Below are 139,195 nucleotides of genomic sequence, written 5' to 3' on the forward strand. Positions count from 1 at the left end.
ACAGTGTGTGTTTGTAAATAGAAGTTGTGCACTTCTTTTCATATTTGTACATGTGTGCGCTGGTGATGCCTGAAGGAGGTCCACTGTCAGGCCATGAATGAGTTTAGAGGGTAGAGGGGTGAATAATGTAGCGACGGGACTGTTGACTAGCTTAAACTAGCTTGGGGCTGCAGGGTGAGGAAGAGAGGGGGAGGATGAAGGGGCTTGTGTGGTGTATATTGTGGCCGTAGGGTTTCTGCAGCAAAGGGGGGTGGACGTTACACGTTCATAAAAAAAAAAAAAAAAAAGACAAAGAGAGGAGGATGAGCAAGCAGGACTCCTTATTATCAAGCAATCACCTTGTTAGAAACGGAAGCAACTCCATCCACATCCCCCACATCCTCGTTTAGCTGCTGCTTTTACCCAAAAGCACCTTACAGTAAGATTCATGCAAAAGAGGAATCAGAAACCCCTTGATGCCAATGACTACGCTGCTATTCCTCTTCCCTGGAGTTGTGCTCCCCCTCCGGTCACCAACTTTAGTATCTTAGCTGGGGAGCTACTGTAAATGGAAATGAGGGCGAAAATGGATGGAAGAAGTGTGAAGCAGCACCTTCAAAATCCATGACGGCTTTAAACAGCTGACATGGAGAAGCAGCAGGATATTGATGTAGCAGCGGAGACTCCACCGATGGCTAAATGTCAGGTACGGCGATAAATTTGCAGCTTTATCGATGCTTAGTTACACAAAGGTTCCCACAGTGTGTGAGGAATAGATCCATGCAGGGCTTGTTAATGCCTTTTGTTCCTGTTTGCACTACGAAGTTGTTGAGTCCCGCTGTTTTACTCAGACACCAAAAATAGCAAGAGATGATGTTAGGACAGGCCAGTGACATTTAAAACAATATGTTTGGATTTGGTTTGCCAAAATGTATTTGGTATACTGCTAAAAAAAATAACAAATACTTTCTGTTTATAACCGATTATAGATTTTGGGAAATGTGTAAACTATTTAGCTTTTGTTCCAGGGGAATATTTCGGAATAATACCACTCTCATACACATAACACACCTACCAGCACCTCTAAAGCTCATTAATTAACATGTTGTTTAATGAGCCAACTAACGCGTAGTTACAAAATAAATGTCTACTGTTAAAAAAATACATGAAACAAGCCTCCTGGAAATGGAGACAGTATAATATTCTTATTGCACTGACAGATTTACTTGTTTCAAGAAAATAAGACTTCTGAATTATTTCATAAGAGATTTTTGCAGCGCACAACTCTTTTTCTCCTTTTGAAAGTCTGCTTACCTCGATCTTTACGTGGCCTGGGGGAGGGGGGGGGGGGAATATAAACATGTCAAGCTGAAACGTGTATATATATCATCCTCTGTTGGACAGCTTGATGGAAAAAAGGTAGCTGGATATTAATTAAGCTGCGAAGCGTGACACATCCCTGTGATAATTGTCAGGCGCAGAGGGATCGCTGAGGTAGCTAGTTCCTATGGGACGTTTTTAAAACACATGTGATGTATTGTTGCAGAGACCAGATGAAAGTAGCTACGGGCCTGAAGGAAAGAAGCTCTTTTGTCTCTGATTAATGTCCACACATAAAGCCCCCTCCCTTGCTTCATTTGGCTCGTGGCACCCATGGACCATTTGGGTCAAGTTGCTGAGGCTTCAAGTCAAGAACACTTCAGCTGAGTCCAGTGTGCTTGTTCATTGGCCCATAGAGCATGTGTACTATTTTTTATTATTATGAAGATAAATACTGTAGATATCTACAAGCACACTATATCAATGAGTGAAGTATGTGCGTCCACACTTCAGTACACATCATGCCGCCTTATGAGTGTGCATCTGTATGTGTGTGAAGTTTGCGTTGCATCGTATGCGATGTTATATGTGCCTGGAGTTACCCTCGCCCGCTGACTCGTAGAGTTTGCCTCAAGGGCGATGAGAGAGAACGGAAAGAAGAGTGCAAGAGAGCTTTGAATAGCGAGACAGAAAGAGAGAGGCAAACAGTCCGAGGGGAGGAGGGGGGGGGGGGGGGGGGGGGGTTGAGACAGACAGTTAGACAGACAGCAAATGAAAGGAAGTCAGAGGAACGGATGACAGCAGTCTGTCCAGCTGTACTGAGCATGTTCATTCACCATGAAAATGAGAAGTGTGTGTGTGTGTGTGTGTGTGTGGGGGGGGGGGGGGGGGGGGTGAGCAGCATAACACAAGCCTGTCAAATCAGCTGTGTTAGCTCTCACTCTCCGCCAGGCTGGCAACTCACTCAACAGCTCATTAATTTCTAATTGATGCAGACGCGGAGACGGCCATAGGAGGGCAGTGGTGGATGATCAGGGCTGGAACCGTAGAGCGAGCAGCACATGCTTCGGGTCAGCTGTGGTTACTGCTTGTTTTGTGCTTTCCCAGTGTGGATTCTTTCTCTCCTTTGTTTATTCAGAGGGGAGCCGTTGCAAGTTTTTTTTTTTTTTTCTTTTTCGAGAACTTGCCGTTGGTAAGCACAAAACTTAAATCAACTTAAAGCACCGACGGCACACGAGTTTAATTTGACAGCAGAAGACATCGACTCGTCAGAATCCTGCGCACTCAGAGTGTGTGATATTACTCCAAAGATGTTTACGCTGCTCAAACTGAATCTATTATTCCGTTAAGATATGAGGAATATGTAATCTAATAATAGATATTTATAAAGTGTGTTGCATTGTGGTTTTGTATTGTCAAAAGACTTGTAAGATACAACTGAGTACTGTAGGTAGACAGAATGCAATATTGTTCCGAAAGAAAGAATACATGCGTGTTTCTCTTGTGTGGACATTCTGAGTCATGCTAATTTTGCGATTGCAGAGATTTGGGAAAACATAAACTTCATGAATTTTACATAAATCATTTGGTCTGACCTAAAGTGATACAGCAGTAGAAGCTTTGCTTCCAAGAAAAATCCACAGGGCACTTTGAATGGCTTTCGTGTACAGAGTGAGGTCAACCGTAATCTAGAACAGATCAGTCTTGTGTGAATTATGATTTATCTTCCTTCCAGTTTCTTGGATGGATTTCTGCTGACCATGCATCTCTGGTTGATGATGGCTTGGACCAAACATGATGCAACATTTTGGTGTTTGAATTTTTTCTTGTCCTTTGGTCAGGTAGCGGTGGAATTGACGGGTCATTTTTCTTCCTTTTGCACTCAAAGGTTTTATTTCAAATCCGTTTGACAGAGCGTTGTTATTGAGATTATGGTGTAGCGCCATTATGTGAAGAATTCAACCCTGGTGGTAATACCAAAGAAGACACTGTATAATGGACTTCAGTATAATTTCAAAGATGGTCGAATGAAATAAAGCAAAATACTACACATATGCAGCAGGTGGTTTCAACTTCAATATTGAATTTGGAGGATTTTAATATACAGAATTCATGTCATTGACAAATGAAACAAAATATCTTTTTTTTTGTGTAACGAGGAGAGGACAAACAGCATCATTCGATGTTGGTAAATTGAGCTTTCTTTTAACAGAGGGCTACCTTACTACTGCAGGAATTAAGGAGATCGTTGTGTAGTTCACTCCTGAGCTTCAATGTGTAGCCCCCCCCCCCGTGGTTTCCTGCCAGCGTCCATTACCTGAGCTGTGAGTTTGACGAGGGCAGCTACTGTGAATCCAAACCATTTCAATTAGGCGGGAAGAAATGCTCATCTCCTTGACAGCCCCACTTTAAAAAAAAGGCAATTTATCAGATAATCTGAAACTGTTACTGTTTCATGAGGAAAGGTAGGGAATAATCTAGTGACTTTAGTAATAATTGACAGTGAGCTTGGCTTTCAGGCCGACCATTATTTTTTATAGATGCGATGTTTTTAAAAGGATTTTCCAGTTAGCAGCACAAAAAAAACCCTCTACCAACGCAAATGGCCATGTTTGTGTTGAGTTTTTGATTATTTTTTTTTGACAAAATACCAATGGAATGAAATGCCATATGTGTCGGGCATAGGGAATGACTCTTCCACCAGTAAACGAACGGCATAATGACTATAATTATAAACCAAAAATCCAGATCAAGATTAACTCTCAAGGCAGAGACATAACCTCTGTCCAACCTCATTACAACCTCATTAGTGGAGGTAATAAAAGCCTCCGTGTGCCTTTTTGGTGGAAGCAATGTTATTAGAATGTTCTTACCACAGCATTAATGAAAATGCTCCAATCATGGCTGACCCCAGTAGAGCAGTAGGAGGTGATGCTTTTTCGCTGCTAGAAATAAATTACGTTGTGTTTTCTCATTTTATTTCCTGTGTGATTTCCGGTTTTCGTGTCGTGTTTGTCTCCTGAGTACGACATGATGGGGAAGAATGAATATTAAGGAGACATTTTGGATCAATGGTTGACACTTCCATTGATTGCAGGGCTTACCGTCAGTACTGTGTGGTAATGAGGTTTTCATCCTTTATCAGTTCGAATTGATCTGGATTTCTGGCACCTTTTTAAACCATTGGAAATATATGAATTTTCCAGCCAATGTGTGACCTAACATAGTGGTAAACACTAATGGAAGACTGCGTGCTTTCTGGGATACTGCAGTTGAATTCAGTTGTATATTTTGAAGGCATATGCTTGTCAGAAACTGATATGACAATCAGGACGTCACGCACATATTTCATTGTATACCCGTGTGCAACCAAGAGAGCACGTGTCCCACATGGTACAGTTCACACATCTTCCACGCTGAGACGTTTGAGTTTACGAGGAGCTCTTAAATCCTGGATTAGGACGAGTACATAGACGAGAATGGAATAGTATAGTGGCGTCGCAACCAGTCGTTCAGCTCTCTGTGAAAGGGCTCAGAAGGAACAAGCTCCTCCCATTGGGCTGATTTTCTACAACTGTCTTCCCGGAGCAATAAAAGCTCTGAAATTCAGGTATCAACAGAGTACATATCAGCTATCAGGTCTCGTGAATATAAACAAACACACTTGCAAATTGAAGCTGCGTTTGACAAGCCGAAGATTTGACATAGTGTTCAAAATGTGTGATGTTTCCTGTGAAACCTCTTCTCCTATTGTTCTGAAATCCTACCTGCTGTCCTGACCCCTGTCCTGTCCTATATATCGTCCTGTCCTGTCCTGTCTTTGCTGCCTTGGCTCGTCCGAGACAGTCACACAGAGAGCTGTCAGGCATGATGTCCTCCTGAAAGACAGAGGACGCCGTCTGCTTCACCCGTCAGTCTCTGTGTGCCTCTGTCCCCCCCCCCCCCGCGCTCAACCCGGCTTTGGCTGTGTTAACCCTCTTCTCTTCTCCCCCCTCCTCTCTCTCTCTCTCTCTCTCTCTCTCTCTCTCTCTCTCTCTCTCTCTCTCTCTCTCTCTCTCTCTCTCTCTCTCTCTCGCGGCACCAGGCGCGGCTCCCCTCCTGTTCATCCACCCTAAGCATTGCTGAGGTACTCCTGCATGTGTTCTAAGGCAACGTTGCGGCCGTCATCATGGCATCGGTTTCGACTCCCTTCCTCTCCAACCGCACTTCTTACTTCCTGCCTGGAATGATTGCTCCACCCCCCCCCCCCCTAAACTCCATATCCTTCCCCCTGTGTGCGTGCTGCCCTGCCTGCTACACTCCTGCTGTCTCTTTGTGGTTTTTCTACACACTACCCACGATCCTTTTGTACGTTCTTTCTGTTTTTTTTGTGTGGATGTGTTCTTGTTCTGTTTTTCGTCTAATTTTTGCCTTGTAGTAAAAATGTTGCCTTCGCTCTGTTACACGTTCTGTATCTAACCCTCGCCTTGTTTCCACTCTCACACACCATCAAGAAAAAAAAACAAACCTCCATCACTTGGCATCTTCCTCAACTGCGTTTCAACCTCAGAATTGAAGTTGAAAGATGCTTGAATTATGTATTTGAATGAAAGTGATATTGCCTGCACAAACAACGTGTGTTTACGCACCTCAGGGGCGTGAAAGGGCCTCTCTCTCTCTCTCTCTCACACACACACACACACACGCACACACACACAGCATCTTGTAAAAGAGAAAAGGCCCGGTAAATGCGCTATAAGCCTTTGTAACTCTCTGCTTGTTACTCTGTCAGGCCCCAATGACTCTGATAAACTGATAAAGACATGGCCTCAGTGCAAGGCGTGGAAGAGTGCTGACACTTGTCCGATGTGATATCGGAATCCATTAATTCCCTGTAATTGTACAGTAATAACATATCGAGAACCGTTTGGAAGCTGACTTAAAAAACAATGTCCACCTCAAAGGTGGTGGCTTATTTCTATCTATGAAATCGATCTATTTTATCTCCTTTTTAGAAAAAAAGTCATTGCAATGCAATTTCCGTCCTGAACCGATTTCATTACTGTAATTGAATTACTTCTAGATATACTATTCTAGCTATCTAGATATACTAATATGTTCTAGAGACAATATTTGTAGCCGATTTTAGCCGACTTAATTTTAATTTAAAATTAATTTAAAGACCTGCTGTTTTTTTTCTGACAATTTCAACTGTAAAATGTGCTGCTCAGCATATATCTATCTCTTAATCACACTCTTTTGATAACCCAATTTAAGAGGGCCTTACTCGTGTCATAAAAGTATTGTAATCCAAATACTTGTAGCAGTACGATTGAAAGTTAAATACCAAACAAACAGGCCACGGTAACTGGAGTGTCATAGTGACAGAGGCCTTGGGTACGGCCAGGGGTCAAGCACTCACTTGGCTTCACTTAACTTCCACTTGCACACACACACACACACACACACACACACACTAATAGAGAAATGTGTCCACAGCAGCAGCACTCCACTGTTGTCAATCCACTGATCTGGTTCTGTTCTTCATCCATCTGTGGTGTTGTTGGTGGTTTTCCAGTTGTTTGCAACATCTTTTTATTTTTAAATTTCCTTTGATGCGATTGCAGAATATGTGTGAGGTTAGTTCTGGGGTGTGTGTGTGTGTGTATGTGTGTGTGTGTGTGTGCGTGCAATTGTGCTCAGAATTAGGAGACTGTGAGCAACTGTGTTTTAAAAGCACCACTAACTGATATGTTGTGTTGATCAGAGTGGGAGTGCTTGTCTGTGCGAGTGCGAGTGTGTGTTGTGTGTGTGTGTGTGTGTGTGTGTGTGTGTGTGGCATGAAGGTGAGTGACTATCCTGTGGCTTCCCCCAGGCCTCACGGAGAGAATTCAGGGCTCACCTGGATGAGGTCATCACGCTCAAGTCAAGGTACTCTACCTTGGACCAGGTAAACCCGCTAACCTTCTACCAAGCTCTTATCTACCGGCATGCTGGCCACTAGCATCCCACATAGCACCTCACCACACTGGTGTCACACAGCGACACAGATGTAGACAGGCAGGGGGACAGCTGAGGAAGAGCGGCACACAGAGCACCTAACATTTGAGACAATGCAGCATGTAGGACTGGAACAGGTTAGCAAACCTGCTCTTTAGTTTATTGGACTATAGTTTATTGTCTTTACTGATACTCCAAGATCAAAAACAAAGATTGATATACACACCATATGGTGGCTTATGTTAAGCCGTAGTGGGAGATATTGGAGACACAAAAGTTAAAATCCAGAAAGGTGAAGATGTCACAGTACGAAAGATCAACTCAGGGTGATGTTGATAGAGTAGACCCCATTTACACACGTGGTTATAACATGTGATCTTTGACTGGATAGCTGACATTCATACGCGAACACACATTTCTTTTTACCAAATGAGCAGTTTTAATTCGTTCACATTAGAGATTTCTCCAGAGAATGCTGTATTTTCAGTGCTCCTCTCACTGGTTTGAGGTGATGTGTACTTTCTATGCAACCGAGAAAGATTTAGCAAACATTTGAATCAAAATGTGATGTCAGCTGTGGGGTTGTTGGCCTTATTAATGTTGCCAGCGCTGTTGATCAACCACACACACACACACACACACACACACATGATGATGAAACAGACTATAGCTGAGTTTTTTTAAATTTTAAGTAAATTCGGTTGTTGTTGTTTTTTGGCTAACTGTAACTTGACAGTTGGTTATTTAGTCAAGAATATTTAAAGGACCAGTGTGTGGGGCAGTGAGGTACTGAATACCCCTCCGTCCGTATTCACGTCCGATCTCAATGTGGGCAAAAAAAAAGAGATGACAAGAAAGCTTATTAATACCAGGTCTAAATGCAAAGCCAGTGAACTGATGTAATGATCCAGATACAGATTGTATGCTAATACCAGGTGTAAATGGGGTCTTTAGATTTTGCAACAACAAACACACATTTTTCATTTCCCCATCGAACAGATTTCTGCAGGGGGAGGTGTGTAGCGCATAGGTCTTTCATAGAGGTTTTCAAGTTAGTGTGGTGATACACATGGGAGTATAGTGGGCTTAAACGTGATTAAAAGTCAAAAGAAATATGGTAAAGCAGCAATTGAGTTGGACAGTGTCGCCCCACAGAGTTGCTCTGTGTATCACCACCTTTAGTGGTCAGCAACATTCCTCCCCATTGCCTCTCTCTCTCTCTCTCTCAGGATCTTCACCAGCACTCATTCTCTCTCATTCATCACACATCTGGTCATTTGATATGATTTGTGTATCAGTGACTGGTGATGCTGTAGTGTTTTTGCAGAGTGTGTCTGTGTGTGTGTGTGTGTGTGTGTGTGTGTGTGTGTGTGTGTGTGTGTGTGTGTGTGTACCTGGTCTGAAATAGAGCGCAAGTGTGTGTGTGTGTGTGTGTGTGTGTGTGTGTGTGTGTGTGTGTGTGTGTGTGTGTGTGTGTCTGGATTAACAGATGATGGGGCAACCAATTGGGAAGCCCAAGAGAAGCCAACAGTGCTTCGCAGTCAGTGGAGAGAGCAGAGGCCTCCTCACACTTCCTCACCACTCCCCAGGGAGGAGCACTTGGCTGTGGATTGCCACAGTAGCATTTTGTCCTGCCCTCTACCACTCTGTCGCCATCTCTCCAGCATTTTGTCCCTCTGCTCCATCCCTCCCTCGCCCCGTCCCGTGGGGCGAGGCGGTTAAAGCTGGTTCAAACTAGCCTCCCTTGCCCTGTCACAGCCCTTTCTCCTCAGGGCGGACGGATAAATCTTTCCCTTTTTGCATAATTTGTCTCGACAGCTCCTTTTGTTTTGTGCTGAGCTCAGCACCTCAGTGGTTACATCCCATCATTTCCTGGTCTTCTCAGCCAGCTGGTTATTGGCGCCATCGATTTTCCCCGGAGGGGCTCGCGGTCCCCCGAGCCACCCGTCTCGCTGACCTGGCCACGCTCACTATTCTGTGTCTGTAGACACCGCCATCCGCCGCCGCCACCCGTTCCCCAGCCCATTGATCTTCCTGGCAAATCTCCATGACAACCCGTCGTCAGGCTGTTTCCGTGGCGACGACGGGGTCGGCGTGTAGAGTGATTAGTGTTTCTGGCATGGGGGCCACTGTCTTTTTTTTTTTTTTTTTTTTTCCTGTGTGTGTGCGTGTGTGTGTGTGTGTGTGTGTGTGTGTGTGTTGTGTGTGTGTGTGTGTGTCTGCATTCCCAGCACATACTGCAATATGCCATTAAGACGAGTGAAGGTGTCAAGCCCAGATCTTCAGACACACACTCACACAGATATGTCAACAATGGCTTTCAACTTTATTTCATATGTTTTTGCTCACTGAGTGAGTTTCTGACCTGTGCTCTTTGTGTTTGTGTGTGTGTGTGTGTGAGGCGTGTGTGTTAACATTTGCGTCCCTCATCCGAGCTCACTCTCTCTTCTCACCAGTAAAGGGGGGATTGCAGTGGAGGGTAGATTAGAAATGAGTGTGAGAGTGTTTGACAGTCTGCTTTTTTGCCCCCCCCCCCCCCCTTCCCCCCTCCTTATACGTCCAACAACACCCACATTCTGCTTTTTCACTCATTCTCCATGAACACTCACTTCCCAGCACACACCCTCCTGTAGCTTCTCCACTGTGTTCATCTCCATATGCAAACAGTCCCCCCCCCCACCCCCCCACCCATGGCCCTCTGATGTATGATCTTTTCTGCTTAGCTATTTTTTTGCCATACCGAGGTCTTGTTTTCCACCGGTGTCAGTTTTTAGTGTCGTCACTCCACACTGCATCAAGGTTTCTAGCTGTTTCTTAGTTAACAGTGACTGTATATTTACTGCATTAGCTGCATGAGAGATGTATGATTCACTACTGTAGAGGAACATGTGAAACTGGATCAGGAGCTTGTGATTCTTGTGGTTTGTCTGTGTGTTTAAAGAGACTAGCTAGGTAGTGAGATTCTGCTGTAATTGTTCTGCGTTAAATGTGGCTTCTTTTTTATTTTAGATGTCTTTTGCAGTTCTTTTTTAGCAAGGCACACCTTGTGCGAAAATGTCCTAGCTGTCGTTAGTTTTCATATGTGCTTTTCAATGTCTGCAAGTTTGATCTGTGTCTTGCTGTAGCTGTATTTAGCTCCCTTAATCCCCACCTTTGTCTTTTTTCTGTCTCTTTTTTTTTTTTTTTTTTTTCCATCATGCCTCTCCCTCTCTCTCCATACGAGGGCTCGGCAGTGTGGCACAAATCTCCTAGCAACCACAGCTGGTGCCATCATGGAGGTCTACATGAAAAAAATAAGCTGTAAAAAATATCTGAAATGAGAATTTTTACAAGTTAATAGAACAGATAGCAGATTTCAAAATCAATAGGATTATCATAGATGTATACTGTAGCAGTGAAGAGTCTGAAAAGGTTTAAAGTAGAAGAAGATTGAGTATTTTACAGGATGGTGTATGTGGGATTGTCATAATAAACAGTGTGTCGAGTGTTCATGGTAATAAAGACAATGCACAGAGGAATAATCTATATCAGAAATACAGAGGCCAAGACGTGTTAGTTGTGTCAATTAATCAGTGATTTCATGGGATTTGTTGACTATGAGAAAACATCACTTATTGTTTAAAAGTGGCCAGATAGTTAACCTTCTAACATTATCGCGGACCGAAATGACACTTATCGTTGGCCAAAAGACATCACAAGAGTGACGCTCAAACAGTTTTGTTTTTGTTTGTTTTTTATAAAGTTGTATAATTCAAAATGTTTCCGCTGTTCATCTTTTCAAGAACTCATAGGGGCCTCCAGTATGGCTGCCACAGGGCGGCATTATGCCACCTGAAAGGCCCACTGCGCTTTCTTCTCTTCCTTCTCTCTCTTTCTTTCTCTCTCAGTTCTCTCCTTCGCTGCTCCCTTCTCCTGCTAGGGTTGCTTGTCGTAGTGGATGCCTGTCTGTCTGTTTGTCCCTTCGTCCATCTGTCCGTCTTGTCTGTCTGTCTGTAGTGTTGTGGTTGCCAGGACAGATTCACTGATGCCTGTGATTCGATGCTTTATCTCCACTAGCTCCAGTGTAGGTTGGAGGGGCTTAAAGATGATCGCAGGAGGACCTTCAGCTCTCGAGTAACTATCCGCCCCCTTACTCCCCTCCTTGCCTTTCCCTCACCCTCCTCCGAGGAGCGCGCAAAACAAACGCCCCGCTCTGTGTCCCCCCCCCCACCCCTCCCCTCTCTCCCTCCTCGCTTGCCGAGCTATCTCTCTATCTCTCTCTCTCTCACTCTCTCTCTCTTTATGCTCTCTCTATCTGCCTGTTGCCACTGGGTCTCTTTCTCGTCCTCAATCTGTCTTGTCCTTCACTCTCGTCACTCTGTCTCACTATTTCTCTGTCCGGTCTGTTTGGAGTCTCCCTTTCCACGTCTCCCACGCACACTTTTCTGTCTCTTGTCGTTCACTTTCTCTTGTCTGTCCTCTTCTCTTCCTCCATCTGTCTGTCCGTCTCTGTTTCTGTCTTTCCGGTTAACATGCTCTGCTTTCAGTAGCTATGTCTGGTGTGCTGGATGTCTGTTAAGTAGATGCCATCAGGCGCTAGAGTGGTCTTTATTGTTTTGTTCTTTTCCTCCTGTTTTCCCTCCTTTCTGCTGTGTCTCGGCTCTGTAGTTTAGTGAAGTCTGTCAAGTCCGTGCTTCCTGTTTTTGTTTGTTTTCTTTTCTTTCCGGGCTGTGGGACCACGTCATGCTGATCCTCATCCTTCACCCTCTGTCTCTTCTGTCTATCCAGCTGTTTTTTTGTTTTTTTTTCTATCTCTCTGTCTCGCCATCCCTCCTCCTCCACCATCCCACCCACCTTGCCCCACCTCCCATCTCTCACCCTCTCACCTCGGCTGTTTGGTGCCTAGTGGTGTCACAGTATTAGCCTAGTTATGATGGCAGTGAGGGAGGGGAGGAGGGAGAAAGGGGTGGGTGGGGTAGAGAGACCTTCACCCATGGGTGTTTTGGTTCTCCATACACCACACACTGCCCACACCCAACTTCTGTGTGTTATTGAGATGCAGCAGTTGCAACAAAGAAAATTAGGACTGCCAGAACACAGAAAAAGTGATAGACACAGGACAGACAGAAGAACAGACAAGCAGGCAACTATGCCAGTCGACACATCTGAACAAAGGTAGATGGACATTTAAATCAAGACCAACAATTGGACAAAAGACACTTAAGTTTAAATATCAGCCCTGATTTTCTACTGACTGTAAAATGTTGGAATCAGACGGCATCAGAATTGATTTTGTCCAGAGTTATGTACTATTTATGTATGTTGGTGTGCAGTACTTGTAAAAAGTAATACTTTTATTCTGTGCCAGTCTCCTGATAACTTCCAACATGTGATTCTCCTTCTCTTATTTAGTCCTTCCCTATAGCTGAGCTTTCCAAAAGCATGCTCATACTGTGACACAGAATCTTCTTTAAAAGGAGTTGGATATAGTTGTCGTTCGTAAGTGCTGTGTAGCATCTTTAACATCAATGCATTGGTGCTATGCTAGTTTTCTATAACCGTTAACAAACATGCATGATCACCGGGAGGTTGGCGGCTTCTAACAGCATAGGTGAGATGAAAAGGGGACCGCTGGCATGTCCACGTCCCACTTCTACTTGGCACTCGCCACCTATTGTATAGCCTCTTTTTGCTCTTGCTTTCATTTGCCACTAATTATATGCATTACACTTTAAGTTATGCGCAAACCAAGAAACGTCTGATCAGATCTGCTGTACGTTGTTTTACAAGACGATGATCCTAGCTGTGTCCCAATTCCACTCTCCATACACATTTTAAGCAGGTTTTGAGTATGTAGTGTTGTGGGTTCACATTTTTCACAAGCCACACATCTTACGAACATTCTGACATCAAAATAGCATTTTTTTTTTTTCGAAAGACAAGTCCTGCAGAAAATGAACTTTGTTCGAGATCTTTTTCTGTCTCAGCAACACACTCTCGCGAGATCAGCCTCAGCTAAAAAAAAGTTGTAATGCTAAATATGGCTGCTAGCTGTGTAAATATCTAATGTTGGCAAAAGAAAATATGAATACATTATGGAAATATAACCCAGTCTGCTTTCATCCAATCACACAACATTTACAACACTTCCAAATGAGGTGGAGGGATGGAGGGGAGAGGTGAACTATATCCTCAAATATTCTGTTTCACTGTGAAATATGTCACAGTGCAGAAGCTAAAGACGTTCGTTTCTCTAAGTATTCTGCAGAATATAAAAAATGAAAAGTTGTGGATGGTGGTGAAACAATTCCAGAAACAACAAAAGCTTCATTCTTGACCTTGCAAATAGTCGCTTGACCACTTCAGCTCAGAGATCACTTACTAGCTTTTTCCTGAGGTCTCTGGAGGAAAGGTCTATGGTTGACATCAGGACAGCTACTACTGAGCTCGCATGTCAATATATCATCTGAGCATCCTCTGATGAAGACTGTATGAAAGTTGAAAGCTCAGGTAAAAAGCTAAGTGGTGAACCTTGAGTTGAGGGAAATCTTTGGAAAAACAATTTGCTTTCCGCTGCACCTGCTGCATCAGTTCCTGTTTGTACAAAACGATAAAGCACATTGATTTCTTGTGTATATTGAATATAGTACTGCACTTCACAGTATGTTGAATGGAATTGGGACATTATTTATGGCAGATTTTGATTTTGAAGACCAAGGTTCGTGGGAAATGTGGTCTTCATTTAATCTCACATGAGATAGAGGCTACTTATTGTCTCCGCCACGGTTTCCGTTTGTTGTACTGTTGCAACTAATTTGGCACAAACGCATTAGTTGTAAACAATAGCGGCACCACTTTTAATTTAGTTTGCTTTCCATTCACTTACCGTTAACAACAGTTAGCCGTAGTCGCAAGATGTTTCTGGGAAGCTCAGCACAGTTTTAACCCACTCTGCTCTCCTCCCCACCTTGCCATAGATTACAGGTAGTAAAGCGCTGGTGCAGCTATCTATCATGCTGCATCAGCGCTCTCCAGAGAAGCCTTACCGTCCTGCACCACATCTGAACAGCCACTATCTAAACTCGACACTACATTTTCACTACATTTGATGTTACACCGTAGCACAGTTAATACATCTGTTATGACCTTGTGATGAAATATTGTCACTCTGTATGTTGTTGCCCTTGTCCATATATTCCTCTTTAGTGCTTCAATCTAACAGCGATGTGTTATGTCAGTGCATTTATCAGTGTGAATATCACCTGTGATGTGATGATGTAGTTGTACAGTAAGTGATGATAATGCTAATGCGGGAGATGCAGCCGTCTCCCAAAGAGCAGGACAAAGTGCACAGTGTAGTGTGACACGGCTCTTGCCAATGCTTCTGACTGTTGTATAAACAGCTCCTCATCTTAAGCATGTCAAAAGAGCAGCCTGGTTTATCTCAAATTACCACCACCTCTGCTCTCTCTCTCTCTCTCTCTCTCTCTCTCTCTCTCTCTCTCTCTCTCTCTCTCTCTCTCTCTCTCTCTCTCTTTCCTTTTGTCCTACGTCTTTCTCCCAATCGCCCTCTCCATCTTTAGGTGCAGTCACGATGCAGCAGCAAAGAAAATATCCTAAGATCAAGTAAGTACTAAGTTTCCAATTCAAAAGCACCCTCTCTTTCCTGTGTGTCATATCGGTATGTGCTCTCAAACGCGCATAAATAGATATTAAATGCACATGTGATGTGACAGTGCGAGCACGGTTTGTGTGTTTACCATGTGTGGCTGCTGTCATGCACGCCCGTGTGTGTGTGTTTGTGTGTGTGTGTGTGTGTGTGTGTGTGTGTGTGTGTGTGTGTGTGTGTGTGTGTGTGTGTGTGTGTGTGTGTGTGTGTGTGCGTGTGTGTGTGTGTGTGTGTGTGTGTGTGCGTGTGTGTGTGCGTGATGTTTTGCCAGAGGTTGTTAAGCCTCATGTTAAGCATCAGAATATGCTGTGGAAGCGTAAGTGTATGTTTAAAGGAGAGAAATTGGGTCAAGGGAAATCAAAGCACAGAGCCTATTCCTCGCTGTGAGGCAGAGAGGCAGAGGGAGAGCAAGGCAGAGCGAGATAAAGAGAGAAGGGGAGAGAGAGAGAGAGAGAGAGAGAGAGAGAGAGAGAGCAGATTACATATTAGTTACACCTTGTTTTGTTCCTTTTACCTTTTGAATTATTAGAGAGGTATTATTAGACCAACATGGCTGCTATCAAGCACTTCTGTCATCCAGCTGGGTTCCACAGCAGCAAACAAACAGGACTATTTCCTGCCAATCCCCCCCCCCCCCCCCCCCCCCCCTCATGGTGTTTAAATTGTGTTATTGCACACATGCACTTAAAACATAAATTAATCCCATTATCTTGGTGACAGGGATGTGGAAACACATTAGATTACACGTGTTTATTTATTTGATTGTGTGTTTTGCATGTGTGCGTTACCATGTCTTGAATTTTGGAATTCAACCGCTATTGCTACAGCTGCAGAACCAGTGCGCTAACATCAGTTTGAAATTTTTTAATTTATTTTTTTTTGGGGGGGGGGGGGGGGTTCTGTGGCTCTCGGCCCAAAAAGAACCTTTTTAAAATACAGTTTTTGTCTCCAGAGATAGTTGAGTGGTTCAGTTCCCTGACTCTGGAGCCTCCACTGTCTTGGGATTGTGTCCCAGCAGAGTTGTCTCCTCTCTCCCGACCCCTCTATCTCCACCTCAACTTTCAAACTGTCTAAATGAAGAATTAAAACTGCTAAAAAGGGGTGAATGGACTCAAGATGTTCTGATTCAGGCTGGGCTTGGCATACATTTCAAAGCTTGGGTCTAGAGCTATATGTCTGAAACTGTCACTGTTGTCGAATGAACGCACTATGTGTACTTTATGTGTCAATGTATGTTCCTAAAGGACCTCTGCAATAGAACAACATATCTATAATCTATATATCTATTTCATTATTATATCTATATAAAGGTTTAAAAAACAATTTCACATGATCTATATTTTTAAAAAGAAATTTTCAGCCGATATGTTTTCTGATTTATTTATTTTTGAATCCAAAGTGTATCAGGCTATACGCTGTATTAACTGTTTATCACGCGAGTGAATAGGAGTTATTTTGGACAGAGCAACCAAACTCTATACTGTTACTCTTTTGCGATATGGTTTGATTTTGTGACAACCAGTTCATGATAGTGTTTGTAATGTCCCTTGTCTTCCCAGGTCACAGTGCAGTGGACATCACCAAGGTGGCCCGGAGGCACCGCATGTCCCCCTTCCCCCTCACCTCCATGGACAAGGCCTTCATTACTGTGCTGGAGATGACCGCCGTCCTGGGCACTGAGATCATCAACTACAGAGGTGAGGAGGACAGAAACCCCGCAGATCTAGCAAATCCTCTTCACGCCCCACTTAAATGTCCTCAGTGCGTTCATCCTGCCCCTTGACATCTTCAGTTCATCTTCTCATCATGTCTACTGACAGATTGCAGTAGAAACACGTGCTCGCTAAGCACACATGACAGCATCGAAAACACTCTCTGCCTGAATCAGCAGTCTGCGTCACTCACACAATGCACACACACACACACACACACACACACACACACACACACACATGTACTTGGCTACAAGGGCGCATAACATCCAAACCTTTCCTAGCGAGCCACGTGTCGTTTACACTTATTGCTCCCTTAGATAGAAAAGACTATTTTCAAGTTGTTGATAACTTTTAAGCTGCTATAATCAACATGTATTAATATTCATATAAACAGTATGCATGTGAAGGGTCACACCTAGTGACCACAGGAAAATGATCGCCTGACTCATATTTTAGGAGCATTCTAGCATCTTTCAGCTCATTGTTTTGGTTTTATGACCCGTAACGGTACTGTTTTGGTTCCCCGTCGTCAGGTTTAAAGTGAAATGGAAAATAATTCTGATATGTTTCATTTTAGTCACATGGTTAAAAATAATTCATACTGTTACATGGGTTTATTTATTTGTCATTTTACGACACAGGGTTGCACAATGTACTGTACCTTGTAGCCCCTTCACTATACTGTACACACATAAAACATGTATACAAATATTTAAATTGGAAGAGAATAATATAAAACAATTTATAAAGTTACTTTTGGATGAATTCAACTTGATATAATAACATTTTATGTGCTAAATGCATATTTGTAGTTTTGTTGAATTTGCATGTCTAAACAGACAGACACGATACAAACATACAGAGAGAAGTTAGTTTAGCACCCGTGGGTCTTGTAAGCCTTCTGGCAGAGTGGCCTCTGCGCCTGCGGAGGGTGACACAGAGCCAGGCTGACGGCCAGAGGGGAAAACACACTCTTTAATTCATCTCTGAAAATGGGGTAGAGAGGATTGGGGGCAATAACACCCTGCGGCGCACATGACGTCGAGACGAATGACGGTAGAAGGAACAACACTTTTCCCAAGTGTAAAGTGATGTTTCATGTTCTCGGGGAGGGAAGGGAATTTCATGATTTGCAGGAGCACAGCTGGGAGCAAGACAGTGGGGTAAGGAGGTGAGGAAGATGGGATATGAGAGATGAAATATTTAGAGAGAAAACAGCTGGACCAGATCCCCTGCTGGATTTAGAGGGGCCTGCATGTGGGTGTGTGAAGTGTGCACTGTGTCACAGTTTGTTGATGGGTGCGGAATTATAAGGACCTATCTCTTATTTTATTATCATAAGGGTGTAATACACAACATAATCTGCATTGAATGTCACACTTTCGTTACTGTTGTATTTTTGAGAAAGTTTTGTTTGGTGATAAAGTTAAAGAATAGTAAGTTGTTGACAGAGTAATATCTCAAATCTGTATTTCCATTAGATAAAACTTTTAAAGGAATAGTTTGATATTCTGTGATATACACTTTAAAGAAGATTTATATCACTCTGGTATCTGTACGCTACATGTAAAGCTACAGTAGCTTAGCTCAAATACTGAAAACAGGAAATAAGCATTATTCCCAAAATGTCAAAAGATTCCTTTAATTCCCATCAATCTATGTGCAAGAATATGATTGATATATATATATATATATATATATATATATATATATATATATATATATATATATATACAGAAGTGCAAAAAAATCCTACTGTTTTCACTGCAAATACATTTTTCTATTTATTCTTTTTTATTTGTATTAGAGTTTTATAGAGTGTGCACGGTCAGGATTGCTCCCTAATTTTGTTGTGCTTTGTGTGCAATGACAATAAAGGAATTATATTCCATATGTAGACAGGTACCGTATGTTTAGCGTGAGTATGTAGGCGCACATGCGTGCACATGTTTACATCACACATTGACTCTCAGATTGTTTCTAGAGAGACGAGTGATGATGTCACAGTGCCCCTTGATTTAATCATCATAATTTAACCCCTGTGCTTGCTGGCAGTGATGTTTTTTCGCAAAGCATCTGATCAAACGCATATTTCAGCTATATTTCAGCATATTTCAAGACATCACCTTTGTTCTATTTTTATTCACAACTCCCCTTCAACACATGGTTTTTAACAAGCTGTTTGAATAGCGGCTTGGATTGCAGTGGCAAAATACATCAATATCTCAGATGAAATGCTGTCGACTTAAGAAAGATGTAAGGATTGGACGCGTCCAATAGGCACGTGTGTCTTCTTCGCCGGCTGAGATGCATTATTTACAGCGGCTCGTTATGACTGCCGTAAGCTGATGTGTGTATGCGTGTGTGTGTGTGTGTGTGTGTGTGTGTGTGTGTGTGTGTGTGTGTGTGGGTGTACTTGCATATTTTTTTTCCCCTTCAACACATTGATATCAAAGCTTAGATCTTCATATTAACGCCCACATAATCATAGCATAAAGGCTCTAACAAATGCTATATATAGCCACACAGCAGCTTACGGTATTTCTAGTGCCAGGATTTTTCTCCTCCACCCACTCTGCCTCTGTCTGTTTCTGTCTTTCTTTCCTTCCCTCACTCTCTCTGAGCTATTGTGTGTGTGTGTGTGTGTGTGTGTGTGTGTGTGTGTGTGTGTGTGCGCGCAGAGTCTATGTTCTTCCCACAAGGATGTTTCCTGAGTGTTTTTTAAGTTGTCTGGCTGGTTAAGAAATGTGAATAGCAACACTTGCAAGCTCCCACTTGTTGTTGGGGAATCAGTAAAGCTGAAATAGAATGGGAGAGTGTGTGTGTGTCCGTGTGTGCTGGTCAGGTAGTGAGTCACGCAGAGAGATCCTGATGCGCGGTGTCACACTCTGTCTCTCTTTAAAAACACACACACACATACACACACACACACACACACACACACCTCCGGCGCATATGCCTCTCTGTATCTTCATCTGAATCAGATGCACTTTCTCCCTCACCCTCTCTGCCTCTGTCTCTCTTTCTCTCTCCAGCTGTCGCTCTCTCCCTCCGCCACCCTTCGCCCAGCTTCTCCTCCTCTCCTCATACCCATGTTCTTCCTCTTCTCCCACAGATGGGATGGGTCGAGTCCTGGCTCAGGACGTTTATGCCAAAGACAACCTGCCACCCTTCCCTGCCTCTGTCAAGGATGGTTATGCCGTGAGAGGTAAGCATTATGACAGGTGAATTGAAAATAAAGTCTGGTACTGTTTTTTTTGTTTTTTTTTTCATTAGATGGAAAATGTGAAACAACTGTTTAAACATTCAAAGAAGTATTTAGGCCTCAAAAACATTGTAATTGTAAAAGGAATTTAAGGGTTTGTAAGGGTTTACTAAGTGAATACATCACTGAATAAAAATATATAAACTATATCTAACATAGAGATTAGTTGCCAGGTTGTCTGTTGCTCAACCAGCTAACTGGCAGAATGAATGTTAGCTTCTTATATGAACCATTTGACGAAAGACTTAAAGAGGTAATATGGAATATGGTTCACACGTCCGACCTGACACTTTCTGTTTAATAGTGAGACAAACATTTTATAAAAAATAATACGATATACCTTAAATTACAGCATTTTATGCCAATAACCTATCCTAAACATATAGTCGTGCATTAGTCGATAGACAGGAAGGACATTACACACAAACCTGGTGATAGATTCATGAATCACCAGTGCGACCCGATCCAGTTTACCATCTCTTGTTTTTTTTAAGCTAAAGCTGGAGAACTAACCAGGCCAGTGTGTCTTTCCTCCTGTACAAACGACCTGATTGTCCTAGTCTGAGATGAACGGGACACTGGGGCAGTGGAGAACTGCCTCAGTAGCAATGTAAGGGCTTCTTCTGCCAACGTGAACTGAGGAGAGATTGAGTCTTTGCATTGTGGGACATGGAGGGGGCTTTACTCCGTATCTGCCAGGTGGCGAAACAAGTGAAAAGAGATTTACCTCTGCTCAGAGAGATTGGTATCATTCCTCTCTATGGCTGCACTAACTCCGTTGAGCGGTTTTCAGGTGAAATCCAGGTAACGTTACGTCGACTTGTTTTGGTTAAAGAAATCAGTGGCAGGGTGCCCTGTAAAGCGTTGAGGGCCCTGTTAACTTGGAGAGCAGTGTGGCAGCTTGCTGGCTCCGGGCAGCTCAAAAACTCTTGCATGTGACATCTGCTGTTGGCTCCTGTTGATGGAGTAGGAGGAGCAGAACACCACAGGTCTCTCTGGATTTTATGTGCCTGTCCTGAGGGCCTGGCGTCTGCCGAGGCGTTCATGTGCAGATTTTAGAGATTTTAGTGCCTAGACTGTGCGTGTGGAAGCAGCCAATAACCAACTGCTTTCTCCAGAGCCAGTGCGTAAAAACAACAAACGCTTGTCAGCCAGTGTTGTTTGTTTATGTAGAAAAAAAGGAAGTGGGGAAGCATTTAATCCTTTATTAAGATATGGTAAACCATGAAATTAAAGTCTCAAAGTTTTTCACTCACCAAGGACATTTTGCAATGTCAAAGGCTGTTTTAAAGTTTGAATTGGGCTTTTGTTTATCTTGTGATGAGCTTCCTTCTTGCTCCTGTGTGTTTGTAAAAGAGCAGATATAAGGAGCACGTATTCTATTTTGCCATTGGCTTAGGTCGGCTATTTGGCTGAAACAATACTGAAAGGGACGGTCTCTTCACACCTCGGAGTAGAGGGCATTATTTGGAAAAAGTGCATAAGAGAAAAATTAAATTAAATCTGTAAAAATGAAATCTGTGAGCCCTGCAAGCATTACAAATACTGTGTATGTCTGTTTTTTAGATGTTTAATTAAAGAACATCAAATGTCTTTCCTTCTCTACTCATTTGTTCAATCTGTACCTCATTGAAACAAAATGACTCAACTAAATGACACACTCCTACACACACACACACACACACACACACACACACACACACTTTCAGCTGCACACATGTGTAACGCTATTAAATCTTTCTTTTATTTTAGCGGCTGACGGCCCAGGCGACCGCTTCATCATTGGAGAGTCCCAAGCTGGAGAGCAGGTTCGCACCCACGTTGACTCTTTAGACACACATGCTTTTTTAGCTAACAAAAAGACCCTCACACACACACACACACACACACACACACACACACACACACACACACTAGCACAGTCACTGTCACACAAACACCCACTCAACCAGTGTATGAAAATAAAGTACTTTACTTTTGTCCTTCACCTCACGCCTTGACCAGCTGTAATTGCTCACCAGTGTGTTCCCTTAGCAGGTGATGAAAAGCCCTTCGCCTCCAAGCAGGGCTAGAGAATCGGAGTGCTGCCAAACTGTAAAACAGATTAGACCTCTGAGACAAGAGTAGGCTGCAGAGATTTATAGACTAATTCAACCTCTCTCATCTTGAACAAAAATAAGCACACATGCAAACACATAGTCTGTACGCGCCTTCATGTCCCTTTGTTATGTTTTTACTTTAATTTGATCAAAACTGTCTTTCAGTTTGTGAGATGCTTTTTGGGAAACTTTGGGGAAGACTCTGCGTTACCTCAGTAGAATGCAATCTATCATTTCACTTCATTTTATTTTACTTTAGGCCCCACGGTGAAAAGAGCCATCGCATAAAACGGCATTGCATATTTTTTAAAACTTTGATGGGACAAAATATATGACTAAAGTTAAAGGATGAACTCTGCCTGTGTCTCCCCTGCAGCCCACCCACACAGTGATGCCTGGCCAGGTGATGAGGGTGACGACGGGTGCCCCTATTCCATGCGGGGCTGACGCTGTAGTCCAGGTGGAAGACACTGAGCTGCTCCGCGAGTCTGAAGACGTAAGCCTAACTTCTGGTCTTTTACCTGATGAAGAGGCAGGAAGTTGTCAGAATCAGGGCTGTGCTCAACTCAACCATCATTTTGTTTTGACTCACATTTAGTCCATGCCAACGCCATAGCACATGAGCACAGATTCTGATTTGTTTGAAAGAGTAAGTGGAGCCCAGGAATGAGCGGAATACACAATGCAATTTTGGTCTGGTACAGTCCAAGGAAATCTGAATCGGTTCCATTTGATGCATCTGACAGCTGGTTTATCTTTTAGGGCACAGAGGAGCTGGAGGTACGAATCCTAGTACAGGCTCGCCCGGGGCAGGACATCAGGTTAGTGTGTTATGTGTTGGTTGCTATTAAGAAGCCAAAAACCAGAATCACAATTTTATCGATCAAATACTGAAGATCTGGTCGACGATGTCACCCACCCACCTTTTTGTTTGTTAGCCCACCTGTTTAAGCAGTAACAAACTGATACAGGTTTCAGTGTGAAACGGGTATTTTATATGAAAACTGAAGAGACTGAAAGAATTATTGAAAGTACAGTTGGTTTATTTGGTTATGGATCTGTCATTTTGATCATTCTTGACATTTTATTTACCTCTTTACTGGTTATGGTAGTTCTTGTGTAAAACACACTAAGTGTCTCTACCATGATTGGATTGGTGATGAAGTGCATTTTTCAGAATTCGTCCCATTTCTCTTTCTCGTCCTCTGAACTATCGTCTTTGCTGTCCTGCCCTAGGCCCATCGGTCATGACATTAAGCGCGGGGAGTGTGTGCTTTCAAAGGGAACCCACATGGGCCCGTCTGAGATTGGTCTCCTGGCCACTGTGGGAGTCACAGAGGTGGAAGTCCAGAAATTCCCTGTTGTGGCCGTCATGTCGACAGGAAATGAGGTAAGTGGATTAAGAAAAACTTGCTTGTCAACATTTTTTATTTTTTTTTCATTTGGGAAATTATACTCCTCGTGCACTCAACCCACACTGTATCTGTATTTGTAAGGTTCGGCCTCAGCTGCTAAAGGTAACACCAACGTGCCGTCTTCTCTGACAGCATACCTCGTTCATATTTATGCACAATCAACATTGTTTGCTTTTGACTGCGGACACCAGAACAACAATCAGAGCTGAATGCGCACTCAGCCGTTTCATGTGTGCTTTCAGTTGTGAAGACTGTGTTTATCTGTGACCAGGTGGTTTCTCTTAAACGCTGGGATCACATTTGTGCATTTTCTGTGTGACTGATGTGCTGTTTAAATTTCATGGGGTGTGTAACCTTCATGGAGATCCTTCAGCAGACTCTAGATACCCATAACACCTTGTTCTCGGTGCTATGCAGATATATCTGAATTGTGTAAATCAGCCGAGAGTCACCTACCCCATGGCCACATTCCAAACCTATTAAGTGGTATATTGTCCTCATCTGCCCTCTTTGAGCTAGACTGATGAAATAGAGGGTTTGTCTTCTCATTTTTACACACTGTTAATTTGACCGTCTAGATTTTGAGTACATTCTCTGTACTAATGCTGCAGATGAAGAAAAATAGGAATATCTGTGCAGAGCTGGCATTTACAACTGAAAGTATGCAGTATGTCTGCCCATAAACCCACTGTGAACCTGCTGAATTAGATGCATGTTCATTTGTGGTGTTGCTTTCCTTTTATAATTGCAGTAAGTAGCAGTGCTTGTTGACGTTTCCTCAGATTTGTAGTTCTATTATGAAAAGAAGGGAGGTCAAAATGTATGAATGGAAACAGAAGATGAACATAATGATAATACACATTGTACCAGTTAAATAATTGACTTGGCGAGTTATTCTCAGTTTTGTCTGAAAGTTGGGCTGCAAATGATGATTATTTTTCATTATTCATTCCATATTTATAATCTATTGATTCTTTTTTCAATTAATCGATTAGTCATTTATTCTATAACATGTTACAAAATATTGAAACATGTGCATCACAGGTTCCCAGGGCCCAAGTTGATGTCTTCAAATTGCTTGTTTTATCTTACCAATGGTTCAAAATCCATTCAAAACGGCAGAACCAGAGCTTGAATGGCATTTTTTGCTTGATGTATAATTTGAATAATGAATTGATTCTCAAAATGTATGGCGGTTAATGTTCTGTTAATCGACTAATCGATTAATCATTTCAGCTAAAAGCACACGCAACACCAAACTTTAATCTGCAGACAGTGTCTTCTTTACCTCTCTGTCACTGTAAAATATAGTGTATTTTGAAAGTTACATTTCTGGCAATCAGTGTATTGTCCTATTTTTCACAACCAACCCATTTGGTACCAAGAGCAGGCTAAACATAGTAATAATATGAGAGTAATCAAAAGATGATTGCCTCCAACCTCCCTGTCGAGCTGAATAATTAGTTTTATACCCACCAGACTTACTGCCACCCAAAGATATGCTAAGAATATTTTCTGAACAATGTTAAAGGCAGATATTTTCCGTACACCAAGTTGAAAATGTACAGCTATTGAGTAAGTGTTTCTGATCAACTCTCCCTGTGTTGTCGTGGTAGCTGCTGAACCCAGAAGACGACCTCCATCCTGGGAAGATCAGGGACAGCAATCGCTCCACCCTGCTGGCCACCATCCAGGAGCATGGCTACCCCACCATCAATCTGGGCATCGTGGGAGACAAGTAAGCCATCGTGTTTATAATGCCTTTGTCACACCTCCAATGCTAGAAAACTGCATTTAGAGTGCAGCTCTCCGCCAGGTGCGTCTGCAACGACCAGTGCTGTAATGTTTGATTGAATGAATACGAACCACAGTTAACCCCCCCGACTAGACCCCAAGCAATTCAGAAGCATTTTTCCCTCACACGAAGATAAGCTTTCATTTTAATCTATCCAGCTGTGTGCATCGGCTCCGTGCAGCTAACCTGCAGTTCACTGTGTAACGCTTCATGTTGGCTGTTCAACGCTTCCTCTGAACAGAAGTAGTCAGTCCTGCTGTGTGTTTAGTTCCATTAGCTGTATTAGCCCCGTTAGCTGCTAGCTCTGTTGGCCAAACACACAGCAGCACATTCTGCTGCCCACCAGCTGCTAACAGTTAACCAGCTCTCCTCCTACCATTGGCGTCAGCGCTTTGTTCAGTTTGTCATTTTCTAAGTGCTACATTAAACTCAACAGAAACAAAATAAAACTCACCAAAACCGTCTTGTTCCAACAAGCATCAACTCTGGTTTGGTCAAAATAAACACTTAATTCACTGAGTTAGATAAAAAAAAAAAAAAGTGCTGTACATGCAGTTTTTCCCTGCTGTATCTTTCTCCCCCCTGAGCAGCCGCTGAGCGGCCAGTTGAGAGTTGAGAGTATGGAGTCAGCAGTCAATCACGGCATAAAACAGTCAATTAAAAATATGTTCTCAAAAAGTGGGAATCACTGCGACCGCAAGAGTTCCCTGAGCATACAGGCATAAATAAGAACAAAAAATATTCAGCTGATGGGTCCAACAGTATGCGAGATGCGCAGTGGACAGACACAGAGATGTACACACACTCACACACATGCAAACGACCAAATACATAAGCTCCTGACAGAGATAATAATAATGTTCATCATCTCCCTATACTACCTCCAAAACTAGTTCTCGATTATCCTTTTCCCTCCATTATTTCCTCTTCTGTGAGTTGGTGGTTAACACGTGTGTGCGTGTGCGTGTGCGTGTGCGTGTGTGCGTGTGTGTGTGTGTGTGTGTGTGTGTGTGTTTCTCTGTGCCCCACAGCCCCGATGACCTTCTCAACGCTCTGAATGAAGGCATCAGCCGAGCTGATGTCATCATCACCTCAGGAGGAGTGTCCATGGGAGAGAAGGTATTATTGCGGAACAAAAAATGCACACATCCAATCATGGCATTGTCTTTTACTGACACCTTGTGGTGGACGGGGGGAACGACCATCTTTATTTGAGAGTAAATGATGATAAAAGCACCAAAACTCAGATACTTATTACTTATTTGATTGTTTGGTTTTTACTTTATTTTATACTCTAGGTGATCGCCAGTATCCACACAAATACAAAAGTATTTTAAAACTTTACTATTTGGTGAAGGCCGGGCTTTTTAATGTATTGCTTTTGTGTTTTTTGAATGTTTTTAAATGTCAATGTATTTTTTAGGACTACCTTAAGCAGGTGCTGGATATTGATCTTCATGCTCAGATCCATTTTGGTCGAGTTTTCATGAAACCAGGGTAAGAAGATGACAACTTTGTTCTCGTACAGCTTTTCCCAGTTTAGTTATCAAGCGCTCAGCAGAAAATTGAAATAGATTAAATACCAGATGTACATTTACCGCAGTGTTGCATAAAACGGGAAAATGTACTAAAATGTTGTTTTTCTTTTTTTTTTAGTCTCCCAACAACATTTGCCACCTTGGACATGGACGGTGCTCGCAAACTAATCTTTGCCCTCCCAGGTAGTGTGTGAAGTTGAGAGAAAGAGTGATTCACTCCGCTGCTTCCGAGGAGGTGTTACTCATATATTTCTCTCTCTTTTTTCTTGTCGCTGTCCTCTCTCCGTCCGTCCGTCCGTCCTAGGAAACCCCGTGTCCGCTGTTGTCACCTGTAATCTTTTTGTCATCCCTGCCTTGAGGAAGATGCAGGGCATTTTGGACCCTAGGCCCACCATCATCAAAGCGAGGGTAGGATGCACAGGGCAACCAGGAAAGCCTGACTCTCTGGCCAAGACACACAAAGTCAAAGTTCATCATCTGTTGAGGCACTGGTGGTTACAAGAAGTGGTTGTTTTTTTCTGTTCGATGACCAGACACAAGGTCTCCACTGAGGTCAAAAAAAGGTAGAAAGACCAGTCTCTGTGTGCAAAAAGATCCTTTCTCTTCCCATATGTGAACTTTTGAGTGTAGATGCAACAGACTGCAACAGAGAAGACGCATTACATTTGCACTTAAGTTCCAGGGTGTATCGTTGCAGTCCATTGCATCTTAACTCATGACTTAATACTATTTTATTCATCCGTTTGATACATATTTATGACCATCAAGTTCTGCTTTGACTTGGCAGAGGAAGCAATCACGGGCCGACACTGACCTGAAGGCCTGCTCCCTGGTCATGAATATTCATAGTTGTAAAGCAAGAAAAATCTTAATGATATCAACAGCCGCAGATTGTTTCTCCAAACTAGCATCATCGAGTGAGGGGTCCGGTCACTTGCCACCATGGGTGCTATCCAGAGAGCTGTGTTACGTAACGTGCCGTTATAGAGCAGTTAGAAATCAACTTGAATGCTTTACTGCCACTTAGTGGTGGGACCGATGGCCCGGAAGCACAGGTGTGTCCGGATAATGACCCTCAGCAGATGGCATCAGACCCAGGTCAAACTGGGGAAAACGCTGCCAATGAAGTTGAGTATGGTTTAAAAATGAAAAAAAAAAAAAGGTGTTTGACAGAATTTGGGTGGGCAGATAGCCTTTTACCCAAGTTAATTATATTTTGTTGATAGTCCAGATCTGGGATTTTTGCCATTTTTTTAGCCACAGTTACTGTGCTGGAATAAAAATGTAGATATCAAGGACTTCTCTAACTTTTTGTCAGAAAATGAAACCTTTACCACATGCTAAACAAACATGAAATGCGTTTGTGGGGATTTTTTTTGGCACACATTGACCCACTTCCAAGGTGCGCATGGAGGAGGCCTGTCATGTGGGTCATGAGTCCAAAGATCCATCATGAAACCTACTGTTACTTTAGTCTTTGTCGCTGCCACAATAGTGGGGTTTGCAACATCCGACAATCCAACGAGTTCCAGGGTTCTCAGAAATGATCTGCCAATTTATGTTTCTGCACTATATGAAATTACTCTCTACAGTAAATCTTTAAGAATTACAGAGGACTACCCACGGTGATGAGGAAAACTTGTTGACATACGTCATTATAATTTACGTTGTATGTTATTTCTCTAGTTGTCTTGTGATGTGAAGTTAGACCCTCGCCCTGAATACCACCGCTGCATTCTGACATGGCATCACCAGGAGCCTCTGCCGTGGGCACAGAGCACAGGTACCAGAATCAAAGCCGGTACAGTACTGTGAAGGATTCTGTCTGGACAGCCGCACATCTGAATCAAGACTCTCATTTGTTCGCTGGTTGAGAGCATCATTTATTTCATTTACCGTTCCCTGTCTAGCAAGGAATCCAAGGATTTAAAAAAAAAAAAAAAGCTTTATGGAATCATTTTTAGGTATACAGTTTTTCACAATTAGTCCATAAAATACTCAAAATCACTGAATTGCCGTTACTTCATATAAACATGTCCCTCACATTTTTTCCATGCAAATATTTTGGGTTTATTTTGGGGATATTTTAAAAGTGATATCAGCCAGAAAAGAAAACGCCCATCTGTTAGAGAGGGCACCGCATGTACCGGGGGGGAGGGGGGGGGGGGGGAGTCCTTACGCAGCAGCATTTTGCTGCATGTTGTCTCCTCTCTTTCCTTTCCAGACTATCTCTCTCCTCACTATCTAATAAAGGCAAAATGGCCCAAAAGAAAATCTTGTGCACTCAGTGCAAAGTGGCAGTTGTAACCTCAGTAGGCCTTCATGAGGGTAGATTACATCTGTTATTCTATATAGACACACTGGAAGTATACATTCATTGATTAGAGCAACTGGCCACTGTAGTATTTTAATATTAGCCAGTTTGACAATGAAAAATATGATTTCAAAAGGCAAACGTCTAGAGTGTGTTGACCATTTTATGAATTTCATTATGACGGTATGAAACTCTAAAATAAAAACTCCCAGTTTCCTTCATGGGCCGGATTCTAACCTACATTATTGTTGTCCTCTCTCTGCTGCAGGGAACCAGGTGAGCAGCAGGCTGATGAGCATGCGCAGTGCTAACGGGCTCCTGATGCTACCTCCGAAAACAGAGCAATACGTGGAGCTGCACAAGGGCGAGGTGGTTGACGTCATGGTCATCGGCCGGCTATGATGTCATCACAGGGGGACGGAGCGTCGGCGTCATATAGCGAGGGTTGGAATGGGTGGTTCACGGTGCATGTCCACATATCATTGACTATTCTGTAATATGCAACGGCACAGCTAGTTTTTATTGATTTGGATAACGTTGAGGTATAGTCAACATCTTGATCACAACCTAGATACATATGAAAAAAATTAATTTAAAAAGATTATAGTATTTCAAACAAAGAAAATATAACTTTTAATGAAAAAAATCTAATTATAAAAAGAGATTTATTCTGTAATATATTATTATGATTATTCTTATTATTATTATCATTATTCTTCTTATTATCATTATTATATTAAGGCAACTTCGTTCCTTTCATTGCAATTGCTTTGTGTGTTCAATGCTAGACCTTATCTATAGCAGTAGCATTTTAATAGACAGCTGTAGGTGCCTGCCAGGACAAAAAAAGAAAATTATTATTTTCTCATCTTAAGTGGAAAAAAATAATCTGTTTTTTGAAAATGAAGAAAACATTGAGGAAGACTCCAGATTTCCCATGGTGCTCAGCTAAAAGGAAGAGGGGGCACATCAAGACCACTTCCTCTTTTGAGCGCCCATCAAGGTGACACTTCTGTTTTTCTCTCATTAGTATGCATCATAATGGCTTCACAAAGAGCTTTGCTTGTTGTTTATCTTGTGAGTCTTGTTTATGTGCGCAGTGCCAAATGCCTGGGCAGGGAAGAGGTGATGTTGGGATGGGGAGGTGGGGGGGCACAACCCAGTCTGCCCAGACCCTGAAGCTTCCTTATATTCACGGTGACCGGGTGTAAACTTTGCCCCAAACCCCCCCCAAGGGGCGAGCTTAACCTGGGAAAAATAATCTTTTATTTGATCAACTATTTAAGAATAAAAAAAAAAAAAGAAATAAAAGAAGCAGCTTCTTTAAGTGCTGACAGCCTTTTTAACCAACTTCACAAAAAATGTACAGAAAAAAATAAGAACCATATTGTACAGATATATGTGACCAGCACTCCTAAGGAAATTATTAAGCAATGAGGAGACATTGAACAACGCTGTACTATAACATTTTCTGTAATGATATGAAACTGATGAAAGAGACTAAGATAATAAAAATCCTTGATCATTATGTAAAAAAAAAAGTTCTTGTTGGGTTTCCTTTTTTAATAAAATATATCTAAAGAAAAAAACAGTGATTTCCTTCTTTGGTACTAAAAGTGTGGTCAATGGTAGCCTAAAGTTTAGAGAAGTGCATGAATTATGAATGAATGAGGAACATCTTACCTTCCATAGCAATCATTGTCGAGGTCCATGTGGACACAGTTTACAAATGTGAATGTGTTTAACTGCATTAATATGAAGGTTTTCTGAGAGAAAAAAAATCCCTCCTCAAATGTAAGTGACTAAAGTACTGTGTTAAGTACACTTTTGATGTACTTGACTTGAATATTTCCATTTTATCCACTGTCTATATTAGAGAAGGAAATGTTGTGTTTATTCTTTTCTCCACTGCATGTATTTGGTAACTATAGTTATTTTTCAGATTCAAGTTTTACATGAAAAGCTTCTAAAATACAATGATGTTTAAATATGAATCCAATGATTTCCATCCTTTTTGCAGCCTCGTCCAAACAACAGCAGTGTCTATTGGGCCCCTTGTCAGATTGTTCTGTCTGTCAGCTGTTGGCCCCTCCACCTTCTCCTCTAAACTCCTCACATGGTTTCATTCAAAGTTATGAATCTCAAAGATCTCCGCTTCGTTGTCTTTGACGGCACTTATGGCGATAAGCGGTAATTGCAGGTGTGTTTTTTGGATCTCACTTCCCAGAGATCCAAACAGTGTCTGGGATTCCCTGGAATGTCACCCAGTTCATATTACTGCAAATACAACAGCCTACATCAGTGGGCCATAGGCTCAGTTACCATTGTGTTACCTCATTTGACAATAGATAGTGACTTACAGACATTTTTTCAAATGAGAATCTTTGAGATTATTATTTGAAATAACTGTTCATGGCCCAAAGACGTCAAATCATCCAATATTTCGCAAAACAGATTTGTGTGAATGAATATAAATTTGTGTCCCAGACCATAGTTTTTCATGGTTTTCTATCCCATTAATTATCTCATGACCCCCCCCCCAAATTATTCCTGTGACCCATAGATAGAGGATCACTGCACTTATTCATTACAGCTAGTTTTGAGTACTTCTACTGCAGAACAAGTACTTAGACTTTTAATATTTTGAGTATGTTTTTCCTTCATTCACCACTGCTGCTTAGACGAACAAAGAAACAAAGCTGCATTTGAATGAAGCACTGCAAAGCGAAGGGGATTTTAACTGTCTTTCTTTCTAGGAAGTTAAGTATTTAAGAATTGGGTACTGGCAGGAGAGAGCCTAATGAGGAAAGGAGGTTAAGCACAGAGGTGTCAGAAAGGATTAACCTAATAGAAAATACAGCAGGAAAAAGGCAGCTTCAGGCTTTGGTGTAGATATTTCTGAGGCTGCATGAGATTAGACACTTTCTGTTCTGCTCTGCGAGGTGAAATGACAGTAGATCCCATTAGTTGGCGATGATTAATAGTGCTGTGACGAGAACTTATTTAAATGAATCTTTGTGAATGGGTTGAATGTAAAGGGATCAGTGCGGAGATGACTGTACAGAATAACGGCAAATACTCTCTACCCTCAATTGCAACGTGTATTTTATGTATTAGAGGATACAGAGACAGAGTAACAACAGGTTTGCCAAGCGTTTCGTCTCTGAGTTGCTCCTCGAGTTTCTAATTTTCCAAGACTTCAACTTGCTGAGGCCATTTGGGATGAAAAATGAAATGGATGGCAGGAAATTTAGTGATCATTTCGGGTCTGCATGCATGAGAAGGCAGGAATTGTCCCATCCCATTTGGAAATAATGAGGGAAATATTTTAAGGTCAAATCTGTATTTTTGTTAGGGATGCAGTATAAATGCTGTTAACTCACTAACTGGAGGGTTTGACTGTAATCTGCATTGTGTGTATACTGTTAGCCTGTGGTGGAAAGTGATTCATTACATTTACTAATATTATTAGCCCCGTAAACTCATTTAAAGCTGCTTACACACAAGTATTTTTGTGGAGCTGTTGTAAGCCAACACCAGAACAGGTGTTAAGTTTTTAAGACCAAAGACTTCTGTGCAGTCATGATGAAGGTCTTTTAGGTGTTTTCCATCACATGACATCCAAACATCTTCACACAGCTGTAAATTACATGAACAAAATACCTCAAACAACTTCAGTCTAATGTAGCATCACTACAAACGTAATTATATTTCTTTTGCTCAGTTTAATTCCTTCATGAGGAAGTTTTTCCTCACCTCGCTGCTCTTTTATTTCATGTTAACTGTTCCAATTTTTCTGTAAAGAAAATACAATTTTATTGTAAATTTTCAGAAATAGGATGTGCCTTTTGTAGCTTATATAAACTCCAAAGACATCTGACTCCTGTTGAAGAAATACAGCGAAATACCAATGTTTATGATTTAGAAGGCCGTGTAGCAACTTCAGAAACTGATGGAAAGAACAAAATGTTTTTTATAATTTATTGGATATAACAAGGTTTTTAGCCCTTTGGTCCAGACCAAAATACCTCAACAGCTAATGGATGAATTGCTGTGAAATGTTGTCCATACATTAATGTTCCCATCAACCATACCGACGAAGGCTATACCCAGACTATTTCACCATGAAGCTCAAGTTTGTGGTTTTGAGTGAATAGTGGAGCATTTAGCAGCTAATGAGCCACATCAAAAGCTGAGCCAAAAGAGAGTGAATATGGGACTTACATTCCCAGGCGGCCAGAAACACAACCCTAAATTAAAAACAATATTGCTCCTTATCTGCTGGATGTGTAAATAAGCAACTGTTTGCTTGCAAATTTGCCATATCAACTAAAAACTTTACAATTTGTCAATGCTGTGTTTACAACTTTAAAGCTTTATGATATTTTCACTAAATTAAATATTCAAACCCAAATGTTTTTTGTAGCTTATTAACATATTTGGTATCTTTGTGATCTTAGTGAAGTTTTGTGGGTTTGAACAATGTTTATCTTCATAGTTTATACTGTTTAAGGGGAAAGGGGGACAACATATATATAAAGTTAAAATGATGTTTTCATATAATGCATCAGTAATGATTAAAAAGGCTATTCATAATGACTGGTTTTATACTTTTGATAGTTTAAGTACATTTTCTTGGTACTGGTTCTGTACTTTTGCCTAAAAAAGTAGCTTTTACTTTTACTTAAGGAAAATTACTACTTTTACTTTACTTTCACCACTGGCTATCACTATTGTCAGAAAGCAAATACATACATTTACTCCAGTATTTTACATTAATACTATTTTATATTTACTTTACTTGAGTAATTCCACGTTATGCTACTTCATAGTTCGGAGGGAAATATCACACTTTTAACTCCACTAGATTTATTGACAGCCACAGTTACTGGTTTCTTTTTAGATTCAGGTTATTATTGATAATAATAATAATCAAATAGATATAAACATGCTGTATTATTGTAGACTAAACTACCTGACAGTCTATAAAGTGATCAAAACAACCACTACCTTCACCAGCTGCAACATTAAAGTGATGCTTTCACATTAATGCACCTATAACCTCAATTCCATTGTCATTGTTGTTGTATAGGTTTATGTTCATATATATACAGCATATATATAAACTTTTGGATATATATTTATATTGTACATAGTCATTAAATGTTTATACTTACATCTGTTCTACTTTTTTTGTTGTCCTTGTTTTATTTTTCATATTTTTCTTGTTTATTTGTAAACTTGTGTATGAACGTTGAGAGCAAAGTGAAAACCGGAGTCAAATTCCTTGTATGCGTACGAATACACAGCCAATAAAGCTGATTCTGATTCTGATGACTATAGTCCAATAATGAATAATATTCTGACATGGGCCATTCTGAATGATGTGTATACTACTTTTAGTACTTTATATTGATGCTAATATTTAGGTAGTTCTAGTAAGTACAATTTTTTTTTTAATATGATGGTATTGTTTCTGTTATTCATCATCTTTGTAGTATAGGTCCACTAGTTGTGACTAGATGTGGTCATCATCATTACCATCATGTGGTCATCACGTGTCTGGCAGTGGGGGGGCGCTGTGGAGCCGCGATGTTGCCAGGGAGACGACTCAAAACACCAGGCTCAGTTTCACAGCAATGGCCACAAGTGTCCCGAGCATGATGGGGTCCCGACTGTGCCTGGACAAAAGTCACTGCAGCGGCTGAACGCGATCCTGTGAAGACCGGGGACAGACCTCGCACTTTGCCCGACCGTTCGCGTGTCAATAAAACACACACATTACCAGAGGGTTGGATTATGGAGGAATAACTTCTTCTTCTTCTTCTTCTTCTTCTTCTCTGAACCCATTCAGCCTTCTGTATTTCAAGTGGTGAGTAAACGCAGTCTGTTACGGGACAGCTAACCTACCGTTACCGTTAAGCTACGCAGTTAGCGGCACCAAGGCTGCTAAGCTAAATTGGCTTCTGTTGTTAATACAAGTTCGTTAATACACAGTAGGATGAACAGCAGCGTGTTTCTAAATGTATGTCTGCTGTTGCTGATGTGTATGAATGCGCTACATCGTTGCTCTTTCGTAAAGTTGCACTAAACGGATATCTTGTTTCCACACAATAGGATAAAGACTGTAATTCCCCTTGTGACTCCGTGAAATACGTCGAACTAATGTCGCCGTCATTCAAAGTTGCCTCAAACCAAGACAGCTAACGTTAGCTTTTAAAACAACGTGACTGAAGAATGGGAATGTTTTTCTATCTTCACTCTCAAAGTTTATGCATGTAAGCTAGCTAATTAGAGATCTGGTGTTGGAGGGTAAACCGACCGAAGCTCAGTTTACGTTAACTATCTGTCCTTTACGTTACTTTTAGGGATACACCTTACTTTTATGATTATTAGATCATAGTAGCCTAACAAATATCTACTACTGTAGCGTAGGAGCTGTCATTTATTGTCATTTACACAAGTTAGGATATTTTGAACCATTAGCATGAAGGGTTAATTTGTACTGTCTTTATCTATAACTGTGTATATATTTATGTTTCTGTGTTGAACAGACTGTGAAAAGAAATCCTTCACTGGGACAATAAATCAAAATCTTAGTTTGGAGGAAATTACATTAGTACATAAATTGAGAAATGAGTGGAGAGTGCATCACTATTTGTGAATAGTCTTTACAAGAATGCTTGTATTAAGTATGCCAGCGTAGGACATGCCCCTGTCATAATTAACCGCATATTCCAGATCTTTCAACCATATCTCCTCGAGCCTTGAGCGAATAAGTACCACCGGAGTTGTTTTCAACATGCATTGTTTTGCACACAAGTCGAGTTGCAGCACTATTGTCAAAGGAATATCACAAATCACACACATTTGCCTCAGGGGGGGGGGCTTCACGATCTGTACAGCATATAAGGACACCCTCTGTCCTTGGACCCTGGCATTGGACGAGGAGAGCAACTCCTCTCTCCTAGGAGGGACAGGCATGCAATTGATGTCATGTGTACGGAATAAACAACATAATGAAATTACAACACAGGGGAGGATATTCTAGCGCCGTCACTCTTCAGTAATTCAGTATTATTTTGTATTTTTCGCCATCCAGTGTCTACTTTTCAATTAGTGGGCTTGCAGATATGAGCTTGAACGTCACTATCTAATTTCAAATCACATGACATGATTAGCTCTTATTTAATTTTGCAGAAATATGTCGCCATGCCTGTAGTCTTGTAAACTTTCTCTTACTGACACCAAACCTGTTGGTGTTGCGTCGTTTGTTTATGTCTCGGTGGGTGGGTTTCGTTGTCATTCGTCTACACAAGTCCCGTCTGTCTCTCCCTTCCCAGCATCCCTCCCAGTGCTGTTGTGGCCACTGAGCTAGACTAGGCCGTGAGATCCAAGGCTTAATTAAGCCCACAGGAACAGATGGCCCGCTGGCAGTCTGTGCTGTTTGTCAGCCGCACACCGGCACTCTAAACGTAGCTAAATGCTTCCGCAGGGGAGGGGTTCAGGAGCTTGGTCCAAGAGCCGGGGGATAGACCTGCCAAATGTAATTAGCTGTGGGAAGTAGGTAGAAGAGGGGGAGGGATGCCATGAGGTAGCAGGTGGCACGTGCGTATGACTGACTATATGACAAAGGTGGCTTTTTGTGTCAAAGCCAAAGTTTATCCTTTTGTTTTTTTTTTCCCTTCATCCACACAGAATGATGTGTTTAAATGTTAAGCCTAAGTAATAATAAGGTTATAAGTTAAATTTCGCAATTCTGGTTCCAGGAAATATGCAAATGGTCAAATGTGTCAAGCCTACAATGTCTTTAAGTCATAGCAGGTTTAGAGAAAGAGAGCGCTACCTAAGCCTCTGCATTTAAACTAAAGCTTATGTCATTATGTGAAAAATGAAGGCAAGCTTTCTATGTATCTGTGTTTGTGGCCTGCAGGGAACACTTTCACTCCTCAACGCTTTTCTGTTCTAGAAGATAGATTACGGGGGGGGGGGGTTTCACACAAACTGAATGAATATCTCCCAAATATAATTTGCGAATCCAGATTAATACACAAATAATACTTAAATAGATAGAGAGATGAAGTAGCAGCCCAGTAGTTGTGTGTTAGGCATCACATTCAAATGTAGTATTTTTTTTTATTTGGGCATCCGTATAGGCTACAGATGGATATTTTGATTAAGCTGCTCATGAGGACGGGACAGTTGGGGACAGTTGGGGACAGGTGTACCCACGCAAATGGCTGGATGATGTTGAACTGATGGGATTTTAGGTGACTGAGGCCAGAGAGCTTTCCATGTTAGGAGTTAGATTAGTGGTGCGACAGATGAGAGGAGGTAGGAGTAAAGTTGGCCCATATACATTAGGGTAATATGGCAAAAAATATTCTATCACGATGTAGATCATCTCATACCTCAATATCGACATATGTCATCAAAAGTAAGAAAGTCATTTAAAATAGAAACATTTAAAGAAAAGCTATATACATGTATTATAATGTGTAGATGGTCACCTATTATGATAATGATTGCTTTCTCTGCAAACAATAAATAAATAAAGTACATATTTTGAAAATGAAAATGAACCCAGATTCACCCTTCAATGCCTCTAAAGTACAGAAAAGAAGACTGTGATGGCAGCCAAGGCTCCAGAGTTCACCATTATATTTTCAGTGTTGTCAGTTAAGCTATCAATCACTCTGTCAGAGCAACAGCCAAACTGGTGCGCATCTTTTTTGACAATGATATCGGGATTGGAAATGAATTTGTCCACCTGTCACTGTGGCTGGTGGATTCCACAATCGACCCACTAGCCACTCAGTAGATGACGATTGTTTTCTGGCTTCCACTTGCATATTTTACCAGCATTTGGCTCGTTTCAAACCCTGAATGACACCTTTCAACTTCTGTTCATGATTAATAATGTGATAAAAGAGACAGCCAAGAAGTGATTTATTTGAACCTTCTCTAATAAAAAAAGGTGTGCCATTCTTAAAAAGAAAAAACACCTGACTGTCTACAATGTAAACACTTCTACAAAGTAAAGTTCATGAAAAATACTTCAGATAACAAAGGAAATACATTTGAACTCTCTGTTTGTATTGCAGGATGACAGATCACAGAGACAACAGAAAGGACGTCCTCCGCTGGCTTGCTATGGCCTCTGTTTTGAGCAGTGCCGCCTCATATTGCTCAAGCAGATCTCAGTAAACACTGGGGTGGTTTGAGCTGTATGCTGCTGCAGCAGGGACGATCATGTCCCATATGAACGGTTATGTGCAAGAGGCCTCTGGTCAGGCCAAGAGCCACAGGGAGAGGGCAGTGGACTGTCCGGGGGACGAAAGTAGCCTCGTCAAATCTCCACACTCCAGTGCCCACATGGAGAGGATTCAGCACTACCAGGAGGAGCTTAAGAAGAGGAGAGAGGAGGACAGCAGGGGGAAGCATGACATCGACCCCAATGCTTCGCTGAGGCTCAAGAAGCTGTCGCAGAACCCCAAGGTGGGCATTGACAATCCCACCTTTGAGGGAAAGGAAAAGGCCACCAAAGACACATTCCCCCAGGATCCTGTAGCTGGTGAGTTGAGAGGAGGAGGGCAGTAAGGGTTAGAGGGTCTTTACTGTGGTCTAAAAGGGGGTGGAAGGAGGAAAGGAGGCCACAAAGGAGGGCAGCAATCTCGACTTCAGAGAACACTAGGGAGTAAAAGGAAACAAAAGGAGTAAAACAATGACTATTGAGGGCACAGAGCAGAGGAGGGGTATGTGATTTAGGGGCTGTCCACTTCCACTGGTTAAGGACTTGGTCCTGTTGTCACAGGAAAATAACATTTAGGATTAATTATACTGATAATACAAAAGGGTATTACATGTGTCCACAAAATATATTTGTTTATTATTTCATGTGCACAAACTCATCAATGCGTTGTGAAGAAATTGATTGATTGTGTACTCAAATGAAATGGGAAAAAAAAGATGGATGGGCTCATTATTATGTCACTTTTACGTAAATAGTTGAATTTACTTCATCACCTCTGCCAAGGAGGTTATGTTTTCGGTTCGGTTTGTTTATGTCAGCATGAGGCAAGAGAGAACCCATTACATTTTTGGAGCAGATTTGAATCAAAAGGGCAGATTCACACATCATTTTTCCCATATGGAAACAACCCTGATGGAGGTCTGAACGCTCCGAGGGCCCTTCTAGTTGCACAGAGGGTCTAGTGAGAACAGAAGTGACAGTTGGTTCTGACGTCTTTGATCGTCTATATGCAGCAAATGAAATGCATCCGATCCGTTTCCTATAAAGACAGTGACGTCTTAAATGCACAGTTTTGCATTAGATGTTTGACACACATGTTGGAAAGGTGTGGACAGGCAGGCAACACACCTCTACGCCTCAGAAAGCTGTGAGGTAGAATCTGGGTGACTCAAGAGACTCAATAGACTAAATATGTCCACGCCTCCCCAGAGTCATGAAAAGCTCTTCATTAAATTCTTAAATATGGATGTCTGCATATCACATGAAGCTCTTTTTCTTTTAGAAATAACAACTTCAAACCTAATTTGCGAAAGCACACACATGACTCTTAGCATTTTGACTATTCCTGAATTACGCGATGGAAGACATGCCCCTGTGTCTCTCTGTATTGCCTCTGCACTGTCCCCTCACTGTCTCTACCTCTTGCTCAGAACTGGCGGAGTTGTTGCAGGCCCTGAAGTGGGCGCATCACTGCCTGACTGATGCGCAGAGCCAGCAGGATGTGGAGCTGATAATGCAGCTCCTTACCAAGGAGGACTTCAAGAATGCCTACACCATCTACATCGCTGTATCCCAGCAGATGACGAAGGTCATTCCCACCTCACCCCTCACAGCGCAAGCAGGAGATCTCTGCCAGGAGGTAAACCTTAATGGTCGCTCTGAAACGACTGGTTCCCGTTAACGTAGTTCACGCTGCTGCATCTTCTAGTTTGTAAACGTAGGTGGTTTTAGCGCCGACAGCTCCAGGAGAAACCGAATCCGGGAAAATAGACAAACTTGTACCCAGAGTAATGAATAACTCACTTTAAATTTTAGAAATGTTTTAAGCATGCCACGAAATCTATTCTGTAGCTCATGAGACCCGCAGTAGTGGAGTAGTAAGAGGTGGCAGTTTGTGCATTCAGGCGTAAACACGCTTAGATTGTATTTGCCAATTTGTGTTTTGGACCACATTAAGCCTATTTTTAGAGGCAAGTACCTCTGTGGGTGATGTATCTGAGCTCAATGAAGCATGAAAAATCTTTGCTTCTGGTGATGATTAATTCAACAAGGCTGCCCAAAAAGACAGCCATGCCAGTCTGAATAATTATAAAATGTAAATTGTCTTGTGGTTAACAAGGTGAGTGAAGAAAAAAAAAATAATAAAAATGAGGCATTTGTTGGATCCCGGCCATGCATGAAAATTGAGTGTGCTGGGAATTGAAAAGAGGCAGAAGAAAGAAAAAAAAAATGATATTAGAGAATTAGGGGCGAAAAGAGGGTGAGATGACAGGAAGATGGACAAGGAAGGAAAGGGAAGAAGGCGTGAAGTAACGTGTAAATATGTGGTTTGGTATTCCACTGGTTGGGAAATAAACTGTATAAAAACATCAAGGGCCTTTCACACGGAACGCAACAACTGTACCACTGTGCCCTGAAATCCATTATTTCCAATGGCTTGCACGTCTCCTTGGCAGCTTTTAGTGCGCCGAGCAAAGTGTTGCCAAACCGCGTCCTGAATGAAAGATGGTTCACAGTATTTTTTTTTTTTTTTATTTGATTTCCCCTTTTCCACCACCGATGGATGTTTCCTATGACAGCGCTGACTCCAGAGAGTGACAGAGAGCAAGAAACCATCCCAGCGTTCAGGTTTGAGTAGGTGGGAATGTGCCACACTTGACTTCCTCGTTGACAAAACACAAGCCGGTTTGTTCCCACTGAAGCAAAGCGCCGGTAATTGACTCGTGGTCCCCGTGGAGCCGAGCCTCCGCACGTCGACTGCTCAAATGCAGCCGCAGTCGCACGGAGCTCGGTCCCCGACAGGAATTGTGATTATGGTTTGCTATGAATTAGGTAGAAGCTCTATACAACGATGACAGGCTACACCCAGAATAAGCACTTCATTAGGATTAATGTCAACTTTTGATAGGTGTAACATGAAGGAATGTAATACAGGCTTTTCAGTGCAGTCAGACTGGTGCAGTGTGATTTTTTTTATTTATTTTTTTGATGTAAGAGTCAACCTTGTTTTGACGAAACAGGCTGCTAGAGTTCATTCCGAGGACACCGAGCGGTACGGCTACAGAATCTGTATTCCAGTCTTGACAGGAGTTTGAGGATAGAGGGGCTGGGTTACATGATCTGTTTTGCTTCTCTCCCACCAGGCACAGCTCCCGAAGTGCTTAACAACACGTAATAGTTTGAGCTGCAGTGTGTCCTAACTAAGTGGCTGTGCTGTGTGTCACTCAGTTTGGCTGTTGGGTAAACTAATCTCCCAGCAGCCCGTGGTGCTGGCTGAGCGGTGCGGCACATCGCAGGAAGGAGGGCAGGATCTGGACGGCTAGAAAAAGAAACTCCAGCAGCTTACGGCGGCGTGGGTCGAGGCGCAGCGCTGCTGGGGGGGGGGGGGGGGGGGGAGTGCGTCACCTTGTTAGTGAGGGTTTGATTAGTGTAATGGCTGAACTAAGCTGCAAACAGGAGATGAAGAGGCAGAAAGACGGAGTGTCAGAACAAGCAAAATGCCTTCTGTTGTGATTCAATACACAGTCCAAGCCACAAACAATAGCAACTTCCCACTAAATGACAACGCAAGAACCAAATGGTTAAAATAGAGCCATGAAACAGGGGAGAAGAGAACGGAAGGAAAACATTGAGCAGAGTGGAAAAGTCTGAAAAGCCATGGAAGAAAAGAGGAAGTTGTATATATATTAATATATATATACATATATATATATATATATATATATATATATATATATATATATATATATACATATACATATACATAAGACGTTTGAGACGATTGAGTCCAAAGATCCAAAGAATGCATCCTCTCGGTGGAACTCATTTATTCAGAAGTGAGGACTTGAGTCACATGACTTGGGGCCAGGTAATTAAAAACAAAAAAAAGAAGTAGTTTGTACAATGTCTTTTCTCACCACGTCAGAATTCACAAGCGTTTGTAACTGTTCCAAATGGCCACACTCCACACAAGAGATGATGTCGCCGTTATCGCTAAATACGGTGAATAGAGTAGGAAAGTCTCTCCCTGAAGACATTCAGAGTGTTGCACTTGGTTGTTCACAATGAAAAGTGAAATAGTTGTGTCACGCGTGAAATAAAGAGAGCTTGTGACAGAAGTTCAAGCCCCGGGGTTTTCCTCCTCACCTCCACACAGCTGGCCAAGCAGTGCCTGTAGTGAGAGCGAAGGTCCGGTTGTCACTTCCGGCAAGTTACAGAACTAGGTTTCACAATCTATTCCACCATCCGACAAGCAGTTCTGATGGAGTCTGGCAGCTTTAGACTCAAATCTGACTGAAGTCACAGTTTTAATTAGTTGTTAAATTAAGAGATTGTAGATGTTTTAAGGGTCTAAATTGGTACTAAACTCTTTTATTTTGTTCTTGACTTTACTGCGACCCTGATTATCTCTTAGTGACACTTATCTTAGTGTCATTTAGCTCACTGTAGTTCTGTGTCTGTGTTTCTGTTCAGGTCCAGAAGATTCTCCAGTCCAGCCAACATAAGGAGGGTTTGGAGCTCAACGCTCTGCTCACCAATCCTCATCTCCAGGTCAGCTGTCAGATCTCAGTTGTGACTTACATGAATAACCAAAGATAGTTAATACCCAGATCATTTGAAATATAATTATTGTTATACTGTACTTAGTCCAATAGGGTAATTGTTTCTCTTGCACCTTCAACTGTGATATCAGACGTCAAGATTTAGTATATAATAGTCTTTTATAAAATGAGAGAATAACACTTAGCTGCTAACCAGTTCAAAGGTAATTGGAGGACAGTTTTTCTTTGCGACGTTGTATCATTATACATACTGAGTTAAAGGGCGGATCAAATGACAGATGATATCTTTTATGACAAAGTAGTTTTATTATTCGATTTTTTTTTTTAAGGTTAACTAGTCTGTGATTTGCTCCAAATATTGGTCTAGTGGGTGACTCAAGGAAGGCCATTATGTAAATGAGAGCACTAAGCTTTTCCTGGAAGGACGGACCATGTAAACCCAATAATGAATTATGATTATGAAATAATTGCGACAAGGTGGATGCTTCTCTTCAATGCAGTAATGTTGCCAGACAGTTACAAAATGTAACTGGTTCAAAATGATGTTATTTCCTGGTACAGTACCTGAAAAAATGATGCCGTTCCTCTTAGGTGTGCCACTTCCTCCATCTTCACAGAAACTATTAGACATCACAGGTGCGAGCGGACCACAGCTGCGTAAGGAGTCGCATTCTAAAAAGCCTGACACACTTTGGCTTCCTGTGCATCTCTTCAGTGAAACGTGAAAGGAATCAAACAGATATTCAAATGACGTTGCTTTGAAGTTGCTTGAATGCTCTACATTTGTCCGTTTTAAGCTTCAGTGATTCTTCTGTAGAAAAAAAAAATGTCACCACATTATCAGACATTATCATCCGTTAGAGAGGCAGTAAGGTGAGAAAAGACCTCAGGTGGATGACGCTGCTGTGATTTTATGGTTGAGGGTTTCTCACAAGGGGAACGCCAGGGGTCTGATTATTGGCCTACATGACTTTGAACTACCAATTTCTCTCATTGCCCTGTTAAGCCCTCCACTGAGCTGGATCCATGTAGCCAGCGGGGGCAATATGATGTGAGGTGAGGCTGCCTCGTGGCACAGGAAGTGAAACAGATTATGTTGTTCTCTGCGGGGAGCAGAGGCTCACACTGTAGTGAACCGGTAAACAACCTCATACCCAAAACTAATGGTACAGGTGCATGTGTAAGGAGTACAGGCTCCATTTCATTGTTTTCATCCTTAGAAATAAGGGTTCCAAAAGGGTTCTTACCCAAAACCATTTGCCTCTGAAGAACCCTTTTTGGAATTTGGAATTTCAAGGGGTGTGTTTTAAATCCAATCTGACACTCTACACTAAAATTAGAGCAATGATGTTCGAAAACACAAAGCATTTTTATTTATTTTTTATTTCTCCATCAATTAGCGAACGGGTGCTAAATTAAAATGGACGTAACAAAACCTTTCCTTTCGTACACTTTCCCTAGTTATAATGCAAAACAACGGCTCTTGTGAGAGCTTGTCGCCACGTGATTATGATGAGACATGAGAATGTAACAATACGCCGATGAAAATAAGTGAGAAGACGTGGCTAACGTTGGAGCTTAGTGAAAATGTAACCCGGTTAGCTTAGCATACCATTTCGTTAAGTGTATGGCAAAGAAGTAACTTTCACACACAGTTTGTAAGTCACACTCAGCGTAGAACCATTGCACCATAGAAGGATTCTCAGTAGAACCTCTCATAGGTGGTTTTGAACCCACTTAAAGGATGGAACCTTAAGAAAACGTTTTATCAGGAACCAAAAAGGGTTCTCCTATGGGGATAAGCCAAACAACCCTATACGGTTCTAGTTAGCACCTGTGTTTCTAAGAGCGCAGGACACAGTTTCTTCACCAGCGGGGAAGCCAACGGTGTTTGGTGATTGATGGTGGTGGATCCTGACTGTTAAATGGAGGTGGAGATTAAGACGGATTGTGTGTACGCCAAAGCTTAGCCCGGCCTCTGCTCTCCTAGGTCCCCTCTCCTGCAGGATAGGGAAACTAATTTGGACCGACGGTTATTAATTGTGGGGCTCAGAGCGCTTGTCACTTTAAATGAAGTAGAGGAGCAATCTCTGTATTATATCTGGTGGGTTTGCTGACTGGTCTTGTTAAAAAAAAAAAAGATGGGTTATAGGCAGGCTTCTGGTAGCAGGTGCATGTTTAAAGAAAAAGTATTAGAATGTCGCTTACACTGTCAAATCACTCAATGAACGTGTGTCATGTTGTAAGCCATGCATACTTTATTTCCATACCAACCATAGTTGCTGTAAAGGACAACATCTCTACAGACACACAATCGGAAGCCATTCATGCATTCATTCTCTTGAACTCATGCTGCCTCCTCCTTCATTGTTCTGTCCGTGTTTCTGTCCGTTACGTGTCTGTAAAACCTTTGTACGTCTGTGCTGTTTGTCTCTATGTGTTTGTTTAACGTGGCAGGCACTGATGCAGGCCCACGACAGTGTGGCAGGGCAGGAAATGCCGGAAGAAAGTCTGACTCAGTACATCGGAGAGACCGTGAAACTGGTGCGGCTGGAGAAGGCCCGTGACACTCCACTGGTGAGACGCCGTCTAATACTACCCTCTGTTATTGCTGTGTACATACAGTATGTCTTTGTATATTTCCTCACAGCTTCACGAGGATAGTTGTTGCACATCCAAAAACCTTAGTTGGTACTGTATGTAACTACAGTACAAGGAACATTTTAAAATATCCATGCAGCATTTCATTTGAGTTATTAAGGGAACAACAAAAATGATGAACGATGAACAAAGACATATATGTAATTGTGTTATTTATTGTTGAGTTTTTGTGTGTCCAATATAAAAGCCTCTACTCTAAGCCTTCACCATGCTCCACACTCACATTTATCATCTGGGTGTGTCGGTGTCATTGTACCCACAAACCAACAGGGCAGCAAAAAGCCTGTCAATGTGAGCTCCAGAGGGAAATTTAATGCTGTTCACTGTATGAGACATATTTCTTTGTATTCAAACTGTCGCCTCTCCTTCCGCCTTTAGAAGTGTATTTCTCTGTTCACTGTTATCTTAGGGAATATTATGGATTTCATTTGTGTGTGTGTGTGGGGGCATCAGGGTGCGACAGTGCGTAATGACATGGACAGCGTGTTGGTGAGTCGTGTGGTGAAAGGTGGAGCAGCAGAGAAGAGCGGCCTCCTCAGTGAGGGAGACGAGATCCTGGAGATCAACGGGATATCTATTCGCGGGAAACATGTCAATGAAGTCCATGACTTACTGGTGAGGACCAGAAGTTATCCCGTAGAAATTGAGTCCGTTACAGCGTTGTTATAGTGTACATAAGGGTGCCTCAAATGTCTTGAAATCTAAAATGATATCCATTTAATACTATTAAAGGCATCTGAATGTATTCATAAAGTGGTCCGGGACTTAGACCCTCCATAGCTGGTGACATTAGGTGTCGCCCACAATGCATATCCAGCTCTAGATTAATGTTAGTTTGACAAACATGTATGTATAGAAATGTCATTAGTTGATTGTTGTTGATGGTAAAACAGCGCTAAGATTTTGAGGTAAATAGTATAATTTAATGGGAATGTGATCCCTGTCATGTTTAATGAATTGCCTCTCATCTTTTCCATCAGCAACAAATGCAAGGCACTCTGACCTTCCTCCTCATCCCGAGCTCTCAGATTAAACCTGCCCCACACAGACAGACTGTGGTAAGTCTCTAATGATGCGTGTCAGAACGCCCGTTTGCATGCATGCAACGCCAACCTTGACGTTGTAAATCCCGTCCTTTAGATGCACGTACGAGCTTACTTTGACTACGACCCCTCTGATGACCCCTTCGTGCCGTGTCGGGAGCTGGGCCTGTCCTTCCAGAAGGGAGACATCCTCCATGTCATCAGCCAGGACGACCCCAACTGGTGGCAGGCCTACAGGGATGGAGATGAGGACAACCAGCCTCTGGCTGGACTCATTCCAGGTAGGGATCAGACCAGGGCTGAATACCAATATTCAGCATGTATATAGATATATAAAAACATAGTTTATTGTTTTACAAGGGCAGATAACTGCAAGGACAAATTGCTACCAATACAAAAAAACCATCTACTGGTATGGTAAGTTGTTTGATTATGTGTTCATATGTTTTGTTGAATCACTCCACTAAACTAGAACACATTGTACTGTATCAAAACTAAAACGCATATGGTATGTCTACTTACAATGCATACAGCTGTATATTTTAAACGTATATCAGTCTGATATTTTTTATGTATTCATTTCTTAATTTTTTTTGCATTTTTTTTTCCGTTTGGTAGTTTCACATTCTGTACAGTGCATGTGGCTAAAAGATGTAAGAAAGGGAGCAACAAAGGTGGAGTTAGATGTCTTAAACACACTAAAACGTAACAACTCTAAACGTTGGAGGACCAAGTCTGTTTTCAGAATAAAGCAAACATGTGCAAAAAGATAATAATGCTGAATAATTTGAGTACATTAGAAATTAGAAATTGTCCAACTAGTGCACACATTTATGTGAATGTAAAAAATAGAATCTTACTAGAATATGTCACACACAATTTTTTGTAGACTGTATTAAAGCTTTCTTTAGTTTAATTAAATCTCTACAGTCATCAGCAACAGCCTTGTAACACACAAACAGCCTTGTGTGCATGTACCATCATAACAGTCTGTAGTACATAATATCACACATCCGCATGATCATAACTCCTAAACCTGTGAAGATTACGTTCAACTAAAAACTCTTGTGTCTGAAGATAAATACTTGATACCAGCGTATCAATGATTCATAAACTACACAGGACTTCTCATCCATCCCGAGTAATAGTTGTGGGTACTGTACAGCCACAGTAAAATACTGTGAGTAACAAACCTGGAACTACTATCCTGGCAGCAAACACCACCCATTTGGCACATCAAGCAGATTAGAACAAACACCTAAGAATTATTTGCGATTACTCTCTGACCCATGTCTGTTGTGGCTGGAAGAAAATCAGGTTAAGTAGTGGAAATGGAAAGCGGGGCCTGTGTGTGCCTCTTCCTCAACCCGTCTTGAAGCACTAGGAGGATTATGAAAAACAGTTCTAGGCCTAGAAAAGCTTGTTGGTATTTTTTTGCAATTTTCCATTCCTGAGTGTAGCTGCCTAGTGCATGTTTTCCATAAGCTAACTATAGAGACATATTAATGAGCACCAACCAAAATGTTCAAATCTGTACATTTTTGAATTCATATGGGCTTTTAAAATGCACTGGATTTGTGTATCTACGTGTGTTTACTTTGAGTTGGAGAGCTGATCTGCGTGACCTTGCTTTTCATTTTTTCAGGAAAAAGCTTCCAGCAACAGAGAGAGACCTTGAAGAAAACTATAACAGACAGGAGTCAAGAGCACCAAGGTGAGCGTAACACGTGTAAACACGCACTGTGTGGTGAGAAAATACAAGATATCATTTAGTTTCCACCCCGACTCACATGAAAACATAGTTTGTTGTGTCTACAAGGTTGGAAACAACGTAAAATGATAAAGCCTATTTTAAAGCAAATATTTTTGACTTGTCATTTCTCCAGGGAGGCTTTGGTATGCAAAGAAAAACAAGAGACAGAAGAAGAAGAGCACGACTACCTTGAGCAGAAACATTGGTAGGACTCTTTCTTTTTTAGACATTTTTAGAAGCGGGTTGCTGGTTTGAGAACGCGCTCCCTCTTCCTCGCCAACCACTGTTGAGAAGCTGCACCCTTAACCCACAAAACCCCTATTGTCGCTTCTCATTTACCACAAGTGAAAGACTACCTCCTGTCCTGGAGGTGGTCCAAGCGTGCGGTCCAAGTGTCCACACATTGTCGGCGTTAACCCTACACGTTAGCCCGAGTTGACACGTCTTGTCGCTCTCGCAGCGGCTTGTCCAGACTCGTGTGTCACAACTCAGATTAGTCCTGTCTTCACAGACGGGATCAGAGGGGGCGCCAACAGGTGCCCAGCAGGTGCCTAAATGGCTTGAAGGGGGATGTGTGATGTTGTTAGGTAACACACAAAAACACATGCAGTATATACTCGATAGAAGGTTGAATATGAAGCAGGACGTGTAAAAGACACAACGTCCACACAAACACAGGAATGGTAACATAATAGCGTGGTTTTATTACCTCTCACCTGCCTCCAAAGAGAGGTCAAATCTCACAGATAGTTACAGAACAGCATCTGTTGTTAGTATATATATATATATATATATATGTTAGTCAAGGGAGGTTTCATTATCCCTCCCAACTGTCTCCTCAGACTACGATGACATCCTGACCTATGAGGAGATGTCACTGTATCACCAGCCCGCCAACCGTAAACGCCCCATTGGTCTGATTGGTCCCACAAACAGCGGTCACGATGAGCTGCGTCGAAGGCTTCTGTCCATCGAACCGGAAAAGTTTGCTGTCGCTGTTCCACGTAAGTCCACGTCCTGTCAAAGCGCGGGGGAAGTCTAATAATTCATAAATCATCAACAATCCATGATTTCAGATGAGGAACAAGCCAAGTGTTTTTGTGATTTGACATATCACCTTTCATCACCTGTAACTACACACAATTCACAAATGTCTAACAACTTTTCAAGTTGGACTATAAGTTAAGTAAATACTATATAGTTTTAATTGTGCCAATTGTTACAAAACACCTCGAGGATTTTTGCAATAAATGAAAACAATCTGTCCTTCTCCATGGCTCAGACACAACCAGAAACTCAAGGATACATGAGCGGAATGGGCGCGAGTACCATTTTGTGAGCCGGCCTGGCTTTGAAACCGACTTAGCGGCAGGAAAATTCATTGAGTCGGGGGAATACGAGAAGAACTTGTACGGCACCAGCACCGACTCCGTTCGGCATGCCATCAACTCAGGACGCATCTGTTTGCTCTGCCTCCACACCAGGGTAGGAGACTTGAGTACTTGTTAATGTCTGGACAATTCCCAGCATTGTTTGTCTTTCCATCCATCTCATACGTTTGCACGTCCCTGTTCTTCCTCTTGTCAGTCACTGCAGGTATTAAGGTCCTCCAACCTCAAGCCCTATGTCATCTTCATCGCTCCTCCTTCTCAGGAACGACTACGCTCCCTGCTGGCCTCAGACGGGAAAACACCAAAGGTACCCGCTGTACAGTGTCGCAAAATAGTATTTCCTTCATAAAAAGTAAAAGACACATTGTGAGTTTCATAGTTTGTACATCTTGCAGTTATTTGCATAACAGATGCAACGTATTTCATCAAAATTAAGCATTTAAGATTAATCCCAGAAAAGAAAAAGGTTCTTGAGACACTTTTAGGCAAAGCAAAGAAAGAAGTTGTATTTTTGTCCGGTTTTGACCTCACAGGGTCTTTATCATGGCGCTAATGGTAAAAAAAAAAAAAAAAGGTTGTTTACTCCTGGTACTCTAAATACACAAGTAAAAGTATTTGCATCGCATGAAACCGATACACAGCTATCACAATATCAAAGTATTCAGATCATTCAATTAATAAAGTAATAATGACTAAATAAATAACTGAATAATTGTTCATTTTCGAAGAAACCGTCTAAATGTCTTGTTTTCTTTGCGCAGCCGGAAGAGCTGAAGGAGGTTATCGAAAAGGCCCGCGAGATGGAGCAAAATTTCGGCCACTTCTTTGACGCAACCATTGTGAACATGGATCCAGACCAGGCTTTCCACGAGCTGCGCAGGCTGATAGACAAGCTGGACACTGAGCCACAGTGGGTGCCCACCTCCTGGCTGTGCTAGAGGTCTCAGGGTGTGACTGGGTTTGAAGGAGTCGAACAGAAGTGAATGTTCCTGGTGATTGAAAAATGAAGGATGGACATTCTCCTCGTTTATACGTTTATAGAAGACATGATCTTTACCACATGTTGCAGGGATGGACTCTTTCTCACATTTCATTACGTTGGTGTGTGTGTGTGTCTTTGTGATTTTTTTTTTTTTCTGTTTGTTTATTGTTTATCTCAGTTTTATGCAAAGTCATTTATCAAACACATAGCAATGTTTCTATCCTATTCGCGATAGTTATTTATAATTGTAAATATATATATTTTCTAGCCAAAAGGATAAAATATTTTATTGATTTTTTTTTTTTTGTGTGGGTGATATACAACTGGTACACTCGACTTTGGAGAGTGTTATTGTCACGATTTTAAAATGGCTTCCTGATAAAGCAGTAAACCAAACGCTGTTTAGGTACGAAACACAAGAGAAGCCCTTGTGCTCACAGTGACTGCAGTGTAACGTCCTCCATCCAGTAACACAGATGGAGAAAAAGAACTGCTGTAACCTGCACCGTTTCGAGGTACTTCCTCTACACCAGTGTCAGTATTATTTTTTTGTAGTTTCATGTCTCATTTACTCTGTGATAACAGACCTCAAATCTAAAGTATTGTCTCTAGCTGGTAATCATTACTATCAGTATATCATGCTGCAGAGTACTCCTGTAATAGTTTCCACCAGTATTGTCTAAACCAGACAGCTTGTCGGTTAGTTCAACTCCAACAAATATCGTGTTGCTTCTTTGCAGAGAACTTATTGAATCATAAGCACAATTCTGAAAAAGTGTTAATAAAATCAGATACATATGTGAACAAGTGATGTACACACTGGTGCATTGATTTCACTTGTCTTGTAATATTAAATTGGAGAACATTTTAAATCAGTTGGTAATATTGGTGTTACAACACAAATGTGTACTAATTCAACCTTTGCAAAGTCCGACACAAACTAAAAATAATGTGTTAAATGTAGCATTCTGATGCAAGATGGCTGCCATTCCTCATCTCGCTGAGTTAACTAAACACTTGCGCAAAATGTTCCCCAGCACATGTTGAGAGAGATTTGATCCTGCAGTCTTACCCGGTCCTCCTTTCCTTCACATATGGAACTGAAGAGCTTCTAAATTAATGCAAAAGCAGGAGAGACGGAAAAACTGTTCGATCAAGAAATCTCTGCGATGGTTTGATACTGACGACATATTTATTTGAATGAAGTTTAGGGCTTTTGTTGACTTGCAAGTTTTACAGCAGGGCCACTTTAGGGTTTTTCTGGTTCAATAGTAAACATCCTCGTATGAGGTAACACCAACCTCCACAACACAGACTCACACACTTTGAAATCTACAACAACCGTAAGCTTCACAGCATGCAATGGCTTTGAATGTTGTGAGGAGCTTGAACTACCTACAAGTTAATCATTTAAATCACACAGAATCCTTCTTTAATTTCACTCTCAAACCATGTGTAAACCTACTGATGTTGTTATTTAGTGAACAGTGAATCGCGAACAGCCTGGTGAGACGACACCTTGGTTCTGTACAGTGACGAAATCTGGAAACACACGGTTACCTTCCAGCACTGAAGCAACAGAACAAATCATCACAGACAAGTACACAGAAAACGACTTTCATCACTTGCATGAGGAGACATAGACATGGCCTTAAGAGGCACAGAATAAATAGGATATTATATGAAGTCGGGGGACTTGTCTGCCTTGAGAGCGCTTCACTCGAACAGCATGTCTTCATCCGTCTCCTCCGTCAGCATGTTGGTGGGCTCTGCGATGGGACCCAGTTTAGCCAGGCGGGCGGCGATCTCTAATTCTGTCCTTTCCCTGAGCTGCTTCTTCTTCTCTTGGATTTTCTTCAACCTGTCGGAGGAGAAACGATTTCCAGTGTTATAAACAAGAATAGAAGGTTAGACAGAATAAGTTGTTTAAATTAAAAAAGGTAAAAAAAAAAAAAGGTTTTCACCTGTAGAACTCCTCTCGTTCTCTCTCATCCAGTTCTGTGATGATGTAGGTGAGGGTGCGATCGATCCGGGGAATGATCACTGCAGAGTGGGATGAAGATGAGCTTTAACTGAACGGTCCTTAATTCTTTCATAAAACAGGCAACAGCTGCATGGTAAGTGTGAATTTACCGTGCTCAATAGCGTTCACACGGCGGTTGGTAATCTTTATGGCTTCATCCAGAGTGACAAAAGATGTCTGCAGACAGAAAGTGGGAAACGTGTCGGAAGATCTCAATCACACTAACTTTTTTAATACTTATACAGAATTTTGACCAGTATTTCTAACAATTCATTTTAAGTGATGAATCAAATGTTCAAAAAATAGTAAGTATTATAAACAAAATCTGCTTTACCATTTATTTATTTTTAATTTTTAAAAAGGTCCATAAATTGCAGGTCCCTTTAAACAGTATAATAATGTGGCACTCTGAAAGAGTAACATACTCTATCAGTATCAGATCACTATTATTGATGCATTTCATTTTTGTTGGTTGAGGTAAAGGTCATTTTCATAACTTTATGCTCTTTGGTAGTTTAATCTTTAGTCCACCATTGTCCATTTCACCTGAGAAGTAATAAAACTAAGCCGAATTAACCTCGGTATATTTGTAACGGCGCCCCCTACCTGTAAGGAGGCCAGCTCTACCAGCAGCTCAACAGCTCTGGCATAGTTCCTCTTCAACCTGGAGAGCTGCTCTCCTCCTCTGGCCAGACCAGTCAGCTCGTAACCTGAAAGACACCGGGAGGGTGAGGACGCTCTCACTTACTCGTCACAAAAACTAATTGTATCCAAACATGACTTACTGTCGCCGCCTTCTTGGTAGTGTTCAAAAACTGGAAGGGTGACACCTAAAAGAAAGAAAAACATGTAACTTGTATGTAAAATGAAGCACATTAAAAACTTGTTTTACCAACAGTCAAAATGAAAAAGAGGAGGTGTTTAGACCAACCTGCCACGTTGTCTTTCTTGGCACGGACTTTCACTTGGGCTTTGTTGACATTCTGGATTACAGTTGTGCTGTGGACAGAAATACAGATGTGAGTTACAGATGCAGCTTAACTTAATGCCACATCAAATGATCGTCCTGCGATATTTACGTGAAGTCTCCGGCTGTAAATTTGGCTTCAGCCAAAGAGAAGGCCGCCTCTCTCATCACCTCTCCCATCTTAGTCTTAGTCTGGGGGAAAGAGATAAGAAGTCCTCAGTCAGAGAAACTTAAGGGTACTTAAAGAAACGGATGCAAGGAGAACAAAGTCACTTATCAATCACTTTCAACCTACTTCGATGATTTTGCGGAGGATCTGGCGGAAGCGCATGGAGAGGGCATCGGATTTCTTTTTGAGCAGGTTGCGGCCGGTCTGCGCCCCTTTGAGCCGAGCCTTCATGATGGTCTGAGCCCTGCAAGCCAAAACAAAACGCAAACATTTTGAATGCTGGATTTGAATCTCCCCGAATACACTGCAAGTGTACAGGATTCAAATACTATACAGGGGTTATGTACATGATTTGACAGGCATGGGTAAAGAAAACACTGCCTCTCATTTTAGCTGTTTGACTATTTCTTGGTGTTTTATTTTATAACCCACTAACATCCAGGATCCCTAGTCTACATCAGTGGTCCTGATTAACCCCCTCAGACAAAACAGGACACTCTGCTGATCAGCAGATTACACAATGTTACATTAAAAACATGTAGTGTCTGCGGGGCAGTAGAATCAGACACCATGTCAGACTGACAGCTCACACTGGGATGATGTCAGAAACATCACATGACAAACACTCTTCCTCTTTTAAAAACAGTAACCTGGCGCGAGTGAGATTCATTTAATTGTGCAGAAGATATGCATAGTTCATCTAAGAGACTGTGACGCAACAAATCAACAAAACAGAATAATAATATCTGGCTATGAGGGTACAGTGGGTTAGCAACTAGCTAGCAAACAAGCTGCTTACATTCTGGAGGGGAAAACGTCGATCCGTTCTTTTCCAGACATCTTCTCGTCTTTTGGTCGATGATGGCGGACTTCTGTTAACTGACCTTTGCGAAAATAAACACTAAAACGTTAGCTTGTATTCTATTTCATTAAACTACACACATAACCCGTTGTTTTTAGTGCAGGATTAGAAGCCTTGGTCGAGGCGATAGTCGTGATCTTGTCCTACCGCTCTCTCTCTCTCTCTCTCTCTCTCTCTCTTTCTCTCTTTCCGTGGTGATCAGCTGGCCTCGGATCATATGACTGAACCGAGCGCGTTCTGCACATGCGCGCGTCGATAAGCCCTGCCGATCTTTTCCGGGTCGACAAATTAGCAACACCCATGAATGTGAGCTAACGGGCCCGAATCGTTCATCTAAAAACCCCCCGAAGGAAAAATAATCGGACATTTAAACACGTACAGTACAGAGCATTCACGTGTATCGTTGTGTAACCATATGACACAGGTGAGGTTTTCTTTTGTTAAGATGAGTTTTACCGGGGTGTCGCGAGCACACTGAGCTGCTAGCTAGCTAACGGCTAGCCTCGACAGCAGTACATGTGCCGCATGTGAGTTGTGAACCGGGTTATTAGCTGTGAAGCTAACGGGTATTAAAGTAGCTGTCTGTAGCCTGAATTCTCGTGTTCTGGTATTTAACTCCATGGTTGTTACTAGTTACAGTCGCTGTTAATTTGCTGCGGTCATTTTAAGCGGGGTTCTCTCTTTATTTGAGTTCATGTTGGCTAACTAAAGGGCTTCTCGTTGGTCTGCATTGCATCATCCCATTCATAGATAATAAATGTGTAATAGAAGTGCCCGTTCATGCTGCTGCCACTTCATTTAACACCGCTTCATCTCCCTGTAGTTATGTTGGGATCATTTCCCAGTCTTAATTCAGTTACAGTAGTGGAAAAAACCACCCATAAACCAAAATTAATATTTTGACATTTAAATGGCTTTGACTATTCAGTACATATTCGAGAGGTGTTTGTATTATTTTGTCTACGTTGCCCAAGTTATGTCATTGAGAGTAACATAGACTAAATGTTTACACCTCCCAGCATAGAGCGATCAAGTTAAAGCATCCCTAAAATGACCATGAATATGAATCAACGCCTCTCTTAAACAATTTACCACAGAATATGTACTTTATAACCCTCATGGAGTGTTTTGTTTAGAGTGCATTAATGAACGTTAGACACTATTTAATCTAACCTTGATCTGCATTGATGATGTAGCAGTGGATTCAAGACCTTTGACATCCAGTTAATGACTTCAGGATCTTTTTTTATTCAACGTTTTGCATCCATGTCAGTGTTAATGATGTGTCGGTGTTTGTGCATTATTTGCTTTCTATGGCCTTTTCAACCTTGTTATGACCCCCTTTTGAATGCCTACCCCATCACAGGTAATGGCACTCATCGTTAAATGTATTTATAGTTGTGCTCAGCAATTCAGCATTGCTCCTCTTATGTAGTTGGGTCCAACATCATGTCAAAGCCGAAGCAGCAGAGGAGAAACTCCCTCCAATAAACCACTGTTGCTACAGGCTGAATTACATGTTTCAGGATATCTCAAATTGGTGGCGTATCGCATTTTAGGAGGATTTGCGGTCACACATGTTTCACCCACCCCTCGTCTCTCCTTTTTTTTGTTTCCATTCTCTCAGCGATGCCGGGGCTCAGCTGTCGATTTTACCAGCACCGGTTCCCAGAGGTGGAGGACGTTGTGATGGTGAACGTGAGGTCCATCGCCGAGATGGGCGCCTACGTCAGCCTCTTGGAATACAACAACATCGAGGGCATGATCCTCCTGAGCGAGCTGTCGCGTCGACGTATCCGCTCCATCAACAAGCTCATCCGCATAGGCCGCAATGAGTGCGTGGTCGTCATCCGAGTAGACAAAGAGAAGGGTGAGTGCGGGGAGGGCGTTCGCCACAGGAGGTGAAGCTCGTTGGTGGTGTGTTTAGTGTTGGATACAGGCAGGTAAATTGACCTAATGTACCAACCACAGCCTTAACTTTAATCCATATACTGACAAGAGAAACTGGAAAAAAAGAGATGCCAACTGTTCTTTACCTTGGACCACTAGAGTAGTACTTCTGTTGTTTAGTTCCTTGATACAGTGACACTTGTATACTAAAAGTATAAATAGAGTATGGTGGGCTTGGTACAACATCTTCTAGGTCTCCAAGTAATGACATAATCAATCATTATCAGTTCATAATCAATAATCCATACATGCATTTATTTTTCAACTTAACCGAAGAATCATTCATCCTAAATGAAATCTTTTCGTGTCTCTTTCGTTGACGCGTGACTCAATTTGTATAGATTTAAGCATATATCTGTTTGAGTGCAAAGGGTGGGGGGGAGGGTATACACTTACTCTACTTTAAATAGTTATCAGTTACTTTACCCAATCCAGATGAACCACCTCTCTCATTGGCATGAATTAGATCCAGCAAACGGCACTTCTTTAAAAAGAAAATATGTCACTGTTAAAGCTGGTGTTAAAGCCTGTTACTCCTGCTATTTCCGTCGACAACAACAGTGGTAAAGAACGCCAGGTGCAAATGCCAGGAGTTGAGTTTTCATTAATACAGAATGATGATTAGTATGTTAACTGCGTGTCAAATAAATCGGAGCACATAAGGCCCAATTGCCTCCCAAATTACCATATGGCCAGTTCCTGACCAGCAATGTAGCATTTAATTTTTTTTAAAGCGGAATCAGACGATCTGGAGCTACGTTACATCACTTCCAGCAAAACTTCACAGAGAACAATGAGGGCAAAACAACATCACCGATCTGTTTTTAACCCAATATTCTCTCGTCTAGCTCAGCTAAAAACACCAGAACACCATATTCGTCGGCACGTCGTTCACTACCGAGCCGGTTTGTAACCGGTACTGACAACGTTTCCTCTGCTACCCGTCGTGTTTGTGTGGAGAGGCTAAGCCCTGCTCCCGGTGTGTATATTTTCATGTATTGCGCATATTTCTATTATTCTGTGTGGAATAAATACAAGCTGTGAAAACAAATCTCCTTCCGGGACAATAAAGATGCGTGAGACTGAGACCAGCAGGCTACTTGTGAAGCCTAAACCATAACGTTTTAGTGAAAGATCAGTAATGGATGGACTCTATTCTGATGTTTGTGCTGATCGGTGATCAGATTGTATATCAACGTTTGAAGGGATAATGGACGGTCGTTTTTTTTCCTACTCCAATGTTAAGGCGTTTGTAACTAACTTATCGTCGGAACTGAAAATATTCTCTAATATGCGCCTTGCTTCACGTCCGCCTGCTGAGCCCCGTTAATCAGCACAAGTGGATTTTAAATCCTTAAATACAAACCAGTTTGCGTCTCTTTTCCATGGATCTGATACCTCGCTTCTCCTTTCTCCGTGTGCCTGCTCAACAAAACGTTGCTCTGCGCTCCATAAATGTAGTCACCGTTATGGATAGGGCTGTATAAATGTCTTTTATGATGCTTTTAAATTGCTGCGAGACCGCTCCGTTACTCCCTCTTTCTTTTTTTTTGTATGCGTCTGCTTGACGGAGACAGTTTTTGTGACAGTAGTGAGTAGTAGCGGTTTTGAAAGGTCTTCTGTTGGCGATCTTAAGTTACAATGATGCATTTCTTCTCTGCTTTGTCTTCAGGATACATTGATTTATCAAAAAGAAGAGTTTCACCAGAGGAGGCCATCAAGTGTGAAGATAAATTCACCAAATCCAAAACTGTAAGTCAAATTTAGCCCCAGGGTTGTACCTTTTTTTTCTTTTTTATTAATAATTGAGACGATTGCCAACATTTGTGTTCAGCATTGTCAAAAAGTGAATTGTACATACATGACAACGTTTCATACATTTCTGGATTGTTAAAAACGACTCTATAAGGTTGTTCTTTTCGTTGCTCTCTTGTGAACTCTCTGATGTGGTTGTTGTGTCTGCAGGTGTACAGCATCCTGCGACACGTTGCAGAGGTGCTGGAATACAGTAAGGACGAGCAGCTAGAGAGCCTGTACCAGCGCACCGCCTGGGTGTTCGATGAGAAGTACAAGAGGCCAGGATACGGAGCTTATGATGTCTTCAAACAGGCTGTATCGTACGTGGTTGCTCCAAGCACGTTGGTGTGAGGCTGCTAGTCTTAAAAAAAATGGCTTGCCTGCATGCAAGCCATACTTAATTTGACGAGGTCAAATCAAATTGTGTTCATCTTCCCCGCTCTAGAGATCCGGCCATCCTGGACGGGCTGGAGTTAACGGAGGAGGAGAGGAATGTGCTCATTGATAACATCAACAGGCGACTCACTCCACAGGCTGTCAAAATCAGAGCAGGTAACGATATGAGAGTTTCACTGTACAATAACCGTTAAACTGTTATTATTATTATTATTATTAGTTATTATTTTCATCATCAATTACAATAACCTTTTGAAAGGGACGAGCTCAGCATTATTATAATAATAATATAGGTGTCTTAATTTAATTTAATTTTCGTGTCGCGCTTGGTGTGAACACGGCTTCATATACTGATTTCAAAAATTGTGATTAACTGTTATATAACTAAAGCATGGCTGTTTACTTGTTAGCAGTACTGTAGCATGTTACATTAACTTCTAAGTGAAAAAAATAACATCAGCTGTGAGCTTTTTAAAAAACGTATGGTTATTAACAATTTACATATACTGAAGGTGCACAAAAGCCCAGATAGAGTCCTCCTGTCTGTACTTTAAACTGTCACACACACACACACACACGTACGTCACTTTTTTTTATACTGTAGATAAGCAAACATACACAGTATGATAGCAGTCCGTTTTTGTACCGTTGTGTACTGTGATACCGATATGCCGTTACAGCCACACGGGTAGCGATATGCTCTCATATACTGAAGTTTATTCCGGCTGTATCGTGATTCTCGGTTCCACTTAGAAAATGAAGTAACATGGTGAAGAAGTGACCTAGAACCACACCGTGTGTTCACCTATCACTATCTCCCACCCGCAGACATTGAAGTGGCGTGTTACGGCTATGAGGGCATCGATGCCGTGAAGGAAGCTCTGAAGGCCGGGCTTGGCTGCTCCACAGAGGCCATGCCCATCAAGGTATTATCGCCGCTTCAACCACGCTATTCGTATACTGATGCTGAATGGTGAAACGAATGCCACGTGGTGCAGCGTTAATTAGACTAACGCGGTCGTCGTCGTCGTCGTCTTCTTCCTTGGCAGATCAACCTGATCGCTCCCCCTCGCTACGTGATGACAACGACCACTCTGGAGCGCACAGAGGGCCTGTCTGTCCTCAACCAGGCCATGGCTGCTATCAAGGAGAAGATCGAGGAGAAGAGAGGCGTCTTTAACATCCAGATGGAGGTGACTGTCTTCACTTTCTTCGTGCCAAAGCCGTCCCATGTCCTTTTGTGTGTTTCTTTTGTTCTATTCAGTTTAACGTTTTCTAAATTGTTAATAAAGTTTGTAGTTAGGCTAGGCTGTCCAGTGAGCAATGGTTGTCCTGTACTCAAGTAACGTACTTAGGTACACATTTGAGGTATTTGTGTTTTACTTGGGTATTCATTTTATGCTACTTTATACTTCTACTCCACTACATCTCAGAGGCAAATATATTACTAGTTACTTCACAGATAACAGTTTTTCATATCTCTCTTGTCCAGTGAAAAACACGTCTTTAAATTTAGTGATTTTGTATTTTTAAGAAGATTTCTGAATATAAAATGAATGTCTTTCTCAAAATATTAAGAACTTTATTCTTATGTTATTTCCTTTTACTTTTTAATTTTTTGCTTTTTCTCATAAATTATAGCTTTATTGCTTTTCTTCAAAATGTTACTTTACCTCTCAATCTCAGATTAAATTTTTTCCCTGCATCAAGAGTGGCCAAACACTACCACAAAAATTCGACATGTTACTACTTTTTATTGTTATTTTTCAGCCCAAGGTGGTGACGGACACGGATGAGACGGAGCTCGCCCGGCAGCTGGAGAGGCTAGAGCGAGAGAACGCAGAGGTGGACGGAGATGATGACGCAGAGGAGATGGAGGCCAAAGCGGAGGACTAGAGTCGATCGTGGCATGAAGGCTGTTGGTGAAAGAAACTTCAAAGGAGAAATGTGGACAGACCTGGCCACAGTCACAACAGATTAACTTTCACATTGCAAACGTTAACTGGCGTTAATAGTTCATTGGCAAACGTCCCGGTTTGTTCTCTAGCAAGATTTATTTCGGAAGATGGTAACACAAAAAGCTGTCTTCCTATACAGATATTGAAGGAAAGTTAAATTACAAATTAAACAACAATAGAGTTTCTTTTTTTTCTTTTTTTTAATGACATCGATTTGAATACATAACTCTAAAATAACAAAAGCTGTTTCTGAGCAGTGGCCTTTACTTAGCTCTTGCTTAAGAGCCCAGTGTCTTCAGTATCCGTGGCTCTTCATCTCTGGCTGGTCACTGGATGTGATTGAATAAAAGGCTCGTCAGTATCAACACCGGTTATGTGCTTTTTTTCTTCCAGTGAGAGGGTATTTACTGGCAAGACATGTTCTTGTTTAGCTCACAAAGCATCAATAAAGTTCTGGAAGTTTTGATCTTAATGTGTCTTTGTCAGCTGCTGTGAGAAGATTGAATGAAATGGCACCCAACCTTACTTTTAATTTAAGGATTGTGTTCCTTTTGTAATTATCATGCATTTCAGACCAAAACAATAAGGTACTCCAACTACAGAACTACAGAGGTCGGAGAAAAAAAATCATAGTATAGTATGTCAAAATAAGTTATTATAAATAGCTTGTTGAAAAAAGTACAAATAAAATAGTATAGTATGTCGAACAAAGTCATAGTATATATAGCGTGTTGAAAAAAGTACAAATAAAATTATAGTATGTCGAAGAAAATCATTCAAGAAATAATCGTAAATCAAAAAAGTCAACAGTATGTCAAAAAAACGTATTGATGAAGTCATAGTATAGCATGTCGAAAACAGTCATAGTATAGCATGTCGAAAACAGTCATAGTATAGCATGTCGAAAAATGGAAAAAACAGTCATAGTATAGCATGTCGAAAAATGGAAAAAACAGTCATAGTATAGCATGTCGAAAAATGGAAAAAAACAGTCATAGTATAGCATGTCGAAAAATGGAAAAAACAGTCATAGTATAGCATGTCGAAAAATGGAAAAAAACAGTCATAGTATAGCATGTCGAAAAGTGAAAAAAACAGTCATAGTATAGCATGTCGAAAAATAGAAAAAACAGTCATAGTATAGCATGTTGAAAAATGAAAAAAACAGTCATAGTCGAAAACTGAAAAAACAGTAATAGTATAGCATGTTGAAAAATGAAAAAAACAGTCATAGTATAGCATATCAAAAAATGTAAAAAACAGTCATAGTATAGCATGTCGAAAAATGGAAAAAACTGTCATAGTATAGCATGTCGAAAAATGAAAAAACAGTCATAGTATAGCATGTTGAAAAATGAAAGAAAACAGTCATTATCTGTATGATGTAAAAAATCATTATCTATACACCACAGCAATTTTGGGGTTAAGTGTCTTGCTCAAGGATACATTGACATGAAACTAACAGAGTAGGAGCCAGGGATCGAACCGACAACCCTTTGATTGAAAGGCGGCTCTGCTCTCCACTTACCCACAGTTACCAGTTGAGAACCACTGGCATAGTATGTCTAAAAAAAGTCATAGTATAGCATGTCGAAAAAAATATTTAAAAAAGTCATAGTATAGCATGTTGAAAAATTTTAAAAACAGTCATAGTATAGCATGTCGAAAAGTGAAAAAAACTGTCATAGTATAGCATGTCGAAAAATGGAAAAAAACAGTCATAGTATAGCATGTCGAAAAATGGAAAAAAACAGTCATAGTATAGCATGTCGAAAAATGGAAAAAAACAGTCATAGTATAGCATGTCGAAAAATGGAAAAAAACAGTCATAGTATAGCATGTTGAAAAATGAAAAAAAAAAAGTCATAGTATAGCATGTCGAAAGAAGGAAAAAAAACAGTCATAGTATAGCATGTCGAAAAATGAAAAAACAGTCATAGTATAGCATGTCAAAAAATGGAAAAAACAGTCATAGTATAGCATGTCGAAAAATGGAAAAAAACAGTCATAGTATAGCATGTCGAAAAATGGAAAAAAACAGTCATAGTATAGCATGTCAAAAAATGAAAAAAACAGTCATAGTATAGCATGTCAAAAAATGAAAAAAACAGTCATAGTATAGCATGTCAAAAAATGGAAAAAACAGTCATAGTATAGCATGTCGAAAAATGAAAAAACAATCATAGTATAGAATGTCGAAAAATGAAAAAACAGTCATAGTATAGAATGTCGAAAAATGAAAAAACAGTCATAGTATAGTATGTCGAAAAATGAAAAAACAGTCATAGTATAGCATGTCAAAAAATGGAAAAAACAGTCATAGTATAGCATGTCAAAAAATGAAAGAAAACAGTCATTATCTGTATGATGTAAAAAATCATTATTTATACACTTCAGCAATTTTGGGGTTAAGTGTTTTTCTCAAGGATACATTGACATGAAACTAACAGAGTAGGAGCCAGGGATCGAACCGACAACCCTTTGATTGAAAGGCAGCTCTGCTCTCCACTTACCCACAGTTACCGGTGGGAAATACGGGCATAGTATGTCTAAAAAAAGTCATACTATAGCATGTCAAAAAAAATATTAAAAACAGTCATAGTATAGCATGTCGAAAAATGAAAAAAACAGTCATAGTATAGCATGTCGAAAAATGAAGAAAACAGTCATGGTATAGCATGTCGAAAAATGAAAAAAAAGTCATAGTATAGCATGTCGAAAAATGAAAAAACAGTCATAGTATAGCATGTCGAAAAATGGAAAAAACAGTCATAGTATAGCATGTCGAAAAATGAAAAAAAGTCAAAGTATATCATGTCGAAAAATGAAAAAAACAGTCATAGTATAGCATGTCGAAAAATGGAAAAAACAGTCATAGTATAGCGTGTCGAAAAATGAAAAAAAGTCAAAGTATATCATGTCTAAAAATGGAAAAAACAGTCATAGTATAGCATGTCGAACGATGGAAAAAAACAGTCATAGTATAGCATGTCGAAAAGTGAAAAAAACAGTCATAGTATAGCATGTCGAAAAATGAAAAAAACAGTCATAGTATAGCATGTCGAAAAACGAAAGAAACAGTCATAGTATAGCATGTCGAAAAATGAAAAAAACAGTCATAGTATAGCATGTCGAAAAATGAAAAAAACAGTCATAGTATAGCATGTCGAAAAATGAAAAAAACAGTCATAGTATAGCATGTCGAAAAATGAAAAAACAGTCATAGTATAGCATGTCGAAAAATGGAAAAAACAGTCATAGTATAGCATGTCGAAAAATGAAAGAAACAGTCATAGTCTAGTATGTCGAACGATGGAAAAAACAGTCATAGTATAGCATGTCGAAAAATGGAAAAAACAGTCATAGTATAGCATGTCAAAAAATGAAAGAAAACAGTCATTATCTGTATGATGTAAAAAATCATTATCTATACACTTCAGCAATTTTGGGGTTAAGTGTCTTTCTCAAGGATACATTGACATGAAACTAACAGAGTAGGAGCCAGGGATCAAACCGACAACCCTTTGATTGAAAGGCAGCTCTGCTCTCCACTTACCCACAGTTACCGGTGGGAAATACTGGCATAGTATGTCTAAAAAAAGTCATAGTATAGCATGTCAAAAAAAATATTAAAAACAGTCATAGTATAGCATGTCGAAAACAATATTAAAAACAGTCATAGTATAGCATGTCGAAAAATGTTATAAAACAGTCATAGTACAGCATTTCGAAAAATGGAAAAAACAGTCATAGTATAGCATGTCGAAAAATGAAAAAAACAGTCATAGTATAGCATGTCGAAAAATGAAAAAACAGTCATAGTATAGCATGTCGAAAAATGAAAAAACAGTCATAGTATAGCATGTCGAAAAATGAAAAAACAGTCATAGTATAGCATGTCGAAAAATGGAAAAAACAGTCATAGTATAGCATGTCGAAAAATGGAAAAAAACTGTCATAGTATAGCATGTCGAAAAATGAAAGAAACAGTCATAGTATAGCATGTCGAAAAATGAAAAAAAGTCAAAGTATATCATGTCTAAAAATGGAAAAAACAGTCATAGTATAGCATGTCGAAAAATGAAAAAAACAGTCATAGTATAGCATGTCGAAAAATGAAAAAAACAGTCATAGTATAGCATGTCAAAAAATGAAAAAACAGTCATAGTATAGCATGTCGAAAAATGGAAAAAACAGTCATAGTATAGTATGTCGAAAAATGGAAAAAAACAGTGATAGTATAGCATGTCGAAAAATGAAAGAAACAGTCATAGTATAGCATGTCGAAAAATGAAAAAAACAGTCATAGTATATCATGTCGAAAAATGAAAGAAACAGTCATAGTATAGCATGTCGAAAAATGAAAAAAAGTCATAGTATAGCATGTCGAAAGATGGAAAAAAACAGTCATAGTATAGCATGTGGTGAAATGGAAAAAACAGTCATAGTATAGCATGTCGAAAGAAGGAAAAAAACAGTCATAGTATAGCATGTCGAAAAATGGAAAAAAGTCATAGTATAGCATGTCGAAAGATGGAAAAAAACAGTCATAGTATAGCATGTCAAAAGTGAAAAAACAGTCATAGTATAGCATGTCGAAAAATGGAAAAAAACAGTCATAGTATAGCATGTGGAGAAATGGAAAAAACAGTCATAGTATAGCATGTCAAAAAATGAAAAAAACAGTCATAGTATAGCATGTCGAAAAACGAAAGAAACAGTCATAGTATAGCATGTCGAAAAATGAAAAAAACAGTCATAGTATAGCATGTCAAAAAATGAAAAAAACAGTCATAGTATAGCATGTCGAAAAATGAAAAAAACAGTCATAGTATAGCATGTCGAAAAATGGAAAAAACAGTCATAGTATAGCATGTCGAAAAATGAAAGAAACAGTCATAGTATAGTATGTCGAAAAACGAAAGAAACAGTCATAGTATAGCATGTCGAAAAATGAAAAAAACAGTCATAGTATAGCATGTCGAAAAATGAAAAAACAGTCATAGTATAGCATGTCGAAAAATGGAAAAAACAGTCATAGTATAGCATGTCGAAAAATGAAAGAAACAGTCATAGTATAGTATGTCGAAAAATGGAAAAAACAGTCATAGTATAGCATGTCGACAAGTGAAAGAAACAGTCATAGTCTAGTATGTCATAAAATGGAAAAAAACAGTCATAGTATAGCATGTCGAAAAATGAAAGAAACAGTCATAGTATAGTATGTCGAAAAATGGAAAAAACAGTCATAGTATAGCATGTCGACAAGTGAAAGAAACAGTCATAGTATAGCATGTCATAAAATGGAAAAAAACAGTCATAGTATAGCATGTCGAAAAAAGTCATATTGTATAGTATGTCAAAAAAAGTCATATTATATAGTATGTCAAAAAAAGTCATATTACATAGTATGTCGAAAAAAGTCATAGTATAGTATGTCGAAAAGTCATAGTATAGCTTGTCGAAAAAAATCATAGTGCCATAGAAAATATAAAGTCATGTTATAATATGCCTTAAAAATGCCTAGTATCATAGTATAGTATTGTATTAGAATATCATAGTCATAGTATACGATGCTATGAAATGAAAACAAAAGTAAAACATACGTCATAGTATGGCATGTCATGGAAATGTCATAAAAACATAGTTTGTCATAAAAAAAAGTTATAGTTTAGTATGCCAGAAGTATATACAGTATGACATGGAAAGTAATTTGTCATAACAGTATGGCATAGAAATGTCATAAGAAATATATAATTATAGTATAGTATGTCATGAAGAATTTTATGAAATGGAATAGTATAGTATGTAATAAAATGTCATAAGAGACATGGTATTGTATGGTATTAAAATTACATAAAAACATAGTATATTATGCCATGAAAAGATACATTATAGCATAAAAGGTCATAATATAGTATAGCAGTAGAATATAAACAAGTAATAGTATTAAAATATATTAAGTTATATGGTATAAATAATGTCCCATCATCCCACCATATGACTGCAACAAACTATAGAGCAGTGATTTGTGAAATAAACTAATGTAGGTAGCGAGACGGTTACACAAACTGTTATAAAAAATCAATTTTATTCAAATGTTCACAATACAAAAACAAATGGAGAGCATCTTCACAACTTCATATAATTTTTCCCCGTTCCCAAGTCATTTTCCAATAGTGGTTATGTATGTGTGCGCGCTTTTACAGCTGCAGGGATGTCTCCATCATATATATATATATATATATATATATATATATATATATATATATTTTCTGTGGGTCTCGTCAGTGGACGCATGTCAAATGATAATTAGGAGCTTTTTGAAGCGGTCTACTTGCCAACAAATCAATCAGGAATGTGATGAGGAAAAATTTAAGCGGATTAAATCTGAATCAATGAACTCTGCTCTGAATAGACTCAATAGAAATAAATTGGAGTTGTGTCCAAAACCCTAAATAAATTATCTTGTAAAAAAGATCACATCCTTGTTGTAGTTATGCAAAGTCTCATTTAAAAAAAAAAAAAACAACAACAACACACACACACACACACACCTTAGAGATTGATTGCTCGTAACAATCCTACAGTTGACTCTTCCCAAAAAGTGTGTTGACATGGATACAAATAAAATTATAGGACCAAGAGACCTTAACTGGCAACGCAACAATGGTCCTGGGCAACAGCCAGCAGTTTTGTCTGAGAATTATGTCATCACAGTCAAATAATTACGTACTGTATTTACACGAAAGCACACCGACACAGTCAGCACCTGCAAACAGAGAGCGGGGGGGAAATAAACCTGAACAACTGGTGCAAATGTGAGAATGAGCAGAATCTGCAGTTACGGTCGGTACTAGTAGGGACACGTCGCTTTTTTGGGGGGGGATGACATAAATTGCGCTACACTATTTTATACAATGTATGAAAAGAAAACAGTTTTATCTTCATTCAGAGGTTTTGCTTATTTCGCCAGTCCGATCTTCTTCGCTTCGGTTTCATAGATGAGCAACCTCCACATCTTCACTATGAAGACTTCAGCTTCCTCATCAAGAACCTGAAGAAGACAAGAGGAAACACATGAAGAACAAGAAGAAGGAGGGAGTTTTGTTACAGCTCTCTTTCCCGCATTCAGTCATCTCTTCACTTTCTAATAAAAGCATCAAAAATAAAAACAAGTAATACAATAGTAAATATCACGATAATGGATTTTCTCAATATCAAAATGATGTCAAAAGAAAAACACTGAAACTTGCCCGTTATGAAGCATATTTTTTGTCTGACCCACTGTCAAAAACCCTAAAATATTCAGTTAAATATCACATGACAAAGAACAGCTGCGAAACCTCATATGTAATATTTATGTAATCAAGCAAATGATTTGGATTATTGCTTAAAAAAAAATACTGAAACAATTAACTGAATATCAAAATAGTTGCCAATTAACGAACCAATTAATGGTTAAATTGACAATTAAAACAATTCATAAAATCCTACTTCTCATGTCTTGGCATTTTTATGACTTTTGAAAGATTGATTTAAGACTTAATGATTTAATGCTAATTCAGGCCTTTTTTAGATGACTGAATTCAATGCCTTGAATTCAGTCTGATTCAGATTTTTAAGGATCAGTGGAAACTGTGTGTGTGTGTGTGTGTGTGTGTGTGTGTGTGTGTGTGTGTGTGTGTGTGTGTGTGTGTGTGTGTGTGTGTGTGTGTGTGTGTGTGTGTGTGAGAGGCTTAGTCATCCGTTACATTACTCACCATAGCAACATCATCCAGGATACTCTGTGGCATACTGTGAGCCATCACCTGGGAAAGACAAAACATCAGGATCGTATCACGCTTCCTCTCAAAGTGTGAATGAAGTCACCTGCACAGACATCACATGATCCATACCTTGGAGCAGACAAAGTCCACCAACGTGGCTTCTTCCTCTCCGATGTACTCAATGATCTTCTTATTAATCCAGGGCCGAACGCGTCGCTCCATTAACGTCTAAACGGGACAAGATGAAGGCGTTAACGTCTCGTGATATTATAGAGAAGACTTAGTGTTTTAACTGAGAAAATCAAGAGGCAGAAGTCATCAAATCCCTCCAACTTCTCCTGGTCTTTATTAAACCACGTCACTGTGCTTCTCCTGGTCTTTATTAAACCACGTCACTGTGCTTCTGGTCTTTATTAAACCACGTCACTGTGCTTCTCCTGGTCTTTATTAAACCATGTCACTGTGCTTCTCCTGGTCTTTATTAAACCACGTCACTGTGCTTCTGGTCTTTATTAAACCATGTCACTGTGCTTCTCCTGGTCTTTATTTAACCACGTCACTGTGCTTCTCCTGGTCTTTATTAAACCACGTCACTGTGCTTCTCCTGGTCTTTATTAAACCACGTCACTGTGCTTCTCCTGGTCTTCATTTAACCACGTCACTGTGCTTCTCCTGGTCTTTATTAAACCACGTCACTGTGCTTCTCCTGGTCTTTATTAAACCACGTCACTGTGCTTCTCCTGGTCTTTATTAAACCACGTCACTGTGCTTCTCCTGGTCTTTATTAAACCACGTCACTGTGCTTCTCCTGGTCTTTATTAAACCACGTCACTGTGCTTCTCCTGGTCTTTATTTAACCACGTCACTGTGCTTCTCCTGGTCTTTATTTAACCACGTCACTGTGCTTCTCCTGGTCTTTATTAAACCACGTCACTGTGCTTCTCCTGGTCTTCATTTAACCACGTCACTGTGCTTCTCCTGGTCTTCATTTAACCACGTCACTGTGCTTCTGGTCTTTATTAAACCACGTCACTGTGCTTCTCCTGGTCTTTATTAAACCACGTCACTGTGCTTCTCCTGGTCTTTATTAAACCACGTCACTGTGCTTCTCCTGGTCTTTATTAAACCACGTCACTGTGCTTCTCCTGGTCTTTATTAAACCACGTCACTGTGCTTCTCCTGGTCTTTATTAAACCACGTCACTGTGCTTCTCCTGGTCTTTATTAAACCACGTCACTGTGCTTCTCCTGGAGGTTTTAAAAACACAAAAGTTCAATGAAATACTCCATATTTTCCTTCTCTCCTCACCGTGTCAACCATAGACCAGTCCAGCGGGTATAAGAACAACTCGGGCTTTGCTGTGGGGATTTTCTCTATCAGGGTCTTGATGTGTTTACGTTTCTCCTCGGTGTTGGCCCCCTTTATGCTGGAGAGCCCGGCCCCGTCCACCCCGAGGCTCTTGTCGTCGTCGTAGTCCAGGGGCACCAGCTTCCGCTTGCGAGGCTGCTCGTCGGCCTCTTCGTCGTCGAACTTGTCGAAGACGCTGTCCACGGGCAGCTTCTTCCTCTTGCCCACGTTGGGTTGACTGGGGCTTCCTGAGGCACCTGGAGAACACGAGGAGCTTCATGAACACAGTTTTCTGTGACTAACAAAATGTACTTTTCATGTGCAGCCACTTTTCCCTTATTCCGCCCCCAATCTGTCCCTTCAGTAAAAATAATTTCTTACATTATCCAGAATGAATCTCAACATCCAGTCGAAGAAAAGTATGTGTGGAATGAGAACAGAACTGTGGCGTGAGGTTGTTAAAATGATGGATAAGGATGTTTAATCACAAGCTACGGACAACAGATATGCAAGCTGTGCAATATGTACCAATTCTCTGAATCGAGAGGATTTCACAACACAATTAATTCATTTATAAACAATTGCTACATGTGTTTTCTATTTCCATTGCCTAACTCCAGCTCTCTCTGTGAGCGCTCCATGCCTGTCACACACTTCTTTTAGACTTACCCAGTTTGAGACTGAGGCCAATCTTCGGCCGGTTCTCCTCCTGCGGCAGGGCCTCGGGGGGGGAGTTCTCGTGGGGGATGATGATGCCGCAGGGCGACTCGTCCCCGGGCGTGTTGGGGGACGCGTCGCCACTGCCCGACGACACCGACGGCGCCGCTGTGATTGGCCGCATTGTGGGCTTCAAGCAGGGTTTTGTGTCTGGGTTGTCTTCATCGTTGTCATAATCGTCTTCCTCGACCTCCTCAACCTCGTCATCCGAGTGGGCGGGCCGTGGTCGAGGTTCTGGTCTTTCCGGTTCCTGTCTCCGGTCTCGGTGGTCTTTTGAACCCCTGTGGCGTTCCCGTTCCTCCTCGATCTCCGGCTCTTGGACGATAGGAGGTTGTCTCAGACGCTCCTCCTCTTCCTCCTTCATCTAGACCAATAAGGAGGCAGATAGGCAGAAGATTAACACCCAATCAGTGTTTTAGAGAAAAGAAGGTCAACATACAACGAAAGCTGGACACCCCAGATGTGCGGAGATGCAGAGAGACTCTGATGATAAAGTGACCTTCACAAAGACAACAGACAGCACGCAGACTCACTACAGATTTACAGGCAAACACACACACACACACACACACACACATCATTATTAAGGACAAGCATACCCTGCGTAGCTCTGCGTCTGGGTTTGGATGTCCCTCGTCTAACAGCCTCTGTCTGATCTCCTCCAGCTCCTCCTTCTCTCTCTTCCTGTCACGCTCGTCTGCCTCCATCTCCTTCTCTCGGTCTCTGAGACGCTTCTGCAGCGCACTGCCCCTAGGGGTCACATCCGAAATAACAGTCTTCAGAACACCAGCCATAGCTGCAGTATGCCATCTGCAACTACAAGTCAGATCCGTGTCACGCAGCATCTGCTGTGACGCTTCACGATGTTTTGACACGTTGCTCACCTGTAGTACTTGGGGTCATCTCTGTCATCGTCATAGTCTTCGAGAAACTCTTTCAACCGTTTGCCCTCTTTCACCTAAAGAAACACAGGACCACACTATTTCTCAAGGACATATTTCTTTTACTTTTATCGTCTGACTTGTTACCCGAAATCACATGAACACAAAAAACAAAAACATTGCATCACATTTTAAATGCCAACTAGCAGACATTGACACTCATGACTTCATAGAATCATGACAGCCACGACAAAGTAGTCGTAACTTAATGTTGTAACTTTATTCTGAAATGGAATTAACAGTGATTAATGGAATTTGCAAGGTTTAAAAAAGGTAAACAAAAGGCAACATTCCGGCGTAAATGACATTCAAAGTAAACTAGGACGCCTCTGTGAACATCGCTGCTCGTTCAACGCGCTCTCACCATTTCTCGTCGGCGCTCATCTTCCCTCTCGGCCTCTTTGGCGTAATCCCGTGCCTTCTTCCTCTCCCTTAGCTCCCAGTTTTTTAGACGCTGTCATCACAACAGTATCAGGTTAAGCCACAACCATGTTCAGTCACATCAAGCAAAAAAAAAAGAGTAATACGCACTTTGTTCTTTTATTGTATTTGCCCCCGTGATAAAGAAACCCTTAAAATGGTGACGCCTACATATTTCAGGGTTGTCTCATTTGGACATAACTGCATTTAATATACAATTTCAATATATTATCGTATGCATGGACATTTAGAAACGTAGGATCTAGGAGCGGTGACTTTTGACCCAGGTAACCCTTCCCTACCTCCTGATAGGCTGCTTCCTTGTCTCTGAGTTTCCTTTCCAGCTTCCTGCGTTCATACGCTTCCTCTTCGTCTTCTTGGTCTCGTTTCTTTTCGCGGTCTCGGTCTCGACTGACCTCCCTTAAAAAAAAACAACAGAAAAAACGGTTAAGAACATATAATCCTCGAAACTTGAATCGTAACCAATACACATAAGTGTTAAACTTAAAATTGGAGAAGAGGTGGGAAGATGTCAATCAAGCATGGTCTATATACAGTTCACCCACCTGGTCCTGAGAAGAGGTTAAATCAATCGGTGTGAAAACACCCGTGTGACTGTGTAGTGTATATTAGCAGCTGTGCAAAAATTATACTGAACCCATAAATTTAAGGCTCTATATTCTGTACGACTTTGGATTAATTTTGTTGTAAATTCAAACATTGGTCTGAGAACAATTGCATGAACATTACATTTTCAGCACATGGCCAAAGCTCCTATTTTGCTGCATTCTTTCAAAACCACTTCAAATGGCTCAGATTTGCACATTTTCCTTCCAGTTGCATCACAGTGCTAAGATTCTGGCTTGCCTTAAAATTGGTATTGTACAGTCGGCCGTATACAAAGGTTGGTGACTACATATTGTTTTCGTCCAGCTCTGTTGTGCTTGTTTGAATCTGTGCTTTGAGTCTTTTTCCCTTCACCTGGATCGGCTGCGTTCGGGGCTCCTGTCCCGACTTCGGTCCGGCTCCCTCTCCCGCTCCCTCTCCCAGTCTCTGTCTCTGTCTCGCTCCCGTTCTCTGGTTCTGCGGTCGCGGTCTTTGTCTTTGTCTTTGTCTCTTTCCCGCTCTCGCTCCCGTTCCTTCTCTCGCTCCTTCTCCCTTTCGCGGTCCCGCCGCTCCCTTTCCCGCTCTCGTTCTTTTTCCCGATCCCTCCGGTCCCGTTCAAACTCCAGCCGCTCCTTCTCCCGCTTGTCCTTCTCTTCTTCTAGTTTCTGCAGAGCAAAACACATACAGGTTCACCCGATGCCACACGAGATCCAGTGAGTCTTTGCTGTCAATTGTCCTACTGTGCACAAATCAAGTGGTTTCCAGGTTTTGAAAGCTTTCATACAGGAACATGCCCTATACTAAAAATCAGTGCGAAGCTTGTAAGAGAATCGGGACGGATCAAATGGAGCGCACTCTGCTGCTTCAAACTGGCAGCGTAAACTACCGTTTATCAAGAATCTAACTGGAAACCACTTCAATGGTCAAAAAGATCTGTGGAACATTCATAAACGAGAAAAAGGCGCAGCAAAAGATGATGCTTTTTCTCTCCTTAAGAGTCCTCTCAGAACAAGGGAAACAAAAACAGAAAACAGGCGTCGGTCGTTTGGTGAACTAGTTGTGACTTACAGGTGTTGAACTATGGATTCAGCCGTTCGCTGCCCCTACAAGCCTTTTAAGTTAGGCCTGGGAGGAAAGCAGGTCACACGGTATACAAGGGAAAAATGTTATGGGATTCTGTCTTGCTCAAGCATCATCATCATCAAAACTAACTTTATTTAAAAAAAAAAAAAAAAGGGTCACATGGCATTTGGTAATCAAGAAATGAACAGCAGTTATTTCTGTACAGATAAATGAATATTGTAGAAGCGGTCTTACCCCTGCAGAAGTCTTCAGCAGCTCCTCACAACTCACTTCAAACAAACACATACACGCATCCCAATTCTGCCTTTCTGGGCATTACACACAAGGCTTCGAGAGTAATTTGTACGTAAAACGAAAAGAAATCTAACGCAGAATGAGAGCATTTCATGCAAAAGAAACAAAATGCTAAGCTTGGAGAATTTCCATTACTTGTAGGGCACTAATTCAACAGTTCTACAAAGTAGGGACAGTGCAACAATAAGAATGAACTCAAATCGCTGCGTCAGTCATATACAGGCAGTCAGCTGGTCTTCTGCAAGAAACACAGAGTCGTCTAAAAGCCTCGGGTGTAATGCATCTCAAGAGAAGGAAACGTATGACACGAGAAAGAAGATGGGAGACCGTAGCAATCTATGAAGAACTTTATTAGCTCAGGTCAAGTACGATTACTTATGTGCCTCTGCTCAAGCACAAATCACGTCAGATGTTCAACTGATTTACTTACCTCTGTAGAGTGTTTACCGGGGCCGGCTTAATAAACGCCGTCTATCAGACAGAGCAGATCTTATTATTTGTTGTCTGTTGTGTTTTTAATGCGGCTGTTTTTTTAGCAGAATTTATTGTAATTCTTAACAGCAATGAATTGGAAAAGGAAAGAAGAAAAAAAAAAAACATGGTCAAATCCTCTTTGTGAAGTTCTGCACTTTTGGATTAATCTTCTGAACCTGGCTGTTCCGACTGTTCTTTTGGGTAAAATGTCAGCTTTTTTTCTTTTTTTCTTAGATAACAGAAAGCATGGACTGTTTACAGTACATCCTGTACAGTTATATCAAATATATACATGAACTCACTGATCTGTCTAAAAGAAGAAGAAGAAGAAGAAGAAGAAGAAGAAGGCAGAGAGAGTCAGACGAAGAGCAAGAGATGGGGGAGAGAAGTCACGCACACATACAGAGAGCACATACCTGGTCAGTCTTCAGATCAGTGTGCTGCTGTGGAGAGGGCGCCCCCCCACACTAGCATAATAAAAAGCTACAGCCAAAGTCACTGCAGTGGTTATTGACACGAGTCCTTGTGCTTCAACATGAACACCATTAAGACAAACCATGATTTACAGAGGACTCGCACAGGTTCACCGACTCAAGCTTTCGGGGCACCGCCGGTAATGTAACACGCGGTTGGGAGGAACTTTTCGTATTGTCAAATGTTTGGCTGAATACAGATCGTCATGAGGCCCGACCGACACACACACACACACACACACACACACACACACACACACACACACACACACACACACACAAGTGCAGATCAGTTGCCCCTATGCAAGTCCTCGAGAGGGGGACGCCCAATATAAGTATATAGTAAATAAAGGCTGATACTTACATCCTATCCTCGCAACTTTTTCCAAAGCTCTGAGATTCATCTTGCTTTAGTCACCATATGATCACTATCATAATGGTGGGGTTTAATGAATAGATTAGCTTTTAAGTAACTTTACATCGTCTCCATGCATTTTTGTGTGATGAATGAAGAATGGATCTAGAATAGTCACACCTATAGATTCACTACGCTGGTCACAGGTGTCAAATCTGCCTACTTGTGGTGTCTGAACATTTAACATGAAACATTTCATATCATATGGGGCAAATTAAGATGTTTGGCGGTAGAGATTTTAAGGAATGCCAATTTGTAGCGTAGTATGCATGTTACTGAGATCAAAAAAAAGCTTTGTAAATGCGTCGACTAAATGTGCAAGCTGTAGGAGTGAACTATGTGAGCAGCTGCTGTCCAAAACCTGTAATGTCAACTACAAGATCAAAAGGAGCCACTTTACCTTGTGGGTGTCTCGAAATTTACTAATTTCTCTGGAAATCAGGTCTCTCTTGTCGTCCTCCATATCAATAGTGTTAATGTCGTCCTGAAGGAAAGAAAAGCCAATTTAAAAAAAGATGAATTAACACGTTTACATTTTTGAAGAGTACAAGTCAGACAAACGTTGGTATACCTCTTCTTTTTTCTCCCGTTTCCTCTTCCGCCGCTGGGAGTCCTCGTCCTGTGAAGGCGCGTTGAGTTCTGCGGCATATTCCCTCATCAGTCCATCGATGGCGCCTTTAATAATCTGATCCTTCTTTTTCGTCTCCTCGTCTAGAACCTCTTCCTCATCATCTCCATCTTCAGCCTTCTTATTCTGCCGGTACAATAAAACATCCCAGTTCAGTTTCACTTTTATAAATAACCATTAAGTGGAATTCTCATAACAAGAACAGAATTATACCCCATTCGCAGTCTTTTTCTTGGCCTTCCACTCGTCCAGCTGAGCTTTAGTCTTGGCATCCACCTTCACCAACAGGTTTTTTTCTCCAATCTGCAGGTCATGAAGCAGCCGCAGCGCTCGCAATGTGGACTCTGGCTCCTTGTACTCACAAAACCCAAAGGCTGCAACAGACATTGAAATAAGACATGACAATAAATTCATCTACGGTCATGAATGGTTTGATGGAATGACGAATACAAAATATTGTTTCAATTCTGGTTGGATTGAGGTGAAATCATTTTGTGAATTTACTGATCACCCCAAACTAGCCATAGATTAAAGTATACTTCGATGTATGGGTTATGAATTACCTTGAAGCTTGCCAGAGGCTCCTTGGACTCTCTTCCAGCTCAGAACAAGTCCACATTTCTATAACATGAGCACAGAGGGAGGAAGAGTTCACAACTCAGGTAGAAGGACATTTTTAAAAGAAATGCCACAGCACATGATCCAGTTCCAGCAGGTTGCCCACACACAATTCATTATTTTTTATTTTACATACATATTTTATAACTGTGTGACCCGAGTACATATTTGTAAATCCTTTCCTGTTTCTTACCGCGAGCAGCTGTCTGATCAGCATGTCTGAAGCTTTCTCTGAAATGTTCCCCACAAACACTGTGGTAGTGGGGCCGCTGTTCTCATTGTTCTCTTTGACTCTCAGTATTTCCTTTCTGTGGATCGCAGGCTTGCTGATCACTTGCACAGAAGGCATCATTACTGACGTGGGGGTCATGATGCCGACGTGAAGCGGGATCATTTGAGTTCCTACAACAGACAAAGTAAATGAACATCAACTTCAATCTCAGAGGCTGAAGGCTGCTAGTGTACCTTCTAAAACTAGTGCGTAGATAAACACTGCAGTAGATAAGAGGCTATACATGTATGGTGACACACGTGGTTGCTTACCTGACGGGAAGCCAGCAAACTGAGGGGGCATCCCAGGAGGAGGCAACAGCGGCCGGTTCAGGTGAGGGGGGAAGGACATTCTGGGTGTGATTCGGACCAACCTGAAGCAACAGTGATGCCTATTAGCAGTCATACATAATACATGATGTGTTAAAACTCACACTTGAATGAAGTCATTCAAACAATGTAAAACCGAGATTAAATATACGGTTCAAACATAACACGCGTGTTTTCTTCTTTTCGTTGGAGAACGCCGTGGAAACCACTGCCATGATGTGTCGGTAACATTAGATGATGCAATGAACAAATTCAACATCGATTTAGGACTTTTGATATCCAACTGTAGCGCTACTTGAAGTAAGCTTTACTCAGTCGAGCAACTTAACGTTCGCTAACTTAATATCATTAAGCCCCAACGTTTGTTTATTTTGACTTTGTTTAAGCGCGACATGTTGTGTTTTCACTAAATAACTCAACCCTTATCTAAAGTTCCCAAAACAAACAACAGTTTAGCTGAAACTAGCATCAAGCACGCTACCGTACCCGGCACCACTAAGCTAAGCTAACATTAGGCAGAGCTGGTGTTGCCTAACAAGTAAAACTCACTTTAGCGGGCTCAATATGGGCTCGGAATAAAATTGAACATGTCCATATATACATACCCAAAATTAGGTGGCGTACGAAGGGACAAAAACAGCTTTCACAAGGTTATTAATTATGAAAATCTTTGTAACGTCCCGAATGTTGGATTAGCACGCTAGCTAGTCACAGGCCCTCAAAAACATTGACGCAAGCGCACTACGTACCAGACTACAAGCGCGTTTGTTTTGTACATCGGGACGTGACAGCTGGACGGGGCTATAAAATATTAGTATTATTACCTATAAAAATAAAAAAAACACAATTAATGTGCATTGTTAATAATATTATTGCTATCATTGTCGTTATTATTATTAATAATAATAATAGTGCTGATAATAATAACAACAATATCTTAGTATTGTAGTATGCTATTAATAAAACCAATTATTAAAATCCTAATAAAGGATTTTTTTTATTATTTTACTATATTATTAAATAATACAATTTTAATGCAATTTTATTATATTATGATATTATTTCAAGCTTTCCGTTTCACTTTTAAACGTTAAAGCCATTATTAGGATCAGGTGAGGCATCAGGAGTTCCTAAATACCAAGTGTGTCATCTGAGTACAAGGATGCATATATTACTTATTGATTAAAGGCCTTGAGGCTGTAAACATAGTTTACATTTAAAATTAGAATGTCACCGGTTTTAATAGCCTTGCACGACGTTTTATAATATATATATATATATATATATATATATATATATATATATATATATATATATATATATATATATATATATATATATATATATATATATATATATATATATATATATAAGACCTTTTAATTAACGCAGGGATCATCACATCATCAGACCACGTAGCGCTATAATGTATTTATGAGTGTATTATCACTCGAACGAACGTTAAAGCGGTTGGTTACCATGGTGTTTGTGTTGTAGGTATTGCTCGTGACAGCAGCTGGGCCGCGATGGGCTGCGTCTGACAAGTCGTGACGTCACTTTAGGCGGGTTTTTTTTCGTGGAAAGTGCTAGAAGAAACGAAGCACACCCTCTTGGTTTAAAATATTCCTCCATCAGATTGAAAAGACCCTCACTCTTTACAATGAAATAAACGATGTACTCGGGATTTTGATTGAACACATATATTAAGTTGGTGCAGGCATTTTTTACCTTCATAGTCTGTGGCGACAGCAATAAAGACTAGCCGTCACTAAAATGTTGGTCTATTCAGTCTCCATCTAGTTCTGTCATTTTGGCATAAACCGCCACAAGGTGGCAGCAATGTTGCGCTAAGCACAGGAACTGACTTTCTTTCTTAATTATATTGCAGTATTTTCAAAGATACAAGGTGTACCTTACACATTGAAGTCTTTCAAGATTATACAATTTTCAAATTAAATCAATAATATTCACTAGCTCTGTATACATTCATTTGAATTATCATAACCAAACAGTCGGTTTTGTCTGTCTTCTACCCATAGAGTAGTTCGAGTGGTAGATGGTGCACCGCGGAGGGATACGGCCGCACACTGAAACGATTGAGTATAAAGATTCCGGTCTGTTAAAAGGAAGTCCCTTTCCATTTCCCTGCGTCAGAGAGCAGAAGGGACTACATATTGGTGGCATTTATTCAAGATAAGTCAACGGAATAAACAAGGTATGAACACGAGTAACTTGCTTACACATGGGACACATTGTGCTCTTTTTAATGCGTGTTTTTGATAACCCGTTACTCAACTATGGCTGCTTGTAAACCACGATGCGAGCTCATGAGTCACGACGGTAACCTTAGCTTTAAACTGTCTCGTGGGCTAACGTTACAGCTAGCAGATTAACGTTGACTGCTGTCTGTTCACATATTTTGTAATGTTTTACCGTAACTATGTAGACATTTTATCTACTGATAGGCTATTTGCGATGCCCATTATATAAATGCGGCTGTGTGCCTCACTGTTAGGCCGGGCTTAGGTTGCACTAAGGCAGGTGTGGTGAAGATGACATCGCGGATTATTTAGCGGAGATGACCGTAAGAACATCCATCCGATGCTGGACCAGATCATAGAACCGGGTCCTCATTTCACAGCCAAATATCGTTAGCTCAACATTTTACCTAAAGTATTACGGTAATGATTTTCCGGGTTTGATATCAGTTTTAAACGTTTATCTGTTGACGTCCAGTTGACTAAATCATATAAAACTGATATGGGCTTTTAACATATGGCCTCAGATTCATGTTGTAACCTTAAAATGGCTCAAATCAGTCATTGTTGTGTATTTTTATTTTATTTTTTTACGGCTGATTAGATAAGGCCGCTTTATCGTAACATCACGTTTATCGTCGTCCCCACGTGGCTTTTAACGTTAAACTTCGTGACGGTTTTTTTTATTACAAGTGAATGTACAGCGCCCCCATTTCCTAATATCCTTATTTTTGTCTGTAGCCGCCCCTCAGCACGTGTTTGCGGAGTCCATTGTCTGTCACTCGACGCCATGTTGGTTAATGGCCGCTTCCACCGATTTGTAGCAACACTATGGCAGCGGTCCAATTTTTCCCAAACCGGCTTGTTGACATGCTCTAATCATGATGATTATTCCTTTAATGAAGCCGAAATGGTTGTGGCTTAGAAGCAGAATTAATCTCACACTTGCACGTGGCCATTTTAGCCTTTTTTTTGTTTTGGTCTGTGGTTGGCTTCTACTGAGTTAGTGTTCATAATCCCTTTGCCATTTGTACCATTTAAACCAATGACCATTTGCTAAACATTACTTTATTTCCTTTTATGCAGATGCCTGAAGAAATGCACCAAGAGGAGGAGGCTGAGACCTTTGCCTTCCAGGCAGAGATCGCTCAGCTGATGTCCCTGATCATCAACACCTTCTACTCCAACAAAGAGATCTTCCTCAGGGAGTTGATCTCCAATGCCTCTGATGTAAGGCTGCTGGAGCTTGGCATTGTTTTTACATATTGATTTGACTGTTTACTTTCAGATGCCTGTGTTTTGACTGGGTATTTAATTATTAATGTAGTGATATTGATTTCCATTGCTTGAAAATTATACCTAAAGTATTGCTGTATTCTTGTCGATGTGTTTTTTTTCAGGCTTTGGATAAAATCCGCTATGAAAGCTTGACTGATCCAACCAAGATGGACAGTGGCAAGGATCTGAAAATTGAAATCATCCCCAACAAAGAAGAGCGCACCCTGACCCTCATCGACACTGGAATCGGCATGACCAAAGCCGACCTGATTAACAACCTGGGAACCATCGCCAAGTCTGGCACCAAGGCCTTCATGGAGGCCCTTCAGGTACGACTAGGAACATGATTTAGATGGCTGCATGTGGAAAATCAATCAAATATCACATGACAAGAACACTCTGATGTAACCTTATATTTGGTTGGTGTTAAATGGCAACAATTTTGTTCCCTCTAGGCTGGAGCTGACATCTCCATGATTGGACAGTTTGGTGTGGGTTTCTACTCTGCCTACCTGACTGCCGAGAGGGTGGTTGTCATCACCAAACACAATGATGATGAGCAGTATGCCTGGGAGTCCTCTGCCGGAGGCTCCTTCACGGTCAAGGTCGACACCGGTACGTGTTCTGCTACAGTTACAAAATCACAGCAGTTGAGAAGGCAACATTTGCACCAACTATTTCAGAATTTGCCGTTTACACAGTGTTATGACATGCATGTAATGTACCCAACACATTGTTTGCATCATTCAGCTAGTTGTTGGACCCTATGCAAACTTATGTTATTTAAGATGTTCAATATCTTGGAATGGTTTGATTTTATTTGCCATTGCCTAGTTCCTTAGGTTATCGTTTGCCATTAAGTAATGGCAGGTCTATTTACAGTGTAACTGCACAATACCACTTAGACATCTACTACCTCCTGTCCTCATAGCTGTACAATCCTATTCACAGGCGAGCCCATTGGTCGTGGAACAAAGATCATCCTGCACTTGAAGGATGACCAGACGGAGTACATTGAGGAAAAGAGGATCAAGGAAATTGTCAAGAAGCACTCGCAGTTCATCGGCTACCCCATCACCCTGTTTGTAAGTATCGCTTTTTGACATTTTGGTTTTGGCTAGTGTTTGCCTAGTGGTTTTGACCGTTTGGTTTTGACTGTTTGCATATCGGTTAAGTTGAACTCTTTTTAATTTGCAGGTTGAGAAGGAGCGCGAAAAGGAGATCAGTGACGACGAGGCAGAGGAGGAAAAGGCCGAGAAGGAAGAGAAGGAGGAGAAAGAGGAGGGTGAGGACAAGCCAAAGATCGAGGATGTAGGATCAGACGATGAGGAGGACTCCAAAGACAAGGACAAGAAGAAGAAAAAGAAGATCAAGGAGAAGTACATCGACGAGGAGGAGCTGAACAAGACCAAGCCCATCTGGACCAGGAACCCCGACGACATCACAAACGAGGAGTATGGAGAGTTCTACAAGAGTCTGACCAACGACTGGGAGGATCACCTGGCTGTCAAGGTAAGCGTTGCAATAAATAAAGCTGCTGTTGAATGGTTCATATGCTGAAATAAATTCAAACTAATCTGAATTATTTTCTTCTCTGCAGCACTTCTCAGTGGAGGGCCAGCTGGAGTTCCGTGCCCTGCTCTTTGTTCCCCGCCGTGCACCTTTTGACCTCTTTGAGAACAAGAAAAAGAAGAATAACATCAAGCTGTACGTCAGGAGAGTTTTTATCATGGACAACTGTGAAGAGCTCATCCCAGAGTACCTGAGTGAGTTCTGTTCTACAGTGCTGTACCTGAATAAAGCAGTTTGATGCAAAGGTTGAATGAACAGTTTAGGTGGTTTCAATAAGCCATGTGTTGTGTTGCTCTCCAGACTTTGTTCGCGGCGTGGTCGACTCCGAGGACCTCCCCCTGAACATCTCCAGAGAAATGCTGCAGCAGAGCAAGATCCTCAAGGTCATTCGCAAGAACATCGTGAAGAAGTGTCTGGAGCTCTTTGCTGAACTGGCTGAAGACCGGGAGAACTACAAGAAGTTATACGAAGGCTTCTCCAAGAACATCAAGGTATCCTAAATGCACACGTTAAGCACTGCATTGAAAATCTCCATGTTTTGAATGGAAGTTACTCTTTCGTAATGCGCTCCTTATGTCTTCAGTGCATCTCTATGGACTCGTAAGGTTTACCTTTCTTATTTAATCTTAATTGTACCCTCCAGCTTTCTGAGTCAGTCGGCGCTTGTTATTGCCCGTTCATTACACAGGCTCAGTGTAGCTGACTATTAGTTGTAGTATGTCTCATGCAGTTGGGTCTAGTGTACGAGGCTCTTGTGTATACTACACTTGGTGCTGTGCTTATGTGCAGTATATTAGTCACTTAGTGCTGTAGATGAGTTACTCGAGTACTGCTGAATGATTAGTAACTCGTATCGTACCATGGCATCGTCATTTGGTAGAGCTGGAGTTTGTATTTGCAACGAGACAGTTGAGTATTTAACATGTAGTCCAGAATATAGCTGGGTAATTCATTAATCTTGTTTTGATATCAGGTACTGTTGTGTGAGTTATTTTTGTATGAGCATGTAGTAATCATATTTGTTAAATCTGTAGCTGGGCATCCATGAAGACTCTCAAAACCGCAAGAAGCTGTCTGAGCTGCTGCGTTACCACAGCTCCCAGTCTGGAGACGAGACCACCTCCCTCACAGAGTACCTGACCCGCATGAAGGAGAACCAGAAGTCTATCTACTACATTACTGGTGCGTTGGTTTCTGGAAAAAAAATGTTTTGATGCCATTTAACTTCAGTAGCTTTGCGGCACACGGAAACAAGTGAACCTTTTTTAGTTTCACTCATTTACTTTATTTATAAGCCAATGTTATTAAATCTGAGGATAACGCTGATGCTTACTTGACTTCTTTAGGTGAGAGCAAGGATCAGGTGGCCAACTCCGCCTTCGTTGAGCGCGTCCGCAAGCGTGGCTTTGAGGTTCTGTACATGACGGAGCCCATCGACGAGTACTGTGTCCAGCAGCTGAAGGAGTTCGATGGCAAGAGCCTGGTGTCTGTCACCAAGGAGGGTCTGGAGCTGCCAGAGGATGAGGAGGAGAAGAAAAAGATGGAGGAGGATAAGGCTAAGTTTGAGAACCTCTGCAAGCTCATGAAGGAGATCCTTGACAAGAAAGTGGAGAAGGTCAGTAATCCTAATGAGTCTATATTAATTTTGACCTGAATTTCCCTTCATACGGTAGGATTTAGGTAGTTATGAACTCCAGTTGACACTGTTTTGTTTGGAAACAGGTGCCCTAACTGGTCCTAACTTGTATTCTGGTGAGTTTTATACATCTGCAAGGAGGCCCCTCAAGTCTTTTGTGTGTCCCGAATGAGTTTTTCACTTACAAATGTGTTTTTGACCAGTGACCGCTCCATGATTGTGGAGATGTAAAGTCACCCATTTTTTTTTTTAGTGCAACTCAGTGTGATCTAACAGATGCCTGTTTAATTATTTCCCCTTTGGTTTAACGGATGTGAAACTACAATGTGTATGTATACAGATGTTGACATTTTAAGATGTGGAATTGGCCATGCTGGTGTGTTGAGCATTTATTTCTAACATGACTGTTCTGCATGCTTTATTAACTCGAATGTTAGATTGGGTCAGCTATGCATGTTTTGTTTAGTCCTAATGTCCTCTGCTCGGCTGTCTCTATCAGGTAACGGTGTCAAACAGACTGGTGTCTTCACCCTGCTGTATTGTGACCAGCACTTACGGCTGGACAGCCAACATGGAGAGGATCATGAAGGCCCAGGCACTCAGGGACAACTCCACCATGGGCTACATGATGGCCAAGAAACACCTGGAGATAAACCCTGACCACCCCATCGTGGAGACTCTCAGGCAGAAGGCAGATGCGGACAAGAACGACAAGGCTGTGAAGGACCTCGTCATCTTGCTGTTCGAAACCGCCCTGCTGTCCTCAGGTTTCTCCCTGGACGACCCACAGACCCACTCCAACCGCATCTACAGAATGATCAAACTCGGCCTGGGTAAGGAGACGCAATTCATCATCGTTAGTTGTTTTTTACACACTTGTTACTTGTATTGATCTCTAACAAATAACTTGTACCTGTAGGTATCGATGACGACGATGTCATTCCAGAGGAGGCAACCGCTGCATCCATCCCAGATACGATTCCTCCCCTAGAAGGCGACGGTGAAGACGATGACGCTTCACGCATGGAAGAAGTTGATTAAACCAACACTCCCCCCAAGATTTCTAACACTTTAGCCTCACTTTTCAATTGTTCATCCTCTAAAACTGCAGTAACTGCAAAAATAAATAGTCATTCATGTTGTGTGGTGGACCAGTGTTGCTCTTGCGTCCAGAGCATTACTCTGCAAGACCTTTAAGAAAAGCGGTTTTGGTTTTTGCTGTTTAAGTTCATGGTGACAACACATGTTTTAACAAGTACCCTGTTGCACTGAGTTTTAAATGTTGGAGCGGTAACTGTGTGAACATGGGAATGGTACATTCCATTATCGGATCGGTTCTGGTGGAGGGTTTGGGGAGGTTCTGCTCATGTGCAACACTGCACGCTGCATGGAGAGACGACTGTATGATTCCTTTGCCCGAGTCCAGGCTTGTCTGTATTCCAAGTCTTGTTTTGCAAAAAAATTAAAGCTGTAATACCTTATGTTTTGTCTCATTTAAATTTATATCATCGCTTGCACCATTTTAAATCTACATCCTTGTAAGTTTTTCTTTTTCTTTTTTTTTTTTTTTTTTTTTTTTTTTAAATAACATTTGGGAAGTGAGTTGAAACTAGTTTAGATTGTTCTTCCAGGTGACCACAAGGTGGGGGTAATGCTCCATAATTACAAGTAGTATAGAACATGCAGTTTGGGGGTAAATCTTCATTTCAACTGGATTATAAACACTAGAAAAGCTACTTATGTATTGGACAGCTACAGACCTGTGTTTTAGTACATACTTTGTACAGCTAGTATAAGATGCAGCAAAGTGTAGTTGACAAACAAATGTGGCCTCTTAAACAGTCTTTCTGCACTGAAGAGGAAAAACCTACATATTCACAAAGTTTGTGATGAATGACCGGTTGTTTCTTCATGCAAAATAGATTTGGGGTTTAAAATGCAATCACGCTGCTTTATTTTAGGGGTTTAGTGAAGGCGGGTCATTTTTTACCCTTAGGGCAAGTGTATACAGAAAGTTAAGACCACACAAGGGTTAACTGTTTAAAATGGTCAAATAGACACATCATGGTCACACCTGCAAGTTGCCTGATAGACGGGTTAAAGTAAAATGTGATTAAATTGACAAATTTGGTGTTATAGAAATGTGTCAAACTTTTTTTTTTTTTTTTTAAATAAAAATGATCTATAATCTAATCTTATACGGAAATGTAGAATTGTTTGTTCATTCAAAAATGTGTCAGTGATTTTTCTTTTTTTTTCTTTTTTTTAAAACCACAAAATGTAAAAACGATACACGTGACACCAGCAACATGTGGATAAAGCAATGAGCAACAATTGGTCACGTTGGCAGTATCGCATCGTAAAATACAGCCATGCGCGAGTTCCATGAAAGTGTGAGGCATCACTTCAACTCTTTGGGGGGGAAATGTGAAATATGTAGTTTTCCTGGAAGTCATGTTTCACACAAAAGTATGAGGGGGCGGCAGCATCTTTTCTGCTCTCATCAGTAAAAACAGTGAAGTGTGGGTGTGTGTCCCTGAACACACTCACCCTAGTCAAAGTGATAGTGAGAACCTCAGCCGTGTCATTCAGAAACATGCTGACAACTTTAGTTTTTTGTAACTCCTTGACCACCTTAATTTGCGGCATCTACAAATCATTTGCATAATGGCAGACACTTAAAGACACTTACTTTAGCTGTCATAAAAACACACCATCATTCAAACTCAAAGACAAGCGGCGATGTAAGACATTTCATACAATCTTTCCAAAACAAAATTTAACTCACCAAGCTGTCTGCCCGCGTAGCAGCGGCCTTAATGGCGGCGATGTACTGGTAGCTCCGTTAGCTGTTAGCCAAACACACCGTCCACAACAATCAGAGTGAACAAACCGTTCTCCCCCTCCCACTGTGTCTTGTTAAGAATTTAAGTTTAGAAGCATGTTTAGGATGATTAAAAACACACCTTGAGGAATGTATTAAATCCTACAATGTATTAAAATGTCACAGGATATTGATTTGTGGAATGTATTATATGTTTACAGTATATTTACTTGAAGAAGACAGTATATGTGTATCATGTGTTTACCTATTGGATGTATGAACTAAATGTATAGTGATGAGCTGTGAGGGAGAGACAGGGATTTTGAGAGAGGCTTTACAGATACTACCGTGACCATATGGTGATGAGTTTCAAGAGGCCGACTACAGGAATGCTGAAAGGTGTGAACACAGCGGGGGAAGGACAAGCAGAGATGTTGAGGAACACAGCCCTATGGAACGAGGGGCGGACCGGGCCAAGGAGGTCAACCGAGAGTGGACACTGTCCGAAGCCAGGAGGGAACAGTTGGATTTCAGCCAATCACAGAGCTGATAATGGACTTTTACAGTTTCAGGAGGAAACTGTAGAGTATAAGACATTGTTGCCGAGGATTTCTCTGGAGTTATCGACGCTGCCATTTTGCAGTAAACCAGGGGACTGGCCTGCTGGGTGGAGCGTGATTTAGCTCTGATCCGCGGAACATATTGTATCGATAGTGTACTTCAGTTTGTAATTGTTTAACTTCTGTTAGTTATTAAATACTTTTGATTGTAAATCGGAACCAGCTGGTTATTTGATACGACTCTGTTGACGAAAAGTACAGTAGAGAGCGTGAGCTGCGGCCTTCCATAGTGAGAGAGGTAGAATCCCAACAGTCTCTGGGCACGGAGTAGCAGATGGCGGGTCGGAGATGCACACAGCTGTATTATCACTAGCGGCCCCAACTGGCCAGCGTTTTGAGAAAGTGTGCGTCACCGCAACCAGGAGATGTCCTTCAGCAGGCGGCCATGACTGACGCACACATGGCGGGATCCTTCCTGGCGAGATAACTGTTGTAAAAATGAATGTTTTATATTACGTGTGTATATGCGTTAACATTGTAACTCTAGGTACGTCTCACTACTATTCTACATAGAGTTTCACAGTTAATTTTTTTACTTTAAAAAACAAAGTTGACAAGATTATACTTTGAGAAAAACATTTAGGCCAACATGTCAGAAAATGGCCAGAAAAAGATGAACATTTTAACATCTATTTTTCCATGAAAACCGGACAGACTCGAGCTCCAAATGGAGATTATGTGATTTGATTTAAAGTTCAGGAACAACTACTAAATTATATTAAATCATTGTATTTATTGTGGACAGGGGTGTCTGCATACTTTTGAGAATAAAGTAAAGACTGTGTCCAATTTATTTTTTTTAAAACAAACACATAATGACCATAAACACTCACAAGTGTCTTTTCAGACTGAAGCGCTTATATAATTGTAGTGGTTATGTAGCAACGTTGATACAGGATGCTGATGTCTGGTGACGTTGAAGGAGCTGCCCGAGGCTGCAGTGAGCTCTTGATCTGGTTCAGCTGGTGGAAATTTACTGGTTGACTTCATCAAGAGTCAGCGCAGGTTTCCCTCATGAATCTGAAAGGTGAATTTGGTCGGACCTGCCTTTGTTTCAAACAAAGCACTTCCTGTGGAAACATTTGACTCCTGTGTGTAAAGTTGTTCTCAACCCACAAAATGCTGAGAGCATTAGTTAAGGGGGAGGTTCCTGCTGGTTCCGCGGGCTGGTGTGTCACATCTGCTTGCAGTGTCACAGTTCTTGTGACCTTTGTATTCATCATCTCTTCTCTCTGTATTGTCTTGTTCGGAGAAATGCCAATAAACCTGCTTAAAATGTGTCAGCTGGAAGACTGCATAGCTTCTAAAAGAGTTGTTCAGTCACACAGACACGTCTCTATGTCTATACCTTAGTGTGGTACTGCCTCCGGGATAATGGCTGAGGTTGCGGGTTTTTATACCACTGAAGATCTGCAGATAACATGAGATAAGATGAAGCTTGGTATTGCAACGTATACTGCAACCGCACCATGCTGCAGGCCTGTGCGCATAAGAGGTGTAATTAAGTTTCCATGACATTTACAATGCAAGGTGTCAGAAACAAAAACACAATTACTACTCATGATCTGAAACAACTTTGTTGCGCACATGAGGCAGTGTTACTTCTCATATTTGACAGCACTTTGTAAAGGAACAGGATTAACACCCACATTAAGTGGGAGGGGAGCAAGATGAAGAGAATTAAAAAAATACTTTTGTAATGAAGTATAACATGCAGCAACCCACGGAAACGATAACCTTTATGACTAGATGTAACGGAGTCTGTGCTCCACATGTACAGTAAAGGAGTGAGCTGTGGTGGCCTAAAGGTTAGACGGGCAGCCTTGTGGTCCCAATGCTGCTTCTTTAGATCGCCAAAACCAATTTAAAAAGAGAAGATCATCATTTGCGTCAGTCACACTGTCACACTGTCACACTTTGTGCCAAGTTTGGTCAACCACACACACACACACACACGTATGTGTGCGCAAATATCCGTCAATGTTGGTTTTGCGCATGGGTGGCCATGCCTTAATGCAGGTACTTGCCTACAGTTAACTTCCAACGTTCAGCACGAATGTCACTTTCGATGGTCGATTGCCTGCATTTGTGCACGTGTGACTGTGCCCTGAAGCTACCATTAGCAGCCGGCTAGCTTAGCTTAGCACAAAGACTTAACACAGGGGGAATCAACTGGCCAGGCTCTGTCCAAATGTAACAAAACCAACCCACCAGCACTTATAAAGCCAGGTTCATCCATACAAATAGTGTTTTTCAGAGGGTAACGTGCCGAAATATTGCTTGGTCAGCACCGGTTACCCTGCAACCTGCGAAGACTCCACGAAGTGACTGGACCTGGCCAAGTAGTCTGGCACATAACCCCCAGAAACCCCTAGTGGAATTGGTCAACTTTGGACCGATCAAGGCTTACTGTTTCCCCCTGTCTCCAGGCTTTGTGCTAAGCTACGTTAGCTAGTCGTAGTCTCATATTTAGTGCCCACACATAGTAGCCGAAGTGTTTTCTCATCTCTCTAAGAGTACTAACCAAAAAGGCCCAAGTCCACCTGCTCTATGAGGTATGAACAGAATACAGAGATTGTTTTTGGGAAGCTCCCGAGTCATGCCGGGCATTGCTAAACCAGTCAAATACCAACAGTGGCTAATAAAAGTTACAATAAAAACACTCATCCCTTCAGTCAGATAGAGAGCCTAGAGTGACTGGTTGCTGAAACCAGAGGTCTCCATGCCTGCGTGCGTCCCCCCCCCCCCCCATATCTTGTTTTTCATTTGCGTTATTGAAAAAGAGGACTGGAGACGCTGACATTCTGACGCACAACTCCAAACCAGATGGGGTGGAGGACGTTGAGAAATGAGAAGTGCGGGGAAATTCCCCCATTGAGTAGCTGCGAGATTGATAAACTAAGGGGAAATGTTTTCTCGCTCTACACAGTCAAATACGGTGTTACGTTTGATGTTCAGTGAATCATAAAAGTGGTCTGGTTTATGAATTAGTGTAGAATGCAAAGAGACGCTCAGACAAGTTCGTTTCGAAAATAACATGCCGTTTTTTTCTTGATAAGACTGGAGAGATCGGAAGAAATATCGAGAGACGGCAGAGAGGAAAACCTACATCGACTTAAACCCATTTGCAGATGACACCCAACGCTAACTAGATGTTGATCTCATATAACGTACTACACCTTCTCAGCTCATGACACCTCTGGCAAGACGTCAGGGTATTTATGATCCACTAATTTAGCTTTCCAGCCACATTTAAGGAACAGAACGAGAACAACATCCTTAATATTGCCAAGCAGAGCAGACATGCACAGAAGTTTGTGCATGCTTTTATAGACTTGACTACTGCAATGCACCAAACTTCCCAAATCAGCTAAACAATTACAGCTAACATGTGTTACTTCTACTGTGCTGCCATGTTTAGCCACATTAGCTTTGCAGATTAGCATCGCCAGTACTTTCAGTACTGCCATAACATTTTGTACATATTAAAATGACTTTGGTGATCCTGGGACTTTTCATGTAGCGTGACCAACAGGTAGAATGTTTAATTTGTCCTCTACTTTGGTTTACCCGTCCAACGGTTTGGGGTTTTGTTGAGTCTTACAGTCACAACTACTAGCATGGATGAAGACCTTTACCCTTGTTTTTTTCAAATCATATATACTTCTGCAAAATCATTTTTAAAATGGTATTTCACTAGCTTCTATATGGATGTATTTTAAACTGTTAAAAACTGTCTGCTCATTAATTTCTTGTGTTGACATTCATTATACGTAAACCTAAAGCACTTTGTGGTGCAGTTGGTGTATGAATGGTGCTACATACATACGTGTGTGTGTATGTATATATATATATATATATATATATATATATATATATATATATATATATATTACCTGCAAAGCACACAACACCGGACATGAGGCAAATTCTGTGGCACAAGCAAAATCACACCTCTTCACTTCACAGTGTTATGTTAATTTAATATGTTTTATTATTAATCCAGTTACCAGAGGAAATAGAATGATAAAAACAAGGTACCAGTAAAATTGCACTTCCCTTGTATGCATTCTGTTCTGCAGACTCCCCCTGGGCCAACATCATCTTCACCTCCTTATGACGGCAATGATCCTCATCTTCATCATCCACTCAGTGTTCTTCCAAACATTCACATGTGACGGTGAAAACCCATGAAGCAGTCCTTTTACAAAAGTACACGACAGACAAAAGTTGGAAATAAACAATGACTAAGAGATATATTTACAAGACTTTTTAGGGCCAAAGTTAAAATATTAAGTAGAATCTGTGTTGAGAGGACAACAACAACAAAAAAAAAAGGTTTCCCGTAAAATAATGCCGTGCAAAAAGTACCCGCAGCAGCATTTGGGTCACCGATGTCGGGGGTAAAATTATACAGTTTATAAGAAGTGCGCTCTTTATTACACAAACTGTTGTTTACCACCCTCCATTACAGATGGTAGCCTCTGGAACATACCTTAAAGTAAACAGTAATGTGTGCACCATGTTTTCAGGCTATGTTTACAGCTTTTACAAGATATATAAATCCCACATAAAGACCCCTGCTCTCCCACTCGGAGGACTGAGATAACCGTCTGGCTATTGTGACTAAAAGATAACTCAACAAGTAGAAAGTTTCAGCGTTATTGAAGTCTGGTTCAAATACTTGGGATAAAGTTGGAAAAAAAGGACCCGTGTGCAGGATTTAGTGGAATCTAGTGAAGTTAGAAGCTAGAAGAAGTTCAAGTTGCCATGAAAGGCCCTCTCCAGAGCCAGCGTTTGGTTTGTTCTTGGCTACTGTAGAAACACGGCGGGCTCTGTGAAAGAGGACCTGCTCCCTGTGTTGATATGAATGGCTCATTCTAAGCTAACAGAAAAACAATTCTTTTACACTTTATACACTCATGAAAACATAATATTGAATATCATGCTCCATTTCTGGCAGTAGATCCCCGCCCCTAAATCCTACACACTAGTCCTTTGAGTCATTAATGTTTGAAAATGAAGGCTTGGCCATACATCTTAACATTTTTCAGAATATTTTCATTTGGCTGCACAAGCCACTTACGGTGGTTTAGGAAAAGATATTCTACTGTTTTAAGTGTGAAATTGGTGAAGAGGCAGTTTGCAAAGTCTATGGTCTGGGACTCGTGTATAAGACAATCTTACAGGCACTCAAAACTTCTGTGACTGCTGACTTGACAAATCACATGGACCCCTTGGGGGCATCTTGGTGTAAGTGTCAAAAACTTCAAAATCCCTTTCTGTACCATTGCTAAGAAAAATAAAAATAACGGAAAAGAACAGTAAAAAACAAACAAACCAACCCGATAAGATACACACAAAATAGACAAAAAGCACCACAGAAAACGTGGTCTCAGTTCCCAGTTTGGTGCGACTTCAGAGCGCTACACCTTCTGCGGGGGCGGCAGTGTTGACCGCCGACCCGCCTTCATGCGGCTGCGTGCGTACACCCGTAAGAAAAGTGCCAAGAAAACCACCGCAACGCCAAATCCACCTACTATGGTGACGGCGTGACCGTACAGGAAACAAGAGAGGAGGATGGCGATGGCTTGCCGCAGGGTCATAATGATGGTGAAGACCGCGGCGCCGAACTGGTTGATGGTGTAGAAGATGAAGAGCTGGCCGCATGCCGAGCACACAGACAGCAACACGGCGTGGAAGGCGAACTCGGAGTGGCGCGTCATGAAAGCCACCGAGTCGAAAAACGCACCCTGCTCGAGCAGCGAGCCGACGGTGAAGAGGCAGGAGAACAAGTTCACCCCGAACATCATCTGCACCGCCGACATTTTGTACTTGAACAGGTTGTCCTGCCAGTTGGAGGTGAAGCTGTCGAAGACGATGTACCCGATGAGGATGACGACCCCGCTGAAGGTGGTGACGGTGGACGGGTGCTTGCTGGGCGTGCTGGACAGCAGGAACATGCTGACGCCCATTGAGATCAGCACGGCGGTGAAGTACTCCCAGTATTCGTAGCTCTTGTGGGAGACGAGCTTACCCATGAGCATGACGGGGATGACTTTGGAGGCCTTGGCCAGGACTTGAGTGGGGAAGCTTATGTACTTGAGGGCCTCATACTGGCACCAGCTGCTCATGATGTTGGAGAGCGAGGCGAAGGAGTACTTGTACATGGGCGCGCCGTGGCGAGGCTGCTTGAACAGGAGGCACCACAGGCCCGACACGGTCAGGGCCAGGATACGGTTCATGAAGACCAAGAACTGAGAGTCCTTGAATTTCTCGCCCTCGTCTTCTGGAGTCGTGGCTCCATAGGAACGCGTCATCACCCTCTCTTGCAGGACCCCCCATGTCAGGTACGATACCTAAGAATAAGAAAACTGACGTAAGCATTTCGAGAGTGTACTTGTACGGTAAAAGTTGATTCTTGACTTTTGAGCTGAGATCATAAAAAGTAATGCATTGGGTAGTTCAGCTTTCTTTTGGCTGTGAAGTGATCCCTGTAATCAACGACGTATCTTCATCGCGGCACGTTGGTTCATTGCGGCTGTCACGTCATGGCAACAAAACTACATGTAAATACCAGGATGTATCCCTGTGCCATAGCTTTACAATGAGACGGTGTCCAGGGAAACAAAAAAAGATGGACATTTTGTACTCAAAAGGCAGTGCTAACTAAAGCAACAGTGCTAACGGAGCGAACAGTGTTTACCTGAGAGAAAACCGGATCGTTGGCACTAAACTGAACGGTGACTGAGAGCTAACCAGAGGGGGAACGCTCACGTGGGCAAACACAAAGCAAAAGCCTGCCTATGTAAACAAAGCACAAAGTGGGCGTATCGTCATTCTCTGCTCACGTCGACATAGATCTACTATATCTTTACATCAAAAATAGTTTTTTGATGCCGTTTCTGTTCTCTGAATGGCAAATAAAGAACCTTTAACGGCAGAACTTTGCAGTGCATTTTTTTGGGCTCCGTAGCTACTTAATGATCCGTGAAGTTCACTGCTTAACTTTATGGACCCTAAAAACGCTCCGTAGAGCTAAGGGTGCCTGCAGAGTTGGGCGATAACTCTTCGTGGGTTTGTCACAGCAAGCGAACCCTGTCACATTAGATGTGGTCACTTGGTCCATTGTTATTATACAAATATTGATAAGTACAACTTTAAGATGGGCCCATCCTTCGACGCAGCGCTCCGTTTGGAAGATGGCGAAGTGTCCCAGCACGTCCCTTTATAAAAACTTCACTTAAGCAGCTTTTAAAATAGCGAGGCAATCCGAGAGCAGAGCAAACTGTAAAACAAACATAAAACAACTCTCCCACAGCTGCACAAACAGAGTAAGACAGCGCATGGGATTAATGGGATTAGACCACATGCAAAAGTTGAAGGATCCCCACCTGAAGTCCGGCAGCACAAAAGATTAATTTGACGACCTGTCTGACTGACGAGCCGGAATCACCCTCGTTCCTGGGTGCAAGTGACACGTCATCCAACAGACCTGTTTTGGCCTCACTGCCAAACACACAGGTCTTTATGACAGGGAAGCAAAAGCCATTACCTGAAAGACAACATTCCAAAAAATGATTGAGCTTGATATGAAGGTGGTCGGGAAGGAACAAGTTTGTGTTCTTTTAACTGAACGTCCAAATTAGACGCGTGTGTATCACAAGCCCAAACCTGTTTCTAAGTAGTTGGTGCGCTTGAAGTAGCTAATGAGGAAGTAGCCCGGGATGATGATGGTGGAGTATCCCAGAACGTTGACGAGGAAGCGCAAGAACCAAACTTCATGCCAGCCTTCCAGTAGTGACAGCTCATCAGCAGCAACAATGGAAGGGATGAGAAGCAGCACGAATGCAGGGCAAACCCTACAGGGTGAAACAAGAAGGTATATCACAAACTGAGATATATATATCTCCGTAAAATACAGTTAAGATGATCAGTACATTACTACCCATCATATCAATGCTAGTGATGAATATCAAGTGCTATGGATTGTATTTTTTATTATTATTTGGATAAACTGACCACATATTGGGAATCTAAACAGCTACCTTCAAGCATTATAAACATATTAAACTTAATAAAGTGACATAATAAAACAGTCTTTAATAACAGTACTCCAAACTTTCTTTCTTAAGTAAAATTATTATAGTAAAACTATTAATACTGAACAATAAAACTGCATTTACATTTTTACATCAAGTGCACAATGTACCTAAATTTGCTTAATGTCTGTTCCAAGTGGAACTTTCAAATTCTATGATTCCGGACAGTCTTATGAATAGTTTTGCATACTATTTTAATTGTTATATTTTGCTTGTCAAATCTGAATCTGCAACCAGCAGTAAACGTTCTTAAAAATCTCTTCACAGACCAGCTCCATTCCCGGGGAGCTTGGCTTTCTCAAGCAAAGTGTAGAATACTACCATCACCATCCTTTCTTCATGACCGCATGTGAGGCAGGTCATCACGTAAAAACAACCACAACCTGTTGAATTAGCCGGGAAAAATGAGCTTTGCTTCATCATTACCCACACGCAGCTTTAGCAAATCCGTTAACTCAAGCACACCTGGGATAAAACCCTAGTTTTCTATGAAAAAAAAAAAGGTGTGCTCCTTGCTGTCGTGGCACTGACTGTGTATCGGATTCAAAGTAGGGCCGGGGCCTCCTCCCAGGGGGGCCTGTGAGCCCTGACTCAAACAGAGCCTCTTTGTGTGGGACCCGGCCAGCCAGCCAGCCAGCCAGCCAACCAGCCAGCGGTCCACTGCAGAGAGACCTGGGCCCTGAACAAGCAACTTATTACATGGAGGAATGCACTGCACTGCCAACCCACAGGCTGTCGCACCAAAAGCACACAGAGGCAGCTGCCAAAAATGTACCTGAGGAGTGAGAGTGCTTGTGTCTTGTAAAATTAACGCGTTATGACAGCAGATAATATGACAACAACATTCCCTCGTTTACCAGTCACATATATCTATATTAGGCTCTGTTATATGGGTGTGGTCTGGATAAATACATCTATTCATAGTAAACAAGGGAAACAAGGCAAACCGGTGTTGCACCAAATAATGTGACCCATCAGGTTATCTTGCTTCTACAGTACTTTCAGCTTAATTGCCACTGCAGTGTTTTAATCACATTATGATATTTTGATGAGTGTTAACAAATAGGGTGACTCCATTTAAGTTAGAGGTATAAGTGCTCTACACTTTAGTTTCACAGCCATCAAGATATGTGACTCTCTGGGAGACCGTTTCTATTAACACTCATTAAAGTAATACAGTATCATATTAAACACAAGCAGTAGAAACACAAAGCTAACTTAGGACAGCTGCTAGTCGTGTCACAGAATTTTAGCTAGCAGGTTGTTTGCAGACTTCAAAAACACATTGACCGTCAAAGTAATAACGAATAACTGAGATTAACAGTCAACCGACGTGATTGCCACGCTGACAAGTATATACGTCAACAGTTTGCCGAGCATTTCCACACCTAAAACTCAGTTAGCTAACGTTACTATTGATCTCCAGCGTTACCTCCATGAAAAAGATGGCATCTTCCCCCCACTCTCTGTGGCCCGACACCCGGCGACAGAATCAAACGTCTCCGCTGTAACAGAGCATGAAGCCGCACGAACCCGGCTGGTAACGATATCTTAGAAAATAAAGGATTGTCTTCTTTCGGACCAGCCGCCTTTAGCTCTGATGTCTTCAACTTATCCTCCTCAATGGCCGATGTGTTGGTTCCGGTTGGTTCACTTGAGCAGGGAAAAAAAAGCCTCTTCCTCTCCGCTCAACGCCAGAGGATGCCGGAGATGGAGAACGGCGCCCACCCGGCGACCCTGACCCCTGTCGGTGTGGAGGAGTAAACGCAAGGCAAAGTAGTTTTAACTGTAGCGCACATTTCATACACAAAGGCAAACATACTGTACATGATGCATTGATAAATCAAAAAAGAAATACAGCACAAACACGTAACAAATCAGATAAATAAATACTAGTTAGGTAGAGGGAGATAGGTAAGATAGGTAAACACAAGGTGGAACATTATGTATGTTTAGGTTCAGTCAAAGGCTAAGCTTTTAACCTGGCGCTGCTGCCTCCCTGTGCTCCTCAGATGATGAAAGCCACAAGCTTTCAAACAGTAATGGGAATAAGGAAACTAGTAAAGTAATTAAACCAGTGAAGCAAAGTTCCAAACTCCAGGAACACTTGTAGTCAAAAGAGCAACTTTTTTGGCTTTGTGCCTTAAGGCAAGAGAATTAATAAGATAGTGACACAATGCACAAACGAATACAGCAGAATAAAAGTGTCTATTCTGCATAATGAGTATCATTACTTTGCTGACAATATAATGTACATAAGTAACAATTTAAATTTGTGCACATACTGTTAATGACTCTGTTCCATTAAAGTAAGCAAAGCCAGTGAGTGAGCATGAGCTATGATTGCCACTTCTAAATGGAACGCATTATTGTTATTACTTACACTTGTGCCTTTTTCTGACATGACATTTCAAAAGGTCTGCTGTGGAACAGGCCAAATGCAGGAGTTTTACTTGTAATGGAGTGCATTTTATATTGTAGTATTTCCACTTTATTTCCTCAAGTAAAGGATCTTGTCCCACCACTGCTTTTATGCAATAAATATACTATAATTTGTCTTGCCCTCACACGCTTTTGATCAGCATGACTTAACCTACCAGAAGTTGTTGTAATATGTCGGCTAGGCCTGCATGCTAAAGCAACACTATACTATACATTTACAACTTTACTTTATTTATTTTTGCAACCAACTGTTGACATATATTTCACCTTCTCAATCTGTCATTGTATTTCCAACGTTACTATAAGCAGCATTTGATCTACATGGCTGATGTAAAATGAGAAAATTATTAAATGCTTTGAGGTGTTAATTTTTGCAGAAGAAAAAAAGGTTTTATTTGTAATGACAAACTGAAATGCAACAAAAAAAAAAAAAAAAGACTCATCTAATGCCACCAGTGTTGGACACTAATGCTCACAGACATCAGACATTAAGACATCCCAGTTTTAATGATGCAATATTAAAACAAACACCTTGCTCATTTATACAAAAGGAAAATATGCAGTATTACTTAACGATAAAAATAAACTGTCATATTAAACTTCTTCGCCTTTGTTTTTAACGTAGCCCTCAGCAACACCAGCATAACCTATAGTACAGTGTATTAATAGCACAAGTAGCTTCAGGCCATAGGCTCAATGAGGAAGTAGGTATAGTTTCACAACTCTGTTCTAGCCGTTTACCACAGAGGTTCGTCTGTGTAGAAGCTGTTACCATAATAAGTGATGTTTCCGCACGTGAATCTGCCACCGTCAAACCCTCCCATTGCCGTTTACCTGGCCAGAGGAAAGACTAATTGTTCCCTCAGATAAAGTTAAGTGTAATTAGTTGGGTTTTTCTTATGACTTTTTGCGAGCTTCTTATTCAACCTGCTATGCTGTTGGTATGTGCTTATAAAAGAGACACAGCTGAGTGGAATTTCCCGCCGCTCCACAGTCATTGTGTTATAGGAGCCATGAGGAAGAAGCTACTTACAGGAAAACAAAAGATACACCTAACCAAAGCAGCTGACAGGAAACAAAGAACAGAACTCTGTGTTTTCATGAAAGAGCTTTGTCATAAAGTGCGCTCTTTACTCTATCACTCTAGTGATTTACCGTGTGTGCATTGGTAAAAGTAAAAAAAAAGCAAAGAACAGAAAATACAGATATTTACAGATGAGCTTTAAAAGGGCTCCAAAAGCTCGTTCAATTACCAAACCTCTCCATTCCCTAAAATGGCATATACAAGTTACATTTCTTCTGTCTTTGTTTGCACCTCTGAAATATCTTTTATGAAGGTTTTTCCTCTGCTGCTACCACTGCAGAGCAGACGTTGGACAATGAGTTTGGGTGTATACAGATACCACAAATATCTCCGATGCTCCTAAACACATCGTAAGATGTCCCCAAAATCCCCTCTACCCAGAAAAAAGTACAATACGCGAGCAAAGTGAGGTTTTTTTTCTATTTTATTACAAAATAAACAAACTGCTTATATTAACTAAACAGGGCAGTGTAATTACACACCAAAGTAAATGAACAGTTACTGCAGATTAAGGACTAGATGAGATAAATAGAGACAACTGCTTCACAACAGGAAGTAGCAAACCTAAAATAAAATCATTAGGATGAAGCTGCATTTTGTGTCATATATTAAATTTGTATTTGGGCTACCACTTTTCTAATAAATAGCAGCATGTGATTAGTTTGTCTTCGTAGGATTGCAAGTCTCACACAGTTTTACATTTAGTAAATGGAACATTAATTTTGTACCACAAAAAGACTTTCTATGGCAACAATGAAAGGCAGTGAAATGAAATGCATCATAGCACTGACGAAGTTTGAGAAACTGTGAAACATAGAAATTTGAATGTTCAATTTCTAGCCATTAAAACTAGGTTAATGTGATTAAGAGGTAGAATTTTTGATGGACATTGAACATGTTGATAGACAGTTTGGCACTCGCATTGAGGTGGCTTTGTTTCAACCCCACCAGACGCATGCGGAAACGAGCAGAAAAATTGAACACATTTTTTTTTTAATTTAATTTTTTGTTCAATTAAGCAGAATCACTCTCTTTGTCAGAGGGAAGTAAGATTTATATGTGCACATATGTCTAGATAATGGATAAATATAAATCAAATCAGAATGTACTACAAAAAGAGGCACTATTTAATGAAAACGTCCAACCCAAATGCAGCTGTTTTTTGTTTTTTATAAATCAAAAAGTTTCAGCCGCAGTAAAGCTCCAGGAAAATTTCACGACTGTTGTTAAGCCTATGATCCAGCTCAAAACTTCACACTGACCACCGACCTCCCGGAGATCTGGATGTCATCAAAAGGAAATAGAGCCAGAATCTGAAAGACAAGGATACGAAAAGTCACATCTCACTGATGCCTTCTCTCACGGTCTGTGGCAGTCCTCACCAAATGACAGGAAAAACTAAATACCCGACGCCCAGTATGAACGCAAGCATTGCAGTTGAAGTCATGGAAGTAAAGATGAGAATAAATACATATTTGACGTGAGAATTAAGTATGTAGAATTAACTCAAAATGAACTACAGTGCCCATGTTCCTCGTATGAAAGGAACGTGTGCCCCAGTGAAAGAGCGTGGCTCACTGATGTGTTTTTCACTATGTGTGGAGGTCCAGTCTACACTGATGTTCCTGTAACTGTCAATCACAATAACTTACGTCATCATTGCCGTCAGCCAGATCCAGCGCCGTTTCGTCCTCCATGTTTCGCAGCATCGTGTCAGCGCCGGACTGGCAGAGGAGGTTGGCGATGTCGGCGTCCTGCCTGCCCACTGCGAGATGCAGCGGCGTGCAGCCGTTAAACATGGCGGCATCCACATTGGCTCCCCTGCTGAGCAGCAGCTTCACCGATGTGTTGTCATGCAGCTCGGCGGCGAGATGAAGTGCTGTTTTCCCACTGGTACCTTCCTGCGAGAGGCGTGGATGGAAAATAGTAATGAGAAATTCCAGAGTTACACAAATGGGAAAATACCAGAAAGTTAGTCAATTACATTTTTGAAAGTTTGAAAGTACGGACATATTTCTATTCATTTTGCATTCTGCAAGCTTGGAAGAAAAGGATGTAGTAAGTAACAATAAAAATAAAAATCATTATAATTATAATAAATTTAAATAAGCCGAATGTAAGGCACAGCGATATCTTTGACCGGTGATTTAAACTGAGAGGAATGTCTGGGGTAGTTTCGGGACTGTTCCCTTCCATCAATAGAAAGTTAAGAGTGGCTGACCAGCCTAATCATATCTCAAATCTAATTATGTCTCCATGAATCCTACAGGAAGCCCTGAGCTCAGCTCATATCACTGTCAGCATTGCACGAGTGCAGCAGATTTATAGACGAGAACACAACATAAGGCCAGGAGCAGTAAACACAGTTTGAAAGGGATAAGTGTGATTATAAATACTGAAACACTGCTGGATCATGTGAAGGACACTACTGGAAAAATCCTACCCAGAAACTAATTGAACAAACTTTTAAAAACTTTTTTTTCCTTCTTCAAAATATATGCCGAGAGAGACGACGCATAGCTTGAATCTTATAAGTGGCCGGTCAGGTACAGCTGGCTGCAGGTAGAAGCTTACTGGGACAATCTGAAGCTGATTTAGAAGGTCATTTCACACCAAATTACATAGAAACTGAAGCATTCTATGAAATAGAACGAGCCATGTGATGTAGTTCAGTAAGGAGTCATTTCACAGACTAACCTGGATATTCAAGTCTGCTCCCTTTTTCCCCAGGAGCTTCATAATCTGATGTTGCCTGTTCAGTGCAGCCAAGTGAAGACAGGCGAGACCTGCAAGGACACACCTTGTTTCAAATATGGAACATGGGGTTCATTTTGAGGTCATGAGAGATAGAAAAATGTATTGTAAAAAGTAAGTTTTTCCAAAAATCAAATTGAAACCACGAAGACATGCTGCAGATCAGCTACAAATTGGTTTTGCAAACACGCCACATCTGTGCTACCCTTGCAACTGTTGCTATTTATAAACAAAGCTGTGGGACCAGAAAATACGGCCTCACATCCCCATTTGATTTGCCCCGAAGTGCTGAAGCTAGAGAGGTCGCAAAACAGTGAATTTGACAGATTTATTTCAATTATGATGTTTCCTTTCATGCTATAATGGTTTAGCAAAGGCAACAAAGTTAATTATTTCCTTGAAACATCTGACAACATTAAAAGACAAGTCTTGGCCTAAACGCACCAAAAGGCTATGATGTATTTGGACATCTGAGTTTACATAATCTAAGAAGTTCAAATTCAGACACCCACGGACAATTAATCCCACATAAAAAGAACAGCAATTAGCCGTTGGCTGATTAAGGCGCTGCAGCGGTTGGTCTTTTTCCTCACCTCTCCAGTTCTGGGTCTCGAGGACCGGCGCCAGCTTGCTGGGGGAAACCTCTCTGGTCATTTCGGTGGCGCACTCCGTCTGCCCATGCTGGCAGGCCACATGCAGCGCCGTGTTCCCCTCCTGGTCCTGCAGCTCCAAACTGGCCCCTTTCTCCACCAGGCCCTTCACCACGTCTGTCAGGTTCAGGTAGGTGGCCAGGTGCAAAGGGCTCTGAGGATCACAACAGACAAGGTGTAAGCATGTGTAACGCCATCAAAACAGCTGGTCTCCGTTTGAATTAAATAGCATTTATTTATCATAACCAATGCATGTCAGAATGTTAAGTCAATAAAAAGATTGATTGATTAAAGATGGATTTTGGACTGCTCAGCTGGACAAAATAAAGAATTTGAAGATTTTCTACCATAAAGACATTTGTCGAATAATGTAAAATCATCATTTTACAAAGTCAATAGCAGATAGTTGCCGAGGTTTCTTTGTAGTTACTGTCCTTCACCTCTGCCTATTTTACTTCAGTCACTGCTTTTCCCAGAATGCATTTGAACTACCACCAGAGAACCTGTTTCAGTAGAGTATCAATGAAATCCAGCTGTTGGTGATGAATAAAGAAAATACAGAGAATATTCAAGTTGAGAAAGTGAGAGTCGCACCTTCGGTCCAAAACAAACAGGTGCTTGCGGTCGCAATGCAGTCTGATCTGAGTAGAATTAAAGCTCTATGACGGCTCTCATTTTTGGATATAATTTATCATCAGTCGGACTGAATTGCATCTGTGCAAAACACAGTAAAACTACAAAAAAAAGGCACAGAAATGCATCGTCATTGGCTTTTTTTTTTTTTTTAAATCAGTATGCAAACCACTTGGGGGGGATTTTATTTTTAAAAAACCTGACGGGGTTAAGAAGAATTGATCTTGTGAGGTCTTAAAATGACTACTGAGAGGAAATTAGGCAACCAAAACGCCTAACTGAGTCACTGCATTAAGTGCTGAGTCTTAACTTCAAATGTTTCCTTTTGACAGTTCTGTCAGTTTGCTGTATTTTTGGTTTCTACACGAGCAAAGACTCCGACTGGTCTGACATCTTGAAGGACTGGAACAATTTTCATACACCCACATCCACACTAGGATAAAGTCCACAGCTCCCTGTGGTGCCATTTCTACAGGAGGTAGAGGAGGGGAGTTTCCATTCAAAGTCCCTTATGAGTTCAAAACTGGAACCACCCACAGTGACGTCCTTGAGAGAGGACGGACTGCAAATAAAGAGGAACAAGAGCTCTCTGGAACTACCGAGGTATAAATAATGCCACTGTTTCCACGATCAAGACACAAGACTGTGAGGAAGTCACTTTGGATCCAAAAATTCCAGCAGAAGCTGCAGTGCGCTTGTGTAGCAGAGAGAGTCGCGTTGCTCTTACCTGGTATAAGTTGTTTTGGATGTCCAGGACTTCTTTTGGGAAGAGCTGTATCAACTGTTGAGCAATGAATTTGTCTTCATGGATGATTGCTAAGTGCAGGATTCTACAGGAGCGGCACAGAAAATATAAACATCTTTATCCATCGTGATTGCAAAAAAAACAACTAGCAAACATTGAGCAATCGTCACCCACAAAAGCAGTAGTAGAGTAACATACTGCATTTCAACAAGAGACAGAAAACATTGCCTCACAATTTTCCTCAGAGTTCATCTCGAGAGACAACCCTCGAAATGCAACACCTAGTGGGCTAAATGGCAAGATTTAGTGGTTGGAGGTATTGAGCAATACAATCATTTTGTGTTTTTTTAAATAGCAGAGAGAGATGTTAAAGTAAAGGGGCGTGTTAAAACCACCCATTAGAAGGTGCATCCTTGTAGGCTTTAGTTGACAAAAAAACAAAAACAACAAGGACACGCTAACCTCAAACACTGAGTGGGAAGTTGTAGCAAACAAATGTGTGCAAAAAGCAGGAAATGGCAGCGAGCATTGGTGCTTAATTTAGACTAAACTAGAGCAATACAAACAGCCTCGTCTGAAAAACGGTTAGAAGAGATTCAAATCAAAGTTCAGCATCAAGTTGCCTTAAACGTCGGGCTGCGTAGCGAACGCTGAAGCTGGATTCTAGTCACGCAGCAGCATGAGGACGTCATTGTATTCAAGCAGACAGTGTGCTGCAGGATCTATGTTTCTGCAGTTCCTGTGCTCTCAGCAATGACTTTAAATGTTGCTTATCAATTCAGAGAGCTCTCTCACTTTATCTACGTCTTATCCATCGATAAAATCTACTTGTATTATCTTGCTTCAATTCTTTGATGTTGACGTTGTTTGAATATAAAAAATAACCAGGCGACCCAGCAATGATGATTATGATCCTCGTTTGATTATTTAATATAAAGTGGAATAAAGTCAACTACTGTTAATCATTAAAAATGTGTTTAAATATGTTTCATTGGGACTCAAAACATTATATCAGGGGATGGAATCAAAAGGGTGAGATGATGGTGATATGTAGCCAAAGCCTCAGAATAAAGATTATTATTACAGATTTCTTGCAACAATTGGAAGTAAACCACAACCACAGCAATACGACCAATTCTGTGTAACTGGTTACGAAACTTCTCTCTGACAAAACCGCTGTGTTACTAAATATAACTGGAGCTGAACAATTAGTCGATTGACAAAAAAAAATTGATCAGCAACTATTTTGATTATTGACAACATTTTTCATCTTTTTTTCAATAAGCTGGTATTAATTTCACAAATGTTAGCATTTTCTGCTTTTTTTAAATGAAAGCAAAGTGAACAACTTTGGGTTTTGGACTGTGATTGAATGGGACTATGGCCTCTTTCAGTATATTATAGACTAAACAGCTCATCAATTTATCAACAACAGGATTGATCGTTAGTTGCAGCCCTAAATATAACCGAGTGTGCAGTACATATTATTACGTTTTTTTTTAAAAACACACAAAACAAAAACATGTAGGCTATAAGTAACTTTAGACCAATTTCAAACCATTAAAAACTAGAAAAAAGCTGAACGGAGAGAAAACTGAACAGTTTTCCGATTCAAATATCTGTGTTGAATAGAAATGAATCCATCAATAAATTATCTCAATATTGGTATACGTGTACTGATAATGTGTCTCACAGGAAAGCAACATGATGAATCAGTTTAAAGTCACCACCGCCTGATTTAAATGGCTGCAGGATAATAGATCTGCCAATCAGCTATTCAGCCCTGTGAGCAAACCTCTTTGTGTGAAAGAGACTTCCTGGTTTGAGTAAGACTTGAATGAATAAAACCTAAAAAAAAAAATAATTAAAAAAAAAAAAAATCCCACAGGGGAAAAAAGTCCCGTTTGCATGATTGTCTCTCAGTGTAAGCAGCACAGTGTGGTGTGTTTCAGGTGTCTTTTTTTCCCCCTCCCAGGTATCTATAGTTAGGGTGTGAGAATGAAACCATGTGGCCCCAACAACCAGCAAGCGGAAATGAAAAGAGGTCAGAGACACAACAACACTTCTACAATAGTGAGAACGACGTCAATCACTGGATTACACTAGAGAGGCTGCAGGAGTCGTGAGCGGTTCACGTCAAAAGGCCGATGACTTGGCAAACACTGTTGGGGTGTTTTGGATTGTCTGCGAAAAAAGCAGCAGGTTCATTGACGCATACTGAGAAATGAATGGCGGCAAAAAAAACAGCCATTGTGACGGGTCACCAACTGACATAGATGTGTGGTGTGGCAGAAATAAAGGTCGCGGGATCCACCTATATACACACAACATGCACACACTGCCCTATCCTGATCAACAAGTTTCTTGGGATCAAAAGCCGTCCACTGGGCCTCCTCACAGCATGTGCTTTGTCTGTGCTGCATGGGGAAGTCCAGGCCTTTCTGTTTCACTTCTGTTTTCTCACTGTGAGAAACGCCTCAGAGGAGTCCGTCCACATTCATGACAAGGAACGAAGTTCAGTACAAAAAAAGTGCAGTATCACAGCGCTCTGAAATCCCCTACAGAACCAGTATCACAAGAAGAACTGTGCCTACAAATTGTCATTTACAGACTGCCATTGACTTTCATTTATGGGTATTTTAAAATCATCTCATCATCTCCAATGGAATAAAAGAGAATCTGGTTTTTTTTTTTAGCAGCCATTAGAGCTGGAACAAAAGTTTTGATCATTTAGGGTCATTTTCAAGCAACGATGCCTTATATAGTCCTCTCAAATATGATGATTTTTTTTTTCTGTTGCTCTCTGGTTTAGATAATTGTAAAGATAATATCTAAGTGTTTTGGGCTTATGGGGGGATTTTTTGTGGGGGGGGGGGGGGGGGGATTTTCTGACATTTTATTGATAAAACAGAAAAATCGATGATTTAAATAATAATTAGTTGCAGATCTAACCACAAGTGCTACTAGTGTTAAAATAAAGCAGCTGACGTGGAAATGTAAAATACATTTACGAGAGATGATGATTAAAAATTCTGGTCTAAATTGAATTCTCTCTCCCTCCAACTTTGGTCGTTTTGGGATCGACTACTGCAGACCACTACACGAGAGGCAAACGTTATTGGTGACAAATTTGGTTAAAATGCAAGTCACCGAGTTTAAACTTTACCCAGCAGTGTGCAACAGTGGGGCGTTGAGCACGCTAAGAAAAGCTGAGCTTGTGCATAAGAAATTGAAAAAAAAATGAACAAAAACATACGTGTCTCCATCTTCAGTGATAGTGGTGAGCAAGTTCTCCTCCTGTTCAGTGAGTTCAGAGCTCTGTGCTCGCTCCTCCTGGGCGCTGGAGAGCGTGCAGCCCCCTACTATCTCCGACAGACTCTCCACCGTGATGGACGAGGAGCCGTAGGCTGAGTCCAGGCGCTCCTCTCCGGCGGGACCCTTGTCCCTCGGCCCGCTAAAGTCGGCGCTCGACTCGCGGGGCTCCTCCGACCTCAGTACGGAGCGATACGAGTCAATGCCCGAGTCTGTGCGGTTATCCTCCTGCAAGTCATCTTTCCTACAGTCGTCGCTCGCCATGGTGGTGGTGGCGTCGCTTGGCTTCCCCTCCCTCCTTCCGCGAGGATTTAAAGGCTGCTATCGGGTGTTCTCCGTGATGTGACCGGACTCCGCGGACAGCCTACTGACACCTGAGGAAACCGCTCCTTTGTAAAACCAGAGGAATGCGCCGCTTCGTTTCATGCCACTAAGCGATAATACATTACTTCACAGCAACAGGCCTTCGCTCTCAATCGATTATAGATGTATTTTAAAGTTTCGAACTATGGTACGGTAATTCCAAACTTCGTGAAAAGGGTTAAAATCAAGCTAAAACGAGTCTGTGCGGCCGCCCGTCGTCGAGATATCCGGTAACAGCAGCTCCAGGCAGAGCAATGAAAGGCGAAGCTGTTTTTGTCAAGCGGGGGAATCCCCAATGCGCGTGAGCAAACGTACACATGCATACACACAGGCTCGCGCCACACATAACTTCAACTGGAAGAGCGTCAAGATTCAACTGTCAAAGTAAAAGCGGAAGTGATGAGATTTTCAAAATAAGATTGTATTAAAAAAATACCACAACTTCAGTGGGTCTAGCTCTGAGTTTAATTAACTATATAAGTACAAATTGTTCTACTTTAAATCACAACTAATCATTTAGCAAGATATACGTTGACTCTATTTATCCCAAGGGAAACTGTTGTACCGCAGTTGGAGTATAATATGAAAGAGTACAAATAAACTGCAAATACAAAATATCAATAAGGTACACATCCAAAATATACACAATGCCAAACATATTAACAGGTTAACGGTAAGGGTCATTCTGGGTGAGGTGCATATAGATATGAGTAGTGACATATAGTCCTAATCTTTGCTGTTGCAGGCTTGTCACTGGTTGCAGCATGAAACCACAGACACTTTATTATTCAAAGGATTAACCTGAACAAGCCAGTTTACATAAATCTTACAGAAACATGAAACATATTTTATTTTGTATTGATCTCTGTCAAAAATGGACAAAAAGTTCCTATTTGCCCCATATTCTCTGTTTTGGGTAGAGTCCTACAAGAAAAGATAATATATGTAAGCAGAGTTTACATTTTTGACCTCCCAAAAGTTCAGGAATAACCCAGCTATCATTTATTTCTTCCTTTACCGTCTTGAAAATGCTTATTGTGGTTTGGCCATTAGAGGGCTCACTACTGCTGAGGGTCAGATTCATCATAATATAGTTTATAAAACAATACTGACTGTCAGAGAGAAACCTTTACTGCTGCCAACCACCATCTGTTTTCATGTTATCTACTGTAATGTTTGCTCATTCCATTTTATGCCAGGAGTCCAGTCCAATGTCTATACTGTGGGCTTTGATAAACAAAGTCTTGCGTGCCAGGATTGTACGGTAAAGGGTTCCTGTGTTTACAAAGGTGAAACGGAAATGACAGGAATGCAGAATATTATTTCATACATTCTTCTTCCTTCTTCTATTTCACATATCTTAATGAACATTACAAAATTGCCGCAGCCCTATTGTATTACATACATTATGTTTTTCCTGTATGTGTTTGTTGCTTAATGGTGAGTTTACTGTGGGGGTTAAATATTATGTTTTAATATAAAATACCAAGCACAACCCTATATTTAGCTGTATATTTCTGCAATAAAGCAACTTTCCTTTTTTTTTAAATTTCTTACAGTATTAAAGCCTTCATTTTTAAAGGGGATAATTACTATTATCATAAGTGGTCCATACAGAGATGGTCTTGCAGCTAATGGGATGCAGGGGGTGGGCCCCTCTCTGCAGCACCGCCTCTGTCTGTGTTGTGATTCTACTTGTGTGGGTTATTTACATTGTGGCGTCGGGCTGGCAGCTCACACGTGCCGCTGCCTTTCGTCTTTGTCTCGCTTCACAGCTTCGCTGGCTGCTATGGACACTGCCTACAGGGAGAGGAGCTGACTGCCGTCTTTGCCATTTCCTAACATTGCATCCCTCGCAGCATTCTTCGCGGGAGGAGTCTCAGCCTATTTTGCACGTCTTCGGATGCACAATGACCGGATTCCAGTAGCCGATACCCCAGCGACGTCTGCCCACCTGGAAGATGCTGGGATGGTGCATGTTTTGAGCGTTTCTACTTGGGTTTCCGGCCGGACGAGTTTCTTATGGATGATGCACGGAGGGCTTTCACGGTGTCTTTATGTATCACCCTGATTTGGAAACCCTCCATCCCACCAGGAGATCCATGACCCGGTTTTTGTTGTACCGTTGTCATCATGTCCCCAGCATCGGCTGCAACGGCCAGTGAAAGCAGCACCACCACCGTTCCCGAAGAGGAGCAGGACAGTCCCCGAGAGGAGGTGAGGACTCATTGTTTGCAATGTGGAGGCCAGTTTTCTTATCCAAATGCATGGGGGTAAGAAACACAGTGGGATCCCAATTATCTAATCATCAGATTTTGGAGATCAGGGTTTAAATGGGGCCAACGTACACGGGACGCTTGGAGAGTAGTTGTATTAATACAGTTGTATTAATTGCCTAATATGCAGTAGGTTAATAGATGAACCTGTGCGTCCAAGCGCGCACCCGAGAGTGTGAACGTGCATGGTCTCCCCCTCAGACAAGTTTCCAAAATGGGGTTTGGGGACCCCTTGTGTGTCCTGGAAAGGCTCCAAAAGGGTCTTCAGATAACTGAAACGGTCTAATATCACTGTCACTGTTACAATAATGAGAGAATATAACACTTTCTTCAAATGTTTCCACACAGTTATTTTTCCAACAGGAAACTCCTAAAATGAAGAAAATCTTTGTGGGTTTGTTACTTCAAAGACAAAGAAGTCTTGCTCCAGACAGTGAGTCTCTGCCAGGACTGAAGTGAAATATCTTGATAAGGATATTCTGTTGCTGTCAACATCAGATTGTATTGACTCCATTACAACAGAGGCACGCACATTCAAATGTTTCTTGCATGGGGAAATATAAATTAAAATCATTCGGGATCTATTAGCTGAACAAAAAAAGTCGTATTTTGTTGTTGTGACTGTGTAGACGTTCCCTTCAAACACACATGTCGGATAAGTTACATATCCATTACACAAGAGGGTTTTTATATAACCCCGCTGGTCTTATTATGTCAAGAGAAAGTGTCCATGAGTGAGAGAGGCACTTAGTTAAAGGCGCCACAGTGGTCTCGTGAATTGTGAAGCTTCTCCAGTCTTGATGGTTCTGACTGAACAATTTGTTTTCTAAAATATTGATTAGGTTTCATAACAGACTGTTTTATGAATTGTAACCTTTCCTGCAGAGGCAACAATTATCATCTGGTCTAAGGCTCTTTTTTATATATATTTAATGTTAAATATTCAACAATGTAAAGTGTATTTGACAAAGACAACCTACAATTTTTACGAACATTACTAAAGTAAACCACTATTAGTAAACCACAAAGGTACAATTGGGATACAAACGGGCAGGCTGGTATGTCTAAAATCCTAAAAAATAATAGAGCATTTCTTTCTATTCTCTTTATGTTTAGTTTTACATTTTGTAGTCTGGGTTCAAATTGTGTGCATGCTTGTGTAAAGGGACTGTACAATACATACGCGCAATTGCCGCCAAATGTCAAATTTAATGACAGAGCCTCCTGTCAACTGAACCTGTCGGAAATCAAAAATACAGGGGGGGGGGGATTTCTCTTTCATCTGCTGTGGGTGTGCCTGCATGACAAATGTGTGAGGTATTTCCAATAAGAGGACTTTCTTGCTATTCAACAAAGCCACAGGAATGTCTATGTCTAATGTATGAAAAATGTCAACACCACTGTGTTAATGTGGTGAGTCACTTCCTTCCTTTCCTGCTATCCATAGGCCTAATGAACGGCTGTGTTATGATCTCAAGCAGGGAGTTTTTAATTGAAATGTAATTTTAAAGGTGCTATCAGTCCAGTTAGCGTCCAACTCACTGTTCTTGAAGCCTCTATCTCTGGTATAATACTTTATGTTAAGGGTGAAACTGGCGTGTAATTGAGCTACACCTTTTATTTACATATCTGCAAATTTATATGACTGCTGTTTCAAGATTATAATTTATCTTATTTAATTTATTGGCATGTCTTTAGTCAAATACTTCCACATACAGTATATATTATGTGTTCCATGAAAACTGTTTCCTTCTACACAACTGTTCGTCGTTATTGCTGGTGCTTAAACAGAGGCTGTAAAGTGTAACATGAGCCACAAAGTATGTCATGTTGTATTGATTATAGTTGTTCAGCGTGTACAGAACGTCAGTGAGTAAATTCTCCTTCTGCAGTACGGTAATCTCGATGGGGAATTTCAACGTTAATCCCTTTCACCCTGTGGGGTGGAGTCTTAGGTTGGCAAGGGACTTGGGGACCATGTGGCCAAGGCGGGGGAGATAATTATGGAGGAAAAACATCTATTATTTATCCTCGTCTGTAGCTCGAAGAGCCCAGAGTTGACATATTGAATTCAATACATCAATGCAGTGATGCTGGTTGTCGTGGTCACACGTATGCAGAGGCTGACCTATGTAAGAGATCGAGAAGATAACCGTATTTTTTTCAACTGAATCAGTGTGTGCATACAACAGGCTCTGCCCAAGTGCAATGTCTGTTAATGCAAATTTTTGGAATTCATTTTGTTAAAATTCATTCTTCCTGGGGCTTTTGAATCTCTGCCAGGTTTTGTGTGAGCAGGGTTCCCAAAAGGCGTGATTAGCTCTTGATGCAGGCACTGGGGCTTAATGTGCCCCGTGGTGATAAAGGATGGCACCAGCTTTATGCTGCCAGAGTCAAAGGACTGCTTCTTTTCTGGCCGACTTGACATTAAACGTGGTATCTGCCTCTCATAATGTTTCTGCTCTTTTACTTCTTTCCTATTCTCAATTATCATTTCTAGAAGCACACACACTATGGCCACATGTACACCCACATACCAGGAAAACAGAAGCTCAACGTGCTACTGACATCAACGTATATATTCTCTACATGGTGCTTTTGCATTAATCGGCAATTTTTTCTTGAATTTGATTACAAGAGACTCTTTTGATAATAAAAAAGCACAGACCCAGGCATAAGCAATCGGCTCACGGCTCATGCATAAACTATGCCAAAGCACTTACGACGCAGAATATTTCCTTAAATATTTCATATGCACGAGCCACTACTTTTAAAAAACTTTTTCTAACTTTATATCAAACAGATATTTAGGTCACACTTAATTTTACATAGAAGTGTGTAATTACAGGTAATAAAAGCCTCTATGTTCCTAATTGCTTTTGAGTGTTTTTTTTTGTTATATTCTGAGAAACGGCAATACACACAAATGCGCCATTTACTTCTAGGAAGGAATATAAACAGACATCTATTGACAGTATTGTTCCATTGACGTATTGCTGTCTTCTCATCTTTTTGTAGCAGCGGCCCCAGAAGCAGTCCTTGACTAAATCCTTGTGTCAGGAAACTCACTGGAAATGCCTGCTGCTGTCCCTGCTGATGTATGGCTGCGTCGGGGTGATGGCCTGGTGCCAGGTGACCAAGGTCACACGCCTCTCCTTCGACAGCGCCTACAAGGGAAAGTCTATGATGTACCACGACAGTCCCTGCTCCAACGGCTACATCTACATCCCTTTGGCCTTCCTGGTCATGCTCTACGTGGTCTACCTGGTGGAGTGCTGGCACTGCTACACCAGGAATGAGCTGCAGTACAAGGTGGATGTTGAAAGTGTGGCGGAGCGCATCCAGCGAATGCAGCAGGCTACACCCTGCATCTGGTGGAAGGCCATTAGCTACCATTATATCAGGAGGACGCGGCAGGTGACACGCTACCGTAATGGAGATGCCTACACCACCACGCAGGTCTACCATGAGCGAGTCAACACCCACGTGGCTGAGGCGGAGTTTGACTACGGGAACTGTGGGGTTAAGGACATCGCAAAGCACCTGTTGGGTATGGAGGACTTCCCCATCACCAGGCTGAGGTTCACTAAGTGCTTTAGCTTTGCCAATGTGGAGTCAGAAAACTCTTACCTGACCCAGCGGGCCAGGTTCTTCACAGAGAACGAGGGCCTGGATGACTACATGGAGGCACGCGAGGGGATGCACCTGAAGAATGTAGACTTTAAGGAGTATATGATTGCCTTTTCTGATCCTAATCACCTTCCCTGGTACGCAGCCAACTCTTCTTTCTGGGTGGCAGCTGCTTTCACCCTCTCCTGGCCTCTGCGGGTGCTGACAGAGTACCACACTGCCTGTGTACACTACCATGTAGAGAAGCTGTTTGGCTTTGACTATGTGCCAGTAAGCCCGTCTGAGGAGCGGCCACATTGCAGACACATCCCACGAGTCAACACAATCGACAGCACGGAGTTGGAGTGGCACATCCGCTCCAACCAGCAGCTGGTGCCCAGCTACTCGGAGGCTGTTCTCATGGATCTGGCTCAGCTCTCAGGAAGCTGTAACAACTACTCCGTATGTGGAGGCTACGGTAGCTACAGGCAGAACTGTGAACGCTGCCACCGTGCCATCAGCAGCTCCTCCATCTTCTCTCGCAGTGCCCTCAGCATCTGCAACACGGGGAGCCCCCGCATCCCCTTCAGCGCCAGCCGCTTCTCGCTGGGTCGGTTGTACGGATCCAGGCGGAGCTGCCTGTGGAGGAGCAGCGGGAGCTTGAACGAGCGGGCCTGCCCCACAGAGAGCACGCACTGTCTGTCAGGTCAGCAGACAAGTGAGGAGAACCCTCCAGCCTACCAGGACGCTCTGTGCTTCCCAGTGCTCATTGTACATCGCAACGAAGGCTGCCTCAACCACGACCACCGCTCCCTGCACAGAAACGGCTCCTGTGTGGAGACTTCTCTATGACCCGCAGCTGCCAGACTTATCTGAGCATCTGGGATCTAATGATACAGGAACAGAGTGAGGAAACTCTGTACACCAGGGCTGGGATAACGTTGACTTCTGCTTCTCCCTTTTACAATAGACTTAGTCACCTACAAGTTACCACAAACAAGGACTTTTTTCTGAAGATACAGTAACCAGAAACAGGATATCTGGGAAAGTCCTTACAGTACAGTCAATAAGTCAGGGAAAAAGTTGATGCTATCGATGAGAGACTGTTGTTTAAATACAATGCGGCTTTAAAGGACCAAATTGCCAAAAAGTTACGTACTGTCCTACCATATGGACACGAGTCAAATAACCAAGGAATACCAAGGGGAGTCACATCCTACTGTAAATGCCATATTTGTAGATCTTAGTCAGAGACAAGGACACGAGTGACACTTTCTCGTATTTGGAGCCTAATATGGGTTTTAAAATTGCCAAGAAATGAAAGGGATACAACAATTAATGGACGTCCGAATGAGAAATGAAGAAATATTGAGAAAATCATTGACTCACACATCATGTGAGTCATGGGAATTGGGTGAATTATGAGAGGAAATGGGGAGATATCAGCCTCCTTGTCAATATAACAAGACTAAATATTTTTGCTGAAACTACATGTCTTTGGCCCAAATCTAAAATATAAACATCTGCATGTGTAACCTTTTGATACTGGCTGATTTAAATCTGTTCTTTCAAAGTCAATGCTAATGGGAATCTATTTCAAAAGGAACTCATTTCCATAGTATAAAAATAATTCTCTGATGCAGATGCTGAAATATCAAGTTAGTAGAAATCGGCTTGGCTGCGATGACATTATACTTACTGGCTTCTAAATATAGCGACACAGTCGATGAATAATTTAGCACAGGAGAGCTAAAGGACACAAGAACTTAAAACTGAATCAACAACACTTCTTCAAACTGTTAATTACTATAAACTGCACATTTTCTATAATGGCCAACTACAAAGTCATAAACCTCACCATGACATTAATGAATCAGTGTCAACTCAGCTAGATTAAAATCTGAAAGATGTATTTAGTTTAATATTCGGCAATATTTCTATTCAGCCTACCTCCTTATTTAAGTGCCTAGCGATCAACTGTTACTGACGAGCATGAGCTATCGCAACTACAGTCATCTCAACATCTTCCCATTAAAACAAGTTGAATTTACACTCATAATAACACACGGTATACGAGGCGTAGGAGAAACCTTTTATTATTATGGTTTAAAATACATACGCTTTTAAGAATCAGGCCCTAAATGTTTTCAGATGATTCTTCTATGATCATGATAGAACACAGCTCTCGTATACTGCTGCTGCTGCTGCTGATGCATATCAGAGAGACAGCCAGAGAGCTGGCCATCAAAGATGCTAGAAATAGGAAGAGGCCTGGATTCACTACTGATAGTGTCAGATTTAATAATATGACAGGATTACTTTAAAGAAAAAAAAAAGACTTCCTCTCAAAATGAGTGCGTGCAGTATCTTAGTCATGGTTCATTTTATTTTACTGTCAGGCCATGCACAACAATAAATGGAAACAGATGAAAACTTTTCAAACAAATATATAGAAATAGTAACAATTTGCTAATTCTAACCGTGAAAACAGAGATTAGGTTAGGTCTCATGAGACCTGCAGTGAAAGATGAACTGGAATGGACAGATTGTTCTCCACCATTAACATCATTAAAACCATTACATTGTCCGAGAATATTAAATATCAGAATCTTGCCCGTGGGCGGACATTTCGTGTTACTTCCTGTTACAGCTCTGTCCTTCACAATAATGAGCCTGTACTGTAAAATTGTGGCCAATTAGCCATACTCATTACATTCCATGTTAAGTTTTGGAGTTGCAGACTATCTTCGTAGCAATACAAGAGAACACTCGGAAAAGTAGTCAAAGGGAGCGAGGCATGATAAAAACACAGATTTAGCATTAAAACATTCTGTAAACCGTTTTTACAACTCATGAGTCATCTATGCAAGCCCCTCGAACTCAGGATAGTATTCAGGGCAAAGATTCTGCTTTGCGAACAACATCCCAAAACCTGGTCATCACTCCTTTCTCTAAACTTTCAGGTTTATTTTGCTTTTCAAAAGGCGTCAGCGAGGCTCAGCTGTGGAATCACCGGTTTTTAGATGAGAGGTTTGTGAACACAGGATGACGAACCGTACTGGCACTGCATTGCTCATGTTGGAGAAACAGGTGAGAGACAACAGAGTTAGATATCTTCGCCCACCAGCTATTCATAAATCCATCTTGAAGTCCTTCTTAAGTTCTTAGTAACTTCTAGCTAGTATCGGGTTGCACCATTAGAACTTCCGAAATGTCTTAGCAAGTACAGATCTGTGTAATGTGTACATTGGTTAGCGTTAGTACCATAACTGTTATTTTGTCATTTAGTTATTGACATAACATTTTATAAATTGAGGTTATATTGAAAGGTATTGAGGTATATTATATTTTTGTGAAATATCATAACAAATTATTCATGCATCTTTGTTATGATAGCAAACTTCAATCAAGTGTCAGCTCATATATGTTGACCATATTACCTCTCTGTTACTTTTCAATATAAATAGATCATGTACAGTGTTAGTTCAGTAACAACTTATCCCAACATAAGAAGTAGTTTGTGTGGTGCAACCCATTGTAATTTAGCAATGTGTAAATCTCCACTTAGTAAATATTCATAACATGGAGATGTTTGAACTTATGACCAGCTGGGGCAACCGACTCCAGGTCCTGGTTTTCGTGGCACTTATGTATTTAGAACGCTCTCTTTGATTGTTAAAGAAATAGTTTGTATATAGATACATACATTTTGGGAAATAAGCTTATTTGCCTTCTTGAAGAGAGTTTTATGAGGAGATAAATACCACTTTGATGTCTGTACATTTAATATGACGCTCCCAGCAGCAGGTCGTTGGCTGTATTAGCCTCAGCAGACAGATGACAGCGGTATTGAGTTCCTCTTCTAACCCTCATACAAAAAAAATACGCCTCTTAATGGTTAATGGATGGTGTACTACGCAATCTGTTTGAGCAACATGGATAGCATTTAGCAGGGATTGAAATGAACCTATTACTTCATTCATTTCCTCCTAAAAGGCTGGATCAGAATGCATTGGTCAGAAATCAGAGAATTATGTAATGTCCATGTACTTGTGGGGTAAAGTGTAAGCATAAGGAAAACCACAAGGAAGAGCATGCAAACTCCACAAGAGATGTCAAATCTATTTAGAGTATGATTTGGGATTGAAGTCACTGTTTTATCCTGAAGTCGTCATCACATTCTCTCATTCATGATCGGCCTACAAGCCCCTCAGATAGCATCACTGTGATCCATACATAGTCATGTGTAAGAATAGAAAATGTGTTTACCGGTGCAATGTTTACATAACAACAAAACGGTTACAAATCTGTCTGGAAGGTTCATAACTAGACATTTTTCTTCTCCATAGACGAGCATAAAAGCTTTTGTCATGCAAAGCACTCGACCCTTTATCATGTGTATTTAGTAGATTAGGTAGTTTTGATATGTACTCTTTCACTCGAGAATGCTCTGGGGTTCGTCTTTTTATATTTACATGATTTTGTGGATTTTCAAGACTGTAGGGCGGAAAGGATTTGTACTGTAAATAAAATAGAGACGAGAGGTTAGAATGACTGTTGGTGCGGATCTAAGCTGAATGTGTCGTGCACACTTAGGTATCTGAAGCGGGGATGTTTTTGATGTGCAGATGTTAAACGGTGGGTTTGTTAAGTCACAAATGGCAATACAATCCTATATTAAAGGTTTCAGGCAACACAGCCAACATAATCTTTTTGCTGCTTCTTATATACTATTTTGAATGATATATGTTGCCCTTAAACCCATTTTTCAATTTTTTAAATCATATTTGGTACACCTTTATTCAACCGAAAATGTCAGAAGGGTTTGACTGATTTAGGATCGGGTGCACACACACAGAACGGTCGGGTGAGTATTGATAATGATTACTGATCTAAAGAATATCAGTATTCTATCATATGTAGATTGATCTATGTGCTAGTCCACCATCAACTTACAGAATAGCTTTGCCTCTCTTCATATGATTATAGAAAGCAACTAGTGATTTTGCAAGTAAAGATGTGTTTTTGCTACCTGGTAAAGGTGTTACAATTATATTATTAATCTGTAGATATAGGTTTTAAAAACAAAAACACAAATCTGTATGTATTCCAACTCCACCACAACGTTGCCTTGATGTTTAAGGACTTCAAACCAAATCTGTGTATCAAAATGAGAAAAAAAAGGCTCCTCAATAAACGGAATTGCTCACTGAAATATGTGTCAAATATTTCTTTGTGTTGTTCATCATGTGAAGTGTAGAGGTCTTTGTTTTTGTGCTTGTACTTTTTACTCGCGTTGTTTAAAGTTATAGTTCATATATGGGCTGCAACATGGGACAAGATGACAGAGACATGTGTGAAATCATATATTTGTTTTATTGTACCAATTATCTGTAGACATCAGAAACAGCAACACTTACTACGAACAATAGGACTATATGCTGTATTCTTTTTTTTATATCAGTCGTGGCCATGCTCTGAGGCTAAATGAATAAAGTGAAGCAGGAATCAGCGACTAACAAAGATGGGTTCGTACTTCAAAAAGAAGCTGTTGATGTTTACTTGGTTTCGCTCTGTCGAGCATGTCTCTTTTGTTCTGAACTCTGGTTGGTCCAAACCACCTGGCCGATGGAGGAAGCGCTCTGCTCGTCGACCTCCGTCAGACGGATATCACATTCTGTCACGCTGGTGTTGTGAGACATCGCCTCCCCGAGAGCTATACCTCCATCCTGCACAAACACACAGAGAGTTGGAGATTGGAAAAACAACACATTTGGTAGTGATGCACGTCCTTGAACGCATCGCATGACGCTGTTCTGTAAAAGGTCTGAAGACAGTCTTGATAACCTTGAAAAATCACCCCTCGGCAACTCTAGCTGTCTGAAAAAGCCCACGCTCCGTAAACCTATTGTGAGTGCTACCTCTGGTTTACTGTTATGTCTGAAAAAAAGGCATTTCTATTTTAGTGAACAGTATAGACCAAGGTCACAGATATTGATGATATTGCACAGTGCATTTCTGCTATGTGGGTGATTTTTGATCCTCCGCAGTGTATTCCAGTCAGACATATACTGTACGGTGAAATCCTGAATAGGAGGGAGCATGAGAAGAGGATAATCTGATCTGCCTCTCACGGGGAAACAACACTTACTTAGCTTTCCATTATTGTGTGTTTTCCACACATGTCTATGAATAATTGAAAAGCCTTATCCTTTCAAGCTATTCTGTCTGTTACTTCGTGGTGCTATGTCTGCAGGCACTAGCTTTGGGAAGGAAACCCAGTGTTTCAAAAGAACCACTTGCTGTGCACAATGTAGGACTTTTTACATTGTTGAGTAATCTGACGGTTAGTTTCTCAATTAATCTGGTCTATAAAATGTTATAAAGTTGTGAAAATAGAGAGCCCAAATTGACATATTTAAACTGCTTGTTTTGTCCAATCAACAGTCCAAAACCCAACCAAAACATGAATTTGATCATAATAACATTTTTAAACAATATTTTAGAAGATAGAACCGGTTAGTTTTTTTTATTTTGGCTTAAAAATGACATAAATGATCAATTTTCTAACGAACAACTAATCCTTTAACAGACTAATCATTTTTGATGCAATGCCATGACATTTGGCACACACATGATCTCCAGAGTTTATGTGCAAAATTGAGCTTGATAAGCTGAGTCACCAATGTCCTAGAATTGCCACTTTAAATATATATAAACATATATATGTGATATCAGTAACAATATGGCCTTTTCTCCGGCATTACCCTCAGAAATACCAATTTACTTACCACGCCCAGGTTGTTGCAGGAGAGATTGATGCTCTTCAGGGTGTTGTTCTGAACTAGAGCTTGGGACAGTGCGATGGCAGTAGGCCCTGATACCTGATTGGCTCCCAGGTGGAGGTGAAGCAGGGTGTTGTTGTTCAGCAAGGCCTTACCAATAGCCTGCCCCCCCTCATCTCTCAAACAGTTGAGACGCAGGTTGAGCGACAAAAGGGTGGAGTTCACGGACAAGGCATGAGCGATGGCTTTAGCTCCCGGGCCTCTGATATTGTTGTCGCACATGTTCAGGGTCTCCAGTTTACTCCTGGTGAGCAGCTTGCCGATGGCTCTGGCTCCTTTGTCTCCGATCAGGTTGTGAGAGAAGTCGAGCTCCCTCAGGGACGGGTGGTCCAAAAGGTATTTCACCAGCAGCCGGCACTTTGTATCCTCAATGTGGCTTTGGTGGAGCTTCAGAAGCTGTAGAAACAAAACATTATGACGGTTAGCAAGATTAAATATCTAAATATCTTTTGGGTTTTGGACTGTTGAATGGGAAGTTATGGTGGGCATTTTTCTGTATTTTCTGAAATACATTAAGTGAAAATAAAATCAACAGATTAAACACTGAGTAGATGCAGCCCCCGTAATCTCTTGGACCGTTCTGATATCATGCACAACAATCACTAGCAGATATATTCCATGTCCTCGTCCAGTAGTAAACTAAAGTGACAAAACTTTTGTGTCAAAGAGTGACTTATTTAGGTTGCAGCCAGAGGCTGTGCTGTCTTTTCTTTGATGTAACTAGAGCATGAATCGAATGCTTGGGTAGTGCCACCAACAATGTTCCTGTTTCATGACATTAGTGACTGTAAAATGTCTGTCAATGATGCTTTGTAACTGGCAAGAAAGTCATAAGTGCTGAATTACAACAAACAAACATAGTCCATATAGTCAGGCTCTACAAAAGGCATCGAGCCATAAACCAGTGAGGAGCAATCAATACTCACCTTCAAAGTCTTACAGGACATGAGGGCCTTGGCGAGGGACTCACAATCTCTGTCGGTCATCTCAAACATCTTCCATTCAAAGTTCATACCACATTGTTTCACCCTGTACACTAAATGGAGCTCTTCCAGTTGTGTCAGCTTGTTGAGCAGGATGTTAAAGTCAAAGTGGTCCATAGACGGTCCGTCGTACTCATTGTCACTTGCCAACTTTGAACCATCCTCCTCCTCCTCCTCCTCCTCCTCCTTCTGGGGCTCCTTGATAGGCGGCAGGAGTTGGGAGATGTCCAGCCTCTTGACATGGTTCTTACAAAGGGGTACCATCTCTAGAACCGTCTTCGGCTCGGTCACACCTGGGATAAAAAGCTCAATAACGTTCTCCATGTGCCTCTCGAGGAACATTCGTTTCCAGCTGTGGCCATAGTGAGCGAGGTCACAAATGTCCCACCGCTGCTCGCAGCACCGCTTCCAATAGACACCATCGCTGATCAGGTTGGCTGTCACGTGCAGAGGCAGGGAAGTAGACAGTGTCTCCTGCACTAAGTCTTTGTGGACAGGCGAAAGGTCTTCAAACATGGGCTTTTCTGTAAAAGGTAAGTTTGCATGAAGTTGCATTTTATATTATAAGTAAGTGTGTAAAAGTCTGTATAACTATGGTGCTAAAAACAAGAGTATACCTTCAATGTTTCTCACAATGCTTTGCAGACAGAGGTTTGATAAACAAGGCACTAGAGACAGGTGCCAGTCTGGATCTTCAGCAATGATCCTCCTCAACCTTCTGGAGTCTTTGGCTGTGGCTCCAGGGGGAGCGGACATTGTTGCAGGGTTTTTGTACACTGTCCTCTGGTTAAAAAGAGGTAACATTACATTACACATTAAAAGTGGCACATCCTAACAAGTGTAGATAGAGTCTTGCTTATTTGCTGGTGTTTGTATGTGATAATAGTTTGTTGAACAGCCTGAATGAATTGTTAAACAGTTTCTAAAGTAAGTTAGCAGTCCCTTCACACAAAAGTTAACGTTAGCTAAACTGCAACTAGCTTTACTACAAGTGCTATCGTGAATCGTTGACAAACCTGGAATAAACAGGTAAACTTGCTTTGTTTTCTGGGCTTCAATCGTCTCCTCGGTAACAGAACGCTCTAAGGCTACTTTTAGAACCTCGGAAATATTGCGCACGCAGCCTTGACGTTATCTTACGGCAACGGCGATTTACCTCGCTGAACATGCTATAACTAGCTAAAAGCTTTTGGCATTTACTAGTGTTTAGAGGACGTCAATGAACGGACCTTTTGATAGCACAACGTCGGGAAATAGCGAGTTCTCTTGTCGAAATGTTGAGTCAACACCATCTCTGTATATATTTTACTGTCATGAAGCGGAATTTCCGACATCCATGGAATGCACCTCAAGGCAGACGCAACAATAGTGAATGTATTGTGCTATCTATGTGGAAGTAATAATCATATCATCAAATAATAATTATATATTTTGTGGAAAACCTTTGTGAGGATATAAACTGCGTAACTTCCCCGCAGGCACTATAAACACAACAAAATGTTTTTCAAATACCAATTAATTATAATAATCAGGAATACCAAACTGCCTTAAAGGCATTGATATCTCTTCATTATTAAAGGCAGGAATAAAACTGCTGCCTGGGGAAGACCACATTATGATTAGACTGCCTAATAAGTATTCACTTACAGTAATATTCTAACGGTTGGACAAATATGAGACCATTGATGAGTACTGAGTAAGTGTGTTTTTAGGGGTATCAGTGTTGCGCGAGGCTGTGTGCTGAAGATGCTGCAGTGTTTGTCCTGATCATGCTGTGAGGAACATTTGGACTCTACAAAGCTGGCAGATGGATCTCGGCTATGGACCATGGGCCTTTTGGATAAGAGCATGTTGGAGTGAATCCATCTTTCTTACCAACAACAACAACAACAACAACACAAAACAGGTGCACAGAGACAATGTAGGAGAGTAAGAATCAGTAAATAGCACCGTAAGAGAGTCCTGACTGTTATTAAATAAGACAGAAATGAAGGGAAATGTACAGTAAATATAGGTTTCCTATCCCCAACCAAATCTGTTGTTATTTTATGCATGTAAATACTGAGAAAAATTCAAATTTAGTAGATCTCTTTAAGTTGATGGACAAAATTACATAGAACACATAATCCAGGACTGGTCATTAGGATATGCATGTATATTAAAACACATATTATCTAATAATATGGCAAAGAAAAGCATTAATTCTGCACATTTAAGTTGCGTGAACCAGTGACTTCTTGGCATGTTTGCTTGAAACAGTAGTTGCTGATTTATTTTTCTGTCTATCAACCAGTCCTTTCTAAACTCAAACTACTTTCATCAATTGTGTAATTGTGTAACATTTTCACATGACCACACATGCATGGAGGCAGGTAGAAGATGCAGCAATAACTGATTGTGTTTCAACATGTGGAGGGCAGAGAGAGAGAGAGAGAGAGAGAGAGAGAGAGAGAGAGAGAGAGAGAGAGAGAGAGAGAGAGAGAGAGACGGATGGATGTTACTGACATCAAAAGGTTGCTCCAAGAGTCGGGATGGAGGGTTGGACGGAGAGACTGTAGCCCCGAGGCAGTCCATCACTGTCGTCCTCATGTAATACAGCCTGACAGACACACGCTTCTCTCCTACTCCGGCTTTAATGGACTGGCGTGACATTAGCCATCCACAGCGCAGGAGGAAAACTCCCCATGTGAGCTGTTCCAGTGCACTCTGGGTAGAGTCAGTGTAAATAAACCAAAAAACATCAATAGTTATAACTTTAAAGTCCGTTACTGGAATTAACTGCACTTTATCAGCTGCAGTTAATTCCGATAGTAAAGCACACCGTAGCCTGATGAGGTTAAATAGAGCTTTCAAATGATCAAGCCTTTTGGACAGCACACATTTTGACTCGCCATGGCAGGAAAAACACAGGTTACTTAAAAACAGTACCAACGGCTCCATTCTATTCCCATTAGTAAGCCATGATAGTGTGACAGTAAACCAGTATGAAGGAGCATACAAGGAGCATAAAAACAAAGCAGCTAAATGGAATTCTGCCATCATTCATTATATCTATATATATATATATATATATATAGAGACATCTTGTAACATCTCCTGATAGAAAGATAGAAACACGACTAACTAAACTCTTGCTTTGTCAGAACTTTGACTCGTTTTTTGTCTAAAGCACCAAATTACAGAATTCTTTTCTGCCATTTTTAGGAGATGAAAAGGTTTGGATGTTATGAATGGAGTGCCATAAAATTCACCTGATAGCGCAGCAGGATATTGTCTCACACATCTTAAGAGAGTGCAGGGTATTTCATACAGAGTATTGATTATTTATTAATCAAAGCTCACGGTCCTCTGACTGTTGCGGCCTCACAGAAGCAGAGGCTTTACAGAGAGAAGCAGCAACATGTATCTGCAGGAGGACTGAGTGCTTCACCTTGCTGCTGAGGCCGGTGTCATCACACTTCCATTTGCTTTCTGAGCCCAAGGAGCTGTTGCATTAGTTGCTAGGAAACACAGCGTGTGTGTGTGTAGGTACCACAAGACAAAAGGATTTTAACAAAAGGAAGTTTCCTTCCAAAGATGTAAAATCTATTTTTAAAACGCGCGACACCCACTCCGGTGATCGTTGACATGGAGATCTAAATGCGGAACGTTGACGTCATCGATGATCGTAACTTATATTTTCCAAATAGCATATTCACCTTTCAGAAGCAACCCGTCCTATAAGTGATACCCTTTGCTGTATTTTGAATGAAACTTGAATTGACTGAAGAAAATTGCCTTACTTAAAAAGACTCTGTAGTCGACACAAAGTGAACTTACTGAACATTCATCACGTTATCTTACGAGATGAAAGCGTTCAGTTGCTTGTGTGTGTGTGTGTGTGTGTGTGTGTGTGTGTGTGTGTCAGGAGGCCCAGCGTGATGCGAGGTAAACTCTGGAGTGTTGCCAAAGGGAGGGATTCATGTTCGGGTCCCAGGAGCCTTTCAGCAAAGCACTACAGCTCCTGTGCCAGGCGAGGCAACTCCCCAGATGGGCAGAAAGCATCGCTCAGCACCGCTGGAGGAAACATGAAATAACAACGAACTGAATGTAAACCTCTTTGGTGGATCAGAACGTTTGGCCATGTTTATGGAATTAAAAGTATTGTCACATTAATAATAATTTTTTCTATGTTGGTCTAATTTAAAAAGAAGACATGGCAGGTTGTTCCTAGATTAGGAGATTGAGGGAAATCCACCACAAAAGGACCACAGCAATAGTTTGCATATTTTTTGGTAATTTACTATAAATCATGTATTCCTGAAGTGGTAGTTTTCAAAGTATACTGTAACATTTTCACCTTTTTTTAAAAAAAACAACTGAAAAAGCAAAGTCGACAATGTCCCACAAAGCTATTAGTAGTTTGCAGATACTTCGTCTGCTAACAGAGTAGCGACTCATCAGCTCTTTTCAAGCCGAATTACTTATTTTCCAAGAAATGTACGAGCACATCTCTGGTCAACAGTTTTAATGTGGTGCTTTTGTGTTATTCTTTGAGGAGAAACTCAGTTTGACAGATCTGTTCAATCAACTCATCGATTAGTTGACAAAATCGTATCGAGTGTCAGTCGGCCCTCCTCCTTAGGATATTCAGTGTGGACCGACCCACAGACCGGGACAGTCACCTACACAGTGAAAACAAACCCACTGGTTTGATCCCTTCACTCCCAGCCGAGGCTTGTTGTCTCGCTGTCATTCTCCGTCCTTCTGATAAAAAGCCAAACTTTCAAACAGCCACAACTTTACGAGGTCAGGCTTCACCAAACATTCGTGCTATTTTGTAGTTAGAAGGAACTTGTGATTACATCAGGTCCGAATCAATGCTCGGACAAAGTCAACACGTGACTGTAAAAGTGCATAGGAAAAAAAAACAATCCAACTTTATTCCTCTTGCTGAAAATAAAGACAACGAGACATCCGATGACTTTACAAAAACGAAAATCTGGTTAACGAATTTATGATGCGACCGACCGTCTCTATCTGAGGACAGTCCAGGGGTATGGAAACATCAACACCAAGAAAAGTCCCCAATTCCCTAATCCTCACACTCATCAACGCTTTCATCAGAGTAAGCGCCGTACGGCGGACTGGAGTCCAAGTGGATGCTACTGTCCGTTTCCAAAGAGACCACAGAGCTCAGGCTACTGTCGATGGACACCATGCTGCTGTCGCTGTCGCTGCTCCTGCTGCTGTCGTCATCGTGGATCACCGTCACCTGAGCGCAGTCCGCTGTGGGAAGGAGAGAAAACCAAGAAAACAGTGAAGAGATTCTCTCCGCAAACACTTCGAACGCGCCACTTTCGAGTCCTTTACGCGAGTCAGTTCGTCTCTCTACGCTGTTTGACGTCACTTCCCCGTCTGTGGCTCTCAGCTCAAACCACATTTGATGCCACAAAAAAAAACGTAGTTTCATTTCTCAAAAAAAAAAGGCCGGACACATTTCAGCAAACATTACTCACACAGGCGTAAATAGTGTATTTGATGGGGGATTATTTTCCAGTGCGGACGACAAACACATTTAAAATATAGAACATCACCTTTATCGCGGACTTTATGAATCTAGGGGGAGAACATGTGCGATATCCCCAAACGCTCAAAGCCTTTGTGATTTACCGAAAAGCTAAAATGAAATCAAATGTTTTGAGAGTCAGGAAAGATCAGCACGACTGAGATCAATCAGACCACATTCCACGTTCAAGGCTCGGGGTGAAACGCGGGTCATGCTCTTATTGTTTTAGTTCAAACGACATCAAATAAATATTCCCCTCAGCATCTTATCAGCTTGAATCAGCGACACATTTTAAAAACCTCCGCGTATAGATCGGCATTGGGTTCGTCGTCGTTTGTTAATGAACTTGTACGCATATTTGTGAATCTATGTTCTAATTCTATGTAACTCTGCTTTTTATGTTGCATTACATTTGATGTTAACTGTCCTTTCTTTTTTTTTTACACGTTTCTAAAATAATATCATACAACATGAATCAGCCTCATTGTACTGCCACCTTGTGTTTGAAATTCTCACTGTGTTTCTCTCTCACCCCCCCCCCCCCCCCCCCCACACACACACACACACACACACTTTCCCACTCCACCAACAAGCACACTATCTAAAATCATCTATTAATCCGAGACAAACGGAAGCAGTGAGGGTACTTATTACTCTTTTAACACTTTGAGAACCACACGTCTCGTCGAGCCTCTGAGCAGCTCCACCACACCGGCTCGAGGGTGGAGCACTTTGCTCAAGGACTCCACCGTGTTCACTGCTCAAGGCGAGAACATCCGTCACCGAGCTCAGCCAGACATGTCAAGGCTCTCCGGTCATTTGACTTGATGAATGTGGCACAGCACAGCATTGATAGTAGCGGCAGTCAGATATTAATGCTACGCGGTTTCACCCACGAGTGTGATCCTGGTGTCGAGTCCGCTACACCGCTGGCACATACTGCAGTTTGATGCGTGTTCTGTAACAGTACGGTCCGGATTACTGCTGCAGGTTTGGGACTAGGGCAGGGTCAGGAAGTTAACTTATCTCATTTAAATTCAATTCATATGGTAAAAAGTTGTCAAATTGAGGCAATTTTCCAGTGTTTTAGTACAACAAAACCTTACATTTTTTTTCAAAATATAAGCACATGTTGTGTTTTAACTGGTACAGATTCTGTCCGATTTCATAAGCTTCCCTCAGACACAAGGATCACAAGTATTTTATAGATAGCAATAAACGTGATCGGTCAAATGTTACACTCAACATGCGACCTGGGAAACTAAATGTTTGAGGCAACATCAGAGCAGGATTATTGTTTCAAAATACACCACCCCAAATAGGATGATATACTACTGAACTTCTCCCTGTTTAATGAATCCTGTTCTCCCTGTACAACAGCCAGCAACACATTTCAAGGCTGTGCACCGACCTCAGCTGATGACATCATCGTCTTTGAGCTGTTTGTATGTTACATATTTCTTTTCAACAAAAATTTGGAAAGCAATATTAAAAAATATATATAGTAAACTGATTCTTATTATGTCTGACTTGCTTCCGTCTTTTAAGATTTTGCTTTTTATTGAGCTGTTCATGTTTCTCTTTAAAAAAATGTTTACCGCCACCAGGGAGCGCTCTCTGTATTTTGCAGAATACCGAACTTGTGGCATCTCTCAATGGAATGGAAGCCACCCAGAGCTAAAGGAGGAAGCTAATCGCGCGAGGTGGGGGGGGGGGGCAACAACGGAGCAGCAGCAAATCCTAGGACGCGTCCCAGAAGAGTTTCTGGAATGGATGCTCCTTATAAATAAGAAACGTACCGTACAGAAAGATTTAAAAAAAAAAAAAAGAGACAGCGATCGACAGCTATTGATAACACACCTCTCACCTTTCCTCTCGGTGATGAGGGTCTGTCGCCTCGACTTCATGTCCAGGCTCAGGTTCTCCACCATGCTGTCGATGCAGTTGTCCAAAGCCAGACAGCGGGTCTGAGACTGGATGGCCTGTCGGCAGATGGGACACTCGTCTTTCTTTTTGCGCCACTGCTGGATGCAGTGGCTGCAGAAGCTATGAGCGCAGTTCAGGATGACTGCCTGTCGACAAAATCAGTAGAGACCAAAACGTTACCGTCATTGTCGAGGCGTGTTCATCTTCTGACGTTGTCTGACAACTGCATAAAGTTTCACTGCTGTGTAATAATCGCTATATTCCGTTTTTTGCATCTGTTCTGCTCATCTTCAACACCGCGCTTTAAATCAACTCTGGATCTTACCTCAATGAAGAGCTCGGAGCAGATGATGCACTGAAGCTCGTTCTCCAGAACTTCAGTCACTTGTGTAACTACTTCCTCCTTTTGGGCCCTCTCCTTTTCCTTCTCCACCTGCAAAACAATTTTAAGTCGATTAATAAAGCTTCGCTGATGCCGTGCCAAAACAATACAAAAGCGATGCTCAAATGACTATGAATGTTGTCGTACCTTTGTCAACTCCAGCTCTTTGTTTTTGGCCAAGAGAATCTCTTCAAAGCCTTCCCGAGAAAGGGCAAGTTCGTCGATTACTTTCTTTTGCTTTGGATGTTGAAAAATGTAAAAAATATATTTAAACACGTTTATAGCTACGTAACATTTGGACATATTAAATATTGTGTCTGGCTGCTTGTACTTGTGGTGTAACAACAACTACGAGCTCCAGTTTTATGCTTCATACCTCTTGCAAGGCCTCTTCCAGCTGCTTTTTCAAAAGCTCCTCTTGTTGCTGTGTTTTCTGTGCCTAAATACATTAAGGCTTCATTAAAGAGAGTGTTAAGTAAAACAAAAAAAATATACAAAAAAAAGACGACAGTGTTGGCTTATATGTCATTAATAGACAAATATGATGCATGCCTCGCAAATCTTTTTAGACAATATAATAAACGACTATATTGTTTTAACTCTGCACAGTGGAGGGACAGTTGTTGGCGATGCACATCCCACGTATGGAAGGAGTCACTGAGGAACCTCTCACCTCTAGCTGCCTCTTAGTTTTACTGAAGGACTTCTCCAACGTCTCCATCCGGTGCATCTTGGCTCTGAGCGTCTCCAGCTGGCCCTGCAGCTCCCTGACATGCTCCTCTCTGAGAGGGTCGGCCTGCCGCGGCTCCCCCCCCAGAGAGGCCACCTGCCTCTGGGTGTCGTCCACCTGCACCCTCAGCCTCAGGATGTTCTGGCTGTACCTGCAGAAGAAGCGTTTATTTTTTTTTCTAACAACCTTTTCTTTTCTTTTCTAAAGACAGCAATTGATTCATCTTTCAGAAAAAAAAAAAAAAGATGTCAAATATAATGATAATACACGAGAGGCACACACTTACATCTGCAAGTTGTCCAGGTCACAGGGAGTGTTGGAGCCATCTGAGGGCCGGTCTACTTCCTGGACTTGTCTGCTGGGCCCAGTTTCCTCTAACTGAGAGTGACTGAGCCTCTGCTGCCGTTTCACTGGCGACAGAGGGCAGGGCTTTGCAAAGGACTTGTCTGCAGTAGAGCAGCGGTAGAGCTTGGGCTTGGAGGTAGACGGCTCAACCTCTTCCACGGTCAACTTCCTCTTAGGCTTCTTGGAAACGAGGGCCGCTTTAGCGCCTTCTTTATGTCCCTTCGCCAAGTGGTGTTTAATGTCTTTGAAGGGCCGCTGGACGAAGATGTAGTCAAACTCCACTTCTGTTCCGATTACAGGAACCCCGAGCTGTATGGAGTCTCCGAGCCTCAGCTGATGGGACACTTCAGCGGGAATACGGTTTCCATTCACCCACACCCCGTTGAGACTCTGAGGGAAAAACAAGCAACACTTTCTTCATCAGCTGCACTTGAATATAATATTCATAAGCAAAGAATATCAAGAACATAAAACCCCTTTATTAGGGTCACCTAAACGTGTTTTGATTGACAGTGTCAGGGATTTTAAGGACTAGTCTACAGACTCACAAGCTCAACATGCACAAAGGAAAGGTCCTTTCTTATCATTTTATAATAAATGTTATAATCAGCTTGATAGGTTAGATTTGTAACGTTATTTATACTGAGCTAAATCTGTAAAATATAGAGAATGCAATCTTACCTTTCTGTCTGTCACTGTCCACTGTCCGTCCTCCCTCTGTCTGATAATACAGTGCAGTCTGGAGATCATCAGAGGACAACTCGGAGACAGCAGCTGGTGGGTCACATCCAGACCACGTCCTATGGTGATCTGGATCACAAACAAACACGTCAATCAAGCTCCCATTAACTGTGCAGCTTTCAGCTTAATAAAACATAAGACGTTAGATTAGATACACTTCGATAACGACATGTTAACCAAAAAAAAAAAAAGAACAATGAATGAGGAATATGTTTTATTTGGTGAATTTCAAACTTGAGCAAGTTTTAGGGTAACTAAATATAGAGCAAATGTAGCTAGCTGGCTAGCATTAGCAAGCTGCACCTCAGTGTTTTCGAACAAGCGAAGCCAGTCCGAGTTTCTTCCGACTCTCATCAAACATAACACCTCTGAGTCTGAACAGTCGTCCTCCTCGGCTGCAGACGAGTCCGTCGTTACAGTCTCCATCTTATCTCATTCTGTCAGCGGCTAACACGACCTGAAACGCATCGCTAACAGTGTTGTTCCTACATAGCTAACGTTGTGCTACGGTGTCAAGTTGGAGATTGACAGGACGAAACCGGAAACCGCTGGGTTTGTTTTCAAAATATATATATATATATATATATGTGTGTGTGTGTGTGTATATATATATATATATATTTTTTTTAAATATAAAATGTTTCAGGCCTAAAAAAAAGGGCAAATTACACTGTCCAACAAACCGATTGCAATAAGTACATATTCAGGATAAGAATCTGTGTGTGATCCTACTTTATACTTCTACTTCATTACAATTCAGAGCGAAATATTGTCCTTTTGACTCTACTAACTTTAACAGCTCCAACCTGTAATAATTATAATCTATTGAGTAAAGCATCTAAGTAACTTCTTCCACCACTGCGCCTCTCTCACATTAATGTAAGGAAGCCCAATACCACCACTGTGAGAAAAAAAATAAAGATCCTGTAAGTCATTATAATGAGATAGTATCTCATAATAATGACTTCATCTCATAATGATGAGATACTATCTCATTATAATGACTTACAGGATCTTTATTTTTTTCTCTCACAGTGGCGGAAATGGGCTTCCGTATAAACTAGCTAATTTACACGATGATAAAACATAATGATTGCGCTTTTCAATTAAACAACCATTCTTTTTTTTCTGCAGCAGGGCGTCTCTCCTTATGTAAATATAAAGTCTACAACACGTTTACGACACAGACATCCTGTTACCGTCCGCTCGAGCGACCCCGCGTCCCAAAACGTGCGCACCGGAGCTCCGGGCGGGACTTCCTTTCTCTTGCGGATGCGATATCGGATGTGAGCAGGCAAGAAAGGGCTTGGTCCGGGTATCACTGGTGTGTGTGTGTGTGTGTGTGTATGTGTGTGTGTGTCTGTGCGGCTCTGGTACAGTAGAGAACCGGGGCTGACGACGCCGCCGCTGCTGCTGCTGAAGCCTCGTAGATGAACCTCCTCCCCGGCTATGCTGCCCTGAGAGTATCCGCCCCGCCAACATGTCTGAAGTCAACAAGACCATTCAGAAATGGCACGCCAGTTTCAAGAAAGGCACAGACTTTGACTCGTGGGGACAATTAGTGGAGGCTATAGATGAGTACCACATGTAAGTTGCATTCAACATGTGTATCCTGCCTCTCCACGCGCGGCTCGGTTTGTCCTGGGTGGCATGCTTCTTCCTGCAAACGTGCCGAGGAGACAACAGCGTCTAGATGAACAGTAGGCTGCATGGTGCTTCACAAGAAGTTCTAGCCTCTGAGCTGTCAAGTCAGCTCCTCTCGGCGGTAAACAAACCCGACCCCGTCCATGACGTGATGTGGCGGTGGTTGCAGAGGCGGCAGGGTCTGGATGTCTGGATGTTGCATCTCAGATTCATTCACCAGCACTTTGAGTTGAGGGAGAGTCTTTTTTTTTTTTTTTCTTTCTGTCGTGGAGCTGCGTGCAGTGTGTTTTTATTATGTGTCATGCAGCGCTAGAAAAAGGGAGAAAAGGGCCAATATTCCCCTCAGAGTATTGAGAAATAGTCAGCCACACCCTCTTATTGTTATGGATGGTTTTCATGTGTTTGGTGAGGAATGTTTACCGCTTAAGACAACATCTCGTCTTTGCACATTGTTAAAGATGTGATCTGCTGTGTCAGCTAATGTTTGATCAGATATTGCACTAATAATATAGCATGTAGACCCTGACGCCTTTTTTTTTTTTTTTTTTTTAACCAGAAGGGGGCGCAAACAGACATAATTTTGCCACCTTTACATGACAAGAACCTTCAAGTTTTACTGCAAAGCGTTAACCCACTTCTGTGTTTAGTTTAGCGAGACAACTGCAGAAAGAGGTGCAGTCAACGAATGCGTTCGACTTCACAGAGGAGCAGAAGGTAATCGGTACATCTCTCCGTTATCCCTGGAAATAAAGACAGGCATTCTGCATGAACTCACAAGATGCATTTTTTCTTTTCTTTTTTTTTTAGAAAACTTTAGGAAAGATTGCAACATGCCTGGAGATGAGAAGTGCCAGTTTGCAGGTTTGTGTCATTAAAAAAAATATCTGGAATTTTAGAAATAGTCCATTTATTTATAGAGCACATCTTAAAAACAACTAATGTTGACCAAAGTGCTTTACTGAGAGGTGAAAATTACAATGAAATAAACAAAAATATCCGAAACAGACTTCCCAGGGTTATTAAAGCCAAAAGTCAAAGCAAAAAGCATATTTTCTTTTTTAATGATGATATTAAACGTCTCTTCTTTTCTGCAGTGCACGCAGTCAAAGGAGGACTTCAAGTTAGAGGAGCTGAAGAAACTGGAAACCAGTAAGTGAAGCGACTCGGTAGTTGATCTCCAACTCGTTTGTCCTCCTGTTGTGGCTTCGTATTCTGATCTTCCTCCTTTTTGTCGACAGTAATTCAAAATATCTTGACCTACAACAAAGAATTCCCCTTTGATGTGCAGCCAGTGCCCTTAAGGTAAATATCCATCCGCTAAACATCCCACGTTTTAGTTTTTTGAAGTTTATATTTTACGGAATATCGACGTTGTGTGACGTCGATTTAAAGCTGCCGTTCGTCTCTGTCAGGAAAATCCTCGCTCCGGGTGAAGAGGAGAGCCTGGAGCTGGAGGAGGAGGAGGAGGAGGAGGATGCTGCGGCAGGACCCGGTTCTACGGAAGCTTTCCCCCCGAGAGCCCCCGGTACTGTGCGCCCGTTACTAAAACACACCTGCTGCTCAGGGGATGTTGGATCAGTGGTGTCACGTTGTCCTGTTTGACTGTGTGTCTTTTTGTCCCTCTCTGTCGGTGCTGTGCATGGCTTCATCGCTCATTCCTGCCTGCTTCATTTGCAGCCTCGCAAGGTACGAGCTTTTACCCGCCGACATCTGAATGAGTGTTTCGAAATCACGGCCGTTCAGAAGCGCATCGTACAGAGTTAATATGATTATTTATGAAGGTATGTTCATGGAGCTGTTTTCTCTTTCATCAACGGAGAGCTTATGAAGTCGGCCTCTGTTCCACTAGCTTTGGCCAAAGGATCTACTTTTTCCTCAGGGAATTTCTTTTGTTGATCCTTCTGACCAGCAGAAAAAATGAAAGTATAGTTAACATTCAAGGTAAATGCACATCTGCTACTGTGCTCAATCACTTTTCTATAAAATGACTTTGCGTCGCTGATATAGTGACAAACCCACAGAGAGATGTCTTTTGACCCGACAGTTGTACTGTTTGGGTTCACCCTCATCAACCTCATCAACCTCGTTTCCAGTCACCAGATGACCTTCTTCATGCTACGTGTGGTTAGCGACTAGCTGGTGAACATCTTGGAACGTTGAGCAGGCTAAAGAGACAGACGTCTCCCTCTGGAGTTGGTGGAGACCAAAACTGAGCTTAAAGCAGAGAGTGTGTGTTGGACACATTCATCGGGTTGCCAGAGACAATTGTGTGAATAGGCAACTGTTTGCAAACATTGCTTTTTGAGGTGATTTATACGTCAATGTTTTGTGTCGTAAGTTGCCAACAAAAAACAAAAAAATCAATGTATGTTGCTTTAATATAGAGTCAGAAAACTCCTTTTATCATGCTTTAGCTTTTCAGAGAGACAAGAGACAGCTCTATGAAACTGTCGATCGTTAATGTCCGTAACCTTTGTCCTCCACAGGTACCTTGTTGCCACGCTTACCCTCAGAGCCGGGGATGACACTACTCACACTCAAGATAGAAAAGATCGGGTTGAAGGACGCCGGGCAGTGCATCGACCCGTACATGACCATCAGTGTCAAAGGTTAGGATCTACCTGAGAGCTTTGGATCGTCCACGCGTCTGTGAGGAGGCTGCACAAAGTGCATCGGCTTGAAGATCTTGAGTATAAAATGTCCGTTCTGCCAAAAAAAACAAAAAACAAGAGCTCATTCAGTTTTTTTTCCTCCGTCTGCAGATTTGAACGGCGTCGATGTGAACCCTGTGCAGGACACACCTGTGGCCTCCAGGAAGGAAGACACCTACATTCACTTCAGTGTGGACGTAGAGATCCAGAGACATGTGGAGAAACTACCAAAAGGTAAAACCTGACCGCTTATATGAAGTCGAGTACGATAACTGTAACGACTCGAAGGATAATATCCTGGATGTGTTCCACGGTTTGATTTAAGTCAACAAATCCTAAACCAGCAATGAAAACCCCACCGACAATTACCGTCAGTGTACATATATATATTATTGGAAATAAGTAATTCCTTGAGGTTTTTAAGGGGGTCCTGAAATAAAAAAAAATTAAAAAATGTAGTGACATATTTTTTTTTGTAAACTGAAACTAATAAAACAATCTCATTTAAGAAAAACTAAACAAAAACCGATATTGAACCGCAGAAATGAAGCGGACCAGACGTTCCAGGAGATGGCGCTGTGTTGCAATTGGTTCACAATGAATCCCTGTTGTTTTTCACATGCAGTGAAGTCTTGTAGAATTTAAAGAACAGGAACAGGATTTAAATATTCTACTTGCTCAAATGCCATTTAACCAAGATGTTGAGCTCAGGTCTGACTTTAACATCCTGGGATCAGGAAGTGTTCTTCTGAGTGGATTCCCAAATAAAAAGACATTATGGAACATTCATACACCGTTCTCCAACCATGCATTTTGTATATGAAGCTTTTTAGATCGACATCTGACCTGAACTAAAACAAACTAAATATTTAAAAAATAACCCTTTCTGAAAAACTGAAGCTAAACTAAAACTAGCAAACACACTAAAATAAATAAACTACTGTATACATCTATGTTCCTTTTTTTTTTTTTTTTTTAACCTTCCTATTCATTTTGGTAAACCCGCTGTACATCCTTCCAGGAGCAGCTATCTTCTTTGAATTCAAGCACTACAAACCTAAAAAGAGGTTCACCAGCACTAAATGCTTTGCCTTCATGGAAATGGACGAGATCAAACCCGGCCCCATCGTCATCGAACTGTGAGTCCACCGTCGCCTTAAACGATTTAAAGGGATTCCTTTGTGTCTTGGAACGTGACGTGCGTATATTTATATATATATATTTATATATTCTGGACCTTCTTGAATTTCAGGTACAAGAAGCCCACGGACTTCAAGAGGAAGAAGCTGCAGCTTCTAACAAAGAAACAACTCTATCTCCACCTTCATCAGACGATACACAAGGACAGCTAAGTAGCAGCACAGCCCGGACTTTGAACCTCCTCTTTTGAGTCTCTCTCTCTCTTACGTCCGACTCATCGTGGCGCTCCACCTCATCAACTCCAGCAATACCAAAACAAGGTTGTAGTCATTTGTTTTCTCTCCCGAGTGTGTGAGGAAAGTAAAAGGGAGTCAAAGATCAGTCACATCAGCTCACACTTTTGTATTCTTTGAACAGAACTCAAGAACCCTTAAATTAGTTGGTTTTTTTTGTCTGGTTGGCTTTCACAGGACAGAAGGGTTGTATTAGAACAGTTAAACAACCTCATCTCCAGTCTTCCTTAGCTCACTGATCTTTTTTTTTTTAGGTAAAAACATGGGACTCAACTTATGTTATTGCAGGTGCTCAATTAAAGTCACTATTTTACGTTCGTGCCGTTTGGTCTCTGAAGCATTAAAAGACATTAAACGATGTGGACATGTTGGTGACGTCATGGCAGAGTTTGTAAAGCCTCTCCTCTAAATACAAATGTGCCATAATTAAACCATAAAGGTCTTAATTAATTATCACTTAAATAGATTAATTTAAAAGCTATTACAAACTGGTTAATACACCTAATGCTCCTTACATCTATCTAGGTAGAAATTGTGACCCAAAGATTAAATTCCCTAATAAATAATTCAGGTTTATTTATTATTGATTAAAAGGTTATTCAATTAAACATCAGGTTAATCCATTTACTAATGTGTCTCACCATTTATTTGTCCGCTTTAACGTTCACAATTCACATTGTGTGCGTCTTTAAATAACTGAACTTTCACATTAGTCATTTATTGTGAATAAAACTATTGATAAGAGCAGCTTTAATTTAAGGAACTGGCTCTCTGATTGGCCAGCTGTTATTAGAGTTTATCCAATCAGAGCTTTACATTTAGAGAAGCTTTTACTTTAAATCATAAATGGAAAATATAAATTATTTCATACATGTATGAATTGCTAAAATATTTAAATTGTCCTGGTGGGACACTCTATTATGGTTTGTTGTCACAGACAGTATTAGATTCAGCAGTGGCATTCATGTTAGATGGTTAAAGTTTAAGAAGAATCATTTTTAAAAGTTGTGCTGCTTTGTTTAGAATATATCACACGCTATGATTTCTATACTACATTTCAGTTCAGTGTTCCCGCTTCAGCATGTATTGATTTAGTTTCACAGATGTTTTCCTATGGTTTTTGTGGATGCAGCATGGTTTGCATGGTTCTCGACTTGGTGTGAACATCTGGTCGCGGTCCATTTTTCTTTCTCTTAAGCAGAGATCCAGTGTTCAGGTCGGATGTGCATCACCTGCCAGAAGTGTTTGTTTTTAAACTCTAGTGTTCCGTTGCAGATCAGATGAATTCTGTCTAGTTATATTTGATGTCTATAGGATGCATTTGTATTGGCAGTCAAAGAGTTTCCTCTCTTAAACCCACTACTTTTATTTTTGAAGTTCTCGTCACCCTGTTATAACGGGCTTTTAAAAGAATACAGCTGCATGTAGCTTTTGTGTTTCCATTCGGACTTTGCGGATGTTCATCTTCACTAAAACATTGTAATATTTGAGTTTAGATGTTATTTTTGTAATATACAGTAACAGTACGCAGCACCATGATGTGGTAGGACCTGAGACCCGTGGAGTGTTTTCCTGACAGACTGAGGGGAAGTGTATCAAACATTTACAATGCTTTTCATTTTTAATAAACTTCAAATGAAGCAGTTGAACAGACTGCATTTTTAGGATGTGTCATTTTTGCAAATGTTCGGCCCCTGAATGTTACGAACATGTTATATTGCTCTATTAAGTGTGGGTCAGATTCACTTTGAAGTATTCACTCAAGGCTTCAGACAATCCTCTTCAAAAGGACTATGACTTGTTTTTCATGCTCTCCAAAAGGCTAAAAAGAAAAGACGAACAAACGTCTTGAATCATTCATGAAATGCTCCCAGTGTCCACACACACACCCACACACAGAGTTTTTGGATAACTGACAACTGACAGCAGCCCAGATGTATGCCTTATTTTTTTTCCAAATAAAGCCAACGCCGTAAAGACACATGTTGAAAATGATTTGGGTCCAGTGTCAAATACATCCACTGTAAGGGAACTGTAACCAGTTAGTAACATAACATCGACAGCTTTTACATTCTTTATTATTAAAAGTTCTACCAACATAGTAAAATAAGTTATACATCTGGCCATCAAATTACACATCTGCTTTACAGTCGACTCGAAAGCAACAGCTTTGGGAAATTATGGAGTTCCTGAAATGCTAGAAGCTAAACTCTCCTTTTTTTAAATAATTTCCACAGGAAATGACATTTAAAAAATTGCCCCTTAAAAATCATTGATATACTTTTTTTTTTTTTTTTTTTAAAAGATCAACAAAAATGAAAATACTCTGGCATATAATGAATTATTATTATTGCACAATAAGCTGTTTAGAAAAGTGGCAACCCTATTCACGCATTGATTTCAGACACAATTATTGATGCTTTAATTTAAGGACTTTTTCTTTTTATAAACATCCTTGCAATTATTTATTTTATAACTGAAATATGAAAATAATCATGACCTTTGTTCAGACTGGATCTGGGGTGATGATGTGATGTGTTCAGGGGTAAGTTCAAGTCCTCTGCCACAGGTGGTGGCGTCTTTAAGGCTT

At 41.3% G+C, this 139,195-nt stretch overlaps 13 protein-coding genes across 24 annotated transcripts in view; 6 read left to right on the top strand and 7 right to left on the bottom strand.

The window, feature by feature from the left end:
- The first annotated feature begins 625 nt into the window (after positions 1–625).
- Positions 626–30,632, top strand: gphnb (gephyrin b). Its single transcript, XM_068737397.1, has 18 exons — positions 626–685; positions 5,384–5,425; positions 7,154–7,228; positions 11,335–11,391; positions 14,841–14,883; positions 16,486–16,623; positions 19,757–19,849; positions 21,659–21,714; positions 22,382–22,501; positions 22,768–22,826; positions 23,242–23,395; positions 25,037–25,158; positions 26,247–26,334; positions 26,639–26,712; positions 26,872–26,936; positions 27,058–27,161; positions 28,440–28,536; positions 29,336–30,632. Exons 1-18 carry the CDS (start codon positions 626–628, stop codon positions 29,467–29,469), a joined length of 1,581 nt encoding a protein of 526 aa, XP_068593498.1. The 3' UTR covers positions 29,470–30,632.
- Positions 30,633–34,703: 4,071 nt separating this feature from the next.
- Positions 34,704–51,519, top strand: pals1b (protein associated with LIN7 1, MAGUK p55 family member b). Of its 3 annotated transcripts, none has more exons than XM_068737308.1 (15): positions 34,704–34,939; positions 38,172–38,641; positions 39,751–39,959; positions 42,794–42,871; positions 45,340–45,459; positions 45,997–46,158; positions 46,524–46,601; positions 46,684–46,867; positions 46,947–47,003; positions 48,232–48,300; positions 48,473–48,544; positions 49,182–49,343; positions 49,622–49,824; positions 49,927–50,037; positions 50,492–51,519. In XM_068737308.1, the coding sequence occupies exons 2-15, from the start codon at positions 38,320–38,322 to the stop codon at positions 50,666–50,668; spliced, it is 2,004 nt and encodes a 667-aa protein (XP_068593409.1). In that variant the 5' UTR covers positions 34,704–34,939; positions 38,172–38,319; the 3' UTR covers positions 50,669–51,519. The 3 variants fall into 3 exon arrangements, with proteins under 3 accessions (XP_068593409.1, XP_068593410.1, XP_068593411.1); XM_068737309.1 differs by having other exon boundaries at positions 45,352–45,459; XM_068737310.1 differs by lacking the exon at positions 46,947–47,003.
- Positions 51,520–51,880: 361 nt separating this feature from the next.
- Positions 51,881–54,929, bottom strand: atp6v1d (ATPase H+ transporting V1 subunit D). The gene is made up of 9 exons (XM_068737311.1): positions 54,671–54,929; positions 53,998–54,115; positions 53,815–53,894; positions 53,667–53,734; positions 53,521–53,565; positions 53,342–53,445; positions 52,846–52,912; positions 52,677–52,755; positions 51,881–52,573 (listed from the first exon to the last, which is right to left on the bottom strand). Exons 1-9 carry the CDS (start codon positions 54,709–54,711, stop codon positions 52,429–52,431), a joined length of 747 nt encoding a protein of 248 aa, XP_068593412.1. The 5' UTR covers positions 54,712–54,929; the 3' UTR covers positions 51,881–52,428.
- A 62-nt stretch (positions 54,930–54,991) lies between these two features.
- eif2s1b (eukaryotic translation initiation factor 2, subunit 1 alpha b) lies at positions 54,992–61,306 on the top strand. The gene is made up of 8 exons (XM_068737352.1): positions 54,992–55,157; positions 56,361–56,603; positions 58,356–58,435; positions 58,649–58,800; positions 58,926–59,032; positions 59,705–59,802; positions 59,926–60,069; positions 60,647–61,306. Exons 2-8 carry the CDS (start codon positions 56,363–56,365, stop codon positions 60,770–60,772), a joined length of 948 nt encoding a protein of 315 aa, XP_068593453.1. The 5' UTR covers positions 54,992–55,157; positions 56,361–56,362; the 3' UTR covers positions 60,773–61,306.
- Positions 61,307–66,906: 5,600 nt separating this feature from the next.
- rbm25b (RNA binding motif protein 25b) lies at positions 66,907–77,939 on the bottom strand. Its single transcript, XM_068737285.1, has 17 exons — positions 77,825–77,939; positions 77,163–77,263; positions 76,813–77,021; positions 76,565–76,622; positions 76,215–76,375; positions 75,945–76,127; positions 75,774–75,857; positions 73,010–73,299; positions 72,331–72,448; positions 71,973–72,062; positions 71,552–71,625; positions 71,267–71,417; positions 70,620–71,031; positions 69,912–70,207; positions 68,733–68,831; positions 68,598–68,645; positions 66,907–67,891 (listed from the first exon to the last, which is right to left on the bottom strand). The coding sequence occupies exons 2-17, from the start codon at positions 77,239–77,241 to the stop codon at positions 67,799–67,801; spliced, it is 2,445 nt and encodes an 814-aa protein (XP_068593386.1). The 5' UTR covers positions 77,242–77,263; positions 77,825–77,939; the 3' UTR covers positions 66,907–67,798.
- Positions 77,940–80,557: 2,618 nt separating this feature from the next.
- hsp90ab1 (heat shock protein 90, alpha (cytosolic), class B member 1) lies at positions 80,558–85,444 on the top strand. The gene is made up of 11 exons (XM_068737286.1): positions 80,558–80,707; positions 80,878–81,084; positions 81,211–81,370; positions 81,707–81,840; positions 81,953–82,267; positions 82,356–82,521; positions 82,628–82,818; positions 83,362–83,509; positions 83,674–83,942; positions 84,463–84,796; positions 84,883–85,444. Exons 1-11 carry the CDS (start codon positions 80,558–80,560, stop codon positions 85,002–85,004), a joined length of 2,196 nt encoding a protein of 731 aa, XP_068593387.1. The 3' UTR covers positions 85,005–85,444.
- Positions 85,445–91,376: 5,932 nt separating this feature from the next.
- slc35b2 (solute carrier family 35 member B2) lies at positions 91,377–97,158 on the bottom strand. Its single transcript, XM_068737366.1, has 4 exons — positions 96,942–97,158; positions 95,082–95,269; positions 94,802–94,962; positions 91,377–93,766 (listed from the first exon to the last, which is right to left on the bottom strand). Exons 1-4 carry the CDS (start codon positions 96,959–96,961, stop codon positions 92,834–92,836), a joined length of 1,302 nt encoding a protein of 433 aa, XP_068593467.1. The 5' UTR covers positions 96,962–97,158; the 3' UTR covers positions 91,377–92,833.
- A 2,283-nt stretch (positions 97,159–99,441) lies between these two features.
- Positions 99,442–107,775, bottom strand: nfkbie (nuclear factor of kappa light polypeptide gene enhancer in B-cells inhibitor, epsilon). Its single transcript, XM_068737324.1, has 6 exons — positions 107,074–107,775; positions 103,800–103,902; positions 102,383–102,593; positions 101,733–101,821; positions 100,688–100,936; positions 99,442–100,348 (listed from the first exon to the last, which is right to left on the bottom strand). The coding sequence occupies exons 1-6, from the start codon at positions 107,391–107,393 to the stop codon at positions 100,280–100,282; spliced, it is 1,041 nt and encodes a 346-aa protein (XP_068593425.1). The 5' UTR covers positions 107,394–107,775; the 3' UTR covers positions 99,442–100,279.
- Positions 107,776–109,233: 1,458 nt separating this feature from the next.
- On the top strand, positions 109,234–118,570 carry tmem151ba (transmembrane protein 151Ba). The gene is made up of 2 exons (XM_068737323.1): positions 109,234–109,709; positions 112,787–118,570. Exons 1-2 carry the CDS (start codon positions 109,626–109,628, stop codon positions 114,227–114,229), a joined length of 1,527 nt encoding a protein of 508 aa, XP_068593424.1. The 5' UTR covers positions 109,234–109,625; the 3' UTR covers positions 114,230–118,570.
- A 164-nt stretch (positions 118,571–118,734) lies between these two features.
- tcte1 (t-complex-associated-testis-expressed 1) lies at positions 118,735–122,269 on the bottom strand. 2 transcript variants are annotated; one of them, XM_068737347.1, is made up of 5 exons: positions 122,222–122,269; positions 121,823–121,988; positions 121,149–121,729; positions 120,169–120,618; positions 118,735–119,106 (listed from the first exon to the last, which is right to left on the bottom strand). In XM_068737347.1, exons 2-5 carry the CDS (start codon positions 121,959–121,961, stop codon positions 118,936–118,938), a joined length of 1,341 nt encoding a protein of 446 aa, XP_068593448.1. In that variant the 5' UTR covers positions 121,962–121,988; positions 122,222–122,269; the 3' UTR covers positions 118,735–118,935. The 2 variants fall into 2 exon arrangements, with proteins under 2 accessions (XP_068593448.1, XP_068593447.1); XM_068737346.1 differs by lacking the exon at positions 122,222–122,269 and having other exon boundaries at positions 121,823–122,060.
- A 3,428-nt stretch (positions 122,270–125,697) lies between these two features.
- Positions 125,698–131,399, bottom strand: rnf8 (ring finger protein 8, E3 ubiquitin protein ligase). Of its 3 annotated transcripts, none has more exons than XM_068737360.1 (9): positions 131,244–131,399; positions 130,818–130,946; positions 130,078–130,526; positions 129,735–129,942; positions 129,438–129,500; positions 129,209–129,298; positions 129,005–129,112; positions 128,621–128,825; positions 125,698–126,473 (listed from the first exon to the last, which is right to left on the bottom strand). In XM_068737360.1, exons 1-9 carry the CDS (start codon positions 131,301–131,303, stop codon positions 126,280–126,282), a joined length of 1,506 nt encoding a protein of 501 aa, XP_068593461.1. In that variant the 5' UTR covers positions 131,304–131,399; the 3' UTR covers positions 125,698–126,279. The 3 variants fall into 3 exon arrangements, with proteins under 3 accessions (XP_068593461.1, XP_068593460.1, XP_068593462.1); XM_068737359.1 differs by having other exon boundaries at positions 131,181–131,399; XM_068737361.1 differs by having other exon boundaries at positions 126,359–126,473; positions 128,614–128,825; positions 131,181–131,399.
- A 707-nt stretch (positions 131,400–132,106) lies between these two features.
- On the top strand, positions 132,107–138,258 carry aida (axin interactor, dorsalization associated). 4 transcript variants are annotated; one of them, XM_068737389.1, is made up of 11 exons: positions 132,107–132,464; positions 133,169–133,235; positions 133,329–133,382; positions 133,616–133,670; positions 133,760–133,823; positions 133,934–134,046; positions 134,199–134,207; positions 135,008–135,130; positions 135,284–135,406; positions 136,194–136,311; positions 136,425–138,258. In XM_068737389.1, the coding sequence occupies exons 1-11, from the start codon at positions 132,358–132,360 to the stop codon at positions 136,522–136,524; spliced, it is 933 nt and encodes a 310-aa protein (XP_068593490.1). In that variant the 5' UTR covers positions 132,107–132,357; the 3' UTR covers positions 136,525–138,258. The 4 variants fall into 4 exon arrangements, with proteins under 4 accessions (XP_068593490.1, XP_068593491.1, XP_068593487.1 ...); XM_068737386.1 differs by lacking the exon at positions 132,107–132,464 and adding an exon at positions 132,484–132,749; XM_068737390.1 differs by lacking the exon at positions 134,199–134,207 and having other exon boundaries at positions 132,108–132,464.
- Positions 138,259–138,666: 408 nt separating this feature from the next.
- The window catches only part of mia3 (MIA SH3 domain ER export factor 3), a 13,993-nt gene continuing 13,464 nt past the window's right edge, over positions 138,667–139,195 (bottom strand). For all 4 annotated transcript variants that reach the window (XM_068737383.1, XM_068737385.1, XM_068737384.1 and 1 more), the window contains one exon: positions 138,667–139,195. This exon is cut by the window's right edge and continues 242 nt beyond it. In XM_068737383.1, the coding sequence (XP_068593484.1) occupies positions 139,187–139,195 (9 nt within the window). In that variant the 3' untranslated portion in view covers positions 138,667–139,186.

This window comes from Cebidichthys violaceus, unplaced genomic scaffold, assembly GCF_023349555.1.
Source record: "Cebidichthys violaceus isolate CVI_PGR_0920_01 unplaced genomic scaffold, fCebVio1.0.p SCAF_78, whole genome shotgun sequence".
Lineage (NCBI taxonomy): Eukaryota > Metazoa > Chordata > Actinopteri > Perciformes > Stichaeidae > Cebidichthys > Cebidichthys violaceus.

Coding starts and splice junctions, on each gene's coding strand:
- aida (XM_068737386.1), top strand. CDS start 132,571: ATGAACAGTAGGCTGCATGGTGCTTCACAAGAAGTTCTAGCCTCTGAG. Junction 133,236..133,328: donor ACTTCACAGAGGAGCAGAAG/GTAATCGGTACA, acceptor TTTTTTTTTTAG/AAAACTTTAGGAAAGATTGC. Junction 135,131..135,283: donor CATGACCATCAGTGTCAAAG/GTTAGGATCTAC, acceptor CTCCGTCTGCAG/ATTTGAACGGCGTCGATGTG.
- pals1b (XM_068737308.1), top strand. CDS start 38,320: ATGTCCCATATGAACGGTTATGTGCAAGAGGCCTCTGGTCAGGCCAAG. Junction 46,868..46,946: donor TCTGGCTGGACTCATTCCAG/GTAGGGATCAGA, acceptor TTGTTTTACAAG/GGCAGATAACTGCAAGGACA. Junction 48,545..49,181: donor TACCTTGAGCAGAAACATTG/GTAGGACTCTTT, acceptor CTGTCTCCTCAG/ACTACGATGACATCCTGACC.
- tmem151ba (XM_068737323.1), top strand. CDS start 109,626: ATGTCCCCAGCATCGGCTGCAACGGCCAGTGAAAGCAGCACCACCACC. Junction 109,710..112,786: donor AGGACAGTCCCCGAGAGGAG/GTGAGGACTCAT, acceptor ATCTTTTTGTAG/CAGCGGCCCCAGAAGCAGTC.
- hsp90ab1 (XM_068737286.1), top strand. CDS start 80,558: ATGCAGATGCCTGAAGAAATGCACCAAGAGGAGGAGGCTGAGACCTTT. Junction 82,268..82,355: donor AGGATCACCTGGCTGTCAAG/GTAAGCGTTGCA, acceptor TCTTCTCTGCAG/CACTTCTCAGTGGAGGGCCA. Junction 84,797..84,882: donor AATGATCAAACTCGGCCTGG/GTAAGGAGACGC, acceptor TTGTACCTGTAG/GTATCGATGACGACGATGTC.
- slc35b2 (XM_068737366.1), bottom strand. CDS start 96,961: ATGCCATCTTTTTCATGGAG. Junction 95,270..96,941: donor ATGCCATCTTTTTCATGGAG/GTAACGCTGGAG, acceptor TTCACCCTGTAG/GGTTTGCCCTGCATTCGTGC. Junction 93,767..94,801: donor TTTGTGCTGCCGGACTTCAG/GTGGGGATCCTT, acceptor TCTTATTCTTAG/GTATCGTACCTGACATGGGG.
- rnf8 (XM_068737359.1), bottom strand. CDS start 131,303: ATGGAGACTGTAACGACGGACTCGTCTGCAGCCGAGGAGGACGACTGT. Junction 130,527..130,817: donor GGACAGTGACAGACAGAAAG/GTAAGATTGCAT, acceptor TTTTTCCCTCAG/AGTCTCAACGGGGTGTGGGT. Junction 129,943..130,077: donor GACCTGGACAACTTGCAGAT/GTAAGTGTGTGC, acceptor CTTCTTCTGCAG/GTACAGCCAGAACATCCTGA.
- nfkbie (XM_068737324.1), bottom strand. CDS start 107,393: ATGGCGAGCGACGACTGTAGGAAAGATGACTTGCAGGAGGATAACCGC. Junction 102,594..103,799: donor TCCAAAACAACTTATACCAG/GTAAGAGCAACG, acceptor TGTGATCCTCAG/AGCCCTTTGCACCTGGCCAC. Junction 100,349..100,687: donor TGGCTGACGGCAATGATGAC/GTAAGTTATTGT, acceptor CTTGTCTTTCAG/ATTCTGGCTCTATTTCCTTT.
- eif2s1b (XM_068737352.1), top strand. CDS start 56,363: ATGCCGGGGCTCAGCTGTCGATTTTACCAGCACCGGTTCCCAGAGGTG. Junction 59,033..59,704: donor GGCTGTCAAAATCAGAGCAG/GTAACGATATGA, acceptor TCCCACCCGCAG/ACATTGAAGTGGCGTGTTAC. Junction 60,070..60,646: donor TCTTTAACATCCAGATGGAG/GTGACTGTCTTC, acceptor GTTATTTTTCAG/CCCAAGGTGGTGACGGACAC.
- rbm25b (XM_068737285.1), bottom strand. CDS start 77,241: ATGTCCTTCCCCCCTCACCTGAACCGGCCGCTGTTGCCTCCTCCTGGG. Junction 76,128..76,214: donor AGAAAAAGACTGCGAATGGG/GTATAATTCTGT, acceptor TTGTACCGGCAG/AATAAGAAGGCTGAAGATGG. Junction 72,449..73,009: donor CCCGAACGCAGCCGATCCAG/GTGAAGGGAAAA, acceptor TTTTTTTTTAAG/GGAGGTCAGTCGAGACCGAG.
- tcte1 (XM_068737346.1), bottom strand. CDS start 122,021: ATGTGTAATGTAATGTTACCTCTTTTTAACCAGAGGACAGTGTACAAA. Junction 121,730..121,822: donor CATTGTGAGAAACATTGAAG/GTATACTCTTGT, acceptor TACCTTTTACAG/AAAAGCCCATGTTTGAAGAC. Junction 120,619..121,148: donor TGTCCTGTAAGACTTTGAAG/GTGAGTATTGAT, acceptor TTGTTTCTACAG/CTTCTGAAGCTCCACCAAAG.
- gphnb (XM_068737397.1), top strand. CDS start 626: ATGGAGAAGCAGCAGGATATTGATGTAGCAGCGGAGACTCCACCGATG. Junction 7,229..11,334: donor GGTACTCTACCTTGGACCAG/GTAAACCCGCTA, acceptor TATCTCCACTAG/CTCCAGTGTAGGTTGGAGGG. Junction 26,713..26,871: donor CGAGTTTTCATGAAACCAGG/GTAAGAAGATGA, acceptor TTTTTTTTTTAG/TCTCCCAACAACATTTGCCA.
- atp6v1d (XM_068737311.1), bottom strand. CDS start 54,711: ATGTCTGGAAAAGAACGGATCGACGTTTTCCCCTCCAGAAT. Junction 54,116..54,670: donor GACGTTTTCCCCTCCAGAAT/GTAAGCAGCTTG, acceptor TTTGGCTTGCAG/GGCTCAGACCATCATGAAGG. Junction 52,913..53,341: donor TAGAGCTGGCCTCCTTACAG/GTAGGGGGCGCC, acceptor TTCTGTCTGCAG/ACATCTTTTGTCACTCTGGA.